Here is a 139,304-nt window from a genome sequence, read left to right as displayed (position 1 = left end):
GTGCCCTTCTATGGGTATGGTACGATTGTGCATATACTTTACTCTCTATTCACTGCTGATGTTATATTTGGCTGTTGCTCAAAATAACCACATCATGCAATGTAAAGCGTTCTTAAAGAAATTATCAAAAAAAAACCCCAAAACATAGCATTATTTGGCTGTGGCATTTTTCGTACATGCCTGATTACTCATTAATCACTATGACATTGTGCAAAATGGGATAATTTGCTTGAAGGGACCCCTAAACAACATAAACCATAAAAATAACCTATGATGAATTTTAAATTTCAAAACTTTAAGCTTCTTAAAAGTTCATAAGAGGCCATTTACATGTATCTGAAGTCTTCCTCTATTCTGTTTGACTGTTTGACGCTGTATTGTGTGCCATTCAAAAAGCAGTCTGGACTGAAACATTCCTTATAACTTCAATGTGAATGGGCGGGGATGAGGTGTGGTCATCTTAATAGGTGGATATATAAAACAATAGAACACTGGAGGTCGTGTGTTCTTGCTATACACAGTTTCTGATCAATCTTGTTGGTGGAAGAAAACTTTAAAAGAGCTGAAGTGCTCACCCCAGTGCTTTGCAGTGAATACTTGTGGGTGGGCTATTTGAAAGGTTCATTTTGTGGCTAGCAGTGGCTCCAGCCATAAGGATTCCCAACGCTTGTGTGGTGTATTGGCGTAATGCCGACCACCTATTGTAGTAAGAGAGCACTGATGGATGAAAACAACTCCAAATGGTGAATTCTGTCAAACTGATCAGGCTGAACGAAGCAGTGCTGCACAACATAGGAGAAGTAACATATTAAATGCTTTTAATAATATTTACATACATCGTACATCTCTTTTTCTGAAAGATACTACGAAATATTGATTTCCCCCGAAAATGTGACGGTGAGTAACAACAAAGGATGGACAGGCTTACCGTTGAACACATCTGGTGTTTTACACGGTTCAGCCTCTTATAACTGTGGACTATGTGACGCGACAGAAGTCGTTTTCATCAGATCTCCCTCCCGTTTTTACTTGAACGGATCCTTAACACAGACGATCTCACCACCGAACAAACCCACCCGCTCATATGTCCAAGCTTAGCTGCATCACATGACACCATCTGAACTGTGCCACTTACAGAAGAGCGAAGCGTTTCTGGATCTCCCCTTCAGCGCCTCTATAATATAACCGCACCGTCCAGTCCAGTTGGCGCACAAACGCGTTTATTCTCGCTCTATGTTTGAAGGCCGGGCTCTTTTTCTAGACTCTCATTGTTGGCCGCGCGTGTGGGCCTCGCCATTTGTTTGTTGTTTTTTTTTTTTTTGGAGAAGGGGGTCCTGTCCTGGTGAAAAAGGAAAGAGACTTGGAGAGAACTAGAGAGTGTGAGAGAGCGAAAGGGGTGAATCCGAGCGTAGACCTGCGTGTTTTGAGGTACAGGGCTTTGCGGACTGGAGGCCATCCCGAGCTAACTAAGCTAACTTAGCTGCGAGAACAGAAGACATGGCGAACATCGCGGTCCAAAGGATCAAACGGGAGTTTAAAGAAGTGCTGAAAAGCGAAGAGGTTTGACATGCGTCGTTGTGCTGTTTGACTGTCTTTTAAATGCATAGAGCAAGCAGCTGGCGACCAGCTGCTCTCGGCTAGCTTGCCTGCTTAGCAATAGCCGCGTCCTAAGCAGCAAAGTAGCAGTTAACGTTAGCAAGGTGAGCTGTTAGCTAGCTAGCTTTAAATGTCAGGCTTGGGCTAAGGGGAACCTGTAGCCATGTGGTTCGCATGTTAGCTAGGTTATGTGTTAAGGCAGGCCAGGGCAGATAGGTTTTGTTGTTATTAGAAATTCAAGCGGTAAATTAGCTAGCTGGGTCACAGAAAGACACGGCTAGCGCTGGCAGTTAGCATTTAGGTTAGCTGACCAGCACCCACTTTCAGCTGTCATGGGTGCATTCGTTAGCCCGTTAGCTGTCAAAACAGAGCTACCCGTGCTATCACCTGACAAAGAAGTAACCTTAACCTTAACCATATCCTTTTACTTTAATAACAGCGCAACTTTAACCACGTTCACCGGCGACGTGTTGCTTAAATCCAACGTGTCGGGGTGTTTGAGTATTGAAGTTAGTGTTTAGCTACTGCTGTAAAGTCGTGTCAGCTACCTAGCCTGTTAAGCTTTCTACAAATACAGGCCAGATTCTTTGTCCTACATGGGATTTAACGTTATAGCTAACTAAAGATGTCCCCGACATGGAATATTTAATGTGCCGTCTACTGTAGTTTTGGTTTTGCCTGTGTAGACAAGAGACCGTGTACAGTTTAATACTCATACTGCAAACATAATTGATGCCTTTAGCAGTAACGTGATAAGTTATGTTCACTGTTCCCACAGACGAGTAAAAATCAGATCAAGGTGGACCTGGTGGATGAAAATTTCACAGAATTAAAAGGGGAGATTGCAGGACCTCCAGACACACCATATGAAGGTAAAGACATTTCGTCCCATCTTTTTCTTTCCCTTTTCACCTCTCTCATCAGTGGCTCATTTATCAGGCTTGGCAGAATAAAAATCCCGATCTGGGCTACGTTTATAGCTTTTCCATAGCATTTGATTAGAACTACGTGGACTGATGAGTCCTGATCTTCAATGAGCGTTTGCTTGATAAATATGGGTTATTGTCGTTTACCATGCAGACTGATCTCTGCCATGTGTACAGTTTGTGTAGTTACGTAAACACCTAGTAATGAGTCTTTTATTATCTTTGTAGGGGGCAGGTATCAACTAGAAATCAAGATCCCGGAGACGTATCCTTTCAATCCGCCGAAGGTAACAGCTTACGGTACCGTATTACTGTATGTATTGTTTAATGGACATTCCCCGCATGATAGTAATGAGTCGTTCTTGGTTTTCCACTCTCTCAGGTACGGTTTATTACAAAGATTTGGCATCCTAACATAAGTTCAGTTACTGGGGCGATATGTTTGGACATTCTGAAAGATCAGTGGTGAGTGTCTGTTGATTGTGCACACTTATTGTGTTACTGTTTGACTAGTATGCAGGAACAAGTGATCCGTAATTTGTCAGGCAACAGTTGTGTTCACCGTCTTGTTCTGTTTTTTCTTTGAACTACACCAGATAGAATCTTTACACAGTATCATACATGTTAACCAGACAGGTATCAGATTTCTAGAAAGCAAACTTACTATTTATTTAGTTCTTATGTATTTTGAGCTGTTGTATCGAAACGGTCTGATGAGCCCAGATAAGTATGTTGCATCAGTACTGCTGTAGCTAAAATAAAACGAAATTCTTCTCTGACAGCAGTATGGGAATACAAGTATGGGGAATATATTACCTAGCGCCTTGGTAAATGTGTGTAGATTGCATGTTATAAGGTGCACCACTTCATGGTCATCACATGATCTCCGTTTTCACAAGGCACCTTGTGCTCTATTAGAACACATTTATTTTATTCTTACCATATATAAAACAGCGTAAAAGAGTAGTGCTATCTAGATTTAGGAATTATAATGAATATATTTTTTTTCATTTTTTCCGAGTAAATAAGTATGATGCGTAACTATAGTAAACGCTAGATTTCTAAGTCAATATTATGTTTCATTACTTTAGTAGCTGAAGTAAAGGGTGATAGACAAGTCCTCGGAGGCGCAAGGGTTAGTCAAGCAAACAAACACCAGTATCAGCTTTAACAGCAGAATTAGTCCGGAAATCATTGCAACGTTTTCTTTTGAAACCTGAAGAAAAAGGTGGACAAAGCTGTTTATATGCTACAGCAAACTTACGTATTTAAATATGAGTGTGAAACTAAAATCTTTAACATTTCAAAACCGTAACGTTCCGTTCATGGCTAACGAAGAAAAAGAAAGGCATTAATTACATCACAGTTCTTCTTAAAGTTCATAGCCAGAGCAAATATTAATACACATTATGCATGTTATGCTCAAACGTCTTAAAAACATTAAGCATCACAGAGTTTGCATGGCTTGCCAGTAAGCTTACTCAATAATTCACTCCTCATTTTCAACACCTTCCCTTTCTCCACGAGTGGGCGGCTGTGCAGTGTGCAACAGCAGTTAGCCAAGCAGTTAAAGCAAGAGCTTTTGTCTGTTTATTACCGTTGAAGTTAGAGACATTGTTTCATTCACTGTTGAGTGTTTTGTGGATAACTGGATAAAGTGTTTAGGCATCATCACCTTGTCTTCCTTATGTCATGGCTCAAGTCTCGGATACAGTCTAAACATCTGAATGAAAATCTCTATAATTGAATTTGGGCCTGCCAGTTATTACATAATCGCCTTATTGCAATTACTTATTTTCCACGCCTGTTAGCTTTTACATCTGTTCTACATCACCTTTATGTTACACAGTGCTAACACACAGAATGTGAAAGTGTTATTATATGAAAACAATAAAGTAGCACTTTTAGAGGGCGGTTTGATAGTAGTATGCCAGATGCAAAGTTTTGTATTAAAGATGGGGTCTAGATTCAATACTCAGTTCTAGAACATCATGTTTTCTGCAGACCACACTGGGGCTAACTCACTCACTGCAGGACATTGATGGTAGCCTGCCGGCTGGTGTCCAAATAGTGCAGTTGCTATTTGTGTTCTTGTTCCATTTGAGCACATGGCTAGAAGAAATATACACTTAGGTGAAAACATCAATTTTATGGTTTAACAAGGCTGAAATGTTATGATTTTGCTTGTATCTGTCAGTAAATATGTATATTACACTGTTTGACAATAATGTATATTACATGTGACTAAACAAGTGACTAAATGTGAGCAACCTAGGCTAACTACTCAGCTGATAGTTAGATTTTGTCTGTGTTCAGATTAATGGGTTTGCACTTGGGTATTCTGATAATGGGAAACTCTGGGTCTACATAAGTCAGACAGTAGTTGGATTTGTGCTTTGCAGCCAGCTAGAAAACTCAAAGAAAAAGTGCATAAACATAAAGTGATATGTTGAATTATGAATACACATTACCTAGAAGATGAAAAGTATTTAAATGCTTCATTTCTTCAACATGTAGTTGGTTTCAGCTAAAAGAAATATGAGTAAAATTATACATGCACTGAGAAATCAGAATGCTGAGCTAAAATCCAGCTCTCTATCAGATTTCTTAGTTGGAATAAGATCCAGTACTTTGATCTAAGAAATCAGAGTATACCGTTTACATGACTGTTTGAATCATCAGATAACTGCAGAAATCTGATTATCAGATTAAGTGCATGTAACACTCTATGATGCTCATGTCCTCAAGAATTGTGCAGTGCTAGGCAGTAAATAAGCAGTGTTTGTTTATTTGAGCTCAGGCTGGCTCTATTGACAGTTGGAGCTACTAAGTATTGACAGCTGAGAAGCAAGAAAACTTAGTAGGCAATTTGGCAACTGCAGGCTTGGAGTTCAGTAGATGCATCTATTAGTAGTTAATCTCAGTCATTTATATTGCTATAAATCAACAGACCTAATACCTGTGTTTGTTGAATATTCAAATTTAGATTTTTTTTTTGCGCTGTGTTACAGTTGCAGATGAGACAAGTGCAACAGCCCTGCACAATATAAATAAAACACCAGTGTGTATATTCAAAACACACTTGTCAACTTTGTGTACCTTTACACATTGTCTACATTTATAAACAGTTAATCTATACATTGGGTAAAGCCACTTGCATCATTCAGCTACAGAGAAAATGGTTTAGTGGCCTTGCTTAAGGGCACATCAATAGAAGTCAGGCCTGTGGTCTCTTGAACCATAGCAAAATTGAGTGCTGACTGTTACTTATTCATTGTCTGTAGGGCTGCAGCGATGACCCTGCGTACAGTTCTGCTCTCACTACAGGCTTTACTAGCAGCAGCAGAGCCAGATGACCCGCAGGATGCTGTAGTAGCCAATCAGGTGAGTGAATGTATGTGTCTGAAGGTGTGCCAGCCAGGTATATGTGTATGTAGTTAAAATAAACACACGTAGGAAATGACCTGTCCATGCAGATTCAGATTCATACTTTCATAAATCTCTGTAATCAGTATTAGGAACTGTACATACTCCTATATAATAATAAAATCTCTCCATACTGGGTTTAAACAGATTTCTCTATGGGAAAAATAAATGGCTACTCAGCTCCTAGTAACCAGCTATTAGTAAATGTAGGCTACTACTGCCAAAGCAACTTAACTACCGAGTTTGACAAAGCTTACTGGTTTCTGTGTGGCATTCTGAGGTGAGATTGCCAGTCTTCTGATGTCAGTTCTGTGTGCGGCAACATTAACGTATTTGTATTTTGACACTGTCAAAATGCATTAACATATAATATATAAACTTACTCCATTGGTATTTCTAAATGAGTACCTGAAGACATATCAACTTCACCCCTAAGCACAATATCTGAAGTCTTTTTTTCATAATCTGTCTCACTTTATAGATATGCTTCCATTTTAATTAATAATTCAGTCACTGGCTGCGCTATCTAGTCTATCAAAATATGATGCGTTCTGACCTGTTTTTTTTTTTTTTTTCCACTTTTGCATAAGTGAAAAACTTCATATCTGTGCCCAGTCAACTTTGTTATAGTGTTCCAAACTATATAACTATATTGTGAAAGAATTATTCATTAAAATGGGATGGTTATTAATGTGGTGGTTGCAGAGCAGTTGCTGTGTCATACTAACAATGTGTGGCATATACTGTTGTCTGATACCAACACAGGAAAAAAACATGTGATTCCATTGCATTAAACAGATCTGCTGCTTTTTCTGTAAAGTTTTAAGACTGCTGTAAAACTTTAATTACAAACATTCCAAAAAGTTGGGACTTAAAGAGTTATTAGTAAATTCTGTTTGATGCTGTATTGAATTGAAAACAGTACAAATGCTGAAATAATCATGGGTATTCCTGAAATAGACCTTATCAACAAGCAGCCTATGTTGCTCCAAAATGTGTTTGTTGTTAACAGTATGTTCACAGGTGTGCAATTTACACCACACACACCCTGGTTTTGTTTTTTTACGCTAGTAACAATCTGGCCCATTATTATTACCATGCCCAATTATTTCCATAATCACTCTGAAAGGTTGACTCCACAAACCACGTTACATGTTCCCATTGTGCATCAGTCCCTTTCAGATGAGCTCGAGCTTGGTGAAATCAGCAGCTTTTCTGGATGTTGTTGACTTCCACGGTGCTTAGCGAATTGGAACAAGACAAGGGGCATGGCCTTTCCATATAGCCGTGTATATTTAAGCTTTGATGAAACTACTGCAGAAACGATATTGAGATGTCATCGTAATGCACCATAGCACTCAAACATTAAGCTACAACAGTGTATTTTAGTTTTCGTGCACTGTGACAACAATTGGTGAAATAAGTAACTAAACACTGCTGTGTAATGCTGCGTGTACAGGTCAGTCCTGTTTACCACTGCTGCAGCTGCTTACTTGAAGCAGTCTGTGTCTGTGTGTAACATGCTAGTGATTTCTGTAATATTTATGTCCTAAAAAGAAAGTGAAACTCGTACGTAGTGTGAATTTGCTAGACTTGGTTTTTATTTAAGTGATACTTATTAGTCCCACAACAAGGAATTTTCACCTCCGCATTTAACCCATCCGTGAAGTGAAACCCTACATATACACTAGTGAATGTGCACACACACACACACACACTAGGGGGCAGTGAGCACACTTGCCCGGAGCGGCGGACGGCCCTATCTACGGCGCCCGGGGAGCAGTTGAGGAGCAGACGTCTTGCTCCAGGACACCTCAGTCATGTAATGTCAGCGCCGGGGATCAAACCGGCAGTCACAGGGCCAGTTCCCTAACCTCCAGCCCACGACTGCCCCTGTTTTGCTAGCTATGCAAGCTAGAAGCTAGAATTTCTAACTGTAGTTGTTTCCAAACAAGGGTTTCAGTAGTATGCCAGCAATGTCTGTAATATGATAAATGCAAAGGAAAATTATTTATGTAATTTGAATTTGATTGACTTTGTTTAAACTCTCTTATCGCTAATGGAAGGCTAGTGGGCTACAGGTGCAAGTTAGCTAGCCTCTCATTAGCAGTTTAAGATACAAATATTAGCCGTCTGTGTTTGTGTTCTGCTGCACAGGATCATTTTTTTTTTGTTTGATTGTACAGGAATACGATCAGTGCTAGCTAACCCAGCTAATGCGTCTTTCCATAAAAATGACCCACCCATGATTGTGTCACGACAACCACATTACTCATGTTTACGTCATGTTGCTCCAGAACCCTGAAGGAGCGTGGAGAAGGGAGGTGTGGTTAAAAGGCTGTTGGTGTTGCTTTTCAACTTCAACTTTATTTGTGAATGCAACGACAGACAGTCTTCACTGATGAGCAGTCAGGGTATTCTCTAGTCAAAGTGTTGGTATCCATCACTGAAGCATGTTGGTTTTTAGTGTAGTGTAAGAGGTCGGAGGGTATGGGCATGGAGTTCTGCTTTTTGGTTTTCACGCAGATCTGTCTGGATTCACTACATGTTTTGATAATGAAGTGCACAGCAGAGGGTGAAATTTGTGCACACTCTAGCTGAGGAATGTTCTTTTTGAACTGTTGGATTTTTTTGCTGATGCATTCTTGGCAAGCCTTAACACATCCTTGCTCAAAAAGACCTAGGCTTTTTCTCGATGCTCCTTTTACATCCAAGCATGATTGTGTCGCCCGTTTAATCATTTAACATTTCACAGTGCTTCTAGACTTAAATTGCCCCTGTCCCAACTTTTTAAAGTACAACCTTACATGTCTTTACATGTTTTTCTTCGCACTGTTAATTTTTTACAGGTGCGGGTCAGAGTGAATTTACAAATCACTGCTTTCTGTTTTTGTTTTCATTTCACCTGCAACCTTTTTGGAATTGGTTTGTAGAAAAGGAGAACAAAACTGCTATTTGGTCATGTTACAGAACTGAATTATCCAATTATTGTCCAATTAATTTAAAGTCCTCCCACACGTGTTTTCAGGCATCTCTGCTCTTTTAGCTTCAGTGGGTACGTGGAAAGCAGCACATTTTTTGCACTTTAAGTCGAGGTGATGTGGATGCGTGGCATTCATTTATGATGTGTTCAACTAAGCCAGCTATAATTTATTTACTTTGAACATTTTCCATATATTAACAGTGTTTTATCTAACTAAAGGTTTAAGCAGAGTATTGTAGTTTAGTTTAAAATAAAGAAGCTTCCCACATAGAGAAACTAATACCAATGTACTCAACAAATTATTGAGTATTTAAATAATTCGGCCTAGCCCTAGAAAAGAATACAGTTTTCTTGAGAGAAGGAATAGGTAGATTGATTTTTGTCTTACATCAAATGAAAAGAGAGAAAGCGTTATGCTAACTCTGAGCCTGAATTTGCATAATCCGTTATTTTTCTTTGTTTTTTTTTTTTTCTTTTCAGTATAAACAGAATCCAGAGATGTTCAAACAGACTGCTCGACTGTGGTCTCACGTTTATGCTGGCGCTCCTGTCTCTAGTCCTGAATACACACGCAAAATAGACAAACTCTGTGCCATGGGTTTCGACAAAGTAAGTACTTAAACTGGACACAAAATAATTCAAGTTATCCTAGAATTGTTCAAGGAAATGAAATGCATTCCAAAATGAAAATAAAAGCAAGTTAGTAATTAAGTTGTCAGTTTATTAAGCTTGTATAGTTGTTGATCTGCTTGTAATGCCCCTGTCAGGAGTTGCTACAGCAAACCATTTTAGGCCTTATTTTTACAGCTCAATCACAAATACTGCAAATATACATAGATTTAGATTTTTTGACACATGAATGGAGCTGAAGAGAAGTTGCCTATTGTACTCCTGAAAAATATAAGAGCTTAACCTATTTGTTCTTTATAGAGTAAAAAATGCAGCTTGGAAAGAAGTCAGCTGTTGGCTTGTTAAGCAGCTATTTAAACTGGTTCCAAATATCTTGAATCTAACAAGCTTTGACTTAAGTGTGGGTAATATGTAGCAGGTATCGGCATCGAAACTGGCGCTTAAGCACAGTATTGGTATCAGCAATGGGGATACCAATACCATCAAGCTAACAGAAGCCCCTTAACTGAATGGCTGTGTAGCCATTTACAGTCTGAGTCAATGTAAATCCATGTTGTTATCAGGGGAGCGTACGTTAGATATGTCGAAGAAACCGCTGGTCTCTTGGGGTAATGACAGCCTTTAGCCTTAGTTAAGTCCTTAGCATAGCATCCTGCTAGCTGGGCTTGTGTGTCCACTCGCTGTTACTGTAGTGCCCCTCCATCAGTCCGCTCCATAACACAACAGCCTGGTCCTACAGCATGTTGCTTCAACCAAGCCGAAAAATCCACAGAAAACAGGCGCTAGTGACCGGTTGAATGACTGATATTTACTTAACTCTAGTAGACCCAGACACAGAAATGTAAGCCCTAGTGTTAGGGATGTACGAGACAAAATACTGGATAAATTCAGAAGTAAAACAGCATTCAGTGCTGAGCCAGATTAGCTACTATGTACTTACATATATACACCATAGGTTTATCTACATGTTGTTCAGTTTGTTCCATTTTGCACAATAAAATACATTTTACATTTAATTATTTTGCTTGTGATTGGTTCTTATTACTAATTGTATAATGTTTCAATACTAAGTTTATACATTATTCTTATATAATAAACAAAATAGGTTTTCTTAAGCATCTGAAATGGTTTTACATATATTTTATCTTAATATGTTTTATTTGTGACAGAGAACACATGTTTTACTTATTTAAAGAGTGTAATTATATAAATATCAGGACTTAAAAGCTGGTTATATTGGGTACAATTAGCATCCATATCTGTAATCTGTATTAGCCAATACTTAAAGAGCAGGTATCGGAAGGAGGAAAAAGTGGTAGCGTTGCATCACTAATGATAAGGCAAAAATATAATATAATATGATGCATCACAAAATTGGATTTCTCTGAGGTTTGTCAGTTTTACCAAACAGTTGTTTAAAAAAATGTAAGTAGTAAAACATGAAAGGGTGTTATTGCAAATAACATCATGTCTGCGACCTGGTTGCTCGAATGAGTCAAGGCCAGTACCGTAGATCAACCTAGCCTTATTATTCCTGATAACACATTGCCTTGAGTATTCTATTGCTTTTAAACAACAGTGCTGCAACAAAAGAACAAAAAGAAAAGCGACAAAGAAAATGTGATATCAAAAGTGCTTTAATTTCGACAGTCCCCTCTCCAAAGAAGCAGTAGCCTTTTGTGGATAGCCACGTCAGGCGCAATATCAAGTTCAGCTCAACTTTTTCTGTACTTGCCACATCTGTATGCTGTTTTGTTCCAGTCCATCTGTAAAGCTTTTCACATGCTATAATGTAAAATGAGACTCTACTTGGTGGCAGGTGCTCAGTGGTATGACAGTTATTATGAAAAAACGTGTTATTTGTGGTATCACTTCTCAAGCAATCAGATCGTGTGGTCGGGACTAACTTATGTATATGAAAACAATATAGGATAATATCTTTCTCATCATAGCCGTATGTCACTCCTCTCCAAGTGCATAAACAAACCAACATGAGGCTGAAATTAGGCTTGATTAGAGGACACATTTATTTCTTTGGCCATGATTCTAGTCCCGTGCAGTTACCATTTGGTGTTTTGGCTGTATGGTACATTAGGCTGTTTGTGTTTAACTGTAAAGAGCTGCTGTTTCTTGTAGTGAGAGTTGAGAGAGTCTGATAAGTTTAGTTTTTTTAATGTAATGTTACTCAGTCCATTCCTGCGTAACAAGAGGCTTGCATTGCATTTTGATATACATTTAACTGAAACAGTGATCAATAATGTTCACTAGAAATTACAAGTGCATTGTGGGATTTTATTTTGCCCTCAATCACTTTGTAATTTCATTTAAACAGTTCAGACACTATGATAAAAATGGCCAACATGCCTAAAACATAGAGATCGCTTTCAGGTACAGTCAATCTCATAATTGACTGACATACAATCAGCAACTCAGTTTCTATAGAGTTTACACAGTTAAGCTACACTGGTTGTCAGTTTCTGGCTTGCTATGATTGGTCCAACACTGTCTTTTTTTTTTTTATAGGCAATTCACTTTAAGTAGAGACTGATCTTTGTATGATTGTACAGTTTCAGCAATTCCTGATAGGGGCTTGAAGTTTTCTTAGCAGTTGAGTATATTAGAGATCTTAATATAACCCTATGTCTCTCTTTTGTTTCTCTCTCTCTTTTTAACACAGAATGCAGTAATAGTAGCTTTGTCTTCGAAGTCTTGGGACGTAGAGACGGCAACAGAACTGTTGCTTAGCAACTGAGACTTCATCATCATCACTAGGCCATGATTTCACTAACCACCTCTACCCCTTAAAAGAAACTGCTCTTTCTGCCCTATATTCGTCCACACACTCATCCAAGCATGTAGAGATCATCTCAAAGTAGCAGAGCTGATCTAGAGCCAGATTGGTCCATCTGTAATTATTTTTATGAAATAAATAATTTGTAAAAGAGTAAAACCTGCCATAGAAACACAATACTATTTGAGTTCATGTCCTGGAGGACTGTAACGCTGCACAGCTTAGTGGTCCCTGCCCTAATGCCAAGTACTTAGTAACTGATTGACTTATTCATGCTCCGCCCACAGATGCATTCTTTTATAAAGCTTTTGTGAGTTTAGACAAGCTTTTGACAAGCAAGGCCAAATCACTATGTAATTTTGAAAATGCTACTAATGCCAAGCTGGGCTATGCTGTTGTAGCTAACTGAAACTAGGCCAGTTGTAAACAAAGACACAGAACTTACCCCCATTTTAAAGTTAACTCGATGACACAGTAACAGGAAAAAAAACTAACTATCCTAACAATGTGACCTTTCACACCTGGAGAAAATAAATTTGAAATAATTATTTCAACAATTTTTTTAAGGTCTCCAACTTTACAACGTTAGCTATGAATGAACACCTGCGCGGGCTTGGCATGAATAAGTCGATGATTAAGCCCCCACCTGAGCTGAAGTGAGCATTAGAACACCGAACACTAAACTGACCAATGCTGCGTCCCTCAAGAATGGATTTTGACATGGCTGCCATGATGATGTGCAGATATGGCTAGTTAAGCTCTGCCCTTTTTTGATCATACGGTAAAATTCTCTGCCTTTCCTCCCCTCTCTCATATGCTAGCGGCCTGTCTCTAATTCAAAACCAAACGAGGAGAAGCCCGTCATCACTGTCACTTTAGACTGTCCAAAAGATGAAAACACCTGCTTGCATAGGTGAAACAATGATACATGATGTAAATAAGTATATTAAAAAGTTTGTGTACACTCAAAAAAACCAGCCCAGGGGAAAGTGTTAATTTTTTCTAACTGTACATTGTAAAAGAAATTGCTTTATGTTTTTAAGATGTTCATCTGAACAGGATGTTGATGTGGATTTGCTAGAAAAACTAAGTAAAACGTTCAGACCTCTCCGAGATTGCAGAACACTCCCCATCTCTTCCATATGACTGCTGAAAAACTAAAATGTGCCCCCCCCCCCTCCTTTTTTTTTTTTTTGTATTATCCTGAGATGTGCGGTTGGTCAGATGACATGGTGTGATGTTACTGCTGTACTAGAAGACTGGCATTTAGTTTCCAACGTTTTTGATGCGCTTCACAAAGCCTGGTACCGCTTAAAGGGATGGTTCACTCTGTAATGCTAATGTTGCTAACAATGAATGCAAGTGAGTCTCCACATGCTTGCATGACATCATTTTTCTAATTGTTGGCTACTCATTGTTTAACTGCGACATTGCCAATGATGCTAATCATCCCTTTAATGAGGATTGTGGAGACGGGGACATGAAGTGACTTTGAGATTTTTTATTTTTATTGTTTTCTTTGCTATCTTTCTTTTACATAAAGGAATGGGATAGGATGCTGGACTGGTCATTATCTCCCATCCTTAAAAAGGCAGCTGTATGACCTTTGACAAATCGACCTAAGTTGCCTCTGTTGTTGTTTTTTTTTTTTTTTTTTTTTTGGTTTTTTAATCTTTTACTGATGATGACTCTCTGACATTGGGGCAAGTGCAAGAAAGAGGACAAGAATATAACTGAATATAATAGACTTGCCTTTTTGTTTCCTGGTTAGTCTTTTTTTTGCAGCACAATCAAGATTTCCCACAATCAGTCTGTAAACTCTGGCAACTGAAAGATGCCAATGGGCCAATGAAAGGGCAGGATGGGCAGTCATGCTGTTGAATGGTTTTGATTACATGTATTCTTTTCCACTCATTACCAGTGGTTTGTTAAGGGTGAATTCCAATGTTTTTTTTTTTGTTGTTTTTTTTTTAAAGAATTCCCACATAAGTCATTAAGACGTAAACGGACATTCAGAGTAGTTGGATGTGAAACTTTAAAATTATTCATTGTGGTGGTGGTGATGGGAACCAGGGGCCATATTACAGAAACTAAGCCTTAAATATCATGTTTAGTCACTATGACCACTTCAGTTAGGAGTGTATTTAGGACAGAAGCTATTACAGAACCACAGTTCTGAAGTTCATAATCTTTTCCTAAATCCACGTAAGAAAAGTGTTCCAGCAACATTCTAACTACACAAAACTTCCTAAATTCTGTCTTAACTTTAAGACAACTCCAGGGGAGTCTTAACCTCTGTTTTACCTGGTCATTTATATCGTTCTGTGCAGTGACAAGGCTGCATAGTTCGCTATAAATGGCCAGTACTAGTAATAAACTATTCTGCCTGTCCCATTTGTGTAAAAATGAGTTTATGTGGAGTTAAGATTATGAACTGGAAGAACTGTTGTTCTGTAATAGCTTCTGTCCTAAATCAGTCCCTACTGAAGTTGCCATGATGGCTAAACAGAGCAAATTAAGGAGAAATCAGTAGATTCATCTACAACGCAGCATTTCACATTAGACGACTCGGAATGACTTTTATATCAGTGTTTTAATTGATGTTGAGAAATTGGCTTTATAGCTGAACGTTATTCCCAAAGCAACTAGGATAAAACCTGATTTTTTTTACTTGATTGTTTTAGCTTAGAAATATCACCACCATGTGAACATTTGGTAAATTGATCCATCAGGATACAAGTGACGATGAAATCGGAAGTGAAAAATATTTTTTTTTTTAGATTTGATACAAATGCTAGTGGTAATAAAGTTTCAATTCTCTACTTGTCCCTCAAACTTTAAACTAGCAGATCACACACTGCTCACCATGCCCAAAGGAAAGATAACAAATCCTGTCTTTAGTTTTCTCATGCACAGTCTCCGTCACTTGTACATAAAGCAAACCCCCTTTTCTTTACGAAAAGCATCGGTCATCTTCAAAATGTACCATTGATGGCTGGGTTTATATTTTGTATGAAAACAAAAAAAAAAAAAAGAACTGTCTTCCTGTAGTAATCACCATGTTCAATATTGCACGAAGAAGCAGCAAAGGGTTAACAAAAACTGGGGAGGACACTTGGTTCTGTTAAGACAGAGGAAAAAAAAAAGTGGAAAAAGACAAAATTTAAACGAGCCGTACAAGCATGGTTATTTATTGTGAAACTATCATATTTCTTTGAATAAAAAACAAGCTTGAAAAATGAAAACTGTGTATCTTGTTTGTAATTAAGGGACCCAGACTGTGTTTTTTTTTTTTTTTTTTTTTTAGTTAAACTAAAGGCTCCAGTCATGTTTTACAGCTAAATAACAGGAAATGAGTGAGTAAAATAAAAACCAAGCTTGTGTGAACACAAAGCCTTAAAAACAAATAGGCATTAAAAAACTGAAGCATTAGCAAAAAGGACCCATCCCAAAATAAAGAAAAAAAATAAAGTCGAACATATTTAAAAAGGTAAACCAGAGATGTTTCAAATCTTTAAATACTTTTTTTGAATGCAATAAAATAATGCATTGAAAATTAAATTGAGTTCAAAACAAAGTACATCTTAAAAAAATCTACAGTGTCACCACCTCCACAAATTACAAGAGGCAGTAGGAAGGACGTTTTTTTTTTTCCATTTCAAAGTTTTGTACAAAAACAGGACATCAATTTTAAACAAATGTTTGTTGGTTTTCATTAAAATCAGCTAGTTCTAAATGCTGAACCCAAATGTTATATGACTGATCTTAACTTAAAACAGCATATACAAGTAAGGAGACACCACATCTACAACAGGAGAGTAGGAGCAGAGGTTTGGATTTTAAAAGGCCAGAGAGGCCTTTTTTAATCAGTAATGTATGGAGAGCTGACCTTCTCTCAGAAAGTAACCTCTTGCACACATCACTTATTAAAAGAAATGCTCCAGCATTTTTCTGTCTAATCTTGACTATCCGTTGTTCCTGCATCATAGTTCCCAGTGACAATTTTGTGTTTTTCTTGTAGAACTAAAAACTCACTGACAAAGTCCTTTTTTCCCCCTCAGCACCTACAGGGAAAGATACCAAAATGACTGGTGATCTCACATTTGCCACAGGTTAAAGCCCAAATCAATATATCGGTTGGCTGATGCTGATGGCAAATCATTTTAGTGGTATCAGCAAAAATGTCAAATACATCACAATAATTACTCTCTTGGCAGCAGCATCAGACGTCAAGAGTCAGTAATTATCATCTTATCTTAGCTGGTTGCCACTGGGGAACATAACCTAAGCCGTTTTGTTTAGCTATATGACAACACAGACTGACGTGGTAAATATGAACACAAAACATCATCTTGGTAAGAAACATACAGGGCGAGTCAAAAGCCACAGGACAGGTTTTATTTTACTATCGATTTTTATCTTTTATTTTGACCTCAATCAAGTTGTCTATGTATGAGAAAATCTGCAACAAACACCACCTTCAGCACCGCATCATGGGGGCTTATAAAAAGTCAAATAAAACTGTGTCCTGTGACTTTTGACTCACCCTGTAGAATGTGACCAAACCTACCATAAACATATTTAAAGGTCCCTGATAAAGGATAACTCCTTTTTATTTAATGTAAGCCTAGTGTACCCTAGAAATATACTTAAAATGTCCCCATTCAAGGTGAAGGTATAAGGCATGTTTCAGCCCAGAGTGATTTTTGAATATATACCAGTCTTGTAAAGGCAAATGAACAAAACAGCCTGTTTAACTGTAACGGGGGAAAGAGATGTAAAATGATCACTGGTTTTGATATCAGACAAAACACACAAGGAAATAAGTAAAATAAAAAGACAAAAGGGTAACACGTTCTGGCTGAAGATTTGGGGGAAAAAAGAAAAAAAAATTAGACTGCTTAAATAGACCGCAAATAATTCTGGGAAGCTCCACTTCAGTTCTACAATATTTGTATTATTTAAAACCGTGAATTCCAGGTTTTTTTCTTTCTGGGTTTGAGAGGTGTGACAATTGAGAACTGAATATATGAAGTACATGCATCAGCCATAAAATTCATATATTGGTCAGCCTACTACAGTAGGTTGAAAAAGCTGGAATACTCCTTTAAAAAATGCCAGATTGGATAGGGTGGGTAGAGTAGCTAAAGCTGCCGTCTGCCTGCTTTTTCCGATCCAGTTGTGTTGTACCTGGTGTCTGTGCCTGTTTAGGACCACTGAAATGGCAGGAAAATCAGGAGAGAAGGGACAAGAAACGGGAAATCTTTCCAGGCATTTAATAAGCAACTGTAGATTAAAACTGTCTTTTTCCTTTCAAATATTCATTTTAAAAATGGCTCCAGACAGTGGCAAAGAACAGAAATTAAACATCAAAAGAAGAAAGTTTTTTTTTTTGTCTACATACAATGACTCAACAGAAGCTAAAGGAGTTAATCATCATTTATCTGAAGTGGAGGGTCATGAAACAAGTTCAGATGTCTGAACGCACGCACAGAGCGTGTGTGAAGTTCGCATGAGGAGCAAAAAAGCTTGAGTGTATGATGGGTGTGGGGCCATCTGTTGTGCAGTACTACTGCCTCACTTTTACAGACCGCCGTTTTACCTAGAGAGGGAGAAAGAGATGCACAGATTAACATTAAATTTAACATTACTGTTAAAATTGAAACACTATAAACAATACCTGTACAAAACAACCACAAAAGAACCAGAAAACTAACTATTTAAAGAGGATCTATAATAATAATAAAGTCTGTAAAAATAATGTCTGCATTATTAAGTCCTTTATACTTGGACATTAATGTGAAATGTGCCATCCTAGATGATCCTAGCCAAATTGCACAATGCTTGTGACGGGAACCGGAGTCCTGAAGAACGTAATGCTTTTAAAAGCTATTTTTATTTTATTAAGTTTATTAAATAAAATGGTTACAAGTGCACTGCCTGATGTCTAAGACACTGTATTACAATAGTTATGAGATATAGCTTCATTAATGGTGAAGCAGTAAATGTAAGGCATTTGAATGCACCTGTTTTTTTTTGCTTTACCAATTTTGTACCATCACATATACACTTTATGGACAAAAGTCTTGCGACACCTACACAAATTTTTATGACATCCCATTCTAAATGCATATGGCTTTCTACAAGATTTTAGAGTGTGTTTATACAAATTTGACAGTCAGACACAGATGTTGGCCAAAAAGGTCTGGCTCGTAATATCCGTTCTAATTCATCCCCAAGGTCTTCAATGGGGTTGAGGGTCAGGGCTCTGTGTGGGCTACTTAAGTTCTCACACACCAAACTTTACTAATCATGCCTTTATGGACCTTGCTTCATGCACTGGGGCGCAGTCATGCTGGAACAGAAAAGGCTTTCCCCAAACTTTTCAATTGTTTCAAGATTTCCCTTCACTGGAACTAAGGAGCCTTAGATAACGCCTAAACAACAACAACAACAACAACAACAACAACAACGACAACAACAACCTCATTGCATTATCCCTCCTCCACCAAACTTTACAATTGACATAATGCAGTCAGGCAGGTAATGCTTTTCTGACATTCGCCAAACCCAGACTCGTCTATCAGACTGCCAGATAGAGAAGCATGAAATATCACTCCACAGAATACATTTCCACTGCTCCAGAGTCCAGTGGTGGCATGCTTTCCAACCCTCCATTTATCGCTTAGTATTGTGCTTGGTGATGTAAAGCATGCATGCAGTTGCTCAGCAATGGAAACCCATGCCACAAAGCTCCCAGTGCAGTTTTTGTGCTGATGATAATGCCAGAGGAGGTTTGGAACTCTGCAGTTATTGAGTCAGCAGAGCGTTGGCGACTTATGCACTATGCGCCCCAGCACTCAGCGACCCGCTCTGTAACTACACGATCTGCCACTTCATGGCAGTTACTGTGATAGCTAAACACTTCCACTTTTCAATAATACCACTTACAGTTGATTGCGGAATATCTAGGAAGGAAGCTATTTCATGAACCGACTTGTTGCAAAAGTGGCAACCTGTTACAGTACCACGCTTAAATTCAGTGAGCTCTTTAGAATGACTCACTCTTTCACAAATGTCTGAAAAGGCAGACTGCAGGATTACAGCCTCCACCCAACAAACCTTGACATGGAAGATCCCCCCCCAAAATCCCGCAATGGGACTGAATGAAACACCGGAATTCAATGATCAGTGGTGTGTCCCAATACTTTTGTTCATATTGTGTATCACTATTACCACCATTACATATAAAACTCAGAATACATGTAGATTAACTGGGCACTTTCGTAATTGAAAGGCTGTGCGGACTGACGTGTTACCACTACTGTAAAGAAAATCAGTTTCTCCTCTTTGTATGAGTGTTTACATTTCAAATACTGCACTACACAGAAAATCTGTGAAATTCCTGAATTCCTCCATTATCAATACCTCTAATAAAAGTGAAGAGAAATTATGCATCATTTCATAACTGCATCTGTAACCTGTCTATGAAACTCACTGACAGCTTCCCCTGCCCTGCTCCGTAACTGGTGTCTCTCTTTCGGCGGGACGGGGCACACCCTTTCTGAGGGCTGATGTTTCTACCCTGATCCTTCACTAATGGAGTGAGGAAGAAAAATCTCTCTGGGCTTGATTCCAACTCCCTCTCTGTGTCTCCCTCACTTCCATACACATTCCAATGGTGCTTATCCAAGATCTCATCTCGTTTTCCTACTCTCACCACTTTTTGGAAGAAGAACCTGTTGCCACAATCACATTTCAGTTACAAAGCAAAGTTTGTCATTTTAAATTTCAGTGTGTTATTTAACATGGTCCTGTGATGTCAGTCCTAATCTTTACCACTTCACATAGCACAATTCATCAGTAAAGCTGGACAACCTGAGCCCAGAGTGAGTACAGAACAACAGAAATGTGCCTATTTCAGAGGACTGAAATTTGGCTTCTTTTTTCTGGCTTTAAAAAAAAAAAAAAAAAAAAAATCAAGCTTCACAAGCACAAAAATCATGCAGTGCAGTGAAGAGTACCTTTGAAGGTCCACCCTCTGTTGCCCTGCCCTCTTGGAGTCTACTTCTTTTTGTTGTTTTGGTATCTTGCCACTGATTGGTTCAGCCGAGGCTGTAGAGGTGGTGTCTTGGGAGGGTGTTGCCCTCTTTCTGCCACGCCCAGCTCCTCCCCCTGTCGTAGCTGTGCCCTCCTTCTCTGTGTTGGGTGCAGCTGCAGGATTTTTTGGGGGTCTCCCACGTCGAGGTTTGTTGGGTGGAGGCTGTAATCCTGCAGGATTAGAAGTCACGGTGTTCTCTGTTCCGTCACTTGCAGGAGCACTCCGCTTTCTTCCACTGCCCTGAGCTGGTGCTGCTGCCTCGTCCTGAGAGATAAGGAAGAAGTAAAAAAAAAAAAAAAAAGGGGGGGGGGGCAGGGTGGGCAATGAATTAATAAATAAATCAGGATTAAATAAATACACTTAAAATCAAGTGTATAAAGTAAATTTAAAAGCATCCCCCCCATTGTTAGCATGACTGAAATTAACCACTTCAAAATTCACCCCACTCTGCACCACCTTTTGCCTTCACAACAGCCTCAAAGACATGCTGAAACTTTTGACCTCACTGGTAGTGGATTTCTACTTGGAATAACTCTTTGCAATTTCACCTCACAGATTCTCAACTGGACTCTAGCAAGACCTAGTAAGCAGCTAACGGCATTAAAGGGTAATAGTACGTTAGCCTGTACTTCAAAATAGATCTGAGAGAAAAAACAAACAAACAAAAAAAAAACAACAACAACAACAACATGTCGACCCCAAAACACGCTTAACCAAAACTGCAGCTAAATTGTTTGTTAGTGGTTATGGTTTCACATTTGCGCTATAGACATTTCTTTAAAGATTAATTCTAGAAGTTTATAGTTTATCAACTCCCTATTGGCTTCTATTGTGAGTGAATTCAAAGCAATGAATACAGTAGGGAAATACAGTACTTGTCCCTGGTAAACCAATAAAAACCGATACGGTAGATAAAGAACAAGCAGAAAAATTCTGAAGTCTTCCTTTATGCTGAATTCATGATATTCATAAAACCATTCCTGAACAAGTCTGGCCCTTTTGACCCAAACAAATATCGCGCTTGAAAAGTCAGACACTGCTGTCAGTCTCAACCTGCACAATTCATGTGAGCATGTCTTCTCTTGGTGGAGGCATTTTCAATGTAATGGCTGGATGGTTTTAGGTGGTGAACAATTCTAGCTATACTATAGGATACTGCTGAGTTTCTAAAACTCAGCAGCTACTACTGACATTTTAAATAAGCTCGCCAAGCACACACTTAATTTTTTTTTTTTATTTGTTTCCAATTCTCTTTTATGCAAACAATCCATATCCCTGAAGCCCTAAAATTCTCTCCCCCTTCTCTTCCATACAATAATTAAAAAAGCAAAATGAAAAGGGGGGGTTATAACTCACTCTTTTTCCTCAATCTGTTTATGCATAATATTTTGTAGTTAGTGTAAATTGATTCCAAGTTTTCTGGCATTATCACAAGTTAACTTTCTCACCTTCTTTCCTCCTTCTGCTTTGACAATCTGCGGATTCTCTTCATTCTCCCTTGCCCCTGCTTCTGATGCCTCAGAACTCACTTCCCTTCATCAGAAACAAAAAACAGAAAAGCATGAGTGTGTCACATTATTGCAATAATCCAAACATTTTTACTGTGTTAAATGTTTAATGAAACTGGATAGTTTAAGTAAAATGAGCTCAACATAAAGAGCTCTACTACAGGGAGATTCACTCAAAAGAGGCCCATGAAGGGGTACAGGGGTATGCACCTGGAAAAGTTGCAAATGAAGGTTAAATGTTGCAATGACTGTCTGGCACCTTCCTCATCACACTGACGCAGAGGCACCCCGGCTTGTTTGAAGCTCCATATACCGAGGAGCATATTGCACGTTGTTTCATTCAGATTACTTTATCCTAGCAAGAGTTATTACAGAATATTCGCAGCCTCTTTCGAGTGTCTCTCCTTGTATATGCAGCTCAATGCAACAATATTAATAAAAGGCCTGTACCTGTTCTTAGTCGTTGCGGGAGAGATGGGCTGGGAGTTGGTGCTGGCATTGCTTCCTGTGTCAGAGACTGCTGTTTTCGTATATGGTCTGCGAACTGTTGTGACTGTTAAAGGCTTGTTCACTGCTCCCAACACTCCTGTCTGCTTTGGCTGTTGCTGCAAGGTGCATTGATCATGACATTCATTAGTAAGATCTTAAATAAAAGTTAATAGTGAAGTTGGTTAAAATGTGATAAATAAAGCTGTGACACTATATATCTACATACTATAGAGAACAAATATTTATAAGGAATGACAAGCTTAAAACGACATATGAGGCACCAGTAACAACAAAACTCCTTACCTGTATTTTTCCAGTGAGCAGAACATTTCTAGCCTCAGAAGAGAGATAGTCCTTATCATTATTGAAGTCCTACAGGGAAAGGGAAGAACATTCTAAAGATATCTAAAAATGTATTCAGTACAGGACATCTTTTTTCCAGAACTGTCCCGGAAAACTGTGTCTGCTGTCAAACTGATATATTAAACTGATTTGTTTACATCATGATAAATTCAGATCCCTTGAAATGTTTATATATTAATATGAAATGGTGCTCTTCAGAACCAGCTGATTCTAAGCAGTGGTGAGTATGGGGTTAGAATTTGGACCAGGGTTAGGATTAGGGCCAGGGTGAGGGTTGGCTTTAGGTTTTGGGTTGAGGTTAAGGTTAGGACTAGGATTAGAGCCAGGTTTAAAATTATGGTCTATTTAGTAGATATTTATTTGAATGTAACTTGAAAGTAAAAATCTACAAATCACCAAATGTGGACTATCCAAATAAAGTGTTACAAAAAAAAAAAAAAGAAAAAAATATTCAGCCAGTGTTCACAGGTGGAGTATCTGTCTAAATGCTGTTCTACTGGCAGGAGATCACAAGTTCAAATGGTGCCAGGAGTCCATGATACTGGAATAACTTTTTAAAAATTTTTTTAAAATTTGCAAAACAAGTGTCCATTTCAACTTATTAAATGTTTATATATTAATATAAAATGGTACTCTTCAGAACCAGTGTATAGTGGGCATAAGAAACAACCATTAAACTGTAACAAAAACAAATGAACATTTTATTGCATTTCATTGTTGGCCAAATCACGGAACTATATTCTGTGAACTGTACTACCACATTTGACCAGATTGCAGAAATGTTTCCAGGGTACAAAGTAAAGCAAGTGTTACTTGAATGTCTCTTACAAGCTTCAATTGTAAGGGTTTTAATTGTGCATGTTTAAGGCAGAGCACTCTAAAAAGTGAACATACACAATTGTTAGCTTGATGCATGGGAACTAATGGAAATAGCTGGCAGTAGAAATTTGATAACAATGCTACTTATAGAGCGAATTCAAACCCAACCAGTTTCTAGATGGCTGGCATGTTCAAGATTTTATGAACATATACAAGAGTGCAAACAGGTAAGGACTAAGACACTTCCCAAGAAAACATTCTGTGTATAGAGAAACAACTGAAAACACTAAATTAAATATTTAATCAATAGTCAAATGTCAATCCATTGCTTTTTCTTTTTGCATGCAATTTCCCCTTACTAGAAGGCTAACCCTATGAGGAGCGTGCCATCACGCCCATACATTCCCTAAACTACACTGGACCCCACAGTGGCACTGCTGCAACTTTCATTTCACTTGGTTGTTTTATGTGCTGCAAACTGTTACCCATTGGTGTTAGTATCATAGTACTGGTGTTAAGTTGTGGTTACCTTATCAGGGGGAGTGAAGAACTTGGTTGGCAGCACAGGATCTTTGGGTGAGTCCAGATGACAGGAAGTACTCTTATTTGTGATGACGAACAGTGCCACATCACAAACAACGTACAGCTTCTGTTGACCATCAAAAAGCAAAAATATACTTCAGACATAGCTAGAAAAAAATGTATGTTTCAACAATAAAGGTTTAAAATTAAAAGAGTGGTGAACATTTGGAAGTGTAATCCAGAGTCAACAAAATACTGAAGCTGACTGACCTCATTGGCCTTGGGGTCATCAGGTGCTTGAGCATCTTTTGTCTGTTTGATGTTCTCTACCATTTTTCTTAAGAATGAATGACTGTTATTTTCATTTTTTGTCATCAGCACTTCCAACATGAACCACAAACACCTGGTGAGAGTCAGAGCAGAGTAGTTAGTATCAAAAATATACACCCATCATGTAACAATACATGTGTCACGGAGAGCAGACGTGCAGTAAGACCACAAAACTACCTCAGCAATAACTAATATACGCTGTATAATTTGTATACATGTTTAACACACTTACTCTTTGATGTCTCTCAGCTGTTCAAAGTCCTGTGGTTTGGTGAAGTCTGGGTCATGCGCCAACAGGTGAATCATGTACGGTACCACATACTCTGGCAGAAGGGACAGGAGCTTCTCTGAAGAAGTAGGAAAAGAGAAGCATGGTTATATTCAACAAAGGTTTTTAAAAGAAATGACAACTGACCACTAGTTCTTACATGACATGTTATTTACAAGACTTTTACAAGGAACTCTCAGTGACTGCATGTGTGAGTATATTCAGTCCTTGTCCAGCTCAGTTTGGCATTTTTTCCAGATTAAACTTTAGTAGGTATTTTTGAGCAAGGAATTTACCAGACTGTGCTGAACACCTGGCCTTCAAGACTGTAATGAAATGAAATGAATATTCATTCAAGACGTGTGCCTGGCTGGTTGACAAAAAAAGTAATTGAATGAATGAAACAAGACTTGCAGTTTTGTTTTGCCTGTGAATAGTTTTAACGTGAAGCCTTATTTTCTGTGTTTTCTCTCCAAGCCACATGTGAAGTTGAACCATTACAGCACAAATTGGCTAACATGTCCCCATCTGACACCACCCTTCTCAGTGTAGCTGTATAGTGCAGGTTCAGATTTGGCTAGTAATGTTAGCCTGTTTTAGCCGGTTTTAATTAAGAGCTCCATTTTGTGTTCAGTAACAAGTAAGCTTTGCCTCCCTCGCTGTCCATCAACTAAGCTAACCTTTAGTTCACTGATGTTTTCTTGCCATCGGCATTTTCATCTTTGTGAACAGTTAAAAAGGTGAATGAAGCATATGAGGCTACCAAAAGAAAGAGGAGGTTGGTCTTTTTTAGCTTGGAGTATCCTCACATGAAGCACTTCAAAACCATGCCAGTTGTAAAGTCGGTTCAAACAGGAGCTTGCAGTCAAAGATGCATAGCTCTTGCTGAATGTACATCAATGAAAATTTGTAATTCTTTTTAAATATTCCAGTCAAAACACACAAGGGGTCAGTAAAACTGGGGGGCTAGCTGGGGAAAAATCTTACATTAGACACTGGTTTAAACCATTCAGTGGTATGCTTCACAAAATCTAGAATTATTAATTTCATTGTCTCCCTGACAGACCTTGCACACTGCATCTGCTATAATCAGAAATGTCCCTATTCTGATTAAATGTTGTGTCTTATCAGTTCAACTTTGTAATATTGCATGAAATGAACTTCATTGCTAAGCGTCTTAATTTGTTCTAGTGTATGCGTGTCCTCACCATGAGCCATTGGGTTCTGTTTGATGTATTCCCTACGGACACTAATGTTTTTCAGCAGGCACTGTCTGGCATGGGCACGTCTTTCCTTGACCGGGTCTTTAGCACACAGAGCAAACACTGCCATGTACTCCAATGGTAACAGCAGCTTTACTAATGCCACATGCAGCTTCTGGGCAAAGATCTGGCGCACCTGGTAGCACTCGTCCTGTAGAAGATTAAATTTTAACATGGTAATAAAACAAGCATACACATGGAGACATGCACTGCAAATGTGGACAGGATTTCATTGTTTAAATCTCACATTAATGACAAGTCCACAGAGTTGAAACTGTTCTGGTGTGATGATGTCATGGTAACAGGGTTCCTGTGCCAGTTTCAAGATGGCGCTACCTGCTGCCAATCTTAGCCGAGACATATCTGATTTACTACACGTGTAAACAAAAACAGAAAATCATTAGAGATCATGAAAGTACAAAAAGTGAATTAATGTCACAGATCAACCTAATCAATTGCTTTGTCAGCTTCCTACAAAAGGTAAACATATACACTTGTTGTATCCCTTTCCATAAGAACCTTCTCATAATGAATTATCGACCAAAACATTGGGCTAATAGGTGATGAAAGTTATTTAGGTATTTAATCTCACTTTATTTGGAAACTCCGATATAGCCCCCTGTAGATTAACTAAAAATGTATCTACAAATCAACTATCGGTTGAACAGTTGTTGATTCTAAGCAGTGGTGAGTTTGGGGTTAGAATTTGGACCAGGGTTAGGATTAGGGCCAGGGTGAGGGTTGGGTTTAGGTTTTGGGTTGAGGTTAAGGTTAGGGCTAGGATTAAAGCCAGGTTTCAAATTATGGTCTAGTTAGTAGGGTTAGTATTTTAGTATTTTATATATTATATAGTATTTTTTAGTAGGGTTAATATTTATTTGAATGTAACTTGGAAGTAAAAATCTACAAATCATCAAAAGTGGACTATCCAAATAAAGTGTTAGCAAAAAAGAAAAAATATTCAGCCAGTGTTCACAGGTGGAATATCTGTCTAAATGCTGTTCTACTGGCAGGAGATCACAAGTTCAAATGGTGCCAGGAGTCCATGATACTGGAATAACTAGAAGCTCTGACAGGTTTTTAAAAAGTTGCAAAACAAGTGTCCATTTCAACTTAGCAAGCCCCATAAAGATGAAAGTGAAACACATTATGCACTGTGCAAATTTCATATTTTTACCAAGCTGCCCACCCCCAATAGGAGTGGTCGTTTAATTTCACCTACCAGATCTTCTTTTGTTCAGTCAGGTCTCCCTCACTAACCAGCATGGCGGAGAGCAGCCTAAGAGTGGAGTTTGCTGACTTAGATTGATTGTTCTTCATCCCCAGCAACCACCGCACCAGCAGTTTAATGGCCTGAACCTGGAACATACATACACAATCAAGAAGCATTTCACAACACCAGTGCCACACTACTAAGGGTTTATTGCCCTAAACCTTACACACATACCTTTGCCAGCACTTCAGGGGAAACCTCATCATCAGCTGTCCACAGTCTACCGTTCTTACTGCCCACAGACTGAAAGAGTGAGTATTTGTGAGAGAGAGGGAAAAGAGAGATAAAAAAAACAAACATTTTGTGCCACTTAGAAATTTAATCAAGTAGGAGGGAAAACCCATAAACAACCAAAAAAATTTCAAACATTTACACACTCACTCTGTCATTCATCAGCAGGTCTTTTACTATAAAGTTGGCCACAATGGACTTCATGGGTGAGGCAAACTGATCTGGAGCCAGCATGGAGATATGACCCAGCGAGACCAGAGGAGTGATCAACTGCTCTGGGACATCAGCATTCAGACTACGAGACAGTGGCTGTAGGGAACCGAGAGGGAGATTAATAAAAAAAAAAAAAATCTGAATGAAAATTTTGTACTTTCAAACAGCCCATCAGTTTTAGTGTCAAAGAACCCATTTAGACCTGCTTGTTTCCACCTGAAAATGCACCCAAAATGCATTTAAAAAATATTTAAATCTAATTGCACAAACGACTTCAGGAGGTGGTCTGATATGCAAATCTCATCCACCAATAAACAGGAAATGCCTTCACTCAATTAGATTCCTGACATAAGTTTCTTTTCTGAGCTGAATTTAGTAGCCTTCAGCTGCCTAAACTAGTTAAAATAAAGTGCCAGTTTGGTTATTCTTTGCCTCATTATTCACTACAGTCTCAAATAAATTCTGACAACAGCAATATGGTTAAAATTGTATCTTCAATTGTAACCTGATAAGTCACATGAAACAACCAGGTCAAAACAGGGTCAAAGTCCATAGATACAGTACTGTTTTACATTCATCATTTCAATTTCAGGAAGGACTGTGTGTGTTAACTTTACCTCAAATATTTGCGCTAGCTGGACTTCTTTGTTGTGGAAGATGGCATGGATGCAGTTTACTGCCTGTTTGGCCTGGTGAGGGGTGCCTCTCTTAGCTTTCTGATGCAGTATGGGAATTAGAGTTCTAAAAAAAGATAAAAGATTTAGTGCAAAGCTTAGTACATGATCAAATGCAACGTGTGTGTGTGTGTGTGTGTGTGTGTATATGTATGTGTATATATATATATATATATATATATATATATATATATATATATATATATATATATATATATATATATATATATATATATATATATACACACATATACACACACACACATATATACACACACACAAACACACAAAACAGTGTGTATATGGCTTTTTTTTCCCTTACGATCGGATTTGTGGCAGTTCACTCTCGATCTTCTGGCCTGTGTTTCTGAAAATCTGAATGGCAGCTTCTGCTACTTTGTCATCCTCCATTTTCAGACACTGCAGCAGAGACTCATACGTCTCAGCTGAATGGAATGCTGTGGGGTGAGTGAACGACAAAACCTAACAGAGAGGGGGAAAAAAGATGAAGCCAAGTAGCTTGTGAGCGGTAGAACTATCAATTATATTAAGACACAGAAGACATTTTTATTATACAATTATGGGTGTGCTCTCACTTTAAGTAGTTCCAGTCCAGCACGGATGGCAGCATCGGGAGTTACTCCCTCATCTTCATCATCTGCAGTGCCTTCAACTGACTTATTCAGAAGCTTCACCAGAGCACTACACAAAAACAGTTTATGTTACTGCAATGGCCTAATGCGAGTTATAATTGCTGCAGTTATGCTCTGTCACCACTAGGTGTCCAAGGCCCAATAAGTTATTCAGTTACACAATAGTTGAACATCCACATGGCCCATTTCTATGCTTCTCTTACTCCTTCACAATGTCTCTTCCTCTTTCTCAGTAATATTGTTTCTCTTTGTACTGCACAAAAACAAAGACAGGTGCATTTTTCTTTACAATAATGATTAGAGATTAAGCTCCGTCATATACTTTCCCCTCTGCCGGAATGGCAGGTGTGCCATCTATCATCAGGGAGAAATAGCTCAGAACGTAGCCCTGCTGATCATGAAGGAAGCTTTCACTTTCATTCTGCTCTGGATTCTGTCTGGCACTGAATGAACAGCAAATGGTATTGCACATAGACAGTAGCAAGGTTTTCATCCACATTTTCTATGCATATTTAGACATGAATTGGTAAAGAAAATGCACCTTTATCTTGTCAAAAAAGAACAGACAAGATTTCTGTGCAAATTAATGGGCATTTACTAAGCCATTATATTTGCCAGCATGCTCTTATATTGTTAAGCATGAAGCATAAAATTAAAACAGCAAAAGTCTTTCGCTTCTTTGCCTTAATTTAGTTGAAAGTTGGCTACTGCCAATGAGGCAGCTGGTAAATCGAGTTCATGCTCAACATGGTCATAAATACATTTTAGCTATACTAGTTGACATTCTATCCATGTGCAATATCAATGCTGTTACATTCTTTTTTTTAATTTTCTATTTTTATTTTGTCATTTTAAATTACAATTTTTAAAAATATCTTGCATTTTACATTAGCCTATGTTTAGCCTAATCTTTTTTTGTTTATATAATTTAATCTTTTTGTTTATGCATCATTAGCATTGCTACCCAATTTTGTTGTACCCTGTGCAATGACAATAAAGAATCTTGAAATCCAGTTATGTCTTTCAGTTCTGCTGGAATGGTATCTGCCAATCTATTCATGACTGGAATCAAACACACACACACGCGCACACAAAAACCTGGAATACATTTCATAGCGGATTCAGTTACTATGCAGGAAAGATTTAGGCAGTCAATAAGTAAGATTTCTACACAAAATTTCTAGTGTCAAATCTGATCAAGACTGCATCTCAGACCAGCAAATTCCCAGACCAGCAATGCGTCTTTGGTATATGTTGAAGTTGATGACATTATTTAAAATGGTATCACCTACTACTATATAAAATTTATGCTCACTCCATAAAAGCACAGATCAATGGGGTGCATGGCTCCTATTCAACATCTGATAAGGAGAAATAACCTACACTGCAATATATTACACAGCACAAAGACTATCCAATGGAATTTGACTTAGTAGTGCTGAGGCAAGAAGGAAATAGTACAGAATTGCAAAATAAAAAGAGAGCTGGTGTAGACAGAGACTGTTAGAGAGCTTGAGCTTGAGCATCAGTCCTTGTGGGCCTACCTGATGGCCTCAGAGTCAATGTGCACTGGTGCAATTCTCTCCAGCAGGAACTTAACCATCTCCAGGAAGGGGTTTGTGGGCTGCTTGGGATACGTCAGTTTGCGTGTTATCTCTCTCTAAAAAGTAAGAAGTTTGTGTGAACTATTGGTCTACAGTTTCATACAGGAGTAGTTTCCATGCTTACAGTCTTGCCTGTAGTGTACAGGTATATGGTTATTACAGCAAATGTTTGCATTGTATTGGGGGGGAATCTGACAATCAGACATAAATGGGCACAAACCTTTGCCTGGTTTGGTTTAGCAAAATACCAAAACACAAACTTTGAAAGATATACTCATACTATTCTTGGTATTATAAAATGACATTGCTACAAAAAAGCAGTGAACACTAGGTGTTGCACTATTACTACTAATCCTCCTCACTGTAACTGAGAAACATGAAAATGCACCGGAAGAACAATAACAACAACTGTTCCGCATTATTCTGACCAAAAATAAATTATTTTACATATTGCAGCCATGTGCAATATCAGTGTTATGAAGGCAAATGGCAATAACAGGTAACAAATGCTATACTATGCAGCCCTAGAAGAAGAAAGTGACATCTAATTGGTCAGTTCTGTATTGATTGTACCCTCGCAGGTGGGGCTAAAATTTAGACTCACCACACATTGCTCTGCCTGTTTACAAGAGCAAGTTGGGCTGATGAGCTGGTCCAGCTGCAAACGCAGCTTCTCATCTTCACCCAGAACCTGATTAAACTTCTTCATGAAGTCCTGAGCTTTCCCTGGGTCTGGCAGATTCTCTGACATGAAGGAAAAGAGAAAGAGCACATGAGAGGGAGTTAGAAAGGATGTTTGACAGTGCATACATAAACACCCTAACTAATCTGTGTGTGCACTTGTTTACTCACTGGCGATGGTCATGAGCTTTCCAAACATGGCTGTTGTGTTTGCTTCAGACTGTGGAAAAAGAACAAACAAAATATACCTGTAATTACTTGAATATAACTTGTCCCAGTACAAATCAAGTTGACTTCTGAGAGATCAGATATGTATTTAAATGCTACAGGCATGTGAAGAACGTAATTGAATGCGCTTCACACCGTGGGTTGCTTATGCAGGTCAAGCAATTCTCTCACGAGGCCTCTCAGCATGTTCTGACACTTCCACATCTCATTTAGTGCTCTAAACACAAAACACACATGAATTCATAACAAGAAAATGGAGAGCCAGTAAACAAGTCACGCCCTAAAACCTTTAATAAGAAAACTTAAACTCTCTGAACCTTTCCATATCAAGCATGCAAAATAGAATCTAAAAAATTCTCATGGTGCAGAAAAAGTAAACTGAAGCTCTCAGGGCAGAAAAGTGATAGAAGTTGGAATGTACTGCATCTGACTTACTTGACAGCATTGGTGTCCAGGCAGGCATAAAGGTAATACAAACATTTCATCTTCTCCTCAGTCTCCAAACTGTGAGGAACCATAAACTGTGCAAAGATTTTCTCAACCAGCAACCTCAAACACACAAACAGAACATTGGTAACTTATGATGTGTTTGTTTTGGAGCATTTTCAATGTATCAGCGTTTCAGGCCAGCAACAAAAATTGCTTGGCAAGTAATCTCACAAAACTCCTCATTAGTGCAGTAATATAACTCTCAGTGCACAGACACCAACACATTTACTCAGTTCTTAATGGATCAAAAACAAGATTTCTTGAAAACACTGCTGCTTCAATATCAATTATTTTCCAATTCATAGGATGTTAATATCTTCAAAATTCATTGCATCCATAGCCTGGTGTTACTGACTGTGAAAAGAGATGATCACCAGGTTCTTACTTGTCATCAATGCTGTTCTGGTAGTATATATGCAATAGCTTGTCTTTTATCCAGCTGATCTTCTGGGCTGACTCTTTCCCAGCCTCATGGTGCAGGCAGTACTTTTTATACAGCTGAGCCAAGCCCATCATCGCTTCCTTACGGACACGCCACTGCAAACGTAGAATTTAGTTGACCAGTCAGTTTTAAAAAAGCCTTATGCAGAAAATGACTAAATTATTCAAAATCATTTGGCTCTAGATTACATAATCATCCGCTAATTATTTTAGCCCTTCCCAACTATTTAATCTGTCATTTTACACATTTGTAAGCTTTCACAATCTTATGTTAACAGCGCTACACATAATGTGAACTGTGTGCATTTTCATGAATTTAGCTGAGATAATATACATAAAAGAAAAGAAGCAAGTACACTTATTGAGTCATGTCACAGGTCTTTCAAAACAAAAATTCTAACTTTTGACTGGTACTATAACATCTAAATGGCAGCACTCAAGCTGTGTGTCATCCGTTAGGAGCTCCTTCAAGAGCTGAATACAATAAATAAAAAACAATTCAAATGATTATCAACAATATTTATGTCAGTTATAAAAGTTCATTATTGTCACAGGCTCTATCAAACAAACAAATAAACTAACGTTCTAAGACAACAGTGAAAAAACAGAGCATTGTCAACAGTCATGCATAAATTCTGTGAATTTTTCAACCGCACCCTCTTGTCCAACATCCTCTCTCTGACAAAGCCCAGCAACTGGTCATTAACTAGGTTCAGGTCCTTCTTCCCAGCGTTGATGATGGTTACAATGACATCGTGTCGGATCGCTTCTTCAGGGTCATGTGACCTCACCTTCAAGTACTCTGGTGGTGACATATAAAAAAAATATGATAAAAGTAGAAGACATCCAAGTTAAGTCAAATCAGCAATTACAGAAATACATGAATAAGTGTAAAATTCATCAACATTTACCTGTAAGGTCCTTGGCCAGGTCTGGATGGTTCATGAGACAGTGACTTGCAAACTTGACACACTCCAATCTCACAGGTACATGAATATCATTGAATCTTAGATGGAAACAGATCAAAGCATCAATCAAAACTGTCAAAACAAAAAATCAAACCTACTGCTCATTTAATCAATACATACAAAAACAATACTTCAAATGTTCATACCTTCCCAGAAAGCACTGCCAGAGTGGACGATTTTGTGTGGCCAGTTCAGAGTCTTTAGCTCCAAAGAGTTTAGCCAACAGTTTTACAACAGCCAATCGCTCCTCTCCATCATTGCTCTGTGCAGACAAAAACACATAGGCAAATAATTTAGTTTTGTGTGTAAAAGCATGACAAACTCTGTGCATGGCACAATCTAAAACAGTGCATGTATATATCGCACAAGGACTATAGTGGGTGGTGGGGTAAAATATCACCATATACAATTCGAGTGATTGTGATTCTTGAGGACATTTTCACCATATACGATATCCTTTACAATATTTAGTTTTACTTATACTTGAGTATAAGTTGCAAAACAGTAAAAAAATAAATGCAATAATCTATATTTGATGTTTAATATACTAAACTGAACTAAATAGAGGAATAATTATGCTCCCCTTGTAAATGAAACACAAAGCAAAGCTAGGTCAGTGTTCTTAAAAGTTCTGACAACATCTACAACATGCTCAGAAAAGCATATAATGAAGCTATTATTAGTTTTATTATTATATATTATTATTATTAGAATTATTACTGTAACTCTAAATATCACATTGCCTACCCAGGTCATTCAATTTAACAGTAATTGTGCGTTTAAAAGCTTTCACCCATGTGTTCCTATCATCTCACTAGAAGTGTAATGTAGAGTGATATCAGTGAGCGCCTCACCTTCAGTTTAAACTCAAGCTGTGGCATGACCGAGACGAGCAAAAGAGGGTCAATGGCAAAGAGCTCCTGTATGAGGTCAAACACATGCTCGGACAGATCACTCACGGAGGACTTACCCATCACCAGCACCTGGTTAAAGAACTAGAGAAGTGTGTTGGTTTAAATACCACATGTAAAACATGGAAAATCAGGATGTGTGCAAAGAAATAAAATAAGCAAGTAAAAAACACACTGATTAACAGCCATACACAGACAACAAGAGACACACTTACTGAGGCAATACAAGTTTCAATGGTCTGCACAGTCCTTTTCAGCAACGTCTTTGCCAAGTCATACGCTTGCTTATTGAGGTTCTACACCATCAGAAAGAAACACAATTCCTTAGCTTGGCAGAGTCCCAACCAATGACTGAACAAACAACTTAGCATGAGCTGAAGAACTACTTTCTTTCTGGCCATTAAAACTTTGCAGAGATGTGAGGTAAGAATCTAAGGAATAGCTCCTCTTGGTCTAAAAAAACGATCAAATTTATAATTACATGTGGTACATGTGAAACTGGAGTCACACACAACTGCGGCAAAACTGCCATTTGTTACTGAAACCTTGCTGTCTACTAGCACAACAAAAGGTTTCAAGCTGCAGGCTGTATGCTATTGTGTAAAACTAAGATACAGTGTATAACAGATCACCTTGTGTGCAGGGATGAGATTGATGAGGATGGTGTCCAGCAGCTCTTGAGTGACTCCATCACCCTCGATTATGATGGAGCTCATCAGGTCCAGCATGTGCATTTGCACCTTCTGGTTATGGCTGTTACTAAAGACAAAGAAATACAGTATTAAAACGGTGCAAGGATGGCATAACTAGGGTTACACATACACAAAATGTTATGGTCCTCAAAGGGACCTTGCAGGACATATTGAGATAGCTATTTAAATAAACAACTTACTCTGTTTAGCAAATTTCACATCCTCCAGATATCTTATTGTATTTATTTAAATGTTCTATGCTGTCATTACTTGCAAACATTTTCTTGTGAACACCACTGTTCTAGCAGTTTACTAATGCTTACATACAAGAGGAAGAGTCTGAAAAGACCTTTAAATGACTAAAGTCTATTTAGACACACACTCTGATTTTGCAGAGAGTGGGGTCACCATTTGTAAGACTGCAACTAGATTCCAACAATGGAAATTTCTGAAACCGCTCAAAAGGTCGTTTGGTGAAAGGCCGGTGTAAGTTTGGAGATTATCTTGCAAAGCGGAATGAGTTTAAGGTGTTGTGGGTAAAATAGCAATAAGAAAAAAAAATTGTTCATCCTAAGCACTTTCTGAGATCCTTAGGGTTCAGACAGATATTCAACTCAAACAAGATTAAATCCCCGTAGCATCCCCAAAAGGCTGATTACACTGACATTTTCCATCTCTCAATAGTGTCTTGGTAAAGCATGGCTTACACATTCAGAACATGGCTTACAAACAAAGGCTCACTACACTTTTCACAATATTTATACTTGCAACCTGTTGCCTTTAGGGCTGCAGCTATCGATTATTTTAGTAATTGAGTACTCTATCAATTATTCCATCGATTAATCGGATAAAAATATTTTTGCTGTATTAAAGAGGAATAGTAAATATAGAGATAAAATAAGACAGGTGTCTTAACATTTTACTGCTTAAATTGCATATAGTAAAGTTACAAAAAAACATTTTAATAATTACTATTATTGAAATTTATTACTAGACCTATATATCATACAATAAGTTCACAAGACTGGCTACTGTACACTTACTATGCTGAAGCTTGTCCGACACTTGCTGACCCACTTACTGCAAACTAAACTAAACTGAATATTCTCGCTGTATTGGATTTGGTGCATTTTAGGCTCCTAATTGCTACAAACACCTCCTGATATTGAGTTTGCGGTGTATTTTATGCATCACTGAGGGAAAAGGGAGTGTGAGGGGTGTATGTTCTTGTGTGTGTTTGTTTGTAACTATGATTAAAACGATAATGTGAATGAAGCTCAGGCTTTTATTTTCTGTGGTTATGTTCTTAAGTAAAGCTTAGATCATTTACGGACATAACTTGCCATCACACTGACTAATGTTCTTAACTAGCCATTACATATAACCATAACTAACATACACGCTTTACTAGCCTTCATCTCAACTCGCAGTCACACGGATTTAAGCTAAATGTTATCGTTACTGTGTGTCACTCCACTCTGTGGACTGGAAGTGTAGACTAAAACACTGATGTCATGCTGGGCTAGGGGTCTATCAGTTTGCTGGGAAAGCTCAGTAGCTTGCTTTCTGAAGTTAGCTTCTTATTCGAATTCCCCATTCCACCTTAAACGGTATAGAAGTTACATTCTAGCACCTGTAACTGCCGCATCATTTAAGGTGGAATGGCGGAATTCACGTAAGAAGCAAACTTCAGCCACGTCTTTCTTCAGACGTGATCCAAGGCACACCTGATCCCCCAAAATCAGAAAAGCGTTGTTTTTCCACTTTATGTCCGTCACCTGCCAAAATGGAGCCCGGGCAGCTAGCTGTTGAAGTTGCTCAGCACTGGATAAATATTTTCTAAATAAATAATGACTAAACTGCGACTATAAACACACTTAAGCAGCCGTTACAGGCATTAACAATGGGATCCAATAAGGGGAATTTCAGCATACATTTGATTCTTGGGGGTAGCTATTTCAGGAGGGAAAGGAGGGTTAAAGATCCAAAAAGTAAAATCAAGGCATCTTGGGAAAAAATTTGTAGCAGGCAACTAGCCTAAGAATACACATGAAAAACATAGTAACAACAGAAAACCCATCATTTAATTTTAGCCACACTGTGTTTTTGGTAATTACTTAGTTGTTGAATCTACTTTCCTTTAGTTGAACACTATGTTAGTAGTGAGAAACAGGCAGACAAGCATATAGTGGTCAAGTGATTGTAAACCATTTGCTCACGATCACTCATTATACAACCACAAAATCACTACGCAAGACTGCTGACTGCTTTACAAAAACATTAGTACTGACCAGGGAGCACTTAAAAGAACTGACACATACTTACGAATACAAATGCATATCAAAATGAGAAAGAGAGGACTCACTTAATAACAGAGAAGAGTGTTTTAAAGAGCTGAATGAAGATCTCATTACAGTCCTCCAGTTCAAAGCATATGTTATATGACTTCACCCATGCCAGATTCTGTAGGAATTAGGGATCAGAGATTAAAAAAAAGCACAAGATAAAAGATGAGCACATGGATTTTCTGATTTTCTAGTAAAACATATGAGTAGGATGAGCACATGAACTGAAACAAAAGAAAGAAATACAAGACCATTCTAACCTCAAGTAGGTAGAAATATCTGTTGAACTGCGGGCTCTTTGTGTCCTCTAAACCCTTCAACTGACGTGTGATGAACAGAAAAATTTCCTATGCACAGACAAACAGCTAGATGAACAATACTATTCCACCAAACCAGCTTGTGTGGGAATTGGTGCTGCAAAAATATGCTATGTTAGGGTTCATTGCCAACTTCTTTTTTCATGTGAATAACTCAAGAGTATGCCTGTACCTTGAGTTTATCATGTGAGGTGTAAGGGGCCTCTGGGGCATAAATTCTGAAGATGTCTGCGAGGCAGCAGGCCACTAGCAGCCGGACGTCCTTATTTGGGTTCCTCAGGAAGAACTCCGATGCCAGGTGAAGAGCAAGAGCCAGATACTGCTGTTTCTCCTCCTCAGAGTCCTGGTCCATGTCCATATATGTCTTTACCACCAACTACGTGAGTACAAGTGGCGGAAACAAAGACAGAGAGATAAATAAAACTAGACATTGAATAATCTGCCATTCAAAAATAAGAAAAATATAGGTTGTATACAGTCTTTCCTTTGTTTTTCCATTACAACCTTGGACTTTGGAATGCAGACATTGCAGGAGAAAAGAATATGAAAATGAGCTCTCTAAACTGATATGGAAAATAACTGCCTGATCACAATCATTTGAGCTGATTGCAGTTATGTAATAATTCTAACAAGCCTATTTCTGTGCTAAAGATGAAAGAAAATGCATCAAACTGTACCGAAATGGATCATCTCATATTGTATTGCACAACCTGTTTCAAAAATTGTACTTTCATAATGATGAAAAACAGAAAAAAACATCAGCATATAAAGCACATTTTGACCACTTTGTAATCGACTCAGAATAATGCACTGCAATACCACTGTTTCCTATCAATTTTAAATACTGAATCATTATTCTGTACATATTTAGATGAATCAGGGCCATGATTCAATAAAAATTTCAGTCCAATTTGTTTAAAATGCTGCAAGCCCGTTTTCAACTATGCCACATTCAGTGTTAACAAAAGGAACTATATTGCTACACATCACAATACATAATTTCCATATTGACAAGCCGTAGTACGTTTACTTAGTTTGTCCAGTGACACACTAGTGATCAGTTTCAGCTTGAATACTGAACATAAAACATTGGATTTACTGTATTTTTTTACAACATCTACATAAAAACTCTAAAATGAAAATCAGGATGCATAAGTACACACACTTGCTCACATATATGAACCATAAATACGACACTAAATGGATAAAATGGGCCTCTATGAACTAGAACATGTTTTCTGTAAAAAGCCTACACATGCAGAACATGAAGCACATCACTTCAATAATTGTCTGACCTAACAAGCACAAGCTCCTATCCATCTTCCATCATGGTGGGCAAAAAGGGGCCAAAAAAAAAAAAAAAAAAACCCTGCCATTTCAAGATAAGCCTTCCTGATGTTTGAATCTCAATTTGTAGCTCTGTTTCACTACAACACTTTCTAAAGCTCAGTGCTAGGGGCCACAAAGCTTAAGCATCAAAAATCCTGGCATCAGACATGCGCCTCTCATAAACCCTTCTAGCACTAGGACCACGGAGACTTGCTGTCTGTCTCTGTTGTGCTTGTAAGTGCAATGGGGGATGGGCATGCAGTGCTCAGCGCTGTAGAGGAAAGAGCAGCTGAGACACAGCAGACACAGTCATGCTCTCCCTTACTTGCTCAAATCCACAGCCTACCTTTCTGTCTGGCCATTTTCTTTCACTCTGCCTAAAAATTCTCTTGATTTACTGTTTTCTCCATAACTCCCTTCTCAAAAAACTGAACAGATTTTTTTTGCAAGTGGAAACTTAACAAGCACTGTTCAAGCAAAAACCTAACTTTCTGCCTTTGTTGCAAGAAAGACACACAAACTGTGTCGTCATACCAAAGAATTAAGAACTGGCCTGCTGTATTGCAGTAAAATGAGTTTTACTATTACTCAAAACACATATCCTACATAACAGCATGAAAGCTTTACCTCTTCAAGTGGATTGCATGTTTCTTTTTGGTTCATATAGCCTGATCATCAGGAAAAAAAAATTTCATACGTGGTACGCCTCAGAAGTACATATTGCACCTCGCCACGTTTGCTGATATCGACTTTGTTCTGACCCCAAAATCTTTAAAAATAAGTCGGAAATTTGACATGACTGATCATGTTAGAAATGCAGAGATTACATGGTCGGTGATTGACAACAGTGAAGCAACAACCAGAGTGCTGTGCTGCCCTGTACTCATGCAAAAGTCAGGTGACAAGGAAAAAACTTTTGTTGTTACAAATGCCTCCTTACAAGAAATGGTGACCAGACTAGCTAGGTAACCAGCCAAAACCGATCTAAACTCTCACTCTTTTTTGTGATTATTATATTGCGTATTTTTAAATAAGCTTGTAATATAATGTGACTGCCTGCTCTGACATTTTTGAAAATTTATTTTGAATACTACTATACAATCACACTATGGTATTATGCTTCTGTGACACTCATTTTGACATGAGTGAAAAATATTGCAGGAGTTTACTTCGTACATGCTCCTCTGGCAAGTGTCTAAAAATGATATGTTCAAAACTTAACAGCAGTACTCACACATTTATCATACAGGAGGTGTATGACGTGTGTTAAATTATCATGCAACTTGAAAGATAAAATTATGCTGTAGGTTTCTTTGCTCTGCCCTTTTCAGTACACATCAAGACAGCTCTTTTACAGGCACTCATACTTGGCCAGTAAAGTCTAGTTCTGAAAAAGGCCTTCAACAGTTAGGGACAGAACTGTGAATTTGCATGGTTAGCTTTTGCTGTAGGGTTGTTTCACAGCTATTGGTGGATGCCAAGATACTGACTGACGAAAGTAGTAGGAAAAAAAACTATTCAAAATAAGTCACCGCTCTAAACTTAGCACAGTAAAACTATTAACTTTACGTTACTTGAAATAATGACATTGAGGGAAAAAAAAAGACTATTGTTAATTAACACTAAAGTTTACCAACAAAATTAAAAATTTAACATCATTAATACACATGATTACAGTTGCACTGGAACATGGCAAGTTGGCACTTGCAGAATCAAATACATCATTAGAGCTACGGACGAATAAGAAATACTTGACGGGAAGATGAAGGTGTGGAGAAGAGAGGGATATCAGAGTATAACATGGTATCACAGTAAGTGTCCATTTAGAATTTGATGCCAACAACACATTTAAAACAAACTGAGACAAGGTCAAATCAATTATTTATTATCGCCCACCACTAATTCTTTGGTGATATGAAGCCATTCTCCAGCTTCTTGTTTGAATTTTCCAGCTTCACCTTAAATGGTGCAGCAGTTACATTCTGGCACTTCAGACGTCAGAACTGATGGACTATTTAAGGTGGAACTGGAAAGTTGGCTAGCTAGTTACCGAACCATTAGCGTGCTATTAGCGCTTTTTTACACTTATACTTACATTTGTGGGTTTCTCTGCTCGCTCGCACAGCCATCTTGCCAGTTTTTCTTTTATTCTCTTAACTCTCCATTTGGAGTGAGTCTCTGAAAAACCTCAGTTTAGAGAACCATGTAACACCCTACCCGTCTATCTCAACAACAATTGGGACATCCCGACCCTAGACGTGAACACGCAAAACAGAGGGCTAAGTGGTAGGGGCAAGGGGTGAAATGGGATTTGGTCAAAAAGTAAGTGCACTCTAATACTTTCAGCTCCAGCTTTTAACTCCACTCCTGGCACACATTTGAAAAATGCTCAAAAATTGGAGGGGCATGCTGGGAAGGGCACACTGGGAGGGGCACTGAGTGATGTTTGGGTTTAGAGATGGGGCTGCAAGTGAAACCAGGCAGGCTGGGCTGCTGTGTTTTTAAAGCTAGCATACGTTAGCTACCAGAAAACAGAGAGTGACAATCAAACAGCACTTTGGCAACTGAGACTTCTCTTTGACAAGCGAAGGAGTTTCTGATCAGGCTACGAATCTTGATCCTTAACAGTATGAGCCACTGACTTAAGTTGCCAAAGAGTTAAGGTATTGCCAGAAAATGACTAGCAGCGAGAGGCATCCAAATGGTAGAACATTCTCTAAAACAGCGACAGCTTGCTTCTAATTATCTGTTCAGCAGGTCTATATTTGATATGACCAGAGTCCCGATTTCTTAAATGCACCGAATTCCGAATTAATGAAGTAGATTTCTTGAACATTCATTCATTTTGGTCGCAGACTGCATCACTGGTCAGCCCAGATTCTTGCAGTGTCCCTAAATCCTGTTCATACCACTTACTGGTGTTACATTCAATTCAGTTCCAAAGTCACGGTCCCCTGTATAAACCGAACCCTCAGTGCACGCAGTCACTGAACAGAAATCAGCGGCAAGCAGCACTGCAGCTACGGAAAGTAGGAAAAGTCAGACTAAGGCTATACGGTTGAAGGGTTGACACCATCAGTAACAATGGCCATTTAATGGCCATGGTACTTCGCTACCAAGACACATCATCTACACCTATAGCAGAGTTGAACCAGAGAGGCACTACAGAGATGGAACTGATCACAATAAAAATGATATTTTAACAGTTTGCAGAGATGTGTTTGAAAGCTGAGGAGACGAAACTCTGACTGATGTAGTTCTGTCCATAGTATTGAGACATCTGCACATTACACCAACAGGAGCTCTTATGACATCTTATTCTAAATCCACAGACATTAATATGCAGTTGGTACCCCTTTGCAGCTATAACAACTTCCCCTCATCCGGGAAGCTTTTTACAAAATTTTGGAGTGTCTGTAGGAACATTTAGCCTATTCATCCAGAACTGCATTTGTGAGGTCACGGATGTCAAACAACAGGGCCTGGCTCGCAATCTCTGTTCTAGTTCATCTCAAAAGGTGATTGATGAGGCTGAGCTTTATGCAGGATAGTTCTTCCACCTTAAACTCACCCAGCCATGCCTTTACAGACCTTTCTGCTGGAACAGAAAACGGCATTCCCCAAACTCACAAAGAAGTGTCCAAAATGTCTCGGTATGCTGAAGCATTAAGATTTCTCTTCACTGGCCATAAAAGGCCTCAGCCAACCCCTGAACAACAACCCCATAGCATATGCCCTCCTCCACCAACCTTTACAGTTGGCACAATGCAGTCAGGCAGGTACTGTTCTCCCAAAAGTACATATATCTTGTCTGTCTGTCTGTGTTTGTGTGAGAGTGTGTGTGTGTTTGTGTGTGTATTTTTTATTTATATTATATACACTGCTCAAAAAAATAAAGGGAACACTCAAATAACACATCCTAGATCTGAATGAATGAAATATTCTCATTGAATACTTTGTTCTGTACAAAGTTGAATGTGCTGACAACAAAATCACACAAAAATCATCAATGGAAATCAAATTTATTAACCAATGGAGGCCTGGATTTGGAGTCACACACAAAATTAAAGTGGAAAAACACACTAGTCAAAATGAGGCTCAGTATTGTGTGTGGCCTCCATGTGCCTGTACGACCTCCCTACAATGCCTGGGCATGCTCCTGATGAGGTGGCGGATGGTCTCCTGAGGGATCTCCTCCCAGACCTGGACTAAAGCATCCGCCAACTCCTGCACAGTCTGTGGTGCAACGTGGCGTTGGTGGATGGAGCGAGACATAATGTCCTAGATGTGCTCAATCGGATTCAGGTCTGGGGATCAGGCGGGCCAGTCCATAGCTTCAATGCCTTCATCTTGCAGGAACTGCTGACACACTCCAGCCACATGAGGTCTAGCATTGTCCTGCATTAGGAGGAACCCAGGGCCAACCGCACCAGCATATGGTCTCACAAGGGGTCTGAGGATCTCATCTCGGTACCTAATGGCAGTCAGGCTACCTCTGGCGAGCACATGGAGGGCTATACGGCCCTCCAAAGAAATGCCACCCCACACCATTACTGACCCACTGCCAAACCGGTCATGCTGAAGGATGTTGCAGGCAGCAGATCGCTCTCCACAGCGTCTCCAGACTCTGTCATGTCTGTCACATGTGCTCAGTGTGAACCTGCTTTCATCTGTGAAGATCACAGGGCGCCAGTGTCGAATTTGCCAATCCTGGTCTTCTCTGGCAAATGCCAAGCAACCTGCACAGTGTTGGGCTGTGAGCACAACCCCCATCTGTGGACGTCGGGCCCTCATACCATCCTCATGGAGTCGGTTTCTAACCGTTTGTGCAGACACATGCACATTTGTGGCCTGCTGGAGGTCATTTTGCAGGGCTCTGGCAGTGCTCCTCCTGTTCCTCCTTGCACAAAGGCGGAGGTAGCGGTCCTGCTGCTGGGTTGTTGCCCTCCTATTGCCTCCTCTACGTCTCCTGTTGTACTGGCCTGTCTCCTGGTAGCACCTCCAGGCTCTGCACACTATGCTGACAGACACAGCAAAACTTCTTGCCACAGCTCACATTGATGTGCCATCCTGGATGAGCTGCACTACCTGAGCCACTTGTGTGGGTTGTGAGTTCGTCTCATGCTACCACGAGTGTGAAAGCACCACCAACATTCAAAAGTGACCAAAACATCAGCCAGAAAGCAGAAAGGTACTAAGAAGTGGTCTGTGGTCCCCACCTGCAGAACCACTCCTTTATTGAGTGTATCTTGCTAATCGCCAATAATTTCCACCTGTTGTCTATTCCATTTGCACAACAGCTGTGAAATTGATTGTCAATCAGTGTTGCTTCATAAGTGGACAGTTTCATTTCACAGAAGTTTGATTTACTTGGAGTTATATTGTGCTGTTTAAGTGTTCCCTTTATTTTTTTGAGCGCTATATATATATATATATATATATATATATATATATATATATATATATATATATATATATATATATATATATATATTAAAAAAAACACACACACACACACACACACAAGTATTCACTAGTCTGCCTTCACACACATACTACATGCTTTGTATATACCAACACAACAAACACCACCACCACCACCACCACCAAATCAGTCTTACTGCAGTGCTTACAATCATTGCTGAGACACCCAAATAGTACCTCCTCTGTCAGGGTCCATGGGGGTCCTGACTACTGAAGAACAGGGTAAAAGGGACTAACAAAGTATGCAGAGAAATAGATGGACTACAGTCTAATTGTAGAACTACAAAATGCACATAAATAATAAATGGCGCTGATAAAATGAATGAGCGTACAAGCAAGGAGGTGGTCATAATGTCATGCCTGATGTGTATGTCCATGCAAAAGGCAATAACTGTAACATAACATCAGAAGTAATTTTGTCTTTAAAGAGTTGTCAGCCTCTGTAATGTTGGCAAATCTTAGACTAGTTTTAAAAATACAATCTAAAAGCAAGGCCTGCAGATCACTGACCTAAACTGAGTACTATGAGGAAAAAACTTCAGGTACAGAGCCCTGGATAATGTTAATATGTGACCAACATATTGCCTTTATTATTAACAGCAAGCAATTTCTTGTAGCTTACAGAGATGATGGAGCCATCAGTCCTACTGCCACAATTGCAAAGTCCAGCAAAACACCAAAAATAACCATTGTTATTTAATTTTTGCATTGGTTTACTGGGAATAAATGGTTACAATAAAAGTCATAGTAACTCCCATGACCATGACTCATGTTATTTCAGCAGAAAATAATGTATTTGTGAATAGACTAACGTCAAATACTGGATGTCCGTTCACCTTGATGAAACTGTGTGGTCCAAACTGGGCCAAAATGCTTCTGTTGCAGGTGGGAGCAAGACAAATGATTCAGATTATTTTGCGGGAACGCATGTAAGCGCGATGAAACCTCGGGAGAGTGGGTGGGGCTGAAAAACACAGTCCCACACAGACCTCTACTTTTCAGTTTCAAAATGCAGGAACACAAACAACTGTTAACAATAAGGCTGTAGCATCCATCAACGTAAAGAAATAACATTTGACCTATGGTACTCCTTACCTATAGATAATTATTCACTATTAACCTGCAGATAATCTTTTGTGAATGCTTATTGCATGTGTTGCATAACACAGCTTGGTAATCAGCAGGCCCTTTATTGCTCTTCTTCACTGTAGAATCAATGTCTTCCTGCATTTCATCACACAGTACACAAAGCTGATTTTGGAATTTTCACTTATATTACAATAGCAAATACTGACATTAGCTCGACATACCAGTCAACATTTATCCCTAGAAAAGCATTTACTGTAGTGTCAAAAACTCAAAACTTTATGTAAAGTAGTGTTTAAAAATTTTGCAGAAAGAAAACTATTGTATTATGAAAATTGTAGACTGCATTGAGCTATGTTCTTGCTTCCATCAATGTGAAAGTCAGCATTTGACTGATAAACAGAACAAAGTGTGCAATTCCTTTAGCAAGGAAAGACAGAAGCCAACTGCTAATCAGCTTGTTACTGCATGGCACACAGGCAGGACAGACTAATTACACACCAGCAAATGCAAGAGCAAAACTTAATAAAACCTCAATTCTAATGATAACATAAGAATTCTAAATTAAAGTAACAACAGCAAAAATTTAATTAATATAATTATATCCTAAAAACTCTTATTCTAACTGACAAGTTTGAAAAATGGTTTAACCTAATTTCCAGTCTTAGAACTAATCTACTACTGGGTACAATGACAGCACTAAAGCTCAGAAGTTAATTTAAAGATTATAATATCAGTCACTATGCATCCAAACCTTACTTGAGTATTGCTAACAGTTAAACTTAAAGCATAAAGCATCCTCAATTAGCTCACAAACTCAGTCACAACACCAGCAATAAGCAAGATGGAATCTCAATCTAGCATCACTAATCCAGTGACATGTATGCACATGTACATATACACAACAGCTAAGCAGGAAACAAGTAAAGCAACAATGTATGCATAAATATAATAGGAATGACTAGAAAATGGTATTATTATTATTATACACATTATTTATATTTCTCTATTCCAACATGGCATTAGTAAAACCTGAATAATGAACATTCTAAACAGTATCAGTCTCTTCTGAGGGCATCATTTACCATACTTCACAGAAAATGCTAATGGCCAAAACAAGGCCCCTGGGTGCAGCTTACCCGTTTTTGTAGCATGATACAAAAGGCCTACTTTTAGACACGTACGTGATTGTGGAAAAACACTGGTGACATTTGACTTTGACACAAACAAATACACCCATCCTTCAGTATGCCTTTAGAAGCTCTACCCCAAAAACAACAAGCCAACTTGTCTTTTAGATATTTGTGGCCATAAAACCCTTCCCAGATGTTATACGGGCAAACAGTATGATAGTTTTGGATTGAACAACCAGTAATGTCCCTAATGTTAGCCAAGTTGTGGGTTACCAAACTTACAATTGCTGCTGTGAAGCTCACCAGTCAGGACTAACCATCACAAACATAATTAAATGGGTCAAAACCATAACGACCTACTGGTTCTGTGAAAAAGCAAAACAAATAAATTCATTTTGCCCACCCATCAGGCAGAAACAGAGCAATGCCCTCATCCCTTTTCATGTCTTTCAACTCTTAATGAAGCAGAAATCAGCTTCTTTTTCGCCAGCCTGAGGCTCCTGAACGTAACTGCTTGCACCATTGAGGTGGAACAAGAAAATTCAAACAAGAAAATTCAAACAAGGCTAACAGGAAGCCAACTTCCACCTTTAAGTGCATCCATTAACAAATATACATTTGGAAGCTTAGTAGTTTTTAAAAGATGAAATATCAGATTGGTATTGGTATGGGCACTGGGGGAAAATCGGTATTGTGTCGTGTGTATTCTATGCTTAACTAACTTATGTTTGGGCTTTTTTTTTTTTTTTTTTTTTTTTAAACAGCTGTACAGAATTGAGAAGTTTTGCTCCCAAACACAAATCTGACAGTAACATATCTAATTACTTACCAGTTAAATCCCAATCATATTATTAGCATTTATTTACTGACTTAAATGAATGAGTTCTCTCAAATTAATAAATACACAACCAGTTAAAAGGAAAGAAGCAAACGCATGGCATTCAGAGTGATCCCAAAAAAGTACCTGGACACTTCAGGGGCGTTCTTCAGATTATGTCATTCATTTTTCAGCACAATAGTTTTGTCAAAACATCACAGTAACGGCACACTCTTTGTGTGAGGAAAGCCTAGAGAAGTATCCCAACCAGAAGGCACTGCAAAGACTTGAAACATACCAGCTATCCATTGAAAATACTATGCCACAAACAAAAAAATAACAGGTTTTGAAAGATCTGTTTAAATTAAATGCCACTTGGGTGGACACTCTGTTTCCTAGCACCAGGCATTTTCAGCATGGCACAAATTTCCACTACATATGGCTGGAAACGTTCTTACCTTTAACCGTTTAACCACTTCATCGTTACTGATTTTGTCAGTTATCTCCTTAACACCGAGCGGGTAGATGATCTTGCCGTCCGCCGCCGGCTTCTGCTGTTGAGGGAACTCCATGCCGCCAAACGCTATTTTTCCAAACAGTCCTCTACCGGCCTCTATGGGTGGGAAAACAAAAGTTCAGCGAGCAAATCAACCGCACTTTTGCAAAAAACACGTTTTAAACACAATACAAGCTTTCAAAATATAACTTTGCACCTCGCAGCTGTTCAACAAACAGGCGGTGAAATCACCAGCTACCTTTAACGCGCTTCGGGCTGCGCCGAAGAACATTCCAGAGTTAAAACAGCTGTGAAGCTAACGGGCTAGCTGAGAAACTAGCCTGTGTGGGCTAGTTAACAAGGTATGCTCAGCTACCGCCTTCGCCACATTATTCAGAACTTGCTCAGTCACTTTAAGCCAGTGTCTAATTATCCCCGACAAAAACACAGTTTAGTAACGTAGCCTCTGATGTAGCCGCCAGATCTCTAGCTGATTCATAAGCCGCCGACAATGCTGTAGCTACACGCTAACATTAGCCAGTTAGCTTCCACATTGACGAGAAACGGTGGCCTAGCATTTAGCGCGCTAGGCCTCAAACTACCAGGATTCACTCAACACTGACATTTTTGCAAAGCGCTAAAAAAATAAAACCATTAGTTGTTATCTGCAAAAAGCCATCTTCATTCACAACTGTGGTTTAATACCGCTACATTTCAAAAGTACCTCAACTTTAGCTTACTGAAAACAGCAATTATTTACTTGTTTGCCTTTACGAGTCCAACTCAGTGAGGCAGCATCGCTCCTAATGCCGTTGAGTGAAAGAGAGCACGGCGGCTCATCGCCCTCCCTCACCAACGAAGTTGCCCACAGCGCGGCTCTCAACATCCCATGGAACGCGTTTCTCTCCGCCAAACTACTGCACAAACTGTTCCAACAACGCAAGTTCATTCACAACTTGATGAAAATCTCGTCTTGGTAATTACCTCTCAAACAAGCTGATTTAATTCATTGGTCAGGTTCGGGTTGTTTTGGGCTTTTTAGTTTCGGCACAAAGCTGCTTGTCTTTCATACAGAGCTGTTTCAGTGTCCTCCTTCCAAAAAACTGGACCCGCAGCGCCCCCGTCGGTCTAAACGACGCTTCGCAGCACACAGCACAGCGAGAGGGCGGGAGAAAGAGGAAAAGCGTCTCCATGAGGAAGAGCCTCAGTCAGCTACCGCCTGGAACGGTTTAGAATGAGTAGAATAGTTTGGATTATCGTCGGAAGTGCGTTTGTTACTGTAATTGCATATTGAAGGCATATACCCCCACATAATGTGACTCCCCAAGCACGAAAACACAATGGTTAAAGGGATTTATATATATATATATATATATATATATATATATATATATAGTAACATATATATAAATATAAATAATTAAAATACAAACAGTCATTCAGAGTGGCTTGGTGTAAAGATTCTCCTTCCTACAGAAATTTACCGGGCAGAACTGTTCACAGTTGTGGTGATAGGAACCAGACGTCCGAAGACTTTATGCCTGTAAGAGCTGCTTACATGAAATACCTACGAACATGCTGCCTAAAACGCCGTTTCACGACAGTTTGGAGATAAGATTTTGTTCTAAAATCTGTCAAAAGTCGTGAATTGCTGCGGCCCAAATGATGCGGTATAGGGCTGTACCTAAACTTTTGCTACGTACTTAAATGGTACCCGTGTTATTTTACCACTATTTCGCCACCATCAGCATTGCAAATAAAACTCACATAGCAAGACTCGTTTAGAGTCACTGGTCATTCTGGACAGCAAAAACACAATGAAAACACGAACCTGGTGTTTTTGTAAAGGAATCATATGCAAATACTGAAAACTTTGGGGTCAAATTTAGAATAAATGTAATAACGTTTGATAAACGAGGTGCTTACTACTAGCACGACTTTAAAGAAAATCTGAGTCGGAAATTTTCACACCAAACTACTCGGAATAACTTTGTATTTATTTTATAAACCGGTTAATATCAGGAAAGTTTGAACTATAACCTCAACTTTCCTCTGACTTCTCCCCGAGAGGTGGGCTTCATTCGCTCCGTTCAGGTGGGTGTTATTCCCTGTCTGGCCGCTAGCTGTGCTGTTAGATTTCGCTGTGAATGGTTTGCTTGGTGTTTTTCCTTTCGGTAGTTTGCCCAAATGCTAATGCTCGCTTGCTCTGTTTCACTAAAAACTTGTCAGCAGTGGATTCGCCTGCAGCTCAGGGACAGACTGCCATCGGTACAATGCCAAAGAAAAAGAAAAACGGCCACAGCGACAGTCTCGGCCGAGTTTCAGCTCATTTCGGCGAGTGTGAGGGCCGCGGTCACGGGGGAAATGGAGCCGCTCTAACACGGGCAGCCCCACGGGACCATCCTGCCAGCTCGGGATCCGGACTGGCCGCTTCCAGCCAGGCGATGTTTCAAAGCAAGGACGAGATAGTGAGGAACATGCAAGAGATGTTCTCGCACTTGGATCCTGTGGTTATTTACCTTGTGCTTTCCGAGGCCGATTTCAGAGGTAACGTTGGGCTCCTCGGTCTTGTGTAGCTCCAGGAGGTGGAGATTGGCTGGTTAGTTAGTTTACTGCCTGAACAACTTCTCACCAGGTTTCATATGACGCAGACAGAAAGTAGGAGTAACAAACATTGAAGCAATCGGACAGTTAGTGTTGACTTGAAATATCACTTGGCTTTTCTTTTTCATTGGACCTTCACGGTCCTTCACAGACATAGGTGAGAGATATTAAGTGCTCTTGAACGGAAGGAACCGGTTATGGCGTATAGACGAGGACCACTGCTTGAAGCTGTAACGTGAAATCGACCCTGGTTGCATAACGTTATGTTTATCAAGTGACCTAACTCGAGTAGACGTTTCAGCTCCATAGCCGACAGTTTGACCAAGCAGTTCCTTGCTGGCGGATCAAAACCTCGTATGTCCGTTTTTGTCATTTTTCAGTTTTTGACATAATTTGAAAATATCTGTAGTCCTATATGTGGTGTGTAAATTCCATGATGATTGGACCAAAAGAAATTACCTAAAATGACAAACGTCTGGTTCCATTGGCTTGCATTAAAAGTGGAGTATGTTTTACCCTTTCCTGTAAAGTTACAATTTTGGAGATACGAGGTTTTGACACGTCTGCCCAAATGCCCCAGCTAGTTTAACAGGGTTACTGGGTGACTGTATTATGGTGAATGAACATTCATTTAAAGGCCCTCCCTGGCCCAAATGAAATATTTCACCGTCTGTACTGTCTGTTGTACACCTGCTCGCCTGCTACAATGGTGCTATAGTAATTTTGACAGTGAGCTATTACGTTTAGAGTGTAGGACAACCCCATACTGTGTACTGTAGTGACCAAACGCTGATGGACGAAGCACAAAAATGATGACAAAATCTGAACTGTCAAGCCAGTCATGCTGAGAGATGCTGCTGCACTACCGAATATTCCATAACATGACAAATAACATTTTAAATGCTAGTCTAAAGTGAGAAAGCTCCTTTAAAGTATGGCCTGTTATGTTAAAGTAATTTTAAAAAGGTTTTTACAAGCTCCTTCAGTTTAGTGTCTTTATTGTTTTTTTTTCCTCTCAAATGCCTGCACATTGTCTCATTTCCTCCCTTTCTTTCTTGCTGTTATAATGTCTCTTGCTCTCAGTGGACAATGCTATGGATGCTCTTCTGGAACTGTCTGATGCCGCTGAAGGCAAAAACTCGACTACTCCACCGCTTTCAGGGTTTGAGATGACAGCTGCTCTGTTGGACCCACGGCCCCCTCAGAACCAGACAGAACCTTCCAAGGTGACGTTGGAGGGTTCCGCTGAGAAAATCAACCCGGAAACAACACACCTAACGGAAGACTTTGATGCTCTTATTGATCGTGAACTGCAGGCTTTAGCATCACTCCGAAGTAATTCTGGCGACCAACTTCCGCCATCTTCCATTCCTTTCTGCTCTGTACCTCTTCCCTCCCAGTCAATCCCCTTGTCCTCTCTTCCTTCTCAAAACACTCTTCCTGATCACCAGGTCTTATCGGAGATTGACCAGTTGGACTTGGAAAGCGATTCCAAAATAGGCTCTTCAAGTGGGCAGAGCTCCAGCTCCACCCCCAGGCTTGGTGGTGGGGCAAGAGGAGGTGCTTCACCAGTAAACGATCTTAGCTTTGGAGGTGCATCTTGCCCTCAAAAGAGTGACATTACTGTTGACTTCAGTCACTTGACGGAGAATTCCGACACGAGGCCTTCTGCCTTTAAGGCGTACCGCCGTCCTGATGCTCTTATGAACCATGTGGATATAACGGCACATTCTGAAGGTCTGCACACACCCGCTACGTTCTGGAATGTACAGGCTCCAGAGTTTCAGCCCCATGCGGAAGAGCCTGTTTTCATCACACCTGTAATGAAAGCACATAACCCATGGAGGGCACATCCTTTTACCACAGCACAGTGGCTGGCACACAGGCCAATCAGTCAAGCTCCTCTTAAGCCCTCAGCCACTGTTCCCAAGTCATGGACCCTTCCCCCTCAGAATAGGCTCAAACTGGAGGGCCAGGTTTTAGTGCTGCTCAGAGGTGCTCCAGGATCAGGAAAAACGACACTCGCCAAGTAAGCTTGTTTGTGTGTTTTTTATTGTATTGTTTTTAGTGAGTAATATGATAACACACAATTACTGCATGGATCATATAAAGAACAGTCACAGTCAACAGTCAAAGAGTGCCTGTAAACATCAACCAGTATATCGTCACTGTGTAGTAAAGAGATGCCAACTAGATGGCAGTCATTAACTTATTCTATTAATTTACTTTCAGCCAAATTTTGTTTCTTCTCCCAACTCGTCTATTATTTTTTCAAATGTTGAATTAAAAAAGTGCTTTTTTGTTTCAGTTTGTTCACGAAAAATAAGAAAACAAATGTCTTTAAGTATCATGATATATTTTGGTTAAATTGCTCAACTTAGTGTTCTACAGTGACTTGATATTTGTAATTTACAGTAGTCGTCTTACCTCTCAGGAGGCGTAGGGGATTTGGATACACTGATCATATGGACAGGTGGAGATATTTCTAAATCTATATGGACAGGTGGAGATATTTCTAAATCTTTTGGGCCAGTCGCACCACCATTACACTATAACAAATGGTTCAAGCACCCAGTGAGGTGACATGCAATTAAACTGGTTTTATGATACTTGAATAAAATACTTTGAGTGAAACAACATTTGCTTGTTACCATATAAGTTTTGTCTTTTTTAGGTGGAAGAAGTCCTCCTTCAGGTTTAGAATAGTCATCATCACCACCGAACAAGCCGCACACTTCTGCTGCTTGTCTTTCTGTTTCGTGCCTGTACATCCTTGGGTTGCCACATATTTGACAATAGAATCAACATATATTCATAAGATGCTCATTTTTAAACTTTTTTTCTGCAACCCAGAATAAAATCACAGTTATACACTGCCTTGAGTGGCTTATTGCTTTTATAAAATGATGGCCAACATAAAGTATGTTAAATATACAATGTTTTACATAATTGACATAAGTATTCCCTCAAGAAATGTAGCTCCTTTAGAATACAGCATGTTGCTAAGCAACCATTGACTGCTGAATGAGGAGAAGAATGTTTGGTTGCTGTACACTGCAGACATTTTATGATTTTTTTATACACCTTTTTTGTATAACAGTGAACATATGTAACGTACAGTAGCACTGTTTAATGCAAATACTTTCAGTTCGTAAGTACTTTTTGGTAACCAAATTACCACCATAAGTCTCAAATGGCTCCCTGCTCCCTACATAGTGCTCTACAAAGGAATTTAAATACAGACTCCTACACCCCAACAATGTAAAATATCGCTATTTTTCCTGTTCCATCTTAAACGGTGCAGCAGTTACATTCTGCCGCTTCAGACGTCAGTACTGCTGGGACTATTTAAGGTGGAACGGGAAAGTTAGCTAGCTAGTTACTGAGACATTAACAAACTTTTAGTGTTTTTTTTAATGCTTGTTATGAAGAAAACTACCATAATACATAGAGACAAAGTTAAAGATAATACAATGCTTAACGTAATTTTATACCAGAGAAAATACTTAAATTTCTGAAAAATCTCTGTTTGGCGGGCCATATAGCCCTAACGCTTCGCCCTACCCCTCTGTCTCGACAACAATTGGGACACCCTATCCCTAGACGTGAACGTGCAAAACAGAGGGCTAAGGGGTGAAATTGCATTAGGCCTTAATGTTAGGCGCAATCCCTTTTTTTCTGTTTACCCCTACCCCTTGTTTCCGAGTGTCACCCTAACCCCTTGGAACTGAGTTACAGTTAATAGTGGTTGAAATCTTGCCCTACGAAATGCGACAACTCTCAAATAAAAAAAGGAAAACATTGCTTCATTAACAGGCTACAGTGATAGAACAGTCTTCAATGATAGAAGAGAAGGTAAACGAGCAACCTCGCTGCTGGACTTTTACATTTTACAGCTTCAGACGTCAATACAATTTTCATAACACTCCATTTGGAGTGTGCCTCTGAAAAACCTCCATTTGGAGGACCTTGTAGCTCTAACACTTTACCCTACCCCTTTATCTCAACAACAACTGGGACACTCTAACCCTAGACGTGAAGGTGCAAACACGCGCAGTTTAAACAAGAACAGGTTCTTACTTCATCAGTACACTCTGTGCGTTCAGCATTAGAGTCAATGTTATTATATTTATTTATTATTATACAGTATATTTCATATTTATTATCGCAGCCACTGCCACTTACTGTATTCATAAGGATTTAAACAAATGTGTACATATTGCAAATGTCTCTTTTTTGTTTTAAATGATTAAAGTGTTTTCTTTTACATAAATGGTTGCAACTGTAATAACTGCAATTTTCCTATGGGATCAATAAAGTATTCTGATTCTGATTAATCCATGTGGCGCAGTAATACAAAGTTCAGCTGTGAGGCGGTCATAGCCGTGGTGTATCATGGATTTTAGAACGGCTTTGAACATGGCTCAGCTAATCAGATTTTATGACCGGAACTATCTATTTTGTAATAAATAATATTAATAATGTATAGCTTCATCTTAATTATTAGGGCAGTGGTCCCAATCTTGCATGGGTCCAATCACTAAAGAAACAATTTCTTTGGGGCTTATATGGGTTATAATTTGAATAATTTAAAGTTAATTGTGTTTGTGTATATATGTAAAACTAATGCTGTAATATCTCTTGCCCTTTGCAGTGCCATGTTAGAACAAAATTCAGGTGGGATGGTATTAAGCACTGATGAGTACTTCACCCAGAACGGGGCATACTGTTATGAGCCAAATTTACTAGGAGAGGCTCATGCATGGAACCATCGGAGAGGTGAGTACTACACAATTTATAATAATTGCTCATTTAGTGCTTATTAGGCTTATTTGTGTTGTTGGTATTTGGTGTAGTAGGTTGTATTTATGATTTTGTATAATTGTTCATCAAGCCAAAATAAATTGACCATTAAAATTCATTTAAGCGGACAAAATTTGCTGCCGTAACACAGTCAGAAAATGTTTCTCAATCATTAGAAATGTTACTAAACAAAACTGAATCAGCTAGTAGTGTTTGTTAATATATAAGAATGTTGGAGACTCTCGTTTTCTTTTAATTACACAGATCTAGCTCATTAAGGATGAAACATAGCAAAATAAAAGTGTATATAAAATAGAAATAAATAAAAGAGTAAAATTGTAAAACAAAAAATGAAAAAAGTAAAATTTAAGAAATAAGTTAAGGACATAAAGCTGTAAATAAGTAATGTTTGATTGTTATGCATTTATGTAATTCTGTATTTATTTTTGTAATTATTTTTAGACTCAACCTAGGTAGTACCACTTAATCATTAAAAAAAGCAGTGTATTTAATTACTCTTGTTCTTGTAATGTGGCTAATACAACCCCATTTCCAAAGGGGCCCCATTTTCATTAAAGGAAAATACTACAAAGACAGAAGAGGGAAGAACACAGGGTGACATACAAGAGTGGAGGGAGGTACACACAGGTGGATTATATCCTTAGCAGGAGATGCCACCTAAAGGAGATTGGAGATTGATTGTAAAGTGGTACCAGGGGAAAGTGTAGCAAGGCAGCATAGGGTGGTTGTCTGTAGAATGAGATTAGAAACAAAGAAGAGGAAGAGAGTGAAGACAGAGCCAAAGATTAGATGGTGGAAGCTGAAGGAGGAGGATGGTTGCAGGCAGTTCAGGGAAAAATTGCAACAGGCCCTTGGGGGCAGTGAGGAGCTACCTGAGGACTGGGAAACTACAGCTAAGGTGGTGAGAGAAACTGGCAAAAATGTGTTGCGTGTTTCGTCTGGTCAGAGAAAAGAAGACAAGGAAAGTTGGTGGTGGAATGAGGAAGTCCAGGAGAGTATTCAGAAGAAGAAGGCAGCTAAGAAAAAGTGGGATAACCAGAGAGATGAAGGAAGTAGGCAGGAGTACTGTGAGGCTAGTCGCATAGCGAAAAGAATGGTGGCAAAGGCAAAGGCTCAGGCCTATGATGAGCTGTATGAGAGGCTGGACAGTAAAGAAGGAGTACAGGACTTGTATCGTTTGGCTAAACAGAGAGATAGAGCTGGAAAGGATGTACAGCAGGTTAGGCTGATAAAGGATAGAGAGGGAAATGTACTAGTGAGTGAACAGAGAGTGTTGAGTAGATGGAAGGAGTACTTTGAAGAACTAATGAATGAGGAAAACGAGAGAGAGAGGAGGACAACGGGGGGAGAGATAGTGGATCAGGAAGTGCAGAGAATTAGTAAGGTGGAAGTGAGGGCAGCTTTAAAAAGGATGAAGAATGGAAAGGCAGTTGGTCCAGATGACATACCTGTGGAGGTATGGAGATGTTTAGGAGAGAAGGCAGTGGACTTTTTAACCAGGTTGTTTAACAAAATCTTGGAGAGTGAGAGGATGCCTGATGAGTGGAGAAGCAGTGTACTGGTCCCCATTTTTAAGAACAAGGGTGATGTGCAGAGCTGCAGTAACTACAGAGGTATAAAGTTGATGAGCCACACCATGAAGGTATGGGAAAGAGTTGTTGAAGCAAGGCTAAAGCGAGAGGTTCAGATCAGTGAACAGCAGTTTGGTTTCATGCCCAGAAAGAGTACCACAGATGCAATTTTTGCGTTGAGGGTGTTGGTAGAGAAGTACAGAGAAGGTCAGAAGGAGCTACATTGTGTCTTTGTGGATCTAGAGAAGGCATATGATAGGGTGCCAAGAGAGGAACTGTGGTACTGTATGAGGAAGTCAGGTGTAGCTGAAAAGTATGTTAGGGTGGTGCAGGACATGTATGAGGATAATGAGACAGTGGTGAGGTGTGCAGTTGGAGTGACAAATGGTTTCAAGGTGAAGGTAGGGTTACATCAGGGATCAGCTTTGAGCCCCTTATTGTTTGCAATGGTGATGGAAAGGTTGACAGATGAGGTCAGGCAGGAGGCTCCATGGACCATGATGTTTGCAGATGACATTGTAAGTAGAGACAAGACGGAATACATGTGTGTGAATGAGAGGGAGGCAGGTGGAAAGGTGAAGATGTAAGGAGTAGAGGTCGTAAAGGTGGATGACTTCAAATATCTTGGGTCAACCATCCAGAGCAATGGACAGTGTAGAAAAGAGGTGAAGAAGAGGGTGCAGGCAGGATGGAGTGGGTGGAGACGGGTGTCAGGGCTGATGTGTGACAGAAGATTAGCAGCAAGAGTGAAAGGGAAGGTTTACAAGACAGTAGTGCGTCCTGTTAGGATGTATGGTTTGGAGACTGTGGCTCTGTCTAAAAGACAGCAGGCTGAGCTGGAGGTGGCGGAGATGAAGATGCTGAGATTCTCGTTGGGAGTGACAAGGATGGACAAGTTTAGAAATGAGCAGATCAGAGGGACAGTGAAGGTGGAGCAGTTTGGAGATAAAGCCAGAGAGGCCAGGTTGAGGTTTGGACATGTATTGAGGAGGAATAGTGGATATATTGGTCAAAGAATGTTGGAGATGGAGCTGCCGGGCAGTAGGAGAAGAGGTAGACCTTAGAGAAGGTTTATGGATGTAGTGAAGGTGGACATGGAGATGGTTGGTGTAAAAGTAGAGGAGGCAATGGATAGGGCACGATGGAGGCAGATGATCCGCTGTGGCGACCCCTAAAGGGAGCAGCCGAAAGAAGAAGAAGAAGAAGACTACAAAGACAGCATATCAACTGAAAGAAATGTATTATTATTTTTTGAAAAAAAAAAATGCCCATTTTGAATTTGATGCAGCATGTTCCAAAAAAGTCAGGACAGGGGCAAGAAAAGGCTGGTAAAGTTGTATAATAATTAAAAAAAAAAAAAAAAATGGTTGAATGGCAATAGTTCAGTAACATGACTGGGTATAAAAAAGCATCCTAGAGAGTCTTTCAAAAGTAAAGATAGGGAGAGGTTCACCACTCTGAAAGACTGCTTGAGCAAATAGTGCAACAATTCAAGAATAATGTTTCTCAATGTTAAATAACAAAGAACTTTTGCCTTTTGTCATCTACAGTACATAATAACATTCAAAGATTCAGAGAACCTGGAGAAATCTCTATATGCAAGAGACAAGGCCAATAACCAGTATTTGCTAGCCATGATCTTTGGGCCTTCAGACGGCACCGCATTATAAACAGACCTTATTCTGTTGTGGATTGTTATTGTTGTGGTGTTATTCTGCAAGGGCTTCTGAAAACCACTGTCTGTGTAAAAAAGTAAAAGCAAGTTAAAACTAAAATGCAAAGAAGAAACCATATATAAATAGGATCTAGAAAGGCTGCCACCTTCTCTGGGCCTGAGCTCATTTAAAATGGTCTGAGGGGAAGTGGGGAAGTGTCCAGTGGGCCAATGAATCAACTTTTGAAATTCTTTTTGTAAATCATGGACGCTGTGTCCTCTGGATTAAAGACCACTCAGCTTGTTATCAGTTAGGGCTGTGATGGTATGGATTTTTTCTTACCGCGGCAAGAAAGCAATGTATCAGCGGTTAACCGTAACCTCCCCCACCCCCCATAAAAAAACAAAAAACATGCACTTTGTAAATGAACAAAAACTATATTCTTCGTAAAGTAAATGCTTAAGGCAAAATTATGGCCAAAATATTGTTAATAATGAGGCTAGGGATCATATTATGTAGTCGGTAGAATAAGTGCTAGTTGTACAGCCACGGAGCTGCTAAAGTGAATATTCTAGCTTATTTTTCCGTCTTCATGTTTCTTGCCAGACAAACCAACATGTTCACTTTGTCCGGTTTAAGGGAGGATCTAAACGGAGTGACAATGTTGCCTGCCGCGCTGAATACACGCTCCGAGGGAGTGCTCGTTGCGCATTACGGTCATATATTTTCTGGCAACCTTCGACAGAAGATAGAATCGAGCTTGATTTTCCTGCCACCAGGCAAGCGGGTCCGAGTGCGAATCAAGGACTTCCTCCTGCAAATACCTCGCGAGTTCAGTGTCCGCATGGATTCTCCTGGGGACTGGACTGAAGGTCTTTTCTTTTTCCAAGCAGGTCTACGAGATTCATTTTTTTAGGAGCTAGAGCTGGTGCACTTGCTCCTTCTCCAGCCATTGGCACACGCATGGCACCATCTCCATCATCGCAGCGCTCTTCGGGTACTGCCAGCATCTCCTCCAACAGCGCGTCTTTGACATCATCTACACGGTTGATGTCCATGTATCTTGGGTCAACGAACGAGGCCTTTGCCAGCAGTCGCTGTGTTGCAGGTGCATTGTATTTGTCTTCCAAGACTCCGGTCATTTTTATTTTCAGGTTGCACATCAGAAGATCCTCACTTAGTAACTGTAAGACCGGTTTCACAGAGGACGCTGTGACCGTCTTCTCTGAAGACAGTGCATCTGTAAAATCCGCGACTTTCTTCAGCGCTACATTAACTGATTCTAGGACCTCGACGTCCTGCCAAGTAGGAATCAAATGTTGGCTGCGCCGGTCATCCAACACTCTTTTAATGGCTGGGGTTTACTCGAGAACGTGTTCTATCATCTTCTGCTTAGTGCAAAGCAGGCTAATTATAAGTATGCTATGTTAACATTGGGCTGTTTGATCATTAAAATAGGCAGAAGAAATTCAGATAATTGGCCTGTCCGTAAATTTCGCCCAGTAATGTATTTAATAGGCTATTTCGTTTCGTTTCGTTTTGAAAAAAAAAGGTATTATTTTTTGTAATCATTTATTATTATTATTGTTATTATTATCATTGTATTTTTATTTTATTTATTTATAATATTATATTTTGTAGTGTGTTATGACAAGTTCGCATGCTATAGTGCTAGGATTGGATAGGAGTGGAAGTTCAGGACAGCTCACCAGAACTAAGCATTGCTGGGGCAAGTTGAGTTCAGTTTGTTCTTTCTGCAGCTTTCTATTCTTTTGCCAGCTCTGCGAGAAAGTAGTCACCAGCAGTCTGCACAAACCCATGGCCCGGGTTTTCAGTACGTTGGTAACGGCTAAATGCAGATTATGGCCAAAGCAACTTAGCCTTTGCCTGCCAAGTTTCCTCTTGTCCAGGGACCAGTCTTGGAGGGAGGACCCGTGGGCTTCCGCCACGTTGTCACCTGTGTGGCTTTCTGACATGAATACGGTCTCCAGGCACTTTGATTTTAGTTCCCAGTGTGCACTGAGATAGTGAATGGTCAGACTCATGTATGACATCATATTCATGCTAGACCACATATCCGCTGTCACTGAAAAATGGTCAATGTCTTTCAAGTCTCATATGATGCCATCCTTCGTGGTAAGACGCATTACAGGGATCGCTGTTTGAGAAAAGTACTTTTGGTCGAGAAGTACATATTGTTTATCTAAAGCCTGCAGCATGGCTTTGAACGCCGGCTTCTCAACAGTGCGAAACGGCACCATTTCTTCAACCAAATAGCGAGTCACACTGTCAGTAAGCACTCGCCACTGGTTGCTGTCACGCTGGTACTTCTCTCCTCTTGCAAAGGCCTCGGAGAGTCGCTGCTGACCTGAGGTTGTACCTCCTCCTGACGCAGGTGTGCTGCTGCCAAGTTCGGCAAACACAGAAGGATGGTTAATTCTAAGATGTGATCTTAGATTGGTCGTATTTCCTCTTGAGACAGATACTTTTTTCCCCTGCAGATGCGGCATACTGCCTCATCCAAATTCACTGGCGATCCCTTGTCATCTGGCTCAAAGCCAAAATGTGCCCAAATTGGTGACACAGTATTTGGCTTGGAAGCTAGATTTCTGTGCTTGTATATAATGTGTTACACTGAATGTTATCTGTAGGTATCACAAGTACCCAAACCTAGAAATAATTAAAAATAATCACACACAAAAAGAAACCCCCCATTTATTTAATGGACTGTCCCTTTCCCTCACGTCCACAGCGATCACAACGGAAAAGTTTTGGGTCAGTCAGAACTTAGAGTGGGAACTATTCATTTTATAAATAAATGACGGTAATAAGCTCAACGTGTTGCGGTAATACGGTTATCGTCACAGCTCTATTATCAGTGCACAGTTTAAAAGCTTTATAGTTTCTTCTTTGCATTTTAGAGTTTCAACTTGCATCTGTGGAAGCAGGAATGAGCTTTTTTTGCAGATGGTGATTTTCAGAAGTGTTTCTGAGTCCATGCAGTGATTTCCACTACAGAATCAGGTCTGTTTTTAATGCAGTGCTGCCTGGGGACCCAAAGATCATGTCCAGCAAATACTGGTTTTTGGCCTCATCCCTTGCATACAGAGATTTATCCAGATTCTCTGAATCTTTTAATCTTATTATTTACCATAGACGATGAAAAGTAAAGGTTCTTTTTCGATTTGAGCTTGAGAAACATTATTCTTCAATTATTTGATCACGCAGTCTTTCACAGAGTGATGAACCCCTCATTATCTTTACTTTTGAAAGACTCCGCCTCTCTGGGCTGCTTTTTTTTTATACCCAGTCAAGTTACTGACCTGTTGCCAAACAACCACCAGGTGTGGATTATTTTTTTTTGTGTGTTACTCAACTTAACCAACCTTGTGTTGCCCCTGTCTGTTGCTGGCAACAAATTAAAAAAAACAATGAAATTATTAGTTTTGATTTGATGTCGTTGTACACTTTTTGAATTAAATACAGGGTTTACTTGATTTGCACGTCATTGTATTTTGTTTTTATTTACGTTTTACACAGTCACAATTTTTTGCAAATGGGGCTGTAATTTATTTTTGGTTGTTTATGTATTATTTTATATATTATTCTAACTACCCTCTTCTAAATAGCAAACCATGCATAATTACAATGTGCAAAAAGTGTGAAATGAATCCTTGGAAGTAAGGCTGATGGAAGAACATGATTGTTCCCTGAATAGCTTTTTCTATGTAGACCTCCAAAAGGAAAAAAAAAGAATTAGAAAAAGTACTTTTGAGCTGTGCTCATAACCTAAGTATGATAAAATTGTCTTTAACACTTATCTTCAACTTTATTTTCAGCAAAAGAAGCTTTTGAGAAAGGCTTTACCCCTATAATTATAGACAACACCAACATGCAGTGTTGGGAGATGAAGCCCTATGTTGCCCTGGTAAGCCATTATAACCAGAATAAGGATTCTTTCATTCTACACAGTCAAAAAATTCTTCTGCTTGCAACATGGTTTTGCACTGTTGTGGGCTTGTCTGTGTTGTAGAATGACATTAATTCATTGCCACACATTCATACTATTGAGCAGTGTTTTATTGCAAGCAAGATCCCAGTTACATGTAATCGTGGCAAGTTACTTGACAGCAAGTGCTTATAAATCCTCTGTTACATTTATAAATACATTTATAAATTGTCATATGCTGTGCACAATGCCTTATCAATCATTGAGCCGTACCATGAAACAGAGATGAGTGACTGAGATGCTTCGTTTTGCCATAAGTATTCTGAGTGCTTTGGCAGAGACACCAATATTTCACTGTTACAAGTGCATTTATTAAACAATCAATGAATACTTTCTAAATGTAAGATGTTATTCTATAGTACTAACTAGTAGCAAGATTATGTTTGCTTAGGTTTACAAGAGAACAAGGCTAAAGATGTTTTCCTATTTGCCAGCTTCGTTTAAATTTTCCCGTTTCACCTTAAATAGTGGCAACATTCTGGACTTGCACATCTTCATAGTTAGAACTGTGATAGAATCAGTTTCTGGTAGTGATAGAACTCCTCATAATAGGTCGTAGCATCACCTGCCTTAGTGGAGTATCCTCGACAGGCAAAATGAAACTGCAAAAAGAATGAGAGCTTGTGAGCCCTCAAGAATTTTGTTCGCGAAAGGTATGCAGAGTGCTTTACTATGTAAAATGTTTGGGCAAATTATGCAAACTTTTGAAACTTATGAAAAACTATTTATGTGAATACATTTTAATTTAGCATTTGCCTGGTTTCATAATTTGTAGTGCCCTTCATAACTGTTGGTACCCTTGGTAAATCCAAAAGGCCTATGGCAAAAAGTCTTCTTTGTTAAAATGTATTTATATAAACAAAATAATTTATATGAATTAAAGAGTATCACAAACACTTGCCAAAATTATAGGGACATCTGCATATATACTCTTAAAACGTGTTCAAAAACAATTCTCTAACAAGTAGGAGACACATTTATTTGTTACTTTTAACATAAATGTGGCAAGGGTAGCCAGACTGATCTAAAATCTCCTGCCATTTGATGCAGTCCATGACACCATTTAGCCTAACAAGATTCTCAAGGACTTTGAAAGTAAAATAGCCACACAACACAGATTAACCACCACACTTAAAAGTAGAAATTCGGTTCTTTTTTACATGGCTGTAGCTACTTTTACACCAAACTTTACACCACCCTGTTGTTTTTCTCCAGAAAGCTCTATTTTGGTCTTGTTTCCCAGCTAAACTCTATAGTTTGTATCAAGGATGAATGACGCATTACACATTGTTTTAAAAAAAATTGTATCATTAAGTTTAACACTGATGTATATAAATGCCCACAGTGTTCTGATACTGTTCATTATCTAACACCAGAAAATGTTTGCATATAACTATAATTACTAAGTAGTTCAAGGCTTATGATTGCATGGTAAGGCATTATGTATAGTATAAAAACACATTATACATGTATTTTTAATTATGTATTCCAAATTTTTAAAAATGTTTTACTGAGACAGTGTTTTCCACCAACTGAAATTTCCTGGACATCATTCCTGACACCATTTGGAATAAAATTAAAGGCAATGCTAGTAAATTTTGAGATATATTTTTATACATGGCATAAAGCATTTAATGAGTTTTTAATATAGTCATGCCTCTAACCTGACATTCTGAAGTGGAAGGGCCATAATATCATGTGTGCTTTATAATTAAGCAGGAAAAAAATTGAATTTTTAAAGAAGCATACAAATCATGATCAGTTCTCAATATCTGTCCCTTCAATTACAGCTTCTGAATAATAATCTGCAAGTCTTTTTATAAATCCGTTCAGTCAGATTCACACTCAACTGCACTGACCTTTGGTCCACCTGTTTTTTTTTTTTTTCCAGGCATTGAAGCACAAGTATAGAGTGCTGTTCCGTGAGCCAGACACCTGGTGGAAAACTAAACCCAGAGAGCTGGAAAAGTATGGCAGATACAGGAAAACAAAAATGCAAATTTAACAGTTGCCACCACAGACCGCACAATTACACAATTTATAATAATCATTAAAAACTTAATTACAAAATTATGTTAACAGATACACCTGGAAAATAAAGTCTCAGGCAAATAAGTTGCCAACCATATCTACAAGTTTAGGAGTTTAGCATTTAAAAGCCTGTAATCAATGTTTTCAATAAAATAAAACAAATTGTTTCAGGTAAATGTATAAAATGATTCTAATCCTGTGCAACTTCATGAGTTCATACAATTACAAATAATTATGTAAATATTTATTAAGTTATGGAGAGGCTGTAAAACAAAAAGATGCAATTTTAAATGTGACTATAATGATGTACAGAGCTGTGGTTGATTCTGAAATGACTGCATTATTAATATCCCTAATGCGTGTATTTAAAAAATACTTCACCAAACGGGCGAAATGTAATTTTTAAAAAATCAGCTGAATTTCAGCCCTACTGTTTTTATTAGTTTGATTTAAGTCTGACTCCTGCTTCTTATAGTCATCCATTTTTTGCAGCACATTTTAACTAAATCTTTGCTTCCCTCCTGAAGCAAGTAGTCGGTTGTTTAGTCCAGTCGCATTTTTATTTGCAAACAGCATGCAAAATTGTAGTGCTTCAGTCTGAAATTATGATATTAAAGGAGAGGAAAAGTTCAGATATGGCTTAATTTACACAATACATACAAGTACTTTAAGAAAATGTATTTTCAACAAAATATTAAAATGCAAATAATACACCTTTATGAATTAAAATAAACACTTACTGTTTTTACAATATTATATTAACATCTTTACTCACAAACCTAATTTTTATGTAGATTTTCTTGCACGCTCAAGGAAATTATGCAAGTTATCCAATATAAAATCTTACAGGTTGCATCTTTCCATTTAACATTTGCCACATTAATTCTAGTCTTTTGTAGTCTGTTTATATCATATTTAACTATTTTCATAGCTTTATACAGGAACATGATGCACTTTTTGAGTACGTAACTTTTATACATTTATTAACAAAACTTTTTACAAATTCAATGTTTTATAACTTTTCAAATTCAAGATGTGTTTTAGAAAGACTGTTTTGGTGGATTGTTGTTTCAAGAATGCATAAGCAAGTCAACAAAAAACTGAAATCAGCCACAAACTGTAAATGAGCAATTTTAAGTGAAAATTTTAAACTTAAACAAGGCCCACGTAAGAGCCTTAAACGTTTATGATGTGATTATGAATCGATCTGCCTAATTCTGTTGTTCTAGACGTACTAAACATGGAGTAACAAGGGAGAAGATTCGACGAATGCTGGAACACCAAGACCGTTATGTATCTGTTCAGAATATTATGGCTTCAGAGCCCAAATCCACAGTGGTGTGTGATGTGGATATGGATGTATCACAAACAAACCAAACACAGTAAGTGCATTCACATATATAATACATGAGGTATTTGTAATGTAGTAATATTGTACGTATACAGTGAAGTCAGTATGAATTTTGTCACTTTAATTTAATAATTTGTCTATTGTACAAACTATATGAAACATCCCTTTTATGGGTAATTCCCACTGCAGAGCATCCTAAGTATCTAGACAGACAAACTTACAGACACTGTATATGTTTCTTTTTCTCTGCCTTCCTTGACCATTTATTAACTCTCTCATTTTGTCTCACAGGCAGTCATTACCACTTGTCTTAAGCCGTCCTGACCTCGTAGGTGACTTTGGGTTTGGTAAACCTGGTGGCCAGCTGTCCTCATCTCTACCTGATGTCTCCTCAGTTGGTCAAAAATATAGCCATAACCCAGCAAGAATGGATGCAGCAGCAAGTGAGATTATGTCACACAGTTCCAAAGACTCAGTGTCCTCCCAGGAGAATGTTGTGGAACAAATTGGAACGTCAGAATTTGAGCTGCTAGATATAGTGGATCTGGACGAGGAACTGGATGCCTGTATTCCGCTTTCTGAGAACACTGACCACAATATAAATGAAGACCCTGATGTGTTGGAAGAGAAGGTCCTGGAACAACCTGTGCCATTTTCAGAGTCAATTGGTCAGCGGGTAAGGAGAGCGAGAGAGCGTTGCAGATTTGTAGAGGGAATTGATTCCAGTCAGAAATTTGAACTTGACGACCACACTGTAGAGAAAGCTGGCCAGGAAGAAGGTGCTGAGGAGGATGATTCTGTTGGATTGAAACCAGAACTGCTAAATTTTGTGGGAGATTGGCCGTCTGAAAGCCGTGAAAAGCGTGAGCAACGAAGTCGGAAGTCAGCCACTCTGACATCGAAACGCCCAGATGAGCTAACATCAAGCATTGTAGAAGAAAGCAGTATCCCTCATAATAGATTGGTAGAGCATTCTATTTGTGATAGCAAAAATAAAACAGAGTTCCAGAAGCTTATAACTCTTCTTCAAGGAGATGACAGCCACCTTTCCCAAGAAGCATCTTTGGATAGGGATGAGCAGAACTCAGACTTAGGTACTGAGGGAGAGATGGTAGACCCTGATTGTGTTTTTGAGTGGAAGCTTGGAAGATCTACTGATCCAGGAAAAGAAAAATCTCAACTTCAAAGCCCAGCCAAAGAGCTAGTATTAGAACGGGATGATTACAAAAGATGTACAAAAAAAGCAGGCACAGAGATACAAACTATACCAAATGGTGGGACGAGTGTGGAGGCAGTGGGTTCAGAGGTGATTGATAAGCCATGCCTAACCCCTGACATAGCTCTAACTTCAGGAGGTGAGGCAGATCCTAATGCTGAAGTCAGCCAAGAGAAACGGAAAGGGCTTAGTCGCAGAGCAGGAAAGTCATGCAGACTGGCACTTACTTTCACAAATCAAAGCCCATCATCAGCCTGCCTGCAATCAGGGTCTCCAGATGTTTCACCACAGCTACCAGACCTGATGCCTTCACCTCAGCCGGAACTACATTTAACAGCAAGCCTCTGTGCCTCAGTGCAATCAGACCCCCAGGACTTTTCCCTGCTGTGGAGAATTAATCAGCAGAAATGTTTTGAACCAGAGTCAGACAGCTCTACCAGGGGCATAGTTATTTTGGAGGGAAACCCTCTGCGTTTTGTCCCTAAAACAAATAAAGAGACATCTTCCAGTCAGCAGCAAGAGGTGCCATACCGTGTTTGTCATGAGAAAGGGTCGCAGGTGGAAGAGAGTGACCTGACAGAATTACCTTTAAAACAGCACAGTTTGGAGATACTAGGACGTCATTTTAAGCACATCCCCATTGAGACCTTGGAGGATCTGTGTGAAAAGTGTAATCAAGACGTGGACTGGGCTACCAACTTGCTTCTAGATTCAGGCGAACAGCTTTATAGGAATGATGATGAGGTTGCAGAAAATTATGTGAGTCAGGTTCCTAAAGAAGAACCTTGTGATTTTCAGGTGGCTTCTCATTCTTATTTGCCTGGGACAAAGATGGAGTCCAGGGTGGGTGTGATGGAACAGTCAAGTAGTGAATGCTCTGATCCACAGAGTATAGTTCCAGGTCTCAGTGATGACTGCAGTTCAACTGTGATTACTGATGCTAGGGAACCTGGGGACAGTGTAGGACTTAACCAAAGTGAACTAGTCCATGCTTCAGACAATGGTGATCAAAAGAAACATTTAGAGCAACAACTTGAGCCAGATCACGGTGGTACGGTTGAAGGACCTGTGTGTATGCCTGTACCACCCAATGTTACAGATATAAACCAGCCTGCAGGACAGTCCAGAAGACAGGAGGATCCAATAGTATCTAATTCCACAGAGTCAGAGACAGAAAACCAAGAGGCCCCACTACAGGAACTGATATCAGTCTCACAAAGAGAAATGTTTGACCAGTATTTTGATGAAGGGTGGATTGAAGAAGAAGTAAAACGACAGAGGGAAGAGGAAGATCGGGAGACAAACGAAGAAGTAGATGTCATAACTCAGTCATTCTTGGCCCAGCTTGAAGATACTGAAAGCAAGGAGGAAGAAGAGAGGAAAGAAAGAAGAGGTCAAGGGAAAAATGGACCTATTGACATTAAGATGCTGGAACTGAAACTACCAACAGAACTTGCTCTGCAGCTGACTGAGTTGTTTGGACCTGTAGGGATCTCTCCAGGTAAGGAGTCCAAACCGGAACCCAAGCAATATTAATACTAAACCAGTTCTAGATGCTTCAAGAGCCAGATGTTTTCAATTATAGACACTCCAGTGTCTCCAGTTTATAATTAAACTGTTGATATTACTGATTAGCCACCTGATGTTGCAGTGACTGTAAAATCCAGGAATGAAAACTGAATTCATGGTCTAGTTTTGAAGAGCTCTGTTCTAGAGGTTCTTTATGTGGCATCAAATTTGGTGCAGAAGAGAAATTATAGTTTTTAACATGCATTATATGTAGTATATAGTATATTTAAAAATATATGCCTGTGCATGCATAAGTATAATGCACTAGGGAATTATTGATAGAAGATATAACTGCACGGATATGGACTTACAAACTGTGCTGTGTAAATTCTGAAAAAAGACAACGCTTAAATGAACAGGAAAAATAAAAGATGGAGAATGTCAAACAGGATAGCTCTTTTAAACAGTGCTTAATTTTGAACTATCTTTGTCTTTCTTATCTGTGGCTACAGGTGAGTTTTCCTCTGAAGACTGCTCAGTGCTTATGGACCTTAACTTGGCCAAACTGCTGCACCAGAAATGGAAAGAAACCATTCAGGTGGATTAATACTTGCTTTATATTTGCTTTACTGTCTTCCGGTTTATAATGTACATTTTTTAGTCAGTCAGTTTGACATTCAAGTTTTTAGTCAAGAAAATCTTAAACAGAAACCTAGAAGTGTTACTTCATATGAAATATTTCTGTAAAGAACTATAATATATGCATTATATTTTTTTAAAGGAGAGGCATAGACAAGCAGCTCTGTCATATCATTTACTGCAAGAGAGTAAGTATACACATATACCAGAATTTCTGGACAGGCATGTACCTTTCTTTGTAACTTTCTGTTGCTTCTTTTACTAAGCAGATGTTGCAAGATATTAAATATGTGCTTCATTTTGCCTTTTACCCCCTTATTATTGGTCTCCATGGTTACCCAGGTTCCGTCCACTGGGGTGAATCAGAGCCAGCCATGGTTGAGCAAAGAGACTCAGCCGCTCAGTTTCTGATTGGTGCAGATGGCTATTCATCACTTAGCAGCCAATCAGGCATTCAAGAAGGTTTTCCATTTATGGACCACTGGAATGTGTCCCGTCCACCAGTATCTCTCAGGAATATCATGATTGAGGAGCAGGTGATGCAAGACAGCTTGGAGAAGGTAATATACTCAATCACATAAACCTAGCCACTAAACACATAAAATGTAAAAATATTTTTGGTGGTAATTTGGCTTTACTGGCCATGTAACTGTTCTGAACCATAGCTACAACTGTCAGAAGGGGTGTGTTTGTGTGTATAGACCAGGCTGAGTCGTTGGGATTTGGACAAGAAAGATGGAGCAGCTGTACTGAAGGAGAAGCAACTCTTCACCCTTTTTCCCACTATTGATAGGCACTTCCTAAGGGATATCTTCAGAGACCACAAGTAAGAGAAGGAGGGAGGGCAAATTGTTGCATATGACTTTGCCTTGAAACAATAATTGCAGACATAGTAGGTAGGGTTGTTTTGATTATACTTTTTTTTCTGTTTTTTCTGTTGGTTGTCAAGGGGTAGTGCATACAGTGTAGACCTGTGCCAGTATGCGATAATAAAGGATACCGCAATCTTCAGCACATTCATTTTGCTTTGGTGGACACTTTGAAATACCAAGTCTCAAGCTATTTTCACTATTGTTATTTGTCTACGTTACAGACTGTAGTCCACCTGTTTCTCTGATACTTTGTTAGCCCCCTTTTACACTGTTCTTCAGTGGTCAAGACCCCCCCCCATGGACCCTCACAGAGCAGGTGCTATTTGGGTGGTGGATCATTCTGAGCTTTGCAGTAACACTGACGTGTTGGTGGTGTGTTAGTATGTGTTGTGCTGGTACAAGTGGATCAGACACAACAGTGCTGCTGGAGTTTTTAAACACTGTCCACTCACTGTCCTCTCTATTAGACACTCCTACCTTGTCAGTCCACCTTGTAGATGTAAATTCAGAGACGATCGCTCATCTGCCTCTGCACAGTTTGTGTTGGTCATCCTCAAGACCTTCATCAGTGGACACAGGACACGGAGAATGATCCACCATCCAAATAGTTCCTGCTCTCTGAGGGTCCATGAGGGTCCTGACCACTGAAGAACAGGGTAAAAGGGGGCTAACAAAGTATGCAGAGAAACAGATGGACTACAGTTTGTAACTGTAGAGCTCTACAAAGTGCACCTATATAGTAAGTGGAGCTGATAAAATAGACAGTGAGCGTAGAAAGAAGGAGGTGGTCATAATGTTATTCTTGATTGGTGTATATTACACTGGATTTCCCATATCACAGCCTTAAGCGGACGTATACCCTCAAAACTGCGACAGACCCATATTTTAAATGGATTTATGGAATGACACCCAAGTTCAGTAAAGTAGCTTGCTGACCCTTGCAATAAAACATGCACAACAGTTTAGTCAATAAATGACACGCTATTCTAAAACGAGAGAGTATGACAAAAAGAGAAATGGTTCGTTTACTTCCTGTGGGTGTTGTGAAAAGCAGAGATTTCAACAGGTTTGTGCTGGTATAATTATTCTGTATGTCTACCAAACGTGATGCCTGTAAACACATCAGGACTGCAGTGTTTTCTGGGAACTAGCTGTTTTGATTGGCTTTTGGAATTGAATTAAATTTTAACTGGGCTTTATTCTAGCTGCTTTATGAGCTGAATTTTTTAGATCACATTTATACTTCGTAACAGTAATACAAATTAAAGTGGTGAAGTAAAAACATTAGTAATTAACTCAAGTAAAAGAACTATGATTTAATTCTACTCAAATGTTACTTTCTATGTCTGAGTGTAAGCTTAAGTCAGAATATGTCTTACTAAAATATCAGAATACGTCTCTGTTTTGAAGGTTTCACATTACCATGTTTGTGTACAGTTACTCTCTGGAGCAGACAGAGCAGTTTCTGCACACACTATTGGATGATGGACCTGTCAGAAATGTAGTGGCTATCGAAGCTGTCCCTGAGCATAACGAGATGCGTAGAGCACCAAGTAAAGAGAGGGTGAGAACACACTTGTGTATACACACATACACATTGTTTTCAATGAAGCAACAACTGAAAGTTCTGCAATCGACACATCGTACCACAGCAGTCAACTCCAACTTTTGGAGACACCCAGCATCTCTTGGTTGAAACCCACCTAAACTTAAAGTACACGGTCACCGTGGCAACATTTTCATGACTGCATGACGCCATCTCAACATGTAAACATGAGATATTATTCCTTAATATTCCCTTGTGTATTCAAGTTATATCTGAGAATTCAATGCTTTACTAAAGCGTTAGAATACCAGAGGGAGTTTTGTGTAATGTATATTGATTATATACAAAGGTTATACAAAGAAGAGGAAAAACTAAAGCAAAGAGGCCCCAAACATTTTCAAATAGGTTTGTTTTTTTAATACAGGCAGGTTTTTCTGCCAGAAAAGTAGTTGGCTTTGGAACAACACATGAATCACAAGTAGGTTCAGAATCCGTCCAGCTCATGTGACATGACCTCCTTCCTCATTGTCCTAACTAAAGAAAATAATGAAAAACCTAAAAAAATGCGCTGTTATCAGATATATAACAACAAAACTTGAACACTTTTTGATCCAAGCACAATGTGTTATCAGAGCTGCTCTGTAATGATTCCTGTCACGTCCAGGAAGACAGTGAAATGGATTAGTTCTTGTTGTATGTTTTCAGAAGCTGAAGCAAAAGAACACAGAGCCAGAAGTAGCACAGTTCCAGGATACGGAAGATCCAGAGTATGAAGACTTCCGTACAGAAGCCATGCTTCAGAGACGCCGACAGCAGGAATGTTTTGATAAGGCTGCTGAAGCCTACAGACAGGGACGCAAAGATGTGGCTAGCTTCTATGCCCAACAGGTCTTGCAATACTCACTGATATACTGACACACACATGCAAATAAGGATGTTAAATGAGACATTTAAGCTCTCTGTGTGCATCTAGGGGCACTTGCATGGGAAGAAGATGAGGGAAGCGAATCATCGTGCAGCAGTGCAAATATTCAAACGTGTGAACGCTACACTTCTGCCACAGAATGTTCTGGACCTCCACGGTCTACATGTTGATGAAGCACTACACCACCTGCAACAGGTCCTTGCTGATAAAACCTATGGTGAGTGGAACACATCACACAATAACAAAAAATGTTTTTCATGCATGTAAAATGGTAAATGACAAGCTGGTAATATTACCAGTATTTATTATAAAACAGATAATTCCTGTCCTAATATCTGATAAGCTTAATGTGGAAAGTTGTGACATTGCTTGACAAAAAAAATCAAGCATACATAATCTTCCACCCCAGATGTTAGTCAATAAAGCAATAAACCTGGAAAGCTATGTGTTTACGGTGAGTATTCCATAGTTATAAGATGTTATGCACAACTATTTGGATTTATTATTGATGATAATCACAAACAATTCTTATGCAAAGAAATAAAGGTTTTTAAAGGAAGAGCTTGGTAGAAAATCTGGTTTGCAAGATTTTTCACAGATATAGTTCAGATCAATCATGTTTGATATCAATTTTGCCTCCTAAGTTTAGTACTAGAGCTATGAAGCTAATGTTGCTAACACTTATAGTCAGTCACCCAAAACCTTTCATACATATATTTATACATACCCAAAACTGCTTACAGGTCTTCATTAAGGTTACGCATGCTTGTCAGAGTGAATTGGAGCAGTGTTTCTCAACCTTGGTCCTGGTGGCCTTCTGCCCTGCACATTTTAGTACCTGTTCTGCTTTAATACAACCACTTTAACTTTGAACCCTAAAATCATAGGGCAGTGGGCCTCCAGGACCAGGATTGAGAAACCTTTTTTTTAATAACAAAGTGACTAACTGTGAGCTGTGAAAATGAACTAAACTTCACTGTATAGCTGAACAATGCAGGGAGGTGTTATGCTGAATTCCGAATCTGACTCCCTTTCCTGTGCCTGCACATCACACAGATTACAAATGAACATTTATTTACAAATAGAATTGTCCACCATGTTCAGCTACAAAGTTGTTTTGTTCGTTTTGTGCACAACTTTAATGAAGACCTAGAAGTGGTCTAAGCAGGTGAGAGAGGTTTTGAGCACAGACAGAAAAGATTTTGGTGACTACTGGCTTGTAGTGTTTGCTAGAAATGTTAGCCTCTTGGCTCCAGTGAGAAGAAATGAAATTAGACACCAAACATGTTTTGGCTGATTGACTAAGTGAAGTTAGATCTATTTCTTTAACAACTATAATTCGCTGGGAGAAGAAATGTTTCATATATTTTTGGGGTGAAAAGGTTTTTTTTCCGGGACACTGGAGTTTGTTGTGGAGTTTGGAGTTCATGATTAGTTTTGTAGTTTGTGTGTTAGAGTGTGTGTGTGTTAGAGTGTGTGTGTGTGTGTGTGTGTGCGCGCTGATTTTATCAGCACTTTGAGCTGTGAGCATGTATAACAGACTTCCTGTTTCCTGTTAGAATGGCAGCAGGGTTTGTGCCGTCCTCAGCTGTCAGTCATCACAGGAAGAGGAAATCACAGCCAAGGGGGCGTTGCTCGCGTCAGGCCTGCTGTTTTGGACTACCTCAAGAGCCAACATTATAGGTACACAGAGATACACCTGAATTTAAAGTGATGGTCCAGAATTACAGTTACTTACCCCAAATGTTATTGATCAGCTAAGACACGGTGTTTGTTCTGGTGTTGCACTGAAGCCTTGAGGATAATATACTAATGTAGCAAACAAGTAATGGAAGCTTATAGCCAAACAGAGTGCCCTAAATCATAACACACAATGTTGTTCAAATCACACTGACTTGTAATGTAATCTCTAATAATGTTTTATGACTGTTTGAGAGAAGATTTTGGTCTTGATTGTTTTTTTTGTTTTTTTTTAGAACAAATTCAGACTGAAGAGAGACATTAGTTCTATACTATTATTACTATTATTATTATTATACCTGATTACCATTACTATTAACTCTTATAAAAATAGTAAATGAAATAAAATAACATTTATCGGTTGAATTCTACCGTAACAACTTCGTCAACCCCCCCCTCCTCCTGTGCTTTGTTTCTCCCTCTCTCGCTCTCAGGTACTCAGAGCCTAAGCCTGGTTTGATCCTTGTGACGTTGCACTGAACCGAGCAACAAGCTGCTGATTTGAAACAACATATGTCTATTTCTTTCTTGTTGCTCCTCATGTATCACCACTTTACTGCTGCCCACCAACTGTCTGTCTCTCGTATCGTATGTACGTATATCAGATTCTTCTGTCTGCAAGCATTGTGTATATAGTGACAGGTTATTTATCAAGAATGTATTCAAAGCAGTTTATCTTGACATCTTGATGCCATATTTTGGCTGTATGCATGGTTTGAGCTGAACGGTGCAAAGGTATTTAAAGTATTTGGCCCTTGTATATTTTGAATAAGTATTTAAGGTTGATTGTATCAGTGCTTGAATGTTAATTCACGGTTATGCAAAAGAAAAAAAAACTATTTAACTGTAAAAGTATTTTCTAGTATTTACCTGAGACTAATCAGGTACTTTTATATTTTTACACTAAAGAGGCAGATTATTGTGACTAAGTAACAAATACATATATCCATACTACTTATAAACGCATCGCTGCAGTTAAGCAACTACTACTTGCGGACCAAGTTTGCAAAAGACGTGCTAAGAACAATCAGGTGTTTTTGTTGTTTGATTTGAATCTTTTTAAATTATTTAACAGTTTATTCTAAAAAAAGAACATGATCATTTTTATTTACACATACTGATAGCTATCGATCATGGTCATTTCTGTGGTATTAAAGCAGTGATATTCAATGCAAGTAGAATCGTGTTAAACCAGAGAAAACACTAAACTGTAGATATGTCTCTAGACAGAGAACCATGGTCTTAAAGGGGAATTCCATCGATGTTCTTCAAAAATGTTTGCCTAATTCAGTCGGTAAGATGTTGGTGGTCATTCAGAATAGTTTGATGGGAAATGATTAATCATGGAGAAACTTGCTGACTCTAGGATTCACAAATATAGCCACTCATGCTATGCATACTATAGTGATATATCTGAAAAAATTAGCATTGTGTTGAAAGATTTCCGCATGTGCAGCTTGTTTTAGACCAAAACCTTATTTTAAACTTAACTCTCACTTTAAACTTAACATAAAACAATGTTTCAGGCATATCAGGTGTATTTGTAACCATTTCATCTAGTGATTTTCTGTGAGGGAGCTTTCAGAGGCTTTACAGGCTTCAGACGTCTGGTTCCCATCATCAGGACTGTGAATAATTAGGAATTGGTAAGTTTCTCTTGAACGACCTTTCACACCAAACCACTCGAAATGATATTGTTTACAGCTTAACCATCTAACTATTCAGCAATTGGATGGAATTCCTGTTTAGAGATACAAACTTAAAGGACCAAGGCTTTGAAAAGATTGACATTATTTGATAAATGGGGCCATGTCCTTAAAGAAACAGTCAGTTTTTCCTCAAAAATGTATTTTTTTCCAAATACTTCTAAAATAAGGATACATATTCATTTTTTTGGCATCATTCAAATGAGGGTGGAGCAGCAAAATAGTCCCGGGTGAGTTATAAGACTACATGCGTTCTGTTCTATAGTAGGTTTTGCCATAATATGGAACCGATGGCAGGTGTTGGAGAATACAGTATTGCTACATTAGCGGTTTGTTAGAGCTGCTATAACTGATTTTGCTGCCTCTCATTCTATGTTCTGTAAAAGTCTACGGGTGGTATTGCATCTTAGTTCAAAAACATGCTTAAAAAAAGCTGAATTTAAAATAATGTTTTTTGAGTAAAAACACAAGGCGGTTTCATAATTAATCTGGCATAAGGAGGAAGGATTTAGGATCGTTTCTTGCCTTTTATTCGTTTGCTGTTCAGAAATCTGATCCTGCATCAGTTCTCAAAAGGGACTTGTTTCAAAGCCGTTCATACTGACTGTTCATGGAAGAGGTTGTAAGAAAAGCGGTTGCGGATATCTGTTGAAAACAAGGCCTGATTTAAAGACTTTTTGCAGTCACGGTTTGTAGTTTTAGTTTAACTGATGCTGTTAACTTTAACACAAAACTTTTTTTCTTTGTTTTTTTAATCGAGATCTTAATGCTGCTGTTCTAACTAGCCTTCTTACTCTGTTCTTAACTTTGAGAATAGCTGTACTCGTCTCTGCAGATTTGTATATTTTGAAGTACAAGATTACTTTTTGTATTAAAATGTGTTGGTTTATTTTTTTATTAACAAATGTAACTGAAAATAAAGAAAAGATTAAAGAAGTGTTGTTGGTAATTCAGTCGTGTTTACAAGCCTGTTGAAAAAAATCATAGAAACCATTAAGTGTTTATGTTGGTTCCTAAGGATTTTGTAATGTGTTTTAATGGGTTGATATCACAGTGTAAAGGACCCTAATGGTTTAAAGGGTGAACCAGCGTCTAATCTAAATGGTATCTACAGGTGTTTTGCAAGAAACTAGTGGTCTCCATTGGAAGCCATTTAGCCAGTTCTCAGTGGTTTCTAATGGTCTTTTATCAGCTGTGAATGCATAGCTTGTGCAGAGATTTGGGCCTCCGAAAATAGCTGGTTCTCCTTTTTCATTTCGACACTACCACAGCTCTGCAGAAAACGTCGGTGGGGGAAAATATAAATCAGCAGCTTTTTGACTGCTGCTCACTTCATGCTACAAAGGTCAAGTTTCTCCATGAGGTAAAATGAAAAAATAATGGCCGAGGATGATGTTTTCACCGCTAGAGGGCAATAGAGGACCTTTTCTGGAACAAGCTATTTCCTTAGCTGTTTAGAAAACTGACCTGGGGTGGTGTTGGGGCATGGGCCTACAACCTCACACAGCAGCTCTAAAATGCCAAGGTTTGCACGTTCCACTCTGCTTCTGTCTGAGATCTTCATGAATTTTTTTCTGTAGTTCTTTTGTTCTTTGGGTTTGTGAAAGGCGCTATATTGTAGATTATTATAAGAATTATTATTGTTTATGTGCTCCAGTCAGTGCCCTGCACTGCAGCAAAGAGGCAGTTTAACCAATGATAATGACCATAAGTTAATTGCGCTTGTCCTGCACTTTTCAAGATGGTGGTTTGAGGTTGACTTTAGTGTCCGTGTCAAGAGTAATTGGTGTCTCTTTACACACGAGATCCCATGATAAAGATACTTCCTTCCAGAGAAGCTCGGACAGGAGCATGTTTACCACCGTGTTGCGTCCCCTTTTAGCAACAATCAATAATTGAGGACTGAACATACAAACTGAACTAGCTTTAAAAGTTGAGTATTTTTGCCATTCTGCTGTACAGATCTTCAGCTGCGTGGCCATATTGTTCTGTTTATACACATTTTTGAAGGGACACAGGTCAGAACTACAGGCAGGCCAGTCTAGCATCCACACTCTGAATATGTTGCCATGCTGCTGTAACAGAATGTGGCTTGGCATTGTCTTTGGGGTTACCCTCTAATACCCCATACCACGACCACCTGGCCACACCCAGTACTTCCATAAGCAATCGACCAGGTCAGACCACAATATGTTTCCACTGTAATTCAATCCATTTCAGATGAGCTTGAGCCCAGAGAAGTTGGCAGTGTTTCTGGGTGTTCTTGACGTATGGCTTCCACTGTACATAATGCATTTAACTTGCATTTGTGGATGCAGCGACAGACGGTGTCTGATAACAGTTTATCGAAGAGTCCATGTGAGGATATCCAACATAGAAACATGCTGAATTTTGTGAAGCCTGGAGTTTGAAGGTCACAGGCATTCCAAATGTGTTTTTGGAGTTGTTTATATATAATATAAATAATTAAAGTCCTTGCAATTGCTCACAGAGGCATGTTATTATTAAACTTCTGGATTATTTGCTTGACCTGTACCTGCTCATAAAGGACTAGGCGTTTCCTTGATGTTCCTTTAATAGCCAAGCATAACAGGGAAAAAAGAAAATAGACAGAAGAAGGACAGGACAATAGCGAATCAAACAAAGAAGCTGCTGGTTTTCTTAAAACAATGGACTGCCCATCCCTAGTCCTCAACATCTTTGAATGTGCTCAGGATTACTTGGATCGCAAGAAGCAGAAGATGCAACCAATGTCTAAGACTGAACTGTGGAGGTGTGGATAAAATATCTTGCAGATCCCTATGAAAAACTGAACACAAGTCTTCTGAAAAGAATACAGGTAGAAAAGAAGAATAGAATGCAAACTAATCAGCCAAAACACCCAATGCAACTGTCTGCATTTTTGTTTTTGTACAGTTTACTGGAGCATGCACGGGGAGCATCTAAATATATGAAAGCTTGCAGATAACATACGTCATGCACTGCAGACACTAAGAGCGGATGCAGGGAGGGGTTATGCACGATTTTACAGGGAACTGAAAAGAAAAAAAAAACAGGGCCCTTATTTCACTTCCCTTTAGCATAGGGTGCCACATCTGTTCTACAAGCTCTTGAGAACTTATAAATGAGGACTGTCAAATAGTATCAGAGTAGAATTTTCACAGCACCACTCTCCTTCATGAATTCAGCATTTGGAGAGACCCGTTTTTTCACTGAAGACTTTTTTTGTTTCTGAGAAAACGAAGAACATATAAGGTTCTTCAGGAACTTCAGCTTCATATCCACAAGAACACTTAAAAGGGTGGAAATTGGTGAGTTTTTTGCTTTTTGTTTAAAATGACAAGAGTTCATTTATCATAGAAAATAATAAAGTGGCAGTGTTGCCCAATACTGAGGCTTATTTGTTCGTTCTTTTTGTTGTTGCTGCCTAAGGATCGGCCTATTGTTGAGGCCTATTGCGTCCGAAAAGAAAACGGACCAAATGTCTTCCAACTTTGCATAAATGTCTATTTTAATTTAGAATAGAGTCATGACTGACGTGATTTTTAACAATATTTTTCTTTTTTTAACTTATTTATTATTTTCACATTTTCATTTCATTTATTATTTACCCGTTTCATTTCCCTTGAGTTTTTTAAAACAACAAAAAACAAGATCTTGAAGAACACAGGATTTTACTCACGTTATACAGAATTATAAGAGCATCTTTTTCTCTATTCTAAACCTAGTCTTATCTTGAAGCGAAGAAGTCATGTGCCGCACAGCATCCGTTCATTTTCACCAAGAAGAATAAGTGCACTCATTTAGCTGACATCACTACTGAGTCTATGGTCATGAACCACTGGCTTTATTAAATATTTATAATAAAAAGAATTCATTCTTGGAATTTTGATATACGTGTAATGATCATACTAAAGACTGTCTCTATATTGAACATGCCACATGTGGATTCTGTTTGTGTTTTAAAACTGTTTGGATACACAGACGTCACCTGTAAGCAACCAGAATCAAATAGCATCTAAATTTGAGCCACAACTAACCAGTTACTTTTGCTTAACGTGTTTCATCAACAATTAAAGACAATTATATTGTGCCAGTTTATCCACGTTTATGCAAAATGAAATGATAAGGATGTAAATTAAGTCATTCAGAGTGGTTTGAAGTGAAATGTTCCATTCAAGAGAAATTACAAAGGCAGAATTATTCACCGTGGTGGCGATGGGAACCAGACATTTGAAGAGTTTAATGTCTCTAATCGCTCTCTCACAGAAAGATATAACACAAAATGGTTACAAATACACAGGCTTTAAATCCATTAATGGGGGAGAGGAACATGCAGTGCGTTATAAGGCAAATTAACCCCCAAAGAAAACTGTGTTTTACCATCTTCAACATTACATATAAAAACTCAGAAAACAAGAATGGGTTTGCTGGATTGTAAATAAAATGGTTATATTTACATTGTAAACATGACGTGACCCCTGGTTCCAGTCACCACCAATGTAAAGAATTCCAGTTCGGCAAGTTTCTCTACGATGAACATATCTCATCAAATGACCGAATTACTTGGTTTAAAAAAGTAAAACAATGAATTACCTGGAGATTTGACAATTCTGTGTTGCCATTTCTCACTTTTCCAACATTTTTAAGTGAATCTGTACCTGACACGTCTGAGCGTATGCTCAATTTCCACGGACTATAATTTTGACACACTTTCCCTTAATAAAAAGAAAAGAAAGCCTTTTGACTTAAAACACTCAATCAAAGGAAATGGACAGGTTAGTTTGAAAAATTTGAAAAATACCGCATTGTTTTCTTGAATGTTTTAGGCTCCGATAATACTTATGACAAACTAAGACATTTGTTTAAAAATGACATTTTCTTCTTGGCCTGCCAAGGACAAAAAGAACGTGTTTCACATCAGCCTGTGGTGCAGAGCACACTGCACTGATTCTCTGCTGTTTAACTACTATTAAGTCCTCAAAACAGTTGAGCACACTTATGAAAAGAATTACCAGTAGCCTTCACATTTTGGCCGTATTGCTGTGCTGATTTTCACTTAAGCTGCTTTTGGAACTGTGCTTTATCTTTCTAGATTGGCCACAATGTCAAACCATACTCACTGACATATTTTTTTAATCAGGAGAGGAAGAGCAAATATAAGCTGTTGTGGACGTCTTGTATGAAGACCAGGGAAACTACAGAAGACCTACACTGCATCATCGCAGGACTTCTCTGTTCTCTATCTCTGGTGTCCGTGAGAAAGCCCCCTAAGATTTTCAAAATGTTCTCAGTTCCCAGCCCTTAGTCTACGCACCCACATCTTCTGAACTCAACTACATTATGGAGTGCTTTGGAATCCAGGCACAAGGAAAGAAAATCTTTTAATTACCACAAGAATTACCCATCACAAATTAATGTACTATTGCTATTGTGTGGAACAATTCCCACACCCACAGTGATGACTTATGCACCTGTCTGGCTCCTTTGAGGATTCCCTATCTGGACTACAAGCAGAACCTTTTGAGAAGCAGAACCCCCCATTAGCGACAGAACTATGAACGGCCTGACTGAGACATCAGTTAAGTGCGTACTGGTCGGAGACTGCGCAGTGGGCAAAACGGCCCTCCTGGTGCGGTTCACTTCTGAAACATTCCCCGACAGTTACAGGCCCACAGTGTATGAGAACACAGGAGTGGATGTCTTCATGGATGGCATCCAGATCAGCCTGGGCTTGTGGGACACGGCCGGGAATGACACCTTCCGGCAGATCCGCCCCATGTCCTACCAGCAGGCAGATGTGGTTCTACTGTGCTACTCTGTAGCAAACCCCTCCACATTGGCCAGTGTCCGGCACAAATGGATCGCTGAGGTCAGGGAATACCTGCCCCGCGTACCCGTGCTGGTGGTGGCCACTCAAACAGACCATCGTGAGATGGGGCCATATCGGGCCAACTGCACTAGTGCTTCTGAAGGCAAGCGTGTGGCCCAGGAGATTCGTGCCAAAGGCTACTTGGAGTGCTCAGCACTCAGTAACAGAGGAGTGCAGCAGGTGTTCGAGTGTGCGGTGCGCACTGCTGTCAACCAGGCCCGCAAGAGAACCCGCCGGAGACTCTTTGATCTCAACCCGTGCCAAATCTCCTAAGGGCAGCGCTACCCAGCCATCAAGTTGGACGTGCTCAAACCAAGCTTCAATCCTTGAGCCAAAGCCTCAATTGAGACGTTTGCTTGACACATAAACAATATTATTTATTTTATGTGATTTAACCATAGTATTTTCTTAACTCATAGTGGGATGACAGACTCCATGGCCCAACAGGCAAATTCACTGGAGATTGTCTGATCTTAATCTGTACTGAATCTACCCAATTATCACCTGCTTCAATTTGGATCTACTTAGATAACCTCTAACCAATAAGCATCAATCCTTGAGTCTCAGTCAAGATGTTTCATTGATACATGAACAATAATATTTATTTTGAGTGATTTCTTAGTGGTAGTCTGCTCAGCTACTGACGTGACAGACTTCAAAGCAAACAGGCCACTGGTGGACAATTAACCAGGCCCATAAATGAAACTGCTGGAGACTTTTTTTTAACTAATTTTGTGACAGATCTTTTAAAGTGGAATTCCACAGTTTTCCCAATGCATATATGTGTATAATTAAATGGTTAATATGTGAGCAAAGTCGAGTTGAGTGGTTTGATGTGAAATGCTTAATTCTAGAGAAACATGGAGTCGCCTTGCTGAAAGCTAACACATGAAATGGTTTTAAATGTGCCTAGACTGTTGTGGCCATATTTATTTAAATACAGCCGTGGTGGAGAGAGGGCAAAACAGTACAACAAAATCGCCCCCAAGGACAACTCTTTTTCAGGTTTACCACGATTTTACCATCATCAGTGTTACATATAAAAACTCAGAAGACTCCTGGTTCTTATCCCAACCGGTGTAAAGACGTGAGTTTGTTAGTTTCTCAACAATGATCCATTTTACAGCAAACCACTTTGAATGACTTTGTATGCATCTCAACGATTGAACTGTACAGTAATTTTGAGAAATCAACAGGAAATCTCCTTTATGTCCTTTTAAGGGTAAGGGCCATCCAACAGGGACTGTTTTAACACGGATCTGCTCAAAAATCACTGAAGTTTCAAGTATTCGATCCAAATCCTCAGTCAAGGCATTGTTTGATACATAAACAATAATATTTAAATTTAACAACGGTAGATTGGTTAGCTAGAGTCAGATGGCGGACTCCACAAAACGTTTTAAACCCCACTGAGACTTTTTTCCATGCACTATTACTGTGTAGTCTATCTAGACAGAAAACACAATGAGTGTGCTGATAAATATAATGGCCAAAAGACACGAGACCACATTAAAAATCTGGGATTCCTTTCATTTAAACTGAGAAATAAACAACAGAATTGTTTAGAAATTTGTAAAAAATTTAAACAAAAGACAAGTTACGACAAAACGAAAAAGAAATACTTAAGATTCTGCACTGTTTCTAGGTCACTACCCAAATTTCAGCCAATTTGTGATAAACAGCGTGTTGAGGCCTTGGCTGAAAAAGATCTTTTTTTTTGACTTCCATTGATGAAATTCCTTCCATTGACGACTAGATTTGACCTATTCATCAAAGGCTTTTGCACAAACTTGTGTGGCCCATGCCACACTGAGTGCACGCTGCCATGGTGGTAAAAGAAACTCATGTTCATTTTTAAGATTCTGCTTTTCTTTTAAATTATGCTGTACTGGAAATCTTTCTATTAAAATAGCATTTTCATAAGTTGCCTCAGACCTTTGGACTACACTGTACATGTAGGCTGGATGAAACCCTTCATCTTGAGGAATGAATGCAGCATTAGGGTTTTTAAAATGATATCATCCAAGTGCATCTTGGGCCCTATCAGCGTTCTTAGAAGATGAGGATATATGTACATGTTAAGCTGTGTGATGACGTACGATTTATATATATATTTAGAACACATACATTCACAGCTTTCACGGGTCCGTCTTCTCTTTGGTTTGCTGTAAATTGTATGTGTTCCCGACATTTGTGCTTTTTCATGGGCCTTCATAAAAAGTAATTGTCAGTCACCTGAGAAAAGCAAAAAGTTGTGTATTATGTGTAAAGTAGTGTCTCTTTTTCTGTACTTACACTAGCAATACTAAGGCGAGTGATTTGGAGGGATGGATATATTGTGACGACACAGTTTTAATTAGCCTAAAAGTGCCAAAATATCAGCACACAGACAATATATGTGCTGTAAGTACTTCATTTGACATTTTTTACTTGGCATTTTACTTTTGCAAAAAAGGAACCTGAAAATGACAATGTGCTAACAAGTAATTTAACTAGTTTATTCAATTTAATTCTGCTGTGTTCCACTTTGTATAGTGTAGATCTCCATTTAGGCATCGGACAATGCAGCAAAAATATTACATGGCGATACTTCACAATATCTTCGTGTTACATGATATGCGTCATGATCACAAACTGTAAATACAATGATTTGTTTTTAACATTTCAGATATGGTGCAGCACTAAATACAATAAACTGGCCTTGTTATTCTTTATACTGAAATATGCAGTTGTTCAGCATTCTTTTAGTACTGATGATACCCATGAAAGGCTCAGAGAAGCATATTGTGATGTAATTTATCATACTTGTAATTTATCATGTCTTGTTTTCAAGACATTATTATTTCATTTTTATTTTGCTGCAAAAACAAAAGTGTTACGATCATCCAAAGACATCAGCTTTGTTTTTCAAACACTTTCTAGATGTCGAGATCAAATGATCATTCGTTTGAAAAGTTGTTAAAAAAATAGATGTGTGACAAATAAATTCAGACTGAATCTTATATACAGATTTGTCTTTTTATTTTCAGCTGTTGCTATAGTGCCACAGTAAACTGTGCTTAAAGAGTTAAAGAAACAAAGTTGTGTTGTGGTAGCCTAAAAGAAATTTGCTTCTACATCTTCATTTTAAAAAGATGTCATTTGTAGTATCTAAGCACATTGTAATATTACTCAAATGCAGATGTACCATGTAACGTGGTACATGTAACATGTCTTGTGCTCATACTACTGACTAACATACAATACTGTACAAAGGTTTTAGGCACTTAGGGAGATTGTTTAAATGTATCTATATAGGTAGTAACTGTGTTTTGCCAGTACTTTATCAAATGAGAATAAATACAAATAAACATAAATACAGTAAAATGTAAAAGAAAAAAAAAATGATACAGTTGGATGAGCACAGTTGTGGTTCATGACTTTTTGCTGAACTCTTGCTGCGCTCCAGTCGTTAGGCATAATGCATTTTCTGTACCTTTAGTTAGTTTAGTTGTTTAGAACATAACAGCAACATATTTTAACTCCAGGCTTTTAAGAGTTAAGTTAAACATTAAAGTAAACATTAAGGTAAACATTAATTAATGTTTTATACATTTAAAACATATTTAAAGTAAACTTAATTGGGCCTTTTGGATTGTTTTGTACCTTTATGAGTATGTTTATATTACTTGTCCCATGAAAGACTACAATGTACCTGTACAGTGCCTTTTTTTTTACCATTAGTGTTTCATCAAAAAAATAATTTTTACTGCCAACATAAATATCTTCAAATATGAAAATATGTAAATATGTTCACATGTCCTCTACAGAGAACACAGATCTGCCTATTTTTAATGCACAATTACTGTTTATTTACTGAATTGAACGTAATGGGAAAAAACAAACATTAATTGTGGCTTATGTAAAAGTTAAAGCATATTTTAAATGAAAATTTTAAAAGATATTTTATTTGCTTCCATATCGCTGCTGTTGGAACAAAACCTCGTATCTCCATTTTTCAGTTTCTGACATAGTTCGAAAATGCCTGTTGCCTTTTACATTGTGTGTAAATTTCATGATGAACGGACAAAAACAGTGGCCTAAAATGACTTGGAAAAACATCTAGATCCATTGACTTACATTAAAAGTAAATGTTTTTTCCTTTTCCTGTAAAGTTACCATTTTGGAGATACAAGGTTTTGTTCTGACAACAGCAATACGTTAAACTAAAAATTATGCTCTAAAATGCCATATTTGAGTGTGTTCTCTGTAGAGGATGTGTTAACTGATGTTTACTTTGAAAATCAACAAAACATAACGGTCATCATGGAATTATCAGATCAATTCTCAGATGGCCTAAGACCTTTGTGCAGTTTGGTATTTATTGTCATGTTTAAAAGCACAATATGTTTGACTATATGTGTTACACATGGGAAAGCTGGATGGTGTGAGTTGGTGAGAGTTTTAAAACATGATCAGAGTATTGTGTTGTAGCTTGACTTCTTTTTACCTCACTAACTGTCACACTGATTTTCACAGATTTCCTAAAAATGGCTCATACTTAACCATATAGCATGCGTACCTATAGACCCTATAGTGGAGAACATCAAGGCACACCCATCAGAAAGGTTTGTGTGTATATGTGCGTGTTTCAAGTCTCTCGAGTGAAATGTATGTATTTACTCGTCAGAAAGTTGGGTTTTTATTTATGAACTCTGGATTTATGAGCTGGAAATTTGTCACAAAAGCCTAACATATTTTAGCATATAGTACTGTGCAAAAGTGAGAGACCATCCTTCATTTCAGGACAAATCAATTTAAGATCTTTCTGAGATTAGAGATGAGAAAATCTACCTGCATTTTCCACTTACATAAGGAAAGAGAAAGTCAAAAGTAAATATTTTGAAGCTCCACTTTGGAATACACAGACAAAAATACACAGATTTTTCTCTCCATCCTTCCACTGTGAGAGGACATCTAAAAACTATGGTCTGAAAGGATGTGTAGCTGACAAGAGGAAAATCTGTATATTAAACAAACAAGCTGCTGGTGTTCTCGGAACAATACAGCGCTCTTGCCAGAACCTCAACATCACTAAGTGATTCATTGGATTGTGAGAAACAAAAAATGCAACCAACTTCTATGACTGAACTTTGAATGTGTGGAAAAATATCCTCGCATTTTGAATTCAAGGAATTAGGAACTTTCTTCCGACTGCATTCTTTTACCCAAGACATCTCTAATTTGAATAAAACAAAGAATCTTGTTATGTTTCACTGTATTTACTGTATTGTTTATTTGTTTTATTCTCATTTTACATAGTTACACTAGGTAAAATGTTAGGCCCTTGATGCATGCATGTACTGTCTCAATGAAATATTGTATGCAGCGTCAGATTCACTGTCTTTAAGAAAATGAAGCTGCGCTACATGTGAGCTTAATATACATATGATGTGGTTTAGGGAGATGGCAGCTTAAAGTAGGCCTGTGCTTTTTGGGAGTTGTATAGGGTCCTAACCCCAAAACCACTTCCCAGCAGGAGCTCACAGCTCACAGCTCACACAACCCTCTGAACCCAAAACAAGCTACACAGAGTATGTCTTGATCCTTTATGTTTCACAGTAATAACAGTACACAGAAATACCACCGTCAGGTCACTCGCTGTGCTCCATATAACTTCCTTTGACTCTATTTTAATTTCAGCATTAGATCTGAAGAAAACAACATGACAAAGTTGTGTCATTATTATTATTATTATTATTATGTGTTAGTATTATCTTGAGGGAATTTGTTAATTTAGATAAGTTAGATAAGAAAGTATCTGTGTTTTCAAGAGAATTCTATCTTCATATATTCAAAGGTTTTGCATAATTCAAAGCTTGGGACTTAAATCATTCACAGTGGTTTGGTGGGAAACACATCACTCTAGAGAAACTGAGTCAGAATCGTGGTGATAAGAGCTATATTTCTGAAGAGTTTCAAAACTACCTGACCAAAAGCTATTACAGGAAATGGTCATAAATAGGTTGTCTGATGGCCAAGACATTGTTTTTACAATAGTTTAAGATTGTAAAACACATTAAAAAAAACAATCATGGCAAAATGTTACAAACAGGGCATTGGAAGGCAAAACAGTCTCCAAAGTAAATGTATTTATCTAATTTATCACTATATTACCATAACATAAAAAATTAGATGGCATGTAGTTTCACTGGCCATTTGGGATAGCAAACAAAACAGCTATATTTGTGTACATATTGTGAACTGGTTCCTATCATTGTCACCCTAAAGAAATCCAAGGCAGCGCGTTCTCTGCAACAGCACCATTTCACATTAAACCACTTTACATGACTTTGTTCACATCTCAATGATTGGCTTATGCAGAAATTTAAAAAGCACTTAGTGGAATTCCCCTTTAATACACTTTGAAAACTGTAACGCAAAACATTTACTGTGATTTACACATCAGCCTGAAAGAAATAATCGAAAACATCCTTGCCGTATGTGAATATTAAGAAATGCTTCATTCAAAAGTATCAACGATGCTCATGATGAACAAGACATAGAAAGAGGCAGTCAGCAGTGCACAACTAAGATAACTAACATTTGTGGTCCTTGTTTTCTATTTACAATATGTTTACTCTTAGTATTTAGGGGTAAAAAGGCAAAGAATTCAGACAAATTACAGGACATTCTGTGTTAATTGGATGCAATAGCTACTACCAAGGAATGCAAACAAAACATTTGAGCTTTTAAGCAATTCTACTGGACAGCTGGACAATAGTAGACTTTAAGACCGAACATTGTTGGAAAGTCTATGTTTCATCGTTACTCTGTGTAATAAAGTCACAGCCAGGCCTAAGTGGTTCTTCTTCTTCCTCTTGTGCATGAAGCTACCTCTCTCTCTCCATCCCCCACTCCCAGTGCACCATGTGTGCTTAAAGCGATTGTTCAGTGAGAAACGACATGCACAGTGTTTTCCAAAAGTTTACTGTCTTCCTCAAGTTTGCTTCTTTAGCTTTGCACTGGAGCTACGAGGCTAATATGGTCAAAAAGTAAAGGCTTTAATTCTTTTTTTTTTTTTAATAAATAACAAATAAGACCTTTTATTTCTCTGTGTTTGCCTGGTGGCTCTAGCTCAAAACTAAAGAAGCAAACTTCAGAAAGACACCAATGTTCTATAAATGTTTTAGCTTTAAGATGGTTGCTAATACTGTTTTTAGCCATGCTGCATACTTTTATGTATAACAAGTACATGCAGTGTCAGAAACCACATACGCCTATACGTAATTAACTGAGCTAAAAGTGTGACGGTTTAGGCATGGAGTTTGTAAATGGAGCTTTTGTTCTTGTTAGCCACCTTAGCCCCATAGCTCTAGTAAAAACGTACAGAAGCAAACTTTGGACACCAGACATATCTTGGCTGATTGACTACATTTGAGCTCAGGGGAACATTGTGTAGATCTGACCAGCATTCATAAACACACACGGACATATTCTTGCATGACTGTGACTGTTAGGCTTCTTCGCGTATCCATGAAGGTGTACAGCAATGTGGATATACAACGTGTTTGAAGGTACCATTATTAGCAGTAATATCAACATTATGGGCCAACAAAAAGGATTTGTTTCGTGGCTCTGGTGAGCTGCCACAAAAATGCCACAACATGAAAACATGTTTATATGGGAAGCTAATAGAAAGACCACTGTGGTCCAGTATAGGTCATTAGAGCTTTTCTGAGCACTGTGGTCTGATGCGCACACACATTCTACCACAAGCATCTCTGTCTCTCTCTCCATCTCTCTCTCTACAACAGGAAACACCTGCAGTCAGCTCTCACCACATGAACGCTCTCTCTCACACATTTGCGCGCTCACACACACACACACACACACACACACACACACACACACACACACACACACACACCAGCATTCACAAGCACACATGAACATAAAAGATGTGCACAATTGTTCAATTGTGACAGTTAGGCAGTAGCATCAGCTACCATGCATTTTCAGTTAAAGATTCTCTGCTTTACGCATCCATGCGGATACACGGCATGTAGATACATTGCATATTTGAAGATACCACTGTGATAAAAGCACCTGTCAACATTCTCTGGCAATGAGAGGTTTAACTATGACTATTTGTGAGAGCTTGAATTTGCCCAAAAGTATTCATTCTCAGCTGCACATTTACTTACATGCAGTGTGAGATGCAAAACCGATTATGCCAAAGATAAAGCTACTCAGTAAACAGTTTCCTAGGCAGAGGTTAAAACCTAGGCCTAGATTCATGGCTACCTAAGATTAAATTAGCCTAAAGTTACTAACCACAGTAACATTTATAAATCTACCTTGTAACTGCACTTTTTTGTCTTTTTATTATCGATTTTATCAGGTTTGCCTATCATATGAGTGGACAGTTACTGGCTGTAGCCAATCTGTTGGCGCACAGTTTATCAGACCCTGTCCATCTATGTGAATGGACCACCACAGGACAACCATTGACCAGATATTACTTGGGTGGTGGATAATTCTCAGTACAGCAGTCACACCAACATGGTTGCATGTAAGTGGGTGTAATGCTTGTACATTTTTTTCTGATGTCACAGCATTGCTCAGGTTTTTAAAGCTGCACTATGTAACATTAGTGGATTTGGAGACCTCTCTAGTGATAGTGTAATTGCACAGATTGTTGTTGTTGTTGTTATTATTATTATATTATTATTATTATTGTATCATATCTTTTCAACACTATAATGCTGGTTTTGCATTTGAGACCTAAATATCAAGCTGGACTGTCTTTTTGAGTCTGCGTGCATGTGAAATTAATATGTGAAGATGTACAATAAGAGTCTTAAAAACTAATCATAAAATCAACAAATCTGACATTTTAAAATGATTTCAGACTTTACAGGGCAACTTACAGCAGCACATGGTAACATATAACATACTATATTTTAGAGTGCTGAGTGTATGTTTAGAGAGTAGCTCCATAATGCTACTTCTTTTAACCAAATCGTCTTAAGTAACACCTCACTGTCACAGCTGGGTTTAGACCAAAAATATCCAGCCGGCAGTGGTCCTATGGTCAGAATCTGATTCGTAGTCTGAACAACAAGTCAAAGATTGCTGTCCTAACAGTTCCTGTTACATGCTTTACAAAAACATTCAGGCAACACCACAATGGAAATGTCATTACTCATTACTGTAACTGAAAGGGGTTTACGCAAGTGCATTATGGGAAGTGTAGTTCAGCGACAGCATCTTACATAAGCAGACAAAATCTCCATCTCATGTAACTAAGCGAGAGGGTGTAGAGTGAATGGGGTAGAAGAGCATGATGCCTTGAGACGAACCACTTCCTGTCTCGCTCTTCATGTCGGAGACCGCTGTTCTATGTGTGTGTTCGAATAAAACGTAGGCGTTTAAGTGGGTTGTGAAATATAGGTGGGCTGAAGGCGAATTTCACCTGTGGATCCTCAAAATAACTGACACAGCCCAAGTAATTCAGCAGTTCTAAACTTTGTAAAATTTTTTGAGTTGTATTGAATTTGAGTTGTATTGAATTAAAATGTCAAACACACCTTTTTTTCTGGCCTGGGTTTAATCGCGGCACTGTGATTATAAGAGAACTTCAAGTGAAAAGGGAGATAAATGTGTTTTGCAAGGTTCTGAGTGGGAGCTGCGCCCTCTAGCAGTCAGCTGTGGGTAATATGTGCTGCCATTTCACATTCAGCCACACATACACACTTCACTACAGGCAGGGCACAAAGTTTGTGTCCAAATTTCGTAGCTCCCATAGTGCACTATGCCGGCAGTAAAGAGCCATTTGAGACTCACTCAGCAAACACACAACACTGTCACAACCACAGATATACAGTTTAAGAAAGATACTGTCCTGAATTATACGATTTCAGGAATACTGCACTCAGAAAGTGGGATGGGACTGTATAACAGAGGGAATGCAGTGATCCATGCTCATGTTTGTGTGATGTGTATTGTTCGTCCCAATCCCATTTCTTCTTTTTACCCCAACCCCTTGTTTTCGAGTGTCAGCCTAACGCCTTGGAACTGAATTACAGGGAGTAGAGGTTGAAATCTTGCCCTACGAAATGGGAAAACCCTCAAAAAAAAAAAAAACATTGCTTTATTAACAGCTACGAGTGCTGCTCTGTAGCCCAGCCGGTCTTCAGTGATAGCAGAGAAGGGGAAAGTTCAGCAAGCTCACCACTGGGCTTTAGTTACACTCAGGGCATCATATGCTCCCGTTCTACCTTAAATGGTGTAGCAGTTTCATTCTGGTGCTTCACAATACTGTCTGACTATTTAAGGTGGAACAGGAAAGTTGGCTAGCTAGCTACCGAGACATTAGGATGCTATCAACGATTTTTTTGTGCTTGTTATGAAGAAAACAACCATAATACTTTGAAACAAGATTAAACTAAGATAATACAATAATTATCCAAATTTTTTTACGGACAAAAATACTTATATTTGTATGTTTCTGTAGTTGCTCGCGCAGGAGATTGCAAGTTCGATCCTCAGTGACGCTACAGCCATCTGTGACCAGAAGGTCAAGGGAGCACAATTGGCCTTGCTTTCTCTGGGTGGGTAGGATTGTCCTACCTCTCCCCCACAACTCAAACTAATTCTATCCAGCCCAGGCATCTGTTACCTGACTTCACAGAACTGGCAGTTAGTGTTCTTAACTAAATTGGAGTGAAAACAGGAAAAATAGATCACAAATGTTGCGAGAACAGTGAACCAGGCACTCAGTATCACAAGTCAAATCGTGCTCTGGGTATATTGTTACACCCTTACCTTCTTGTAATAGTATAAAAAGGATTGAACTTTTTTAGAATTTGTGCAACACACTTGGTGCACGTTAGGGCTGGATGATGAATTCGAAATTGTATTTATTTCTAAACTGGAATTTTGAAGAGTGTCTGTGATGATGCCAAGGCATGAGACACATCACCGATGAGGTTACATCTACTCTACACCTTTAGTAACGTGTGATACATCTAGATCAGATTAAGCTAGTTTTAGAAGGTGCAGAAACACCTGTAAGAAATCATATTGTTGGTCATAATGGTACTTACCTGGTTAATCTCCTCAAAAGGTGGGGGGGGGGGGGGGGTCAGCTCCCGTACAGATAATGGAGAAAACTGACTGTTTATGATATGTATATAGAGAAATCAAAATTAATCATTAATTAATGTATATTACATACTGGTTTTAATGCTTCTCTTGTTTGTAACCCATTAGGATGGTATGTTCCATGGAGGGGAGGTATTCAGGCAGCAGTGCATGAGAGAGGAGATCCACAGCTTGGAGCAGACAAGTTGTCTGCTAAGGGTGGCAGACTCAGAGTAGTGGGGTAGTCCAGAGGCCGGGAAAAGCCGGGTGACCGTTTTTATGCATTTCCTTATTGCTTTGTTGTATTTTTTTTTTGTAGACTTTAATAAATAGACAAGAATTGATGGATACTCACCATTCCGTCACTCTGAGGTTTTTCAGTAGCCTCATCTCATCCACCGCACATGGTCTCGTTACAACAGTGTCATTTTCAAATTGCAGTTTAATTGTATTCTGCATTATTTAACATTGTTCGGATAAGTTTAAATCCATCCATCCATCCATTTTCTAAGCCGCTTCTCCGTCAGGGTCGCAGGGGGGTGGTGCTGGAGCCTATCCCAGCAGTCTTCGGGCGGAAGGCAGGATACACCCTGGACAGGTCGCCAGTCCATCGCAGGGCATAAGTTTAAATCAATTAATGAATATGTTTTAACAAAGTTAGGAAATATAATGTAATAATACACAGCTTTTCAGTAAATTCAGAACACTACATTTAGTGCTCAGGCCTCAAGTCCAAAAAAAAGAATGTGCTGATCTTCTTGGTGAGAAAAGAAGTCAACATGAATCAGAAATAAAAGCACATTTTTCAACTGTAATGTGAGAAATTCTGAGTGAAATAGAGTACTCAGATTGAAAATAACTGTGGGCTGGACATGATTTTGTCTTCAGGATTTGAGTGAATCATGAAAAGCAGGTAGCCTTTTAGCTTTTCTTACACAAAGTGTAAGAAAAGTGTCTGTGCGTGTCACTTTATCAGCAACTGACTCATCTCACAGTGTGGCAGAAAACTTTGCTGCTATATGGGTCATTCCATGGAAATGGCACATTTTGAGTCCTCATCTCCTCTTTAGGTGTATTTTATCTACTGGGTCACAAAAATCTATATTTTAACAGCTTTACACATACATTGAAATATCTCCTTTAATACAGTGTATTTTTTTTTATTTGATCTTTTTATGAGAACTTTGTTTATTTATTTATTTTTGCTGACACCACCTATTTTGTCATGTCCCTCATGGCCTTCAACGAAAGTATACTTAGAATATACCAAATACAACTATAAAAAAGTCCATATATTTTGATGTCAACCTAAACAACTGTCTGTGTTTAATTGTTTGTGATATTATTTTTCAAAATTAATTGATAATTATTTATTAAAATCACATTATTTAGTTCTGTACCTAAGTAACCCCTCAACCCCATAACACAAATGAATCTCCCCCACAAAAACAATGGTATGATCCATATGATCCATATACATCAAGAAGTGACATCACTCAAGTCTTTTGGACAACAGGACAGCAAAGACGGGCAAGTGGCTTCCTTCTTTTATTTAATTTTGGTCATTTATCTTGTGATATTGTGGTCGCCAAACTCAGTGACTCAACACCGTCACATGAAAAAAAGATAGAAAACTATTACTTATAAAAAAAGTTTTTTTTATTTCAAAACTATATGCTAATTCTGAATCTCATGCATGCCATGTGCTCTCTCTCTGGTATACAGTATGTAGAGCAGCGGCCATTTTGTGCAAAAATCACAACCCCGTCACACTCGACCCCGTTACATGTTTGACTGTGAGGTATACATATCAATGATACATTTAAGCAAAAAATTTGAAAATGTCAAAGTCCAATTTGAACCATTCTAGTGGAATGGCCCATATATATTTGAACTACATCACTCATGTTAAGTCAAGAGAAGAAAGCAGGTTGTCTGCTAACATGCACTACGTCAAACGGTGTTCAATTAAAGATTTAGGAGGAAAAAGAATTTTGTCTTTTGAACAATGGATTGTGCTTAATATGAACCAGAACATGAACTAAACAGGTAAAAATAGTCCGTTTTCATTTTAGGTCCTTAGTCCCACAACAGGAAATTTCACCTCTGCATTTAACACTTCTGTGCAGTGAAACACCACATACACACTAGTGTTCACACACACTAGGGGGCAGTGAGCACACTTGTCCGTAGCATTTTACAGCCCTATCTACAGTGCCGGGGTAGCAGGTAGGGGTTAGGTGCCTTGCTCAAGGGCACTGCTGTCACACACTTTCGGCTCAGGGGATTGAGCAGGCGGCCTTTTGGTTGTAGGGCTGGTTCCCTAACCTCCAGTCCATGACTGCCCCAAAAGCACACAAAGACGAGCCAGCCAGGAGTCGAATCTTTTGAGCCATAGTGAGACGTGTTCTCCATTGCACCACTTGCCTTCTATTACTTTTCAAGGAAGTGATCACAATTTTGGTCAGAAAAATTGCAAGTAGATGTTTTTCCCAAAGTCTTCAGCCTTGAGATGTGCATCACCTACACTTGGATTTGAAATTCAGAGTGTGTAATGCTCAAACCGCATGACCTATGTGCAACAGCCCTGTATGATCAGGTGTCAGGACGCATCCTGACACCCACCAACAAAAGATCCTTCCAAATGGCCGACAAACAAATACACTGCCTCGTTTGCAGTGCAAGGTTTCAGCTGGTTTCCTCAGGTACTCTGTGCATAAGTGTGTGTGTGTGTGTGTGTGTGTGTGCGTGTGTGCGTGCTATGTGATACCCCAGGTCTTATTCCAGAGGGAGATTGTCATTCAGGCCTTCAGCGGTGCAGTGAATGCTGTGTAGTTAGAGCACCATTAACGGTGCTTCGATCTCAGAGAGGCCTTTTTTTTAGGCATTCTCTCTCTCCTCCATTGCCGAGACATGTAGCCTCACATAACAAGTGAGAAGCCACAAAATTGAGAAATTCTCAAAATTCTCCACCTGTTCAGAAAGATGAAGATTTGGGCTCTTGTTCTCATTAGCATGCGGCTACAAGGTAGGTCGAGACACTAGTCATAAGTGCATTTATTTGATGTTGTCTTGTGTTGCTTTATCATGGTAACTACATTTACATAACTAAATTGATGGGGTTTGCAGACTGAATGACTAATGTCATTTGCTGTGAGACTGACATGTCAGTATTTTTTCCCCTCATACAAACACCCATTTCTATATAACTTTGTAAACAGCAAGGACTTATGGGCTGTCTCCTTTAAAAATGTATGTAAGTATGTATGTGTATATATGTGTATAGTACATGGAAACAAGAAAGAATGCCCGGCTTGTTTGTAAAGCTTTCCTATTCACCTATCTAGCAGTAAACTGTCTTCTCCTCCTTCCTAATGTGTCTAGTTTGATGCACTTCTGAGTGGTAGGCAGGCAAGGGCATGTTATAAATAGTATTGAACTAAATGCTCCAGTACCCTGTGTTATGAGCGTTTTTCTGTGCTGACCAGTCAGATGAAGATGTGAAGGCTGACTATTAGTGACTGGTTAAACCTGGACCACAAATAATAGCTAGCTAGCACTTTCAGGCATCTGAATGTAAGGGCAACATCATTTAAGGTAGAACAGGAAATGAAAATAAGCTCTAGTTAACTTCAGCTTCGTCCCTATAAGATGTAATTTCAATCAGCAAAACCGGAGCTGTACCATTTCAGGTGGGGGCTACTGGTGTAATTACACCTCAATGCAACCCTTATAGTTTGTACAAGCATTCTTGTGCTCATATGCATGAGTATATTAGCTCTTGGTTACCAGACCAAGACACTCAACACACAAAACACCACACCGGGAATTCTCCCAACTCACCCAATCACTCACTCTAGCATTGATTCATACAAACGAGACCCATCAGTAACCAATTTTAGGAGGAACATCAGAAAGCATAGATATGTAGCTACGCACTGACTTTTAGTGAACTTAAATATAAGTTCGTAACACGTCTGTGGCTATGTTTACATGCAAAGACGTTTGCCAATCCGACTGAATACAATCGGATTACAGATTCAGACTGAGGTGTTTATTCTCACTCTGCTCAACAGTCTGACGAATATCTTCGTTTACATGCCCGCTACAAGTGATCCAATGCAAAATGACGCGCATGCGTGGAGCAGCGCTGAGGTGAACGTTACCATGACAGCGAACATCACTTGAGGTCCAATCGGCGTGAGATGAGTTTCCAGTTGGCGCGCTTGTGTTTTTAATGGCTTTAAACTGATGTCAGGCTCAGAAAAACGTCCTTTACATGCACTTATAAAGGAAGACGTCGTGCTCTGAGACACAGAAGCTGGACGTCCGTTCCACTGCCGTCTTTTAAAGCTCAGAGTATAAACCTCGTCTCCTCTGCTGACCAGTTTCTGCTCCGCCATGTTGAACACTATAAACCTTTCGCTGTGACGCGCCGCGCATGCGCTTCCGACTGGAGTGTAATCCGATTCAGGCGTTTACACGACTATTATTCTTCTATCCAATTTAGAGGATTTTTAGAGGTTTACCCACCTCGTTCAATCAGATAGAAATTGTATTCCGAATGGCCTCAATCGGATTAATCTATTCCGATTGAGGTGTTTACATGGACGTATTCTATTCCGACTGAGCTATTAGTGGGATTATTAACGGATTATCAGGCTGCATGTAAACGTGGCTTGTGTGCGGAGAAAGTTCCGTTCTTCAAGACAAGCGACAGTCATTTTGCTAGGGCAGCGCCCTCCCTCATGGAGATCAGCATGAACTCAGTATCCAGAACAAACGTTACGTGTTACTGAGCCAAACACCACAAACTATTTATGAGGTTTATATCAGATTTTTATCAGTGATTTGTCTCTTCAAACATGGAGCAGTTGCAATAAGTCTCTTCTAATTTTTGGTACCGAAACGTCAGCCTAAATGTTTGAGTCTCAGCAGTGCGAAATGAGGATGGGTGTCGAGTTGGACTGATGTAAAAGTCGCATGAATTCCGAGTTGGCTGTTCAGACTGAGCCGCATCGCCGCGGATCGGATACGGATCAGATTTCAGTACCACATATGAAAGCGTCTCAAATCGGAACTGAAAAAGCCAGATTCAGTGCGTCTTTTGCTGTTCATACCGACACACAGATAGATGACATGTCTGTGTCACACATGAAGAGAAAGGTCGGATTTGGGCCACTTTTACCTGCTGTGTGAACGTAGCCTTTGACTACTTACAGGCTTTTGTTGTGGCGCCGACAGTTAAACACAGCTTGTGTTACAGATCTATGCTAATTGTTAAATTAATTGTGAATTGAACATCTAAACAGACTATCAGCATAGTTATTAAAAAACAAACGAGAAACAGGAGTGGCAGTAGTTGCACATCAATAGCACCTGCTGCTCAGGAGTGGCACCAGCCAAATGCTAGTGGCACCAGCCATCGATATCTGTTGCTCAGGAGTGGCACCACAGCCACTCAGTAATCGACTATCCACTATGCCACCCTGAAGTTTGAATCTGAAACATTATATTACATAATAAATAATATGTTCCGTTACATTTTTCATTTTCTGCTTTTTACTTGACACTGAAAAATAAGTAACCTGTACTTAATGGTGGTTTTGACTGGAAAACAAATACCTTAAATACCATTTTGACTGTCGGTTTTACTCTATTAAATGGAGAAAACCTTTTAAATTCATTTTTAGGTCTGCTTTGTTGCTGGAAATTGGCAAGTGAGCTTCAAATAAATTCCCTGTTCATTATGTCTATAAACATAGTTTTATCCTCTCTCTCTGTGCACGGGTCTGTCCGAACTTTTTTCTGTGTTTCTTCTTTGTCCTCTTTCTCCATCCTTATATCATCCATTTTTTTGCAGTCGTGCTATGTGCTCAAGGCCGCTACGCTCAGAAGTTGCTGAACGATCTGATGGAGAATTACTCCAAGGCCCTGCGGCCTGTAGAGGACACAGACAAGGCCCTCAATGTCACGCTGCAGATTACACTCTCACAGATCAAAGATATGGTGAGTACAGGCACACAAAGACAGACAGGAGTAAAGGTGATAACCACAGACAGCTGACCTGCTAAGAAAAGCACATTTTCTAACTTAAGACCTAAGCACATTTCCTCCAGTATTGAGGCCAAGGACAATGAGCACACCACCCACACTATCCGTCTGGTCTTCTTGTAGTGGGTGTATTGTGTATTTTCATGTGTAACTGTGTGGTTTATGTGTAAAGGCTATGTCCCTGTGGCTACATTGCAGAAACCACATGACTCAAGCAAAGGGCATTGCCCGGTTCTCACATTGTATGCATGCAGTAGCCTTCAACTTGTAATATCACATCACTACGGAGCCCACAGGTTAAGTGACTGGATCACAAACTGTGAAATATAAGACCTTTGGAGACAAATGAACCCTAGGATGGTCTGTAGGCTGGCGTAAAGCCATTATTTCCCGAATTGAAATTAATTCAATTTAAAGAGTAACCACACTCCATAGTTTAACTTGGGTAACCACTCTACACTATACCAATGAGTGTCCTTGGGCAAGACTCTTAACACTGCCTTGGCCTACCTGTGTAAATTGATCAAACTGTAAATCGCTCTGGATAAGAGCGTCAGCCAAATGCCATAAAGGAAAATGTAAGTGTAACTTGATCAAAATGGGGACACTTTGGACAGTTAGCAAAGAAAACAGTGCAGCTGAGATAGCCTAAACCACCTAATTGGGGGTAAATACTAATATTAAGGTGAGTCTATACTAAACTAGCATTAACAACACAATAAAAGGTGTGAAACACTAAGTTACCATGCCATACTAATAATATGTGCATGCTTGGTTGGACTGCTCGATGAGTAGGATAAGCTGTTAAAACCATAGATGTACATGCATATATGCCATGCTGGTTTCAGCCAGGCATGTCAATGGTGCTGCATTCGTACTATAACAGAGCAGTAATTTAAGAAAGGTTCCCTCCAAATTTATACTATTTACAGAATACTGTGAACAGAAAGTGGGATATGATTATATAGAAGATAGAATGAAGCGACTGACACTCATGTTTGTGTCATGTTAATGTATAGATATGTCCAAGCGGCTGCCCAAATTGGCTGGGCAGCTCCTACAAAAAGTGTGGTTATTTGCACTGCACACTTTAGATTTGCACAGGCTCACACTTTCCTGCTATCCACTGCATGAGCCGATAGGGAAGTGCCAAATCACCTCAGTTCCCCCCTGGAAACAGCAGGATGACTGGATCCAGTTTGTATATACTATCAACAATGTAACGGAAAGACAAGCCTTGCCAATATGGTGGAATGATCCAAAAATCCAGCATGATCTGATGTCAGTGTCCTAGCCCTATAGTAGAGTTGAACCAGAGAAGGCGCTGCAGATGCTGAACTGACCACAGTTGCTGGGTCCAAAACTGAAAGGCACCTGTCTCGATGCCTTGCTGTATGTGCTGTCTCATAAGTCTGTGCCTCAGAGGGCAGCATTGTGATGAAGGTATCTACAACTGAATCGTGTTTGAAATGTGCTTCAAAGGCAGCGATACGTACATGTAGTGAAGATACAATAACGTTCTACTAGCTTTTAGGATTGCATATTGCCATCTAGAAAATACTGTATGTCTTTTAAGAATGCTGTCATGCTGAACATTTTATAACCACAATAAATAGTGTTGTATTTTTGCTCAAACCAGGCTTTCTCTGTGTGAGTGCTTGTGCTTTCTGCTTTCAGCGAAGGACACATCTATGCTGCCTTCTTAAAATGGATAAACAGCTAAACCTCAGACTTTTGATTTGAACATGACTGGATGCTTCAGAATACTGCAGCATTTATTACGTTTCAGACATAGGCGATAATGATGTTTTTTTGACTGTTTGAAAATCAGGGCCCATATCCCTACTTATAACATTTTTGTGGTCCTGATCATTTTCTAACCAGTGTTTATCTCTAGAATTAAACAGGTTCTTTTTTCTTGCTGTGCTTTTCAGACGGATATAAGATAAATTAGCTCTGTTCTTTTTGGCTATCATGTATCGTGCCTTGTTCAATAAGCACTTAGAGCTGAAACACCCCTTTATAAAAAAAAAATAAATAAATAAAAATTAATAAGACTGATATTATTTGTTATTACAAAGGAAAACATTTCAGTTTTAATGAGAAAAATGTGCTTTAATGTGTCATTACTGTTCAGTCATGGGTGGGCAGAATTTTAAAAAATTCATATCTTGATAGTGGAAGATATTTTGCGATACACAATGTGAAATACGATATTTAGATTTTTTTATTAAAGTTGGAACAGACGAAATGTACCAGTGGGACTACATTTAAAAATAGATAGCATATTATGATATTACTTATCACAGTATTGGTGACATCATTATTAATATAATGAATTGTCTCATTGCCTGGTCCTTAATTTAAACCTTGGACGTCAGATTGATATTATTGTAATTTGGCTAAATATTTATCTGTAATTAATAATAAATTATATAGTAGCTATTATGTCATGAATGACATTCCCTTGCCTTACATTCTGTACCAACAGACTCAAGTCTGCAGTTTTGAATTTTTTTTCTGTTTGTTTCAATGTCATAAAATTACCTTAATCTATTCAAATATAAAATATATAAAATAAATTAATTAAATTAATAAATTCATGTATATATATATATATATATATATATATATATATATATATATATATATATATATATATATATATATAAATATATGGCAAAAATGTAAAAAGTGCTTTTTATTTTCACAAAACAAGACCTAATAATACATTTTCATCCCATTCATATTATAATAAAATATTGTTTACTTTCTTTGCTCATTTTAACAAAGTATGAGTGAGAAATAATAAAACAAAAAGTAAGAAGACACATTTCGAGGCATATTTGCCATGGGGGGTCCTAGAAAACTAAAAGTGCTGTTAAATATGATACATTTTGGTTACTGTGCACTTATGTAGTACATACAGTGAGAGAAATAAGTATTTGAACACCCTGCGACTTTGCAAGTTCTCCCACTTAGAAATCATGGAGGGGTCTGAAATTTTCATCTTAGGTGCATGTCCACTGTGAGAGACATAATCTAAAAAAAAATTCGGAAATCACAATGTATGATTTTTTAATAATTTGTTTGTGTGTTACTGCTGCAAATAAGTATTTGAACACCTGTCAATCAGCAAAAATTCTGGCCCTCAAAGACCTGTTAGTCCGCCTCTAAAAAGTCCACCTCCACTCCACTTATTATTCTAAATTAGAAGCACCTGTTTGAGGTTGTTAGCTGCATAAAGACACCTGTCCACCCCACACAATCAGTAAGACTCCAACTACTAACATGGCTAAGACCAAAGAGCTGTCCAAAGACACCAGAGACAAAATTGTAGACCTCCACAAGGCTGGAAACAGCTACAGGGCAATTGCCAATCAGCTTGATGAAAAAAGATCAACTGTTGGAGCAATTATTAGAAAATGGAAGAAGCTAAACATGACTGTCAGTCTCCCTCGGACTGGGGCTCCATGCAAGATCTCACCTCGTGGCGTATCAATGATCCTAAGAAAGTTGAGGAATCAGCCCAGAACTACACGGGAGGAGCTGGTCAATGACCTGAAGAGAGCTGGCACCACTGTTTCCAAGGTTACTGTGGGTAATACACTAAGACGTCATAGTTTAAAGTCATGCATGGCACGGAAGGTTCCCCTGCTTAAATCAGCACACGTCTAGGCCCGTCTTAAGTTTGCCCATGACCATTTGGATGATCCAGAGGAGTCATGGGAGAACGTTCTGTGGTCAGATGATGAATAGAACTTTTTGGTCTTAATTCCACTCGCCGTGTTTGGAGGATGAAGTACCATCCCAAAAACACCATCCCTACTGTGAAGCATGGAGGTGGAAGCATCATGCTTTGGGGGTGTTTTTCTGCACATGGGACAGGACGACTGCACTGTATTAAGGAGAGGATGACCGGGGCCATGTATTGCGAGATTTTGGGGAACAACCTCCTTCCCTCAGTTAGAGCATTGAAGATGGATCGTGGCTGGGTCTTCCAACATGACAATGACCCAAAGCACACAGCCAGGATAACCAAGGAGTGGCTCCGTAAGAAGCATATCAAGGTTCTGGAGTGGCCTAGCCAGTCTCCAGACATAAACCCTATAGAAAATCTTTGGAGGGAGCTCAAACTCTGTGTTTCTCAGCGACAGCCCAGAAACCTGGCTGATCTGGAGAAGATCTGTGTGGAGGAATGGGCCAAAATCCTTGCTGCAGTGTGTGCAAACCTGGTGAAAAACTACAGGAAACGTTTGACCTCTGTAATTGCAAACAAAGGCTTCTGTACCAAATATTAACATTGATTTTCACAGGTGTGAAAAAAGGTCAAATACTTATTTGCAGCAGTAACACACAAATAAATTATTAATTATTAAATCATACATTGTGATTTCCGAATTTATTTCCCTCACTGTATCTGGTAGTGTTATGATGGGCAAGTTAAAGAGAATCTGCTTATTGCTTCTTTACCTCATCTGACTCTTTGAAAGTCAATGGCGTTAGTTTTGAGAATATTTTTATAATAATTGGAACAAAGAACAAACAAAAATATCTGATTTAGCGCAAATTTACTGGTCAAAAAAAACGGGACTGAATTTTGAGATTTCTGCCATATCAGACGAAGCAATAGTTTGGTGAAAAAATCTAATATACACAAATCAGATTTAACCCCTTACAACAAATGTAGTTGTTCAGCTAAGGCATATTTGATGTCTAAAAACAGCAGAGCTATGACGCAAATATAGTAGCAGAATCAGCAAGCACCATTGTGCTAACTGCATGCCTGAGTGATCACTTTCCTCCGGCTGTGTCAAGTTGTTCAATAATTTCAGACTTGCTTGTTTTGCTGGCATGGTTGTCTGTATATAAGATAAGAGTGTGTCTTTCACATGTTTTTCCACATTGAATTTGTTTGTGCTGATCAAAACTTTCATTAAGTGAGTTTCCGCAGTGAGTTTCCGCTCTGATCAAACTCAATCAAATATTCATTTACTTACTCCACCAAAGACTTTCCACCAACCAGATTTAGTTACTCAAAGACAGTGATTACGTCTAATGACCTCGAGCCAAAAGTAATCCTTACTCTGATCTAAAATAGCAGGCTGAATTTCACAAAAGCTTTTATGAACCGCAAGAAATAATTCATCACAGATCAGCAGCATTGAAAGAAAATGCAACACCAATAGCAGGACACAGCTAGAATAAAAGTAACAATACATCTGCTACCACAAATTATATCTGTCCACCAGAAATATTAAGATGTGTTGTTTTTTAATGAGATGCGCATGTTTGCTCGCCATCTTGCATTTTTCTGTATCTAGGCAGCAGTCTTTCTGTATCTTATGTGTGTAATAAATGAACATATATTGATGAGTGTATATCTTGTTTTCATACCGGGAGGTCCCTGATGCAGCCCACCCCAAACTTTATTTCTCCTACTACACACATATGCAGCATTGCTTTCATGCAAAATAACCTCCAAAATCTCATCATCTGCATTTTCTGCTTTTATTTATATGCTACACTGAGATAGCCAGGCTGGCTGACTAGTGATAAAATGAAAACTGGTGAAAGCTATTATCTAAAATGTGACATAATCATGGCGTTTCATTCTTGTCAGTCTTGTTTTTATTGCAGTTCTTTTACAGGACTTACATACATATACAGTACTGTGTGAAAGTTTTAGGCATCTAAGCTAATTTTTTAACAGTTTACCGCAGCGGTGAGTGTATCATCAATATGCATTAGAATAAAGTCAAATTCATAATTCAAATAAACATTAAAACAATAAAAAGGAACAGGAATTTCTTGGGTCCATATTTTTCCTTGACACCTTCACAGCCACCACAGAGACTCGTTAATATCATCAATTACATCATGAGCACAATTTAATGAAGCACTGATTGGTCAAACCAGGAGCTGCTTTTTAACTACATATAATACTGGGCTTCCTCGAGGAGAGGCTTGAAAATGGTTAAACAAACATGCTAACATCCAGAAAATCACTATTATATATATATATATATATATATATATATATATATATATATATATATATATATATATATATATAATTATAAATTAATATTCTAAACATTTTGTTTATTAAAATATTAACACTTTTCTCAGCAAATAAACACATACTACACAAATAAATAGATTTTGAAAATGTGTCTTGGGTGCCTAAGACTTTCACACAGTACTGTACATCGCTAATGCAAAAAAAAACAAAAAACAGGAGCGTTGCCTGTTGTGTCAGTCAGTATCAGATTCACACTATCGAGCTCAATCTGATGAGCTAATCCCTCGAGGCTGATCTTCACTTCTTATTCAAATTTCCATTTCACCTTAAATAGTGCAGAAGTTACACATGTACAGGCATCTGACTTTAACTGCTGCATGAGTTAAAGTGGAAGGGGAAATGAGAATAAGGAGCTTACCTCGGCCTCATCATTATCCACAGGTTACAGGAGACCGATTACAGTCAGTAGACTGGAGCTGTACCACTTGAGATGGCGACTGCAGCTTTAACCCCTACCTTTCTACACATATGCGCTCATATGTAACATTTACAGTTTATTTGAGTTTTTTTGTGCTCTATACATCAGCTCACAGTAACCGGCCAAAAACTGGTCCACCAAGAATTCTTGCGACTCTCTCGATCACCCACTCAGGGACTGGGGCACTTTCAACAGAAGAGGAAACTGAAATGTTTAAAAATGGGAAAATTCCCCTTTAATGAGTCTTGTGTTGTTCTGGACTGTTGAACAGCTGAAGTGTTGTAGCACACACACACATTTTCTAAATTGGTTGTCCTTCTAGGCTGGGGGGGGAGGGAGGATGGGGGGTGCTGTCCTAGAGCCTGTCCTAGCAGTCACTGGGCAGACAGCGGGAAACCCTGGACAGGTCGCACAGTCTATCGCAGGGTAGACAAACAGACAATCACACACATGCACACATGTACTTAGCATGTCCAATTGGCTTGCATGTCTTTGGACTGTGGCAGGAAACCAGAGTAGGTAGAGGAAACCCACGGAGACACAGGCAGAACATGGAAAGTCCATACAGACAGGGCCCTGCTGGGAAACAATTTTACTTTCCAAATTACAGCAAATGGTGTCCTCAGTTCCCAAATGAACGTTGTTAAGAGGACAGGTGATGGTAAACATGCCCTGTACCAACGTTTTTGCAACTTTACAGTCATTAAATTTAGGGTAAGCATATATAAACTAAAAAATGATATATATAATTAGTTGAACTATTGAATATCTTGTCTTTGTCTTGTTTTCAATTGAATATAGGTCAAAAAGAATTTGAAAAGTCTGTTTTTTAGTCTTCTTACTAAGCCAACTTTTTAGAATTTAGTTTGTATTAACATAATAGTGAAGCTCAGGAAAAACAGAACCATTAACATTTAAAAAAAGCCCAATAATCTTATTTTGGCGATGCTTTGAATATAATTATGAACAATTAGAATCAATCCTTTGATTCCAAGATCAGTGCAGTTAAAGTGCCCCCTTCAGACTGCTGGATCCTTTTCATACACCTAACACTGAATCTTTGTGTTCTTTTCTTTTTGCTAATAGGACGAGAGAAACCAGGTGCTGACCACATACTTATGGGTCCGGCAGATCTGGCATGATGCTTATTTGCACTGGGACAAGGAGGAGTACGATGGCTTAGAGGTCATACGCATCCCGAGTGACCTCGTCTGGAGGCCCGACATTGTCCTTTACAACAAGTAATGCACTTTACTCTCCTGAAGTTTGGATCCATGTCTCCTTATTTTGACTATTTTCCACATTTTTAAATAATGTATTATTCTAACATCAAAACTATGAAATAACATATATAGAATTACCACTGACCCAACCAAAAACTTCAACATGAGCCTTTAAATGTCTAAAAAGACATTCAGTCAGGGGTAACCAACATTGTTTCATACTATACAAGATACAGTACCAGTAAAAAGTCTGGATACTTGGATGTGTGTGATATACAGCACACATATTGCTGCTGATGTAACAAATACTCATTTCTATGATTTTTTTTTTTTTTTTAACAATTTCTCAGAAATTTCACAGTAAACGTGGCCATGGTAGGAAACGGCATGTAGATTAATTGTTTTTTAGTGAATCAACGATCAACATGGGGTTACAATGTTAAAAGCATAAATATAGCAATAGCATTCAAAAGTAATAACTCGAATGAAAACTATGATGCAGCATGAATGCTGCATACTGGGAGGGCATGGCTGTAATAAGCTGTAGCTGAACTATTCTAATTCAAACCACTGCTTAATTAAATCTGTCTTTGTGGATGACATGGCATTCAGCAGGAAATCTAAATGTAGTTACTGTATTGAATGTAAGTTTTGATATGATGGATTACTAAAATATTGATTAAACAAGCATGTATTTATACTACAACTACTTTTGTTATTGCTGTTATAAGTAATATTATTATTACTGCTAATAGCAGTAGCAGTTAAATTGAAACTAAAATGAAATTAATTCATGAACTTAAATGAAAACACAGACACAATTTGCTCTGCTTTAAGCTTTAGTTCAGCTATAGCCATTTTTCTCACATCTCAAGCAGGAAACTTTTCTGCAATAAAGCAACAGTTTCTCAATGTTTGTGTTTGAAGGCTGAAGTCAGCCTCTTATTTGCCAGCTTCTTGTTTGAAATTTCTCATTCCATTTTAAATGGTTCCATTTCAAAAGACGCCAGAGTCTGGCATTTTCTTGTTGCAGATTAAATGTATCAGGAAACCAGCTCGAGTGGTTATAAATGCAAAAGATGCAAAAGTTCATTTGTCTCCAAATGTCTTAAATCTTCCTTTTTGACGTTTCATTGGCTACTAGCTAGGTGAGATTGTTGTCTGAGTTGCTAACACGGCGTTTGTGTACAGGGAAACTCCTGCCGATTGGGTAAAATGAGCCAGTTGGTTTCCTGGAAGGGGTGCAATCAGGAAAAACCCTCTCATCTTGTGGAGATTTATGCAAGTGCAGTAGCCAGAATAAACTTGAAAAAAAAAAACAACTATTTGATCCAAACGCTATACACAGTTTACACAGTCTTTGTCAGCTTTAACTTCTGATTTCAAACATGTTTCAGGTTTAAAAGTCTCTCCCAATTCAAAGATCAGAGCTTGGTCTTGAACAGCATATGTAAAAATAACTTTCTGGAGGTGTTGTCAAAATGGCCACCAAGTAGGCAGACTTACCTATAAGGACTTTGATCACACTTTCGTGCGTCAGAGCAGAGCGATTTCAGGAAGTTCTGGCACTGAAATTGACTTCGCCCCTCCAAGAGCTTGTGTAACAAACTTCACGTGAGGTAATAAAATAATGGAACAGCCCTTAAGATGGTGTCTGGAACTCCTCTGAGGAGAAATGCAAGTGGACAGGGCATGTTACTAGTATTGAAATAGACAGTTACAGTTGTTTTTTGTTTAACTCAGCACGCCACACAAAAACATAACCACTCAGGCTGCATAAAACGTGAGGCCTCTTACATACGAAAAGAGTCTCTTGTGTGCTGTCAGTAGAACTGACTCATAACACACTTCTTCTGGATAGATACTATTTGTGGCAACAGGTAGCCTGTTTAATGTTGCAGTGTAGTGACAGTTATGCAGTCTGTGGAATGGTGGTTGAGTTCTTCTGGCAGTACAGCAGAGGTTAGATGAGCTGATAAACTTTCCGCTTTCATAAAACTTTGTTTTTGTTGTGTATGGAAACTTCATAGGGGCAGAAACATACTTTATAGTGCATTTATATAACAATATTTTCTTTCAAGTTATTTTAAGAATTTCTATTGGTCAATTTGTTCATACAATGTAAAGATTAACTGATATCTGCAAGTTATGTAACGTAAAAAAAAAAAAAATAAAAAGAATAATGAGGGTAAAAACCTCATTGTTGTTGATTTTCTAAGTGCAAAATAAGTTACCACCTCCTCTACAGGGGACAACCTTTAATATGGCATTTTTCTGCAAGCTTTAGTACACGGTTTCTTTATTGTTTATTTAGTCTCTGTTTTTTAACATGAGTTTAACATGTTGGAAAAAAAATAAAACAAAAAATATAAAAAGTGCCATAATTTTTGCACTGGCTACATTTTGTTTTACCAATTTTCCAGTATAATAAAAGCAGTAATTGTGCATAAAAATCTCTAGACACATGTTCTCTGTAGAGAATGTGTAGAATTCTACAAAACATATATTTGACCAGGGGCACCCAGTCTTTTACATACAACTTTGCATAACATGCTGTGTAATAAGCCAGTTTGTACAAAACAAAGCAGTACACATAAAAAAATCTCTCTCTGTCTCACTTCCTTAGTGCTGATGAAGAAGACTCGTCAGGTCCACCTGACACTAATGTGGTGTTACGGTATACGGGTGAGATCACTTGGGATGCTCCTGCCATCACTAAGAGCTCATGTGTGGTGGATGTTTCTTACTTCCCCTTTGACAGCCAGCAGTGCAACCTCACTTTCGGCTCCTGGACCTATAATGGCAATCAGGTGAAACACACACCTGAGAAAAAATATAAATCTATACACACGATATATTTACAATATATAAAATATAAAAATATAAATGTATACATAAATATACCCAGCATATGGGTGCATATCTGAATGCACATACATAGCATCTTAGTACATACTGTGGAATCACAATTATAGTGTAGATTGAAGACCATACTTTACCATGGCTGATGTTAATGCCATCCATCCATCCATCCATCCATTTTCCAAGCCGCTTCTCCGTGAGGGTCGCGGGGGGGGGTGCTGGAGCCTATCCCAGCTGTCATTGGGCGGAAGGCAGGATACAGGATGTTAATGCCAATCTGAAATCAAATTAGACCTTTTTACCTTGTTATTTTACCTTGTTATCCCTGCATTAAAACCTGGCAGAGTTCTGTGATGGTTATCACCACATGGACCCTATAATTTTTAATGAACTTTTAATTAAGACTACTATAGGCAGCCAAAGATATTGTCAGCTGAATCCAGAAACACAGCTGTCTTCTTTGCACTTTAATTTAAAATGGTCTGAAACGTATTGTGGGTTGATGGATTGGAAAATCTGGAAATGATGGATGTTCTCCAATTCAAGACATGGTCTGTCATGGTATTGGAGGGGTGGGGTGTTAGTGGGTGACTTTTACATCTGTGAAGGCGCTATTAATGCTGAGCTACATTTTGGAGCAGCATATGTTGCCTTCTAGATAGGGCTGGGCGATAAAATGATAGCGACAATTATCACGATATAACATTTCCTCGATAGAGTGATAAGAAAGGTTCGATAAAATAAAACCCCGTTCTCACACTCCCACGTTCAGTGAAAGCCCTGGTGGAGTTTTCTACTGCAAGGAAAGCGACACTACTCTGCTGTCACCAGGAGAGGGCGCACTTCCAAGTTTTTCGACATGATTAGAGAGGGTGGGGTCGACAAGTGAAATGAGTTATACATTCCCTGTTTGAGTGGAGCGACTGGATATCTGTTCTCCTGTGACCAAGTGTGAAAGACGAGATCAGTGGCATAGCTGTCCTGACCTACATTGAACTTACCTCTTTCCATACATCCTAACAAGCTTTAGCAGCGTAATCATGTCGGCTCATCAAAACTACAAAACTACTCAAACCACTGCAATAGAATAGAGAGTCTAGTCGTCTGATAGCTGTGTTTGCATACTGTGATATGATCTGACATGGCGGTGGTAGGACTGATGGCAGTAAGGCAGTGTGATCCATCACTGACCTACTAAGCCAGTTAATACTTGCTGTTTGTACTAAGTTGATATTGTTGAGAAACTAAACAGTTTAGCATGGTTGTTGGCCACTTGTTTAGCATTTGTAACCCGATAGCCGAGCACTCCTCACCAGACAGCTAAAAATAACCTGTTTTTTTCTTAAATTATGACTATTACAAAAACTTCTGCTGTGCTTTTCCAGCTGATAAAAAACAGCCAATCACACTTTCTCCCACTGTCCCATGACAGATAGGTGAAATGTTCCACTGTTTGGTGAGTGTTTGTCATGTTCCAACCATAAAGGACAGCGATTAACCACCCAGGAGCAGAAATCAGCCTTCAAACTTAAAAGGAATAATGATTTCACAGTTATCGCGATATGTGTCGAAGTTGAATGATATGAATTTAGTTTATTGTGACATCATTTTTGGCCATATCACCCAGATCTGCTTCTAGATAACAACTTTTTCAAGGACGTCCAGACATGACAACACCAAAAAAGCATTCTGCCTTTGTCTTGGTAAAACAGCATGGCTTTGTGATAAGGACGTGTGGGTGTGGGACTGGCTTGTCTGCAGACCATAAGTATCTCCCTTTGAAAACATGATACATTATTAAGCTCAAATTACACCACTGAAGGACCCGTATAGGTGTAGAACTGAAGACGTGTATAACAGAAACATGCATGACAGAAGAACATTTTCTCCAAACAGTTATATAATTCTAAAGTGTTGTTAAAAGGAAAGGCGATGAAACACAATAAACATGCTCCTGTCCCAACTTATTTGGAATGTGAAATATTGGATTGAATATTGGAAACATTGGATATTGATAACTGTTAATCAATATCAGTATAAAAAAGTCAATGTTTCACCCAAAATGTTTTTTTTTTCTCTTAAATATTTGACCATTTTTATAGATAACAGTATATCACAGCATCAGAAACAAAAAAAGCAAGTCTACTTGATATTACCTAAAAACGTGACATGGTTTTAGGTGTTTATTTTGCATGATGTAATATATAATTATTTTACATGTATATAATATTATACATATTTCATATAGTAAAAAAACAAATTTCAGACACAAAACCTTTCTTAACTGATTGACTTTGTTTGGGGAAGATTGTGTAAATGATTTTGTTTTGCCAGACTGCAACTTTAATACACAGCTATGCAAAAATTTAGGGCACTTCTGGTAAATGAACATTTGGTTGATTTTGTAAGTGAAACTAAGTTAACACATCTTCTTCAAAGAACGCACTTTTGCACATTTTAATGCACAGCTTTATTTCCTTTGCTGAATTCAGAAAACTGAATAATTATAAAAATGTTCATTTGCACTCTAAAATTTTGCGGAAGTTTTGTTTTATTTAGGTTTGTTTACTGTAGAGGATATGTTAACTTATCATTTAGAGAATCAACAAAACGTGTCACATGTCAAACTTCTGCATATGACTGTAAAACTTCACAAAATATATTGGCTGTTACAGCAAACCCCTAATATATCTCACTGTTCCCTGACGCCACACTCCACAGGTGGACATCACTATGGGCGGGATGGAGGGTGGTGATCTTTCAGACTTTGTGGAGAATGTGGAGTGGGAATGTCACGGCATGCCAGCCGTGAAGAACGTGATCATGTACGGCTGCTGTTCAGACCCCTACCCGGACATCACCTACACGGTGCTGCTAAAACGGCGCTCCTCCTTTTACATCTACAACCTGCTGCTGCCCTGCTTCCTCATCTCATTCCTGGCTCCACTGGGCTTCTACCTACCTGCGGACTCGGGAGAGAAAGTCTCTCTTGGGGTCACCGTGCTGCTGGCCCTCACTGTCTTCCAGATGATGGTGGCTGAGAGCATGCCACCGTCCGAGAGCGTGCCGCTCATTGGTGAGTTTGGGTTGGAGCGCGATGTTCCCAGGGTTATCTTACTTTGACTACTCATGGCATGTTATTACTTTTTCTTTTCCAGTACTGAAACTGGTATCAGTGTAGTCATATTTTTCTTCTAACTGTTGTCTGTCTATTGTTTTTATGATGGTTTTACTATATTCTGGCAAAGAAAGAATGATGGTGGTCTTTTCTTTTCTGTTATTTTTTTTTTTAATTGCTTTTTACTGTCACTTTCAGACTAAAGTTTGAGTAGGTGATGTTAGATCTGCCAAAGTAGCAATCAGAGTCAGCAATATGTATATGTTAGCTGCTCGTATTCCTCTCCCTGTGGCTGCTATGTTTTTTGTAACTTAGCTAGATGCTACTTACTACTTGTGTTAGTGACTTGTTTCAGGAACTACAGGCTATTATAAGCTATTAACTTATTAAGCTATTAAGCTATTAACATTTCAGAGAATGTCATAGCAGTCCACTGTGACTATAGGAGTAAAATGATACGTTCACTGCCTAACATCAAGCCTCCGTGTTTTTCCATAATTACACTTCACAGGCATGGCGCACAATAAAGAAGAAACTCCTTTACAGTGTCTGCACATATGAGCATAATGGCCCATCCTCCTCTGGTCAAACTACCTACAAGTGATTACATTACTAATATTAATAGCAGTAATATTGGTATTAGGAATAACTAGGAGTCTATGAGAACACCAGTGTAGTGTTATATGTTAACACATCCTCTACACAGAGTTTATACAGAGTTTTGCTGAGTTTAACATAAAAAAATAACATAAAAGAACATAATATAATAACAAATATTGAATGCACAAAAGTCATGGAACATTGAATTTGTTGTGTGTCATTTAGAAAATAAACAAGTAATGTAATTTCACCAGGGGTACCCAAACTTTTCGCATACGGCTATATATCGTGGATTGTGAACTGTGTAATGACTTCTTTAAAATTTGGATTTATACTTAACTCCTGTTTTTCCTTTTCCAGCAGGAACTTTGTTATAGCAGCGAGTGCAATAGAAAACATTTTACTTCACATTTACTAGCACTATTCCCTTGAATGAATAAGACCAATAAAGATGTGCTAGGCCAAGTGTCATTCAGAAGACAGAAAGAGAGATTCTAGATGAGTCTACTTGCATTGCTGAATTTAAAATGGAAACTACTGAATGATTCGAACATATGGTGTTATTTTTTTAACAGTAGTAATTATTATTGCAATAATGTATTATTGGAATATACACAGTAAAAATCTAAATGTGCATGTCAGATGGCCTTCTTTTTCCAAATTGTCCCAGCATGCTTCTGCACTGTTAAGCATTCAATTTTTTTAATGCCCAACATGTCATCTGCCCTGATTCTCACACTTCCTTGGCTGTTTACGACGTACCGTTCAGTGTTATGTGACGACACATCTACTTAAAAACAGACTAGCATAGAAAAGACAATTAAGAAAAAATCTTTGGTGTGCTTTTCTTGGTATTGATAGGGAAAATCAAATAAAGTCATCTGAGTGGGTGGGAAAAAAACTGAATATAGTTTAATTTCTGTAAGGATGTGTAAATTGAAGTCCCTATAACCCTCTCTTAAAGTCTCACCTACTTAGTTTCCCAAGTCACATCAAGATTACATGTCAGTTGTCTAAAACAGGGCGCAAATATGATAAGGGGGTGCATCTTGAGGTAAACCCTCTGTATTTACATTCATGTGATTCGCCAACCTCGTGTAGGATACCCTTGACTGACTAAATGTTGTAAAAGGGTTTTTCTTTACCACAGAAATAATTTTACAATCAACAACTTTAGTTGTCTTCATGATCTTCCAGGCCTTTTGGTGTTGATGAAGTGCTTAGCCCAAGGGCACAACCAGGTATACTCTGGGATATAAGCCCCCAACATTCCAGGTGCTTGTTACCTTGCTTACCACTAGGCTACCAGTCACACCTAATTTAAATAAAAGTTGACCACTCTCAAATTTGCACCAGTTGTCTAATATAATTAGTTTTTGGTATGGCGTTTGAGGTTTTCAGAAAGCTCGTATTGGTACTGCTGTGATGAAAATAAAATGGAAAGTTCAAATGCCAAAAGTCATGACCAGAAAGCCGGACCAGAACCAGGCCTATTTCATCTTATGTTTTATTAAAGTGATGATTAGCCAAAAATTTAATTGCCATCATTTTTCCACTCCTACATACGGTCAATCAGCCTATGCAGTTTTGATATGCACCCTTTGCATCCTTAGACTTGGATTGGAGATACAAGGCTAATATAGCTACAAAGTAGCTTGCAGCTACTAGTTTAATAAGCCACAAATTTAATAAATCATTACACTTTTGCTGCAGACTGCATTGTTAAGTTTTAGACTTGATTGTAGCACCATCTCTGTATGGATTTGTAGGTCACAGTCTTAGCTGTATGATGCTATACAACATTATCTTTTAAAAATAGCTATAAAAACAAGCTACTTGTGCTTCATATTTCTTTTGCAAATCCAAAATAGCAAATGTTTGGTCACCAAACATGTTTTGGCTGAGCAGCTACATATCAGTTAAATGTGATTTTTGTATGAAACATTGTTTTAAGAGGACTTGTTCATGGATTGTTTATGGATATATTAACTTACTGCTTCTTTCCTTATTCTTTAGGTAAGTACTACATTGCGACAATGACAATGATCACGGCCTCCACCTCTCTGACAATTTTTATCATGAACATTCACTTTTGTGGTGCAGAGGCCAAACCAGTGCCGCAGTGGGCCAAAGTCTTGATCATCGACTACATGTCCAAGATCTTCTTTGTGTATGAGGTGGGGGAAAACTGCACTACCCCTGAAAGCGAGCATGGCCCAATCTTCACTGAGGACCCTATGGCCAGCCTGGAGAGAGATGGCTACTTTGACAGTAGTTTCTATGGTGATATCGGGTGTGGTGATGGGCCCCATCATCAATTTAACAGGTACAACGATTGTAGTAGAGATTGTTGCCGTAGCACTAATCACCATAGAAATGGATACCACCATGGTAGCCCACATGGGCACCATGCAACGGAGTGTATACCTCCACAATTTTCACTGAAACAGAAAACACAGCGGCCCAAGTACATACACCACATTGGACGAGATGGTAATGCTGTACACCCCATGCATCAAAGTGAGGAGAAACTGAAACAAAGTGATCTCTCCATTCCGGAAAAACTCAATGTGTATTCTTATGAACATGGCAACAGCTACCCCAATGGCAACAGCTATCACCATGACAATGGCTACAGCAAACCATATGCAATGGAAGACTATGGTAAAGGACCTGATGCAGCTGGGTGCACCTGTGTGTGTGGCCAGCATCAAAAAGTGGTGCGCAATATTGAGTATATCGCCAACTGCTTCAGGGAACAAAGGTCGCACCAAGCCAAAGGGGCAGAGTGGAAGAAGGTTGCCAAGGTAATGGACAGGTTCTTCATGTGGGTCTTCTTCATTATGGTCTTCCTCATGAGCATTCTCATTATGGCGAAGGCATCCTGAGACCACGTGACATCAGTTCTGCTCAGACAAGATTATTATTACATCATCGGTTTCAAGGCTTTTTAAGTTTTTAAACCATTCCGCCAACAGAACAAAGATGAGTGCTTGTAACTAAATCATTTCATTATTACTCATTGGTAATTTCATCAGGTACATCTACTATCTACACCCTAAGAAAAAAAAAATCTTTCAGGGTGCAAACACTGTCACTGGAGTGGTCCCCTTAAGGACATGTCTTCAGTACTTTTTGTTAAGGAGCAGAGTTGAATCATATTCCACTGCAGTTATATTTTTTATATTACAATATAATATTTACTATATAATATTTATATTATATAGTTTCTAACTTGCATTAATTGCACTCACCCTTTCTTAACTCCATACCTTCTGTTTTGTTTTTCTATTTAAAAAATAATTTATTAATTATGTGCCCCCTTTTTACAACTGTGTAGGTGCACTTTGTGCATTTACAATTACTATATGTAGGTCATCTGTTGCACAATTTATCAGCCCCCTTCAAGCCTGTCCATCTTTGGAGACCACCACTGTTGTCTATAACTGTACACCTATAAAGTTACTGTCTACTTGATGGATCACACAAAACAAAAGTTTGTAATATATCTATACACCTGCTCATCAAACCTACATGTGTTTGCTGGACAACCTATGGTTATGAAACCATGGACATTAATGTGCAGTTGGCCCCTCTTTGCACTTATGACAGCCTCCTCTTCTGTGAAGGCTTTCCACAAGATTTTGAACTGTGTCTATAGGAATTTGTCCGCAGTCAGTGAAAAGAGTATTTGTGAGCTCAGTTACTGATGTTGGACAAGAAGGCCCGGCTTGCAATCAATATTCAAATTCTTCCCAAAGGTGTTCAGGGAGGTTGAGATCAGAGCTCTGTGCAGGCCACTGGAGTTCCTCCACACTAAACCCGTCAAATGTCTTTATGGACCTCGCTTAGTTGAGGTCTTCCTCAAACTGTTATTACAAAGTTGGAAGCATGTAATTGCATTTGTACAAAATGGCTATATAAAATGTCTTTGTACAATGCTGACTTAACACTATCTTTCAGTGGATCACACTAGTAAACATAATGGTTGGCTATGCTTCTGGATGAATAACTTGCATCCAGTCAGTGTGGAAGCAGCTTAGTTTACAGCACAATTTCCAATTACTTCAAAAACAGACAAAACATCGGCCATAATGGTAAAATCTTGTTGTACTGTCAAATGTACCCAAGTACAAGTACATTCATCTTGCAGATGAGGATAAAGTTATCGCACTATCACACGACCAATAAGTGCATTTAAATGCAATTAAAGCTTGCAATGAAATGCGCAGCAGGTGCAAATTCATGATTACATGACAAAAATCTGCCACAGAAGTGTGTGAAGCTATTGACCTGGGAAGGTCAATTTACAAAAAGCTTTGTTTTTCCTGTATCTTGGTTAAATAACTTAGAATTAGTCCAAAATACTGTTGTACCAGTGCAGCACTACCTACATTATCCCAAAGAAAACGTTAACGTTATTATGACATTACAATGATTTGTCCTCTAAACTGGAAGCTTAGTGTTTATCTGCTGTCTGTAATTCTTGTTTATGTGTATGAACAGAATGTAAGTGGACACTGAAGTAAAAGAATTATAATTTAATTAGTTAATTATACATTATTTATAAGTGTGTGTGTGTTTGGGTGTGTGAGAGAGAGTGCTGAAGGTTAATTATCTATTATTGATGTGTCCATGCTAGCCACAGATTGTCTTACTTCTCACCCATGTGGGAACATGCCGTTACCTTAACTATTAAAGGCATTATTTTAACAATTAAAGACAAACATTGTTTCTGAATGTAAGGCAAAAGGAACTGAAGGAAGAAATAAACAGCAGGCCAAGATGAACGGGAGTAAAGAGAATTAAAGAACATAAATAGTGCAGGCAATTGTACTTTATATACGCACAGTGCCCTTCAAAACCATTCTAACCTTTAGTTAAGGTAAAATGATTGAGAGAAAACTTGATCTGGTCATGAAGTAAATATATATCTTAAATTGTGTGCCACAATTGTTGGAAATTCTCATGAGTGAAATTTGAATTAACTATATTTTTCACTAGGGAATAGAGATGGCAGGAAGCACAGGCCAACTTACCTCATTTATATATCGCTATGAGAAAGAATAGAAAATAGATACACACACATAGATTTGAGAGAAACATTTATTCCCTGGCATGATTTAGGGTTTTTTGTTTATCAGATAAAGGTTATGTTTTGTTAATATTTTGAAGGATAAGCCATATTCGTAGAATGATTTTACAGCATTTTTTTCCTCCTTTTTACCAGGGTTTATATATATATATATATATATATATATATATATATATATATATATATATATATATATATATATATATATATGTACAGTGCCCTCCACAAATGTCAAATATTGGCTACCCTGGTAAAAGTGACAAAAAAATGCTGTAAAAATCATTCCATGTGTTTTGCTTATCCTGATTATGGAGTTCCAGTGCAACCCACAATATCATGCCACTGCTATGTTTTCATTATTGAGTCACTTTGGCTACTAATGAGTCATAGGTATACATTAGAATGAGTAGCAATATAAGGGGTCATATAAAAACATTATCATTTGCTAGGGTCCCAAGTGTGACTGCCCCACCTGCACTGCCATTAGTTACATACCACCGGCCAGGTGCTACTACAGGTTTGCTCTGAGGCCATTGTTTAAAGAGAAAATTCACCACATACATTTACTGGCCACCTTGTTACACATAGCTTACATACTACCACATTCCTGTAAGGTTGCTGTCACTGCTATGCTGAGAATGATCATCTGCCCAAGTAATATCTGGCCAGTGGGGGTCGTATTGTATCCTCTTGCATAGGTCTAAATTCTAGGGAATATATACATACATTATAATTCATTTTGATAATAATTATTTAGTAATAAAACATGACACAAATATTTATTTTCCTGATATAATAAAAGTTTTTGTAAATTTATTTACCATTGTAAATAAAACTAATAAAATAAATTTGAATTAAAGCATTTTGGTTGCCACCTCCCCTAGTTCTAAAAAACCTGTTTGAGGCCAGGGCCTCGTGGATGTGTCCGTATCTACATGTCATCTAACCCAACTGACTATAAATAAGTTGGATGAGTCATGTAGTGGGGTACTTTCCTGGACTCCCTGAATCTTTTCATAATATTATGCTATATCAAGGGTGAAATACCCCAAATCCTTGCAAAACACTTGTTGAGGAACACTGTTCTTAACCACTTAAATGGCCAAATTACACTGTTCTATCACCTAAAAATATCTCAACCAGTTTGTATTGAAGTCCCTGTAGTTACTGAATATAAAACTGAGTACACAATACGCCTGGCATTTTAAGAGGTTAAACAACTGAACTATTTGCTGATTTGTACTGCCTTCATTTAAATATAGGTTATAGTGGACTTAAAAATTATTTATATATGGGGTGGAATAGCGGCTCAGTGGGTAGCACTGTCACCTCGCAGCAAGAAGAGCCTGGTTTTGAATCCTTTCTGTGTGGAGTTTGCATGTTCTCCCTGTGTCTGTGTGGGTTTCCGTCCAAAGACATGCAGCCAGGCCAATTGGACATGCTAAATTGCCCCTAGGTGTGAATGTGTCTGTCTGTCTGTCTGCCCTGTGATGGACTGGCATCCTCTCCAGGAAGTTTTCTGCCCTCTGTTTTCTGACAGCTGGGATAGGCTCCAGCATCCCCCTAGAAAGATAAGCAGGTTAGATTGTGTGTGTGTGTGTGTGTGTGTGTGTGTGTGTGTGTGTGCATTCTGTTTTTTGATTTACATTTCAAATACTGTCCCAACTTTTTCTTTCCTGTGGCTGCGTGTGTCCCAGACCCCTAAAGAACGTTTAACCCACCCAACGTTCAACCCAAAGTTACACCCTTGCTTTGCATTGATGGACAGTGTGTATGTGTGTCAGATAAATTGTGTACCAACAAAATGGCTACAATTAGTTATTATAAACCTACAATGTACACCTGATACTGTGTACCTAATAAACTGGCAACTGTTTTCTGAGAAGTGTGTAACAGACATGTCTATTCAGCAGCTTTCAAAGATGAATGATGAAAGAGCAGAATGGCTAAATACTTACTCAACATCCGTGAGTGGGCTGGGGGAAATACATTGTGTTTTACTTTACATATAGCAACACTAGAGGAAGTGCATTGCATATATAAGCTCCTCACATTTTGACTCGCACATAAAAGTGTTTGGCATTGACAAGCCTACTCAGAACAAACTTACCACATCTCATTGCAAGAAGCATCTTAAAATGGATAACCACCAAAATGGGATTGTTGTAACTGGAAGTGGTAGTCGCTCGTATGAGCAAATTCAAGACAGTCTGGATAACTATGTGGATCTGCGTAGGCACCCAGTAGCAGTCGTATCTGGACATGTTACAGAATCTCAAAACAGAGGTAAATTTGCCATTCTTTGGAAATGAGGTGCAATGGGAATTACTGTTAGTTAATTAGGTATTTAGGTAGTCACATGTACATATCACAAGTACTACTAACTAGCTGTTATGTCATCCCTTTATATGCCATTTTGTCTTTGTTTACATGTCAAAAACATGGCTGTATAATATATATTACAATACAAAATGTGCAAAAGGGGCAACCTTTTGTTTATTTCTTTTTTAGTTAAAACCACTATTAAGTGCAAGTTATTCATTTTTCAGCATCAGGGGAAAAAAATCTGAAAATATTAATTTAACAGAAAATTACACAGAAACCTCAACAACTAAACATGTGATTTGTTGTGTCCATACTTGGTCTTTATTACACCTTCCAGTCTTTTTGGGACACTTACTTTGCATCACCTTTTTTTACTTTTTTTTTTTTTAACTATTCCTAATCTGCGTATTCTTCCACATCTCCAAGGTTCAGTTATAGAAGTATTGTGTTGCATTTTCTGCTTATGATCCAAGTAATCCCAAGCACCTGCGATGATGTTAAGGTCTGGATGTTAAGGGGTGGTGAGTCCGTTGTTCTAAGAGCTCCAGGAGCTTTTCTCAGGAATGGCTTCTTGACAGCTACACATGCTTTCAGACTATAAGCATTGAGTTTCCTTCTCACAGCAGAAAGAATGACAGAAACACCTGTGGATTTTTTTCAGAACTGAGGCAAGAGCAAAGCTTGGTTTTCTCCTTAACTCAAAGATGAAAACTTTTATTTTTTGAACTCCTTCTGATTTTTTACTTATTTGTCCTTGACTGTCTCCTTATGCAAGTGAGTTGTTTTATGTCTAATCTACTCACAAAGATCTCCTGATAAATGAATAACCATGTAATGGCCGTTTGGACACTAAACTAAATAAATATAGGGGAGTCTCTTACTTTTGCCTAGTAATGTGTGATGAAGGCCTTTGAAATATAGATATTGCAGAAGTATGCAATTTGCAAATAGGTTCTGTAACAAATAAAAGTATGTTCTCTGTAGAAAATGTGTGCTTATTTTTACTCACAAAATCAACAGTACATGTCATTTGACTGGGGTGCCCAAACCTTTACATCAACAGTAAAATAGCATTTAATCTTACTTGATTTTTTGTTTATACAGCCCTGCTTGCTCTTAAGAAGGTTACCTAAAATAATCAGTATTTTCCCCAGGAAAGACCACCATGTGGAGAACTGTGGTGTTGTTGGGCCTGCTGTGTACCATTTTGCTTATTGTTTGCATTGTGCTGGGAAGCACAAGAAGCTCATCACAAGCAGGAACCTGCAATCTGGATCTAGAGAAGGAGAACACTGAGCTAAAGAAGAACATTTCTATATTAGGTAAGATGATTGTGTGAATGCAAAACCGTGTTCAAGTATATTTGGTTACATAATATCATTCAATGTTCCAAATGGCACAAACATTACAGTGGCCAAAAGTTTCCAGACACCCTGCGCGACAGACAATTCTTCAGTGATCAAAAGCAATAATAGGCATTATTGAGTGAGGCTTTACCAGATGTAGCTGATCCACTGATATGTTTGCTATCTAAAGTTATTTACTGTAGGTTTCAGCTAACAAGTGCTTTATACCTATAATATAGTTCAAAGGTTTAGAATAACTGTTCAATATCTTGTCAAGTTTTCACTAAAATAATGATTTGCAGGGAAATACATAAAATGCTTAAGGACCAACATAAAGATAAAGTAGGAAGCTACAAATCGGTAAAAACACTAACGTTTTAGAGGTAAATGATTCTAAAATCACAGAAAAGCTGTAGAACCTCGTAAGTTAGAGAATTGGATTTTTAAATGTAATAATTCAGTGTTTAAGTTGCTTATTGTTCACTGTTTGAGGTGTAAACAAAGTCAATCAGAGTGGTTTCATTTGAAATGGTTCATTGCAGAGAAACCTACTGACACAGGTTTCTTTACAGTGGTGATAATAAGAACCAGGGCTCAACGTCTACAAGAAAATACAGCCGCTTTATTTGCTATTTAAAGCCAAAAATGAACCTATATGTGTCTTCTGAGTTTTTATATGTAATATTGATGATAAAATAGTGGTGAATCTGAAAAAGAAATTTTCTTTGGAAACTATTTGGCTGCATGTACCTCTCCACTATGAATATGAAAATACTATCACAGAACTACTGTAACTCAACGTCTCAGACATCTAGCAGCATATTCATGACAAGTCATGTAACAACATTCTGTGAGGGAGCTTTTAGAAGCAATAAATATTATGGACATCTGGTTCCTATAGTTATAACTTCTGACTTGGTAAGATTTTCATGTGAGAACCCTCTGAATGACTTAAAAAATTGGTGAAATTCACGTTTGAGTTGTTGTTGGTATTTCATTACAAAATACTTGTCATATTGAATAAAACTGTTACAATATCTATGGAGTGCACGTCAAAATGATTAAATTACTACATTATATAAGCTATAAAATACTTTTTTTTATAGATTGTAACTAATTTATAGATTCTTCGGTTTCATGTTTTTCATTATTGCAGAAAAAGCAACAGGAAAAATCCAGCACCAGTGGTGGTATTTTGCTTCCTCTATTTATTTTATTTCGCTGGAGCTGAAGACTTGGGATGAGAGCAGACATGAGTGTAATAAGAAACAAGGAGATCTAGTAGTCATAAACAGCAAAGAGGAGCAGGTAAGAAATAATAACTTCAACGAGTAAAAGGTCTTTTAAAAGCAGTTCTAGGCCCAGATTTAAATGAATGAAAAATCTAACACAATCCTTTTGTAACCATTGTTTTCGGGATACTTGCTGATATGGCATAATGGGAGTTGGCAGATGCAGATCTGAAGGACCACAGCAATGTAGACTTCCACTTTTTCTAATTGAGAGGATTCAATTATTTACCAAACCCCTTCATTGGCTGGCGTTACAAAAGGGTAAATCCTGCATTCTGCAGGGCCGCGACCCTCAAGGACCTGTGTCAGGTTCCTCTTCTCTGACGTAATGGAATGGTTTGCCTTTCAGTCTCACATACCTTTCCTCTTCACCTTGTTTAAGTAACCACACTATTTCAGAGTTTACAATAGCAAACAACAATTTCGAACATTACATACTAAAAATATTGTTTCTTTTGAAGCAAAAACCTTGTATCTGTAATGTCATTTTTCATGTTGCTGGATTACTTGAAAAGTCCAATTACTCTTTGCATTGTGTTATAATGTCATGATGAACATTAACAGTTTATGACAATTATACCAAATTTTCATGTTGCCTTTGATAAAAATGTTAGCATCAAAGTGGAAAAGGCAGAAAGATGTTCTGTTTCGTTTTCTGTTTTATTTATTTTCTATAGACCCTGCAGAAAAAAACAGCCCAGACTTCAATGATTATCTGTGCTGGTCTATATTGATTTATACTGGCCTAGTGCTGGTCTGGGGTTGGTATTAGCCACACCAGCATCCAAAACACAACATATGCTGTTTTTGTTGGAGACCTGCCAAACTGGTCTTTGCTAAACTTCAATAATGAGACATTTGTTGTTCATGCCTCCGAAACCAATCAACATCTAGTTCATTCTGCCACTGATGGAGGCAGAGTTTTCCATTGCTGCTTCATTAAAATGAATAAAATATCCAGTTTGTTTTTCACTGGAGCTATGAGGCTAATACAGCCAGCAAAGAATGGAAGCTTACAGCCACTAGTTAACAGTGTGATCGCATTTCTTATTTTTACCCCTTGTTTTTGAGTGTCACCTTGCCCAGTGGAACTGAGTTACAAGGAGAAGTGGTTACAGAACTTCCCTTACAAAATGAGACAACCCTCAAATAAAAAAGAGCATTATTACATTAACAGGCTACTCATGGTGGTTTGTAGGCAGCCCTGCCAGTCCGCAGTGATCCAGAGGAGCAGTAAAGTTCAGTAACCTCACTGCTTCTCTTTAGTTACATTTTTAGTTGCTTTGAAAGAGGATGGGCTGCAACAGTTATTTATCACCCTCCCCAAATTCTTTGTTGATATGAAGCTGAAGTCAGCTATTTGTCAGATTCTTGTTCAAATTGAAATGGTGCTGCAGTTCTGCTGCGTTTTTTTTCCTTATAATATATATATATATATATATATATATATATATATATAATATTTTTTCCTCTGTTTGGAGTGTGCCCCTGAAACAACCTCAGTTTGGAATATGCCCCTGAAAGAACCTCCGTTTGGAGCACGCCCCTGAAAGAACCTCCGTTTGGAGCACGCCCCTGAAAGAACCTCCATTTGGAGTGTGCCCCTGAAAGAACCTCCATTTGGAGTGTGCCCCTGAAAGAACCTCTGCCTTGTAGCCCTAACACTTTGGCATACCCCTCTATCTCAAGGGACAAGGGAAAGTGGTAGTGACATACAGTGAAATGGGACTGAGCCTTTATCAGAAACAATTTGAGACAAGTTTGTGGTGCTTTATGCACTCAGTTTGCATGAGACTAAACTGGCTGCAGGCACATTACTTACTACTATTCCTTGTAGCTCTGCTGTAAGACTATAGTACCAAACGGGTTTTGGCTGATCAAATATATTTGAAGTATAAAGTAATAAAAAGAGAAGCATTGACAGGAGATAATGTACTAGAAATGAGCTTGAGTTGCACAATTTCACATCACCCTAAGTGCTGCCCATGCCAAAGGTGCTTCAATACGATGTAGAATTTCATGCAATAACTTTGTTGCTTTTTGGCTGATGTTTTACTTTCTTTTTGAACTTACACAACAGGAGTTTGTAAAGAAGTTAGCCTCAAGCATAGGGCAGAATACTTGGCTTGGTCTGACAGATCGGCATTCGGAGGGATCCTGGAAATGGGTGGACGAAAAGTTTATGACCACTGGGTAAGGTACAGCACTGACCACTTCGTCACCCCTCAAACTCCCAGGCTTATTTGACAAGCCTTTTTATTCAGTAACTAGAGGGACTGAGCTATTTTTAGGTAACAGAAGTGTGTAATAAAGCTTTGGGTTTGATGGTGCGACCAGGCGATTTAAGGGGGTGATTGGTTAGATGGTAAGGAAGTGAAACATAAAGTTGTGTTATACGCTTGTTAAGATGGTTTTGATCTAATATGCATGTTCATATTCATCCGACTTCATATCTGCCTCGACTTATTGATGCCTCAAGGCCTATAAGAAATGTATCTACTCCAGTAGAAGCCAATGCAGCAAAGCCTAGCACAGTTTCTTGTACCTGACAGGAATTTTCTTTTTTACGCTTGAAATTTGAAACTAGGACCAGGACTGAATATGTGTTGAATATGTATTTCTTGCTGGTCAGCTGACTCAGACTGTCTCTCTGAATTATTTCAGGTACTGGAATGTAGGCCAGCCAAACAATGATGATGGGACAGAAGACTGTGTGAGTGTATTTTCAGGGGGCTGGCATGCTAACCCATGCCACCAACAAATGCACTATATCTGTGAAATTGCAATTTATTGCAAGTCCATCAACTCACAGCCTACTTATTTGTGTCCGTCTTAGATCATTCAGTGAATTATCACATTATATCATACTATGGTCATTAATGTAAAATGCATGTGGTGATTCAATTGCATACATTTTTAGAATGTAATAACTGATAGTAATCATTTAGAATTTTCAGTGAAGACCTTATTTGTTCTTGGTCAAAAATGAAATTCTCAGGGTATTTTCTATTGTAAATTTTTTTTCGGGGGGCTTTTATTGTCTGTACTCCAATTGTACTACTGTGTAAATAGCTCTAGTCACATCTGTGTATTCTGTGTGTTTTTAAAAAAAATCACTCTTAACCATACAAAACTATGTGATTGAACAAAACAAACATTTCCAGTTACTTCTATAAGTGTGTTCCCTTGCGTACTTCAAGATTTTTCTTTGCATTTGAAGAAGTTCCTTGTTCGTTGTCCTTGATGACATCACTATACCTATTTTTGTCTCCAAAGACAGAGTTTTGCTCAATTCTGCTTGTTAAATTTATCTGAGTAAAGATTCTGACATTGTAAAGAACTGTTTTCAATAACTTTACCAACCTTTGGTTGCCCCGTCCCAAATCTTTTAGTACGTGTTGTTGGCATCAAACTCAAAATGGGCAAATATTTTTCAAAAAACAATAAAATTTCTGAGTTTTAACATTTGATATGTTGTCTTTGTACTATGACTATTATCTTAAATCCTATAAGTCCCCAAATGTCGTAACCAGTATACATATACATATGTATACATATACATACAGTATATATATATATATATATATATACTCACCAGGCACTTTATTAGGTACACCTGTTCAATTACTTGTTAACACAAATAGCTAATCAGCCAATCACATGCCCGCAACTCAATGCATTTAGGCTTGTAGAGGTGGTCAAGACAACTTGCTGAAGTGCAAACAGAGCATCAGAATGGGGAAGAAAGGGGATTTAAGTGACTTTGAATGTGGCGTGGTTGTTGGTGCCAGATGGGCTGGTCTGAGTATTTCAGAAACTGCTGATCTACTGGGATTTTCACACACAATCATCTCTAGGGTTTACAGAGAACGGTCCGAAAAAGAGAAAATATCCAGTGAGCGGTCAGTTGTGTGGACGAAAATGCCTTGTTGATGTGAGAGGTCAGAGGAGAATGGGCAGACTAGTTCAAGATGATAGAAATGCAACTGTAACTCAAATAACCAACCAAAACCTCTGAGGAATGTTTCCAACACCTTGTTGAAAGTATGCCATGAAGAAAAGAATTAAGACAGTTCTGAAGGCAAAAGGGGGTCCAACCTTTACATATATATATATATATATATATATATATATATATATATATATATATATCAATCTTTTTTTTCTTTGTTTTCTTCAGAAATACGTAACATTAACAAAGATTTTACCCATCATTTGTTAAGAGTAGTTATTTATAAGTCATAACATGACAAAAAGCAGGTTCAAAATAAACTGGCACTTTTCACTCTGTAGTGTTACAAACACAAATAAACTGTCATGTTATTGTTTAAAGAATTTAATGATTGGCTTGATTAATCATCTCAAGCATCTGAACAAGACCGATACACACCAAACACAACACAAAAAAAATGACATGAAAATGTGAAAAACATGCATTTTTTTCACAACAAAACTATACACATCAGACACAACATGATTGGGGGTTTTTTTTGGTCAAATTCTTTGGGCTGCGAAAAACAGAACAACTATCAGAAGTTGCTTTCCTTCTCACAAATGGACAAACTGTAAAATAGTGCAGGATGCTTTCCAAGGCTGAAGTCACCTTGTTCTGACAAGCCAACTAGTTTAAGTATTTGAAGAAACTTCACTTCATAGTCAGAGTGACACACAGAAATGATGTTACTGACATCACTTTATAATTTTTATATTTGTCTTTAGTATTTGGAAACAATAGCAACAGCATTTGTCATATATTTATGGAATTTGGGTGACGCTCACTATCTGATCATTTTTCACAGGTAGGTGAAGGCAGTGTTAGGAGTCTTGCCTAAGGACTCTTATTGGTACAGTGTAGGGTGTTTGTCCAGGCGGGGGATTGAACCCCACTCTACAGTGTAGAAGGCAAAGGTGTTACCCACTAAATGAAAAGGTCATATAGTTTGTGATAATGCAGTCTTATTTCACACACACAGTAGCTGTCTAAGCCACTAAAAACTCAAGGCAATGATGAGAGATCATTTTTTAAAATTCTCTTATAACATACAGTAGCTTGTAACACTGATTGTTGCTTATTTGGTTACCCACAAAGCTAACTAATGCTGTGTTTATTAGTGCAAAACAAGTAATGTTAGCAAGTGGTTAAACTATATCATTTAACTCATTCTGCCTAAATGACAAAGCTTAAGTCAACTTGTTCACTAGCTTCTGGCTTGAATTTTCCATTAAATGGAGCAGTAGTTACATTCTGGCGCTTCATTCAATACCTTCACTTTTACAAAATGGGCAGTAGCTGTGTTTGCTCATGAGGAATGGAGATCACATCAAGGCTAGACAGCCACATAAACCCAAAGCCCAACTAGCTAACAAGCAACTCAGTTAAATCAACCAGTAGTACTTACTGTTTATGAATAAAGTTAATTTTAGTGAGCTTTTACCCAAAATCCTGTCACAGCTTCAACGTTTGCTGACTGACATTACTATGAGGTAAATTAAAGACCTGCCCCCAGATCCAATATGATTGGCTTATAAATTATGAGGTCTGATATGATCGGCAGAGCTGGGGTTCCACTTTTCATATTAGTAAACCTCTGGTAGCACAGCGCAACATTAAAGCAGCAGCAGCGCCTTTCTCAGCTTATGCCCCACTATTACAATACATTGTGAAGTTGGAGATGTGATCAGAATAATTGGATTAAGTGACCAGGTGGAAGAAACCAACACAATTCCTCTCTGCATATCTCAATCTGATATCTGCAACTGAGGCACGGAACAGTAGCAGCAACAATGGCAACCTCTCCTAAATATCAACTAAAGGTTACCTCCTTTGGGGAAGCAGGCATTGACACTGGTGCCTTAAGCAAAGAGTTCCTAACAGATACAAGTGTGTATATTTATATTTCTGAAAGCAGACATTTAGTCAAATCGCATTTTGTGTTTAAGTGTGAGTGGTGCTTAAGATATCTCTGCTCTGGTGATTCTAACAGCATACAGGTGTCTACTACTGATGTCCCCAATCAGGAACTGTCACATTTTATTGTGAAGGTAAATGTAGTGAAATATGGGAGGTAAAAGTTACATGTTAAGGTGTCTGATTGTGTCTAAAGTTTATTATCTTGTTATTTCTATTATCTCTAACTATTGTCAATTTATGTTATTTCCCTAACAATAATTTGTTTCTTCATCATGGTATTTTAATATTTCTATCCACTGCATCTCTCGGGAATGCTTCTTAGCGGGCTGGACCTGCAATTCTGGGCAAGCTGATTTGGGACAGTGTTACTAAGAAGTAAAATAAAATGCAATTATTCAGTTAAGCATTCTGCTTTAAGATCATTGACCTTCCTGATGTAATTTTACACTGTGGATACACTGGAAGGGTGTCTGTAGAAACATCAGGCATTTTTAGTTGCTTAGTGGACTAAAATAGATACAGACAGTTGAATTTAAATACTACTTTTAACAAACCTTTACTTAGACTGGTTTATTTGTTCTATAAAACACATGCACGGCAGTAAGTAATATGCAGTTACAGTGCTCTCTTCACTTCACTTCTTCAATGTCTCTTAATTACAGCAGAATCTTAGAACTTTAAAGCTATATGCTTTTTGTTTTCTTTTTTTTTAATTCTTTATTTTGAGAGACAATCACTTTTCCACTTTTAGCCACCTTCCAGGTCAATTTTGTCTCTTAATAGCTTTTGTTTTTTTTTCATTTTTAACACAGTCAACTACAATGAAGGGGAAAATAAAAAAATGAAATAAAAAAAATAAAAAACCTTTCAACTATGTACATTCAGTCAGAGAGCAATATACAGTCCATGTTGGGAGTGGGGAAGTACATAGATACATAAACAAATGTCAGAAGTAGATACCTTTACATGAAATTATATGGTGACTTTCAAAATATATTTATCAGTTTGGTACAACAACACAATATTATAAACAGTAATTCTTACTTATTGGATACTTCCATGAAATGTGGTCGTAAAGGTTTTATATAAGTAACCCACTTCGACCAAGACTTAACAAATTTATTCATTTGCAAACGGAGTGAGAAATTTATTTTTTCCATAATATATATTTCATTCACTAGATCTATCCAATTGTCTATTATAGGAGGCTCCGGAGTACCCCAGCACCTTGTTATATTTTTTTTACAAGCAGATATCAAAACCCCAAATAAATATTTATCTGACCCTTCCCATTTCCAATTCCCCAGGTACAAAACTTCAAATTGACAGGGTATTTCGGTACGGAATATTTCCATCAATGCTTTATGAACCTTCAACCAGTAGCTTTGTATCACTGGACACTTCCAGAATATATGCCAATGATTGGCTGTTTGATTCCCGCATAACCTCCAACATTCTGCTACATTCCCTGTAAAGTGTACCTTTTGTTGTGGAGTAATAAAGAAACGAATCAGGCACTTCCATCCAAACTCCCGCCATGCATATGAATTGATATATTTCCACTGAAAATCACAAACTTTGGACCACTCCTCATCTGAGATAACAAGATTACCCTCTTTTTCCCATTTGTTTTTAATATATTGTGTAGAATAAGATTTTTCCATTATAAAACCCTTGTACAATCTAGAAATTATGCCTTTACTTGCTTCTGTTAAGTATGCTTCAGCAATTACTTGTATTATTGGTTTATTCATGTCTAAATTTTTCTGTTTAATTTTGTGGTCAAAGTAATGGCGTATCTGAAGATATCTAAAAAATCTTGTTTTTCCAGTCCATACTTTTCTCTCAAGGTCTGGAAATCTTGCAGTTGACCTTTTTCTGTTAATGAATAGAATTTATGATAATAGAATAATGTTAATAGAATTTTGTTACTCCTTTAGCTATCCAGGTTTTAAATCTATCATCCATCTCGTTAGGCTTAAAATCTCTATCATACGCATACCATCTAAATATTCTCAATTTTTCATTTAATTTGTATTCCTCCTTAACCTTACTCCAGATTTTTAATTCTGCCTTCATCCATGGATTTTGAATTTTGTCCACATATCTTCCCCAGTCATTTTCTCCTAATACAGCATATACAGGGGGATCATTCATCAATGACAATTCAATATCTTTCCATCTAGCATGAAAATCTGGATTACACAAACTAATCAAGAATTTTATTTGGGCTGTGTAAAAGTAATCTATAAGATTGGGGAGAGCCATTCCCCCTTTCCCCTTTAAGAGTTGTAGTGTTTTGAATCTAATCCTGGGTCTCTTCCCCTGCCATATAAATCTAGATATAATTTTATTCCATTCTGAAAATTGTTTTGAATTAATTTCTACTGGAAGAGCCTGGAACAAAAAGAGGAATCTTGGAAGAATATTCATTTTTACGGAATCTACTCTATGACTAAGGTTTAAAAAGAAGATTGAATTCCATCTCTGTATATCTGCTTTAACTTTTGTTAAAAGGGGTCCATAATTAATCTCTGCCAGTCTCAAAATGTCTCTTGGTAAATTTACTCCAAGATATTTTAATGAATTCTGGCTCCAATTCAAATTAAAACTATCTAATATTATCCTTTGGGGTGTATAATTATAAGCCAGTATTTGGGTCTTTTGTACATTTAGTTTATATCCAGAATATCTCCCAAAACAATCCAAAAGTTCCATAAGTTTAGGAAAAGAGTTTGAGGGTTCTTCCAAATACATCAAAACATCATCTGCATAGAGTGCAATCTTATGTTGCTCCCCCTGTATGGAGACACCTTTAATCTCATCTGTTTGGCGTATCCATTGAGCAAGTGGTTCTATATAGAGGGAATAGAGCAGGGGTGAAATTGAACACCCTTGTCTTGTACCACGTTTTAATATGATCGTGTCTGAGAGATGTCCGTTTACCTTTATTCGTGCTTTTGGTTTATTATATAAGGTCTGAATTCCTTTAATGAATTGGTCATGAAACCCAAATCGTTTAAGGACTCTATATAGAAAGGTCCAACTTACAGAGTCAAAAGCCTTTTCAGCGTCCAAACTAACTAAGCAAGCTTCCAAATTACATTGTTCAATATGGCTTAATATGTGTAGTGTGCGTCTAATATTATCATGAGTTTGTCTTTGTGGGATAAATCCTGTTTGATCATTGTGTATGAGCTGAGGAAGGAACCTTTCTACTCTTTTGGCAAGAATAGCTGTGTACAGCTTATAATCTACATTTAGAACTGAAATTGGTCTGTATGACGCACAATCTGTTTTATCCTTTCCTTCCTTGGGAATGACAGAAATTATAGCCTCCCTCCATGAAGGTGGTATCTTCCCTTCCAAAAGAGCTGTATTACATGCTTGAAGAAGACCCGGTATTAATTCTGATCTAAACGTCCTGTACCATTCCGAAGGAAAACCATCTGTACCCGGGGACTTATTTGCCTTTAGCCTAGAAATGGCCTTGTTCAATTCTTCTTCTGTTATTTCCGCCGTCAATTCTTTGTTTTGTTCTTCTGAAAGGGCAGGCAAATGAAGAGATCCCAAAAAACTATCAATTTTTTGATCATCCTCTAGGTGTGGCTGAGAGTATAAATGTTCATAGTATTTTTAAAAGCTTCTTGTATTCCATCCCTGTCATATAATAAAATTTTAGAGTCTTTATCTCTGATTTTGTAAATCATATTTTCTGTTTGCTGTTTTTGTAATCTTCTTGCCAGTAGTTTGGTGGCTCTTGACCCTGACTCATAATATTTTTGTTTTGTGAATAACATCTTTTTTTCAATTTCTTGTGTATATATTAGATCTATTTCATTCCTAATCGCCTTTATCTTTGAAATGAGATTCAGGTTTTGTTTGATTTTGTGTTCAAATTCAAGCTCTATTAATTCTTTATTTAAATCCAACAATCTTGATTGTCTTATTATCTTTTCAAAAGCGCAATGGGTTATTATTTTCCCCCGCATAACCGCTTTCAATGTGTCCCACACTATCTCTGAGCCCACTTCCCCATTGTCATTCTGTTGCATAAATATTTTTATTTCTTCAGCCATTTGTGTTTTAAATTGCGGGCTGTTCAGAATAGTCAAATTAAGCCTCCATAATGTATTTACAGGGGCTCTATTCATTTGCATAACTAATGAAATGGGTGCATTATCAGACAGGTCAATCATTCCTATATCAATACGGCGTATTCTATGTCGGTCCCTTTTAAATATGAAAAAATAATCAATTCTTGAATAAGCATTATGGGGTGAAGAATAATACGTGTAGTCACGTCTTGTTGGATTAAAATCTCTCCAAAGATCTATTATGCCCAACTCTATCATTAATACACTTGATTTTTTATGTAGTGCTTTCACAGAGGTTTCTTTTGTAGAGTCTAACTTTGGATTAAGACGAATATTCCAATCTCCCCCACAAATTAATATACCTTCCGCTTTTACCATCAAATCATTCATTTTTCTACAGAATGCCAAGTCACTACCAGGTGGAGCATAAACATTCAATACTGTTATTAAAGTGCCCTCTACCTTTCCTGAAACCAAAATGTATCTTCCCTCCTTATCTTTTGTTTCAGATATTTGTTCAAACGGTATTTTATTGGAGATTAATATTGCAACCCCCCTCCTGCGGCCTGATTTATAAGATGAATAATACATTTTTGAAAACCCCATTCTTTTAAGTTTCTCATGTTCCGAGGAGCCAAGATGTGTTTCCTGCAAGAGAACAATATGTGCCTTTTCTTTCTTCATTTTTAATAGAATCTTACTTCTCTTTACTGGGTGTAATATCCCGTTTACATTAAATGAAATTACTTTAAGGTCTTGGTCGTTCATGGTTCGTACAATAATTACCATACTTTCTCAAAATTTCCTCACTTCTCTGATTCAAAGTTGAACTCCTACATGTACCCCTGACTGTTATGAAAGTCGCGAACACACACAAAAACCATGTGAACAATAACATAGTAACAATAACTGAACATTAGCTTCCAATACTGAGGCTTGTTTTAAATGAGCCCTTTGGGGGGTTTTTTGTTTTCTATAAGTTGGTAGTTCTTAATTGCGCAGTACCCCCATCCAGCACATTCAGTGAGATCAGGGCCTGTATTCCCTGTACATCTCAGAGTATGAGCGCTTTCCTACTCTGAGAAGTACAGTGAATACATCCCCAGATGTGTTAGGACAGAAGTGCTTGGCGACCAGGACTAAGAAATACTACTTTAAATAAGGGACAACATTAGTTGCTTTTCTTTTACAGCTGTTGTACTCCACTCAACCACGAGAGTCGTCCCTGTTCTTGACCAGCTTGGGAAAGGCCTGCTGCTTCATGACCTCCCAAAGATTATGAAGGCCTCTAAAACTATTTGTACCAGTGGGCCGTACAATGAAGCAAATTCAAAAACCTTGGGGTATGATAGCTAGCTTCACTTAAACAAACATTCACAAGCTGGCGTAACTGGCAACTCGTTAATTTAACCCAGGCATTTTTCATCAGCTCCTGTGGGCGTACACTTTAAAAAGGGCTGAGCTCACACACGAAAACATATTTTGGGGAGCTATACGTATTTCAGGGTTCTCTGCCAATCCCAATGGGCCTCAACATGTCAAATATTTATTCCATTTTTCAAAAGAAAACTCTGGTTTTGTTAATTACTCTGTAAGCCAGTCTTTCACAGCCTGCAATACTACCCAGCAAAGGTGTGATTCTCTTAGAAAAGTTGCCTTGTCTTCCTTCCACTTTTTGCACGAGAAGCCTCTTCCCCACTATTATAGCATTATAGCTACCTCCCATTATACCCAATGGAGGTAGCCTTTAGCAGTATTTTAGTCACAGAGGGATCACTGAAAACCTTTCTTTCAAACGAAGAACCTCTGGTGTTCTAAGAGCAATCGACTGGCCACTCCAGAGTCCAGAACTCAACATCATTGAATGAAACAGGAAATGCCAAAATACCAAATTATTAAGACTGAGATTTTGGAGGTGTGGAAAAAATATCTCATCAGACTGATAGCAAATCTTCTAAAAAGAGAGGAAGCTGTAATAAAGGCAAAGAGTGGACACAATACTGATCTTGAAATTATATGTAGTTGCTAAGGCTGCTGTATAATTTTCTGTTAAATATGTGTTTTCTGCTTTTTCCCTGACATTGAAAAATTCAAAACTTATACTTAATGGCTATTGACTTTTGTTTGGAAATTAAATAAATGAAAGGTGGTCTCTGAGTTTTGCACAATACTGTACATGTATGCTATCTGTGGGAATTTGGAGAACTTACACAGACATTTATCCCACAAATCAGCCAGTCGAATCCCTTTCCAAGAACCAAGAATTAAGCCTGAATAGTGTGTAACTCAGCAAGGTAATTACACAATGTGAAGTACAAATAAAGGGAACTAAAAAACATAGTAGGCGATGGAAAACATGGTGAAAAAAATCTTATTAATATGAAAACTGACCACAGAGCCCTGATTCACTTCACAGAAACATTCTACTCTAAAGAAAGACTTGGCCATTCATATTCTCAACAACTAAGTTCCCACTTTCACTTCCCCTTTGTATTCCAACTATGTCATCTGTATGCCCATTAGTCACTCTGACATGTCAGCAAGCCCACATGCCACATATATCCAGTTGCTTCTTTAAACTTTGCACCCAATGCCCTCCAGACACATTCATAGGAATTAGTGACAATAACTCATACTGACAATAAGGGAAGTCAACAACACAAGAATCAAATAATGATGATGAAGCTCAGAACAGAAAGCAGTAAAATCCCTTTAGAGCTCATTGTCTACAGTACAGGGGGGCCCCTGGTGACCAGGCCAATCATTATTGGGCCCATCATATACACTGTATGGTCAAAAGTATGTGGTCACCTGTATGAGCTTGTTGGCCCTCACATTTGAAAATCATGGGCATTAATATGGACTTGGCCCCTCTTTGCAGCCTACACAGCTTCCACTCCTCTGGGAAACTTTCCACAAGATTTTGGAGCATGTCTGCCCTGAACTTTTGCCACAAAGCTTCAATCTTATCGTCCAAAATGTCTTTTTGTGATATAGCATTACAAATACCCATCATTGGAACTAATGAGCATCGCCAGAACCCTTCACTGCTCTAGAGTCCAGTAGTGGTGTCTTTTACACCACTTCAGCCGACGCCTGGGATTTTGTATAGTAATCTTAGGCTTATAATAGAATTCAGTTCCAACAACATTGCAACATGTAGTTAAAAGTCACTGTGTTTTAGTTCTCCTTGGATGCACTCAAGCCACTTGGCCACCATATTAAACCATAAAAACGCAGCGGTATAGTGCTTTTTTCTGCAACTATACATAAAGTATTAGCTGTGGCAAGACAATAATGTCTCTGTATAGCAAAGTGAGAGTGTTAGTGCTGTCGTCCCACTGCTCTCACACGTTCACTCAAGTTTGACGGTGGAACGGAGGGGCGCTGACATCTCAGGGAGCCCTCATGTCTCTGTTACCTTTCTGGTTTCTCCCGTTTAGTTAGGCTGTAATAACTAGACCTGCCAGAGTCTCTGCTGCTCTGTTACTACTGTAAACTGTGATCAGTCACTCTTTACAGAACTGACTCTCTGTGTGATTTCTTTTTCTACGCTGAGTTGAACAGCTGCCCATCCTGTGCGTCTGATGCTGTTGCATCTTCTGCCTTGATCGGGTGTCCTCTGCTTATCAGCCTTCTGGACCGTTTTCACCACCCTTGAGGTTCATGTTGTTCAATGCTGTGCAAACCTCACCCTCATGAACCTCCTGATGCTGCTGCTTCTGCAAAAACTAAAACTAATCTAATTACCCATTGCTCCACATGTTTTCCTTGCTTTGTATTCTAATATTTTACACTAATGCTGTTTGCTGTCCGATGTTAACCAGAGGCGGATGGGATCCCCTTTTGAGCCTAGGTGCCTCTTAAGGTTCCTTCCTCTTCCTTGCTCTTAGGGAGTTTTTTCCTTGCCACTGTTGCCATTGGCTTGCCCATCGTGGCTTGGCCTGGATTTCTCTGTAAAGCTGGTTTGTGACAACACCTGTTGTAAAAAGCGCTATATAAATAAACTTTGACTCTGACTTAATCTAGGCTACCAGATCCATTTTTTTCATAGAAATGGGCATAGCTATTTGAAGACATGGCTATCCAAACTCAGCTTAGTATTAATATAGCTTACTTTAGTTATCTGAAAGAGGAATGTGTGGTTTGTCAAATGTTGTAGTGGAGTCATTAAGACACACATTGATAGAGAGCTCAGTTTTAAATTTTAATTTTAAAATTTAGTTTTAGTGCCTTACTTTGATTAGTAACACACACACACACACACACACACATTTTCAAAGCTGCTTATCCTTCTACGTTGATTAGTACAACAATGTTTGACTACAGGTTTACTGTAAAATTGTGAGTAAATGAGAATTCTGATCACTGGCTGGACGTGATAACATTACATGATGAAATTAATATAAGATAAGATAAGATAGACTTTTATTATCCCACTGGGGGAAATTTGCATTGTCACAGGAGAATACACAGTAAGTAGATAAAGAGCAGTAAGTAGACAAAGATGTGCATCATATAAAATGCAAAATATAAGATATACTACAGAAAGAAAGAAATAAACAAGGTGTCTGTTAGCAGAAAAATATAAATAATAAAAATAGGATTAAGAAACTACAAATGTACAGCTTACACATGCAGTTGTATGGATATTGCACATTTCTGAGCAGGTAATGACTGGATATCTAGATATATAGAAATTGTATATATAGCCCAGTAATAATTACAGATACTGCTCAAGACTTGTGTGTGTATTGCACTTGTACCATTCTGTCAGCGGCAGGTACTGCACATTAATTAGAGGGAGGATAAGATATGGGTCTTAGTGAGGTGACTAATATGACTAATAAAAAAGTTATTTGTGTTTATATAACTGAGTATAGGTGAAACAAAGTTATTTTCAGTTGTAAAAATGAAAAAGGACAGATTTCATTATTACATGCCACATCATTTTGTCTTTGCAGTTTTCAGAGTGCAAATTACCTTGATTTTAGACTAATTGCCCATTGTATCAGGTCCACTTTGTAGCTCTACAGTTAGGCGTGTACTCCGTCTGTTTTACTGCATACTGAGCTGTTCTTCGGTGGTCAGGACCGCGCAGGACAGCAACAGAGCCCGTGTTACTGGGCGGTGAACCAGGCTCAGCCCTGCAGTTACACTGAGGTGTGTCGTGCCGGTGAGATCTCGCGAGATTTTGGAAGCTGTACCGGACATGGACGTGGCACGCTGTGGCAACAGTTCCTGTTGTTATGGTTCGGTGTCTGTGAGTTAGCCGAGCTGGTGCTAGCTGTGTGCGCAGGAGTCAGTCATATGCACATTATTTTTTAACATTTGGTGCTACATTACTTAGCTAACTGTCTCATGAAGCTATAGTAGAGCAGGTTAGTTGGCTAGTTGGGGCTATGCACAGAGTCCGCTCGTTTATCGGTCATGTGGCTGCGCTGCTGCTGCTGCTGCTGTGTGTCGGGCCGTCTGCTCACCGCGGCGCTTCTCCAGTCTTTACTGATGAAATCCCTTTTAAAATCAACTGGCCCGGCGAACATGTCACCCTGGTAAGGATAGTCTTATGGATTCGCACGGTTAGAAGTGCAGCGATCAAGCG

General features: G+C 38.5%; 6 protein-coding genes across 8 annotated transcripts in view; 5 read left to right on the top strand and 1 right to left on the bottom strand.

Moving 5' to 3' along the window:
- Positions 1-1,033: 1,033 nt before the first annotated feature.
- ube2kb (ubiquitin-conjugating enzyme E2Kb (UBC1 homolog, yeast)) lies at positions 1,034-15,448 on the top strand. The gene is made up of 7 exons (XM_017715027.2): positions 1,034-1,560; positions 2,375-2,468; positions 2,751-2,809; positions 2,905-2,987; positions 5,807-5,906; positions 9,412-9,540; positions 12,239-15,448. The coding sequence occupies exons 1-7, from the start codon at positions 1,498-1,500 to the stop codon at positions 12,311-12,313; spliced, it is 603 nt and encodes a 200-aa protein (XP_017570516.1). The 5' UTR covers positions 1,034-1,497; the 3' UTR covers positions 12,314-15,448.
- Positions 15,449-17,612: 2,164 nt separating this feature from the next.
- pds5a (PDS5 cohesin associated factor A) lies at positions 17,613-50,783 on the bottom strand. 3 transcript variants are annotated; one of them, XM_017715024.2, is made up of 33 exons: positions 50,599-50,783; positions 48,042-48,196; positions 37,907-38,110; positions 37,678-37,764; positions 37,438-37,535; positions 35,013-35,139; positions 34,596-34,676; positions 34,324-34,464; positions 33,616-33,731; positions 33,413-33,507; positions 33,158-33,303; positions 32,446-32,597; positions 32,007-32,120; positions 31,707-31,788; positions 31,515-31,563; positions 31,267-31,406; positions 30,603-30,718; positions 29,002-29,107; positions 28,728-28,888; positions 28,349-28,472; positions 27,669-27,827; positions 27,462-27,530; positions 27,237-27,373; positions 26,262-26,385; positions 25,961-26,165; positions 24,717-24,831; positions 24,425-24,557; positions 24,162-24,281; positions 22,754-22,822; positions 22,412-22,566; positions 21,902-21,986; positions 20,377-20,717; positions 17,613-17,954 (listed from the first exon to the last, which is right to left on the bottom strand). In XM_017715024.2, the coding sequence occupies exons 2-33, from the start codon at positions 48,153-48,155 to the stop codon at positions 17,951-17,953; spliced, it is 3,969 nt and encodes a 1,322-aa protein (XP_017570513.1). In that variant the 5' UTR covers positions 48,156-48,196; positions 50,599-50,783; the 3' UTR covers positions 17,613-17,950. The 3 variants fall into 3 exon arrangements, with proteins under 3 accessions (XP_017570513.1, XP_017570511.1, XP_017570512.1); XM_017715022.2 differs by lacking the exon at positions 50,599-50,783 and adding an exon at positions 49,064-49,213; XM_017715023.2 differs by lacking the exon at positions 50,599-50,783 and adding an exon at positions 48,840-49,023.
- On the top strand, positions 50,214-77,230 carry n4bp2 (NEDD4 binding protein 2). Its single transcript, XM_017715021.2, has 16 exons — positions 50,214-50,626; positions 51,767-52,712; positions 55,338-55,462; positions 62,573-62,661; positions 64,634-64,710; positions 66,003-66,155; positions 66,416-68,841; positions 69,362-69,447; positions 69,631-69,676; positions 69,831-70,048; positions 70,190-70,314; positions 71,798-71,924; positions 72,612-72,794; positions 72,880-73,048; positions 74,391-74,514; positions 75,006-77,230. Exons 1-16 carry the CDS (start codon positions 50,227-50,229, stop codon positions 75,049-75,051), a joined length of 5,340 nt encoding a protein of 1,779 aa, XP_017570510.2. The 5' UTR covers positions 50,214-50,226; the 3' UTR covers positions 75,052-77,230.
- Positions 77,231-79,357: 2,127 nt separating this feature from the next.
- rhoh (ras homolog family member H) lies at positions 79,358-85,151 on the top strand. Its single transcript, XM_017715019.2, has 2 exons — positions 79,358-79,588; positions 81,421-85,151. The coding sequence occupies exon 2, from the start codon at positions 81,835-81,837 to the stop codon at positions 82,420-82,422; it is 588 nt and encodes a 195-aa protein (XP_017570508.1). The 5' UTR covers positions 79,358-79,588; positions 81,421-81,834; the 3' UTR covers positions 82,423-85,151.
- Positions 85,152-96,261: 11,110 nt separating this feature from the next.
- chrna9a (cholinergic receptor, nicotinic, alpha 9a) lies at positions 96,262-116,524 on the top strand. The gene is made up of 6 exons (XM_037533091.1): positions 96,262-96,304; positions 99,140-99,285; positions 106,920-107,074; positions 109,683-109,866; positions 112,640-112,994; positions 115,653-116,524. Exons 1-6 carry the CDS (start codon positions 96,262-96,264, stop codon positions 116,522-116,524), a joined length of 1,755 nt encoding a protein of 584 aa, XP_037388988.1.
- A 22,393-nt stretch (positions 116,525-138,917) lies between these two features.
- erlec1 (endoplasmic reticulum lectin 1) overlaps positions 138,918-139,304 on the top strand; it is a 13,082-nt gene continuing 12,695 nt past the window's right edge. The window contains exon 1 of the mRNA XM_017715018.2: positions 138,918-139,254. Coding sequence (XP_017570507.1) covers positions 139,105-139,254 — 150 coding nt within the window. The 5' untranslated portion in view covers positions 138,918-139,104. The remainder of the gene's footprint in view (positions 139,255-139,304) is intronic.

The sequence above is a fragment of the Pygocentrus nattereri genome, chromosome 22 (assembly GCF_015220715.1).
Source record: "Pygocentrus nattereri isolate fPygNat1 chromosome 22, fPygNat1.pri, whole genome shotgun sequence".
In the NCBI taxonomy this organism is placed as follows: domain Eukaryota; kingdom Metazoa; phylum Chordata; class Actinopteri; order Characiformes; family Serrasalmidae; genus Pygocentrus; species Pygocentrus nattereri.
Note: the sequence above shows the minus strand (reverse complement) of the source record. Positions and strands in the feature narration are given on the sequence as shown.

Excerpts from the sequence above, each read along its gene's own strand:
- ube2kb (XM_017715027.2), top strand. The coding sequence starts at position 1,498 with ATGGCGAACATCGCGGTCCAAAGGATCAAACGGGAGTTTAAAGAAGTG. Across the intron at positions 2,810-2,904 it reads ATCCTTTCAATCCGCCGAAG|GTACGGTTTATTACAAAGAT; the intron begins GTAACAGCTTAC and ends CCACTCTCTCAG. Across the intron at positions 2,988-5,806 it reads GACATTCTGAAAGATCAGTG|GGCTGCAGCGATGACCCTGC; the intron begins GTGAGTGTCTGT and ends CATTGTCTGTAG.
- pds5a (XM_017715024.2), bottom strand. The coding sequence starts at position 48,155 with ATGGAGTTCCCTCAACAGCAGAAGCCGGCGGCGGACGGCAAGATCATC. Across the intron at positions 31,407-31,514 it reads AAAGCTCATGACCATCGCCA|AGAATCTGCCAGACCCAGGG; the intron begins GTGAGTAAACAA and ends CCTTCATGTCAG. Across the intron at positions 22,567-22,753 it reads TGCTCACTGGAAAAATACAG|CAACAGCCAAAGCAGACAGG; the intron begins GTAAGGAGTTTT and ends TGCACCTTGCAG.
- n4bp2 (XM_017715021.2), top strand. The coding sequence starts at position 50,227 with ATGGTTTGCTTGGTGTTTTTCCTTTCGGTAGTTTGCCCAAATGCTAAT. Across the intron at positions 70,315-71,797 it reads GATATCTTCAGAGACCACAA|TTACTCTCTGGAGCAGACAG; the intron begins GTAAGAGAAGGA and ends GTTTGTGTACAG. Across the intron at positions 71,925-72,611 it reads GAGCACCAAGTAAAGAGAGG|AAGCTGAAGCAAAAGAACAC; the intron begins GTGAGAACACAC and ends GTATGTTTTCAG.
- rhoh (XM_017715019.2), top strand. The coding sequence starts at position 81,835 with ATGAACGGCCTGACTGAGACATCAGTTAAGTGCGTACTGGTCGGAGAC.
- chrna9a (XM_037533091.1), top strand. The coding sequence starts at position 96,262 with ATGAAGATTTGGGCTCTTGTTCTCATTAGCATGCGGCTACAAG. Across the intron at positions 96,305-99,139 it reads CATTAGCATGCGGCTACAAG|TCGTGCTATGTGCTCAAGGC; the intron begins GTAGGTCGAGAC and ends ATTTTTTTGCAG. Across the intron at positions 112,995-115,652 it reads CGAGAGCGTGCCGCTCATTG|GTAAGTACTACATTGCGACA; the intron begins GTGAGTTTGGGT and ends CTTATTCTTTAG.